Raw genomic sequence first — 144,179 nt, 5'->3', positions numbered from 1 at the left:
TCTGATTATTTGCCTGTTTCTAATATGAGCGGAGATTAAAAGTCCCTTGTCCCTATCTGCTTATACTTGTCATATTACTAATGGAGAGTAGAACATTTCTGTTTTGCCCCAAAGATGTAATTGTTTTAAAATTTACAAATAATAAACCAATAGGATGGAAAGATAATAAAGAGATTGTGTAATACATCCATTATTTTATAGATAATGTAACTGAGTCACAGAGAGATGAAGTGGCTGCTTGAAAGATCACAGTGCAGGGTTGGACTGGCATCCAGTTCCACACTCAAGACTTTCCCCAGTACACTACCTTCCAATGGAAGCGAGAAATCACTCAATAAATAAGTGGAAGGAGTCTTTTGTATGCTTATGACCCAAATAAGGAAACTAAAAGCAGCTGGTCGCACCACTTCAGGACTCAGCCAAAATTGAAAAGGGAATTAAAACATTCAGGCTTTGACATATGCCGTTCATCGTTGCCAAAAAGGTCTCACTCAAGAGTGAATGAAAGAGAAATGAACTTGATAAAATTAGAAAAACATGTGCTTTTTTGTTTTCAAATTTTGATACCTGGGAGTCATTCAGAGAACAGGATGGTGATAAAGTGTTGTTAATTGATACAGTTTTGTTCTTGGTTAACTGGTCTCCATCAGTTTACAGAACCTTCCTTTCCATTCTACCAAGAGGCCGGGAGACCCAGTCTTGTTTAAGAATTGATTTCTGGGAGGATAAATTCAAGTTTCTGCCTACCTTCTAGGAAAGGAGGACACCTTAAACTGCGAGTCCCCTGGGGTCAAGTTATGGATTACTGATCTCTGTATCCCCAACAAATAAAGTGTCTCACAACAATAAAGTGCAGCAATCAATTACAGTTCTTAAATGGATAGGTATATTCGGAGACAATTTTATTTGAAGCCCTCTCTTTCACAACTTGCCTTATTAAAATGACGGCAACCAAATCCCAACCAGAGTGTTGCTATGGTATGTGATGTGATTTCCTGAAATGGGCCTTGTGGTGGATGAGTCCCCCAGCTGGGTTTAGGGCCCCGCTGCAATATAGATTAGATAGCATTCCTTTTTTTAGAACCGGTTTAATCAAGTACAACTTCCCTTTTCCTAGTCAGGGACTAAAGAAGTCAGAGCTTTGGCCTTCTAATTTATCAGCCAGTAAATTATAACTGCAAAGGTCTGGTGTAGGCCAGGGATTTTCCACACAGAGTGAGGGGGATCCTGGGGGGCCAGGCATAGCAGATTAGATATGTGACTCATGGCTGGGGTAGCATTACATGTGAAAGTGAAAAGGTCAAGCAGGGAAAAGCTATTTTCCATAAAAATAAATTAAAAATCGAAAAGCTCTCCTTCATGACACTGGAATTTTGAACTCAGCTATACAATTATTAATCGGAAGACTTATTAATTTAAGTAAGGCTCGAAGGTTAGCTAACAAAATGGGAAATCAGGAAGATTTAAAAAGCACAATTAGAAAATGAAGCAGAGCACATAAAGAGACCTAATTTTCATGCAACTTACAGATCTTTGTACAAGGACGTGTCATTTCTTTTCATAGTTTAATATTTTCTACCATTTCTGTTAGCAGCAAACAATAATTATTGTGTTTCTAGCTGTGTTCCCATTCTGAACCTGAAACATTTGTGTAATTATGATGAATTATATCATGGTTAAGTACATTAAATAAGCATCCAACTTGACTCCCAGGTGTGAATTAGAAGTGTTAAGTTTAGACAAATTTGAAAATGCTATAGTTTTGCAGGAAAACATTATGTGAGAAGCTATAATTAAAAGAATTATTATTTTAAAATTATAGAGGTGACAGAATGGTCTTTTAAGTCTCCTTCTAATTCAGCAAATCTAATAATTTTAAATAGTCTCTGGAATACGAACATGAACAGAAGGACAGTTCATACAGTTCCTATGGCTTTTTGCTCTTTCCACTGGCATTCTGGATCCACGTTCTACTTGTACAGATCTTATTATTTCCTTGCTTTGCTCCCTCCGACTTGACAGCAGCACCTTCAAGGCAAGTTCCAAGCCTTCTAACATGTAGGATAAGGTTTTGCACACAGTGGGCAGAAATGAAGATTAATGGAGCAAAGATGATGGAGTCTCTGATTTTGACTATGCCAAATAGGCTGACCCTTACCTATGAGGTCTATAACGCTTCTCTCACAGGTCTTGAATTTGACTTCCAACCTCAGGAGAGAATGAAACACAGATGTCTAGGTGATGCAGAATGAAAAGATGAAAGGATAGAAGAGCTACACGTCATTCTCAGCTTGGAACGTACAAAAGGAGGCTCTGGCCCTTTTTGGAGGAACAGGGATTGAAATAGTTTTCTATTTACTTGATAAACCTCAAGTAGATTCTGAAGTGGTCCCTTCAGATGATAGGAGACAGGATATAAGCAATGGCCATGACAATGGGAAGGGTCCAGTGATTCACTGTAGTATAGGCTTTAATCTCATTTCCTTCCCTTGCCTTAGGGAAAGAGATGATGGAGCCTTCTGGGGCAATTTTACAGTGATCTCTTGATTTGAATCCTAGAATGTTAGTACTGGAAGGCCATGGAGTTGAGGAAACTGAGACCAGAGAGGAGTTACCCCAAGTAGAAAAAAGAACTCTGTGTATATTCTGATCTCTTCAAATCCAGTGTTCTTTTTGCCACATTGCTTCATAGATGCTCTGGTCATCCTTAATCTTTATGCTATTTGCACTCAATTTAGGAATCCCTGTTTTTTTCTCTCCTAAAACCACAGACTGACTACTCACTGAATTTTTTGATTGTTTTGTTTTGTCTTGTGCTAGCTCTTCTGGGAGATAAGCTCATTTAACTTATCTGCAATTTAGATCATGAACAACCATCTCTCTTAGATTAGACATGTCTCATCAGAGGTCACTCCACTCTACATTTTCCTCCAATGAAAATAAGTGCTCTGAAAGGTTACCCAGCCCTAGTGGGAAAGAGAAACACAGGGGACTCCTATGACTATGATATATGATGATATTTCTGAAGAAAGTCAAAACCATTTGGAGACCAGGTTTTGATGAATTGCAGGAAATGGCAGGTTTGCAACCATTCCAGAATTCCCAGGGACTGATTGTCATTGGCAATGATAAGAATTTTAACTAGCATGTTATAGAACCAAGACCAAGGCTAGCACCCTGGCAGAATGGTTCTGTTTGGATCTCCTCTTATAGCTCTGCCCCTGGGAGAGGTGCTTACAATTATTTCTGCCTTACTTGAGACTCACAGCTACTTGTCTGCTCAGGTCAAGAATTAGCAGAAAGGAAAAAAGCCTACTGCAAATACTTTGCTATGAAGACAGAAAATAATCATGCCGCCCCTCATCCCTGCTCTAGGGGGACAATTTCTCCTAAGAAACAAATCCACATGGTAGAATCATTAACTTGGGTGCAAGGCTGCCTGGGAAGGGACCAACATTTCTTCTCTATCAGTGGGCCTCTACCCTCCAATAGCTGTGGCTGGATCAAGATACAACACCAATATAAATGGACATTCTGATAGTTTTAATCTCTTGGTGGGAAACCAACAAACAACAAGATGATATTTACACAAGAACAAGAACACACTGAACTTATTGACGATGTTTTCCCGGTATAGATTATGATAACTTGGTTTCATAAGAACAGCTGAGGGTCAAAGTGCTTATGTGAGCTCAGCCGTGTCTGACTCTTAAAGACCTTGTGCACTGCACCCTCCAGGCTCCTCTGTCCATGGAATCTTCCAGGCAAGAATACCGGAGTAGGTTGCCATTTCCTCCTCCACTCAGGGATCGAACCTGAATCTCCTGTGTCTCTTGTATTGGCAGGCAGATTCTTTACCACTGAGCCACCTGGAAAGCCCCATTGGTGGTCAAGCTGTAAGTAAAAGGAACAACAGAAACAAAAGCTGGGGAGGAGCCTGACACCCAATGTTCTCTCCTTCTTCAGCTCCTTTGATTAGCCCAAGCCCTGAAACTCTCATTATATCATTTTGAGGGTGTTGGCGATCTCTGCCATCTCCTCTATCAATTCTCTTCCATCCGCCTCTCTATAAGCATGTTCTGGAGTATATAGTACATACACCATGGACGTTGAAACTGATTCCTTTTTTTTCAGATGGTGAACCCAAAGATGGGATTTTGGAGGACAAAATGAGGTCTTCCCCTTTCAACACAGTTATTAAATTATTTAAAGCATGAGATATTTTTATAAAAGCCTGTAGTGTTTTAATAAGGCCAGCTATTTAGGAAGTGGTGACAATGTGCAGTCTGCAGAAAGGGGAAGCCTCAGAGGTGCTGTGGTAATAATGCAGTTACTTAAAGAACATTTAAACTACAAATATCTCTGTGGTTTCTTATTTGGTTCCACACTACAGTCACTCTGAGAAATTTCTCAAACCTTGGCTAATCATTTTAAAATGTAAGGCTTAGCAAATGACTATACTTCCCCAAATGCTTTGGGGCCTTTCAACCCCACCCCCTGTTTTGAATTTGATAAAAGTAAGGAATTTGATGCAAGTAGAGCTACTGAGGGAAACGGAGAGAATTTTAAAACAGACAAGTTGGGGGAAAAGAGCTATAACTCTGAAGCTGCAGTGAAGTTCCTACTGGTGATACAGAAAAGAACTAAACTTTAGTGAAAAAAAAATAAAGGAGGCACTTCTTTTGAAAGTCAAACATTTGATCCATTGAAATAAAATTGACCTAGTCAGTGTTACAGATAACTATATCTTTGCCATCTCATTTTATCTTCACATTAACCCTCTGTGCTTTGTGAGACTGGAGAGATAGGACTCCCGGTCCAGTGTGTGCTGAGTTGTGTTAAAAGAAGCAGCTGGAAGTGTGTGTGTGTGCTTCATGTGTGCACTTGTGTGCTTTAATCTGATTCGGAATGACATTCACCCTTCTCATTCCAAATCAGGTGAAAGTGTACAAATGCACACTTGCAAGTACACACACACTTCTCTGGTGACTCAAACAGTAAAGAATCTGCCTCCAGTGCAGGAGACCTGGATTTGATTCGTGGGTAGGGAAGATTCTCTGGAGAAGGGAATGATAACCCACTCCAGTGTTCTTTCCTGGAGAATTCCATGGGCAGAGGAGCCTGGTGGTCCATGGGGTCTCAAAGAGTCAAGCACAATTGAGAAACTAACACACTTTCACCCTTCTCAGTACTTCTTTATTTGGCTGATCACTGCCTTAAAGTGGAAAGTTTTTGCACAACCTGGTGGGCGGTGGTGTAGTGAGAACATATGGATTTGGCTAACATTCTCAGGGACCTAGAATTATGTCCATGGGCCAAGAGAGACATTGATGTGCACTATAAGAGCGAGGAAACTACAACTTTCTGAGTTCACATTTGACCTGCAGAAGAGGAGCGACCAATGACTTGCCTGCTCTCAGCCAGGGTCAGCAAGAGGTTGCTATTTAGCTGTTTCATGAGGGTTAATCTTGTTTAACCAATTGGATCATGAGTTTCTGGATGGTAGTGGCCATGCCTTACACTTTAAAAATTGATGACACTTCTTTAAAAAAATCTTTTCTGTGCCTGTCTCAGTATAGAAAAAGCACTTAAGATATACTTGATGAATTAATGAAAGACAGCTTCAGACTGGAGGCACTATAACGTTTATTGTTATAAACTCACTTCCCAAAGGATTCAAACTTGGGTGTACTCACTATGCGCTCAGGTTTTCTTTCCAGAATACTGCCTTCTCAGATGTACTGCAGGGTAAATCTATCACCAATTATAGGAGATTTATGCTCCTGTGTTTAGTGCAGTGGCCAGTGGCTAGTAGATCCAACTATCAAAATCAGAATCTTTATATCAGGGTCCAGAACCCTGACCTAGATGGTCTATGGCACTGCTTATATTGATGTGTTGATATGTGCACAGTTAATACATTTCTATATATCTCATTTTGGTAATAATTAAAGCTGACATTTTAAGTACCTACTCTGCACAGTGGTCCAAACCTGCATTTTATAATATCACTTTTTCTTACCATACCCTTTAGGCTAGGTATGGATATTCCTATTTTACAGGAAGAGATTGAGTGTCAGAAAGATTCAGAAAGTAATCAAATAGTTCATAGCTAGAAAGTAGTAGAATCAAGATTTGAAATCAGTTCTCCATGGCTCCAAAGGCTGTGTCCTTGCCATCAAACTCACTGCTATCCTAAGAGCAGGCAACGAAAAATAAAACATTCATTTCATCAACACTCAGTGTGTGTGTGTGTGTGTGTGTGTGTGCTCAGTCATGTCTGATTCCTTGTGACCCTGTGGACATTCAGTGTACATATATTACTTAAAGAGGTTGAAGTTTTTAAAGAACTATTCTGGATGCTCTTATATTCAATTACTACATTTCCTGTTATTGACTTCAGGCTTTCAGTTTTATAAACAACTATATCTTTGCCATGTCATTTATATCCACAGTAGCCCTATGTAGTATATAAGGCTTAAGTAATTTAGATTCCAGACATAGATGGTAAAAATAAGGTCATAGGAAGGTATACTTGCCCAAGTTCATTCCGCTGAAGAGTGGCAGACCTAGTAACCTCTTTCAGGTCTTTTCACTCTCCATTATTTCATGAACAAATCCTTGTGTAACACATTTGGCCCATGTGCCTAAAGACTGATATGAGCCCACGGTGAGCTATCAGTAGCCGTCATATAAAAAAATCAGTGGAGAAGTCATTGAGGCCGTCCCAGGCCCCTACTTCTGTTTATGACTTTAATGTGACTCTCGGAGTATTCCCTTCTCTGGGAGACAATTCATGGTATCGTTCCACATGGATATGGAGACCATATAGTTTGGGGGTTTGTAGTTAAGTACACTCAGCATTTCTCCACGTTTTGCCTTTAGATTCCTTTGTTGGAACGACATCTTTGAGGCAGCAAGGCAGCAGGAGGCTTCTATACAACTTGGAATAGAAGCAGGCTCCCTGACTGTTTTCACAACTGGGTCTTTGCTGATGATCTGCATACCCAGCTGCCAGGGCTAAGGAGCAGTGCCCTCCCCTCCCATGTTTCCACTGCAACTTTAAATGGAATCTGGAGAGGCTGCCTGGACTATTGACTTCTAGTTAACAGTGGGTGGCAGGAACTCAGAAGTTTAATCTCAGACCTGCTACTAATTTCCTGGATGGCTTTTGGTCCATCCATTAATCTCTCTCTATCACCGTTCCCTTCTCTGGAGGAGATAGCAAGAATAATGGGATGTTTTATGCATTAACACATTTATGATCCTAATGTGCTCTGCAAAAGTATGGTTTTCTGGAAATGCTCCATGGTAGCAGGTTAATCAAAAGGAAACCAGTTTCTTTTTCTCTAATATGACATGCTGATGGGATCTATCTTTTTGTGACTTCCATATTTAGAAACTAGAACTGAGATGGATTGAAGAGCTGAGTGGTTTACTGTATGAAAAGTACTGTCTCACCAAATGCTCCATCTTGAGTTATCTAATAATAATCACAAAGGTACCTTAAAGTGAGGATGAGTACATGAGGGGATTTTCTGGTACCAGGGCTAATAAAATTAAAACCTCGTACTTTCTCAAGAGGAACATTTTCATTATTCACTGGGAATGTGAAGCTGGGACTGGTCTCGTTAGGACTTTGGCTGGAAGCACTTAATTTTTTTTATATAACAGAACATTTCGGTTATGAATTTCACAAATATTTTACTGCATCAGCATGACTTATACGAGACCAGGGAGGACAAAATAAACTTCCAAGATGTCATTCTGGATGAACTGCATTGCATATTCTCTGAGAAATGTCCTTGCCTATTTTGTCTCTATAAATTCTTCAGCCTCCTAGGAAGATATGTGAAAGCTCTAAGGAGAACTCAAATCATGTGTGCAATGACCTTGTGCAAGATAGAATTAAAATGTGGTTCAGTTATAAAATTGCAGTCTAGTCCAGTCTTATTTTCAAAAAGTAATTCTACCACTTAAATATATGGGCTTGTTTTTACTCTTTGGCGTTTTCTTTACTGAGGGACTATTGTTTTTGACAATAGAACTGGAGAAACAAACCAAATCACCAAAATTAGTTCATTTTTAAAGAAACCAGAAAACTCTACAGGTTTTTTCCTTGTGAGGTAAAATTATAGTGTCTGCCCTTTCGGTGTGCAGTTATATGAGAAAATATAATCTAAGATAAATCTGAAAAAAGCCTTAAGGAGATAAGTTGCCCTAAAACAGGCCATTTTGCAAAGTGTTCACATTGTTCTTTCTCATATTGGAAAATAATCTTGAGGGTCTCTACCAATAAAACTAGATATTACATGAGGGGTGATACGCAATGTGAGACATACAGTAAATGCAAGAGCCTTTTTGAAGTTTAGTTTTGGGGTTTTCCCAATCTTTTTATCTATAAATCACTTATAATTAGTGCAGTCAAGTGTCTCAGGTATGATACTAGCATGAACTTATGCACAATAGACTATAAAACTTTCTGAGGAGACTCGGAATATGGCAGGAAACATACAGCTTAGACTCATTTAAATAGATTTCCCATGCAACTTCCTAATTAACACTGCCCTCTTGTAAACTATTTCTGGTAATTGTGTTCCAAATTACTCAGATCTTGTCAAAAATAATTAAAAATGCTAGATAAAGTTTTTATTTAAAAATCATCATAAAATCTTTGAAGTGCTAAAGAATAATTCCAGTGTATCAAAAAGCTAATATTCAGAAAGGTAGATAGAAATTGAAACCCTCAGTTGCTTATACCCTTGAAATAATAGTCCATTCAACACACTTGTATTTTGAGTCAATGACTCAGTGGAGTAAGAGGGATAGAAGTAAATCCCCAAGACATGCTGAAGATTAAGAGTTTTATGAGATACCTTCCTTAATTAAGTGAAAACACAAAGAATCTTGTACTTAGGGCTGAACCAGAACTAAATGTTAACCTCCCCTTAACATTAGGGAGTGTAGAAAAGACTCTATCAGTGCTGAGCAGCACAGGAGAAGAAAAGGAAAGGAGGAAAGGGGAAAAAACTCTATCCATGACATGGCTATTGACTGGTACAGAACTGTATCCTGGACATACATACGTAACCTATGTGAACCTAGAGTCTCAAGCCTTAATTTAAGGTAGTTTCTGTCTAGAGGTGTCCCAGATATCTGCCAGCAGTAAAGCCTGTATGGTAAACTACTCATCCTAGGTTGCAGATAATTTTCCAAGGGCAATGATCAGAATGCACGCAAAGATAACTAGGCACCTAAGAAAACAAACAAACAAACAAAAAAATACATAAGAACCAGCAGAAACAACAGGCAGCAGCAGACATTGGGCAGTACAAGCATCAGATTGTGGAATTACCTGGACTAGGTTATAAAACAGGCTTACAAAGGTTAAATACTCATGCTTTCAAAGTTTAAATGTTAAAAAGCTTGAAATATCTATAGGAAATAGGAAACCCTAAAAGGTAACACTAAAAAGATTTAGGGTTTCAGGATCTTATAACTGAAACCTGAAAAAAAGTAGAAACTACATTACTTTTTATTCTAGAGCTTCTTTCTCAATTGTGATCAGCAATGCAATTCTCAATATGGTCACTGTCTTTGTAAACCTCAAGCAATCAGGTGATGGAATAATAATTCCTTTATCATGTCTGTAAGATAGTAACTCAGCAGCTCAATGAAAATAATTGTCATCCCTTCTCAGATAACACAAACCTCCAAAAATCCCAGAACAAACCTACCTCAGTTTATTGCTTTCCAGCATATAGTAAGTAGTTATATAAACGGTAGAGCTATATTGTTTTACGTTTCACCCCAACCCCGAAGGCTATTGTTTTCTCTTGCATGGATGAGACAGGCTTCTAAGACTGTTGCTTTTACAAATCTCACTTGAAATTGCAAAGAAAGATTAAGGTTAAGTTCTGTACTTCTGTCATTGAACAGTTCATCTTTTGAGAATTGACTGTCACTAGATATTTTTTGGACATCTATCTCAGAGTCTGTGTTTTGAGTATGTATATGCACATATATGTATGAGTAAATATGTATATCTGTGGCCAATGTGGTGTGTGTGTACGTGTATATGTAGTTGTATATAGGAGTGGCACATGGTTGTGTATCGATATGTATATAATGGTGTGTGTGTGTGTATGTGTACATGCGTGTTATGTGGCCTGTGTATGCTGGCACTCTTTATATTTCTGAAATGAGACTCAGTGCTTTGGGGTCATAAATCAGGACTTCCTTCTTTTTTTTAGTTTTAGACTTACTGCTGACAGCCATTTGTAGCCAAATTTCCCCCAACAACCACACAGTGAAAGAACAGAGATCTGGACAGTTCAGGCTTATCAGAAATATGCTCTAACTTATTGAAAAAATTTCTTGAAATGGGCATGAGCCAAAGACTGGGGCTGTTAAAATTGATGTCTACATGGTCCATTGATATGATCTGATCCCAGGAATGACTGTGACGAGAATAATATAGACAACTCAAGAACTAGAGTAATGAGTCATACCGTGTGTGTACCTGTGTGGTATGTGTCTGTGGTGGTGTGTGTGATGTGTATATGCATATTTTGTGCATACACATACTACGGTGTGTTAGTGTGTGTGGTGTTGGATGTACGATGCGATATGCTGAGTGGTGGTGGTATGTGTGTGTGTGGGGATTGTGGTATGTATGTATGCCATATGGTGTGTGGTGTGGTGGTGGTGGTGGTGGTGGTGTGTGTGTGTGTGTGTGTGTGATATGGTACAAATATTACCTGCAATCTTTGGGCTGCACTAAGAAGTAATGTCTTTAGGGTTCCTGATGTGTGAAATCCTTCAAAGTTCGTTATTTCCTTCACTTTTAAACTGACTTCTGTCAACATAACAAATAATGCTGAGATTGCTTTCTTACATCATAAAGTCATTAGTGAGAAAAACAAACTTGTAAGTAAAACAGAAAGCATTGAGACAACAGTGAGTGACTCTTACAATAGCTAGAATTTTTAAAAAATTGAATTTATTTTTAAAATACAATGTGATGCCTTTCAACAAAGGGTGTAAAGGGGCACTTTGCTAAAGGGTATTTTGTATCTCCTCAATAGTGCTCTAAAGCTGGGATATAGCAAGTTTCTGGCACATAGTGTCAGCTCAATAAATATTTCTTGATTAAATGAATGAAGACATCACAGCAAAGCAATAAAGAGCATGAAACTGGGACTGTGGCTGAAACTCCTTGGTCCCACCACACAACTAAAAATCCCATGTACCACACTGAAAATTCTGTGTGCTGCAACTATGACCCAGTGCAGCCAAATAAAGAAATAACAAACGAAATAAATATTTTTTTAAAAGAACATGGAGCTAATCTCAGACAAAGTTACTAAAGCTCCCTGTGCCTCAGATTTCTTATCTGCAAAACTGGAATAAGAATAACGTTTACCTGATACCGTCATGAGGGTTAGGAGTTAGCACAGTGAAAATTCTTAGTATGGTGTCTGGCACATAGAAAGTACATTGTAATTGTAGCTGTTGTTATGGTCATGGTGATTGCTCACATTCTGTATAAATAGGAGACTAAAGCATCATGGATATTTTGATTTTCAGATCACACATCCAATCACGTCTTTGAGAAATGATCAGGTTGACTTCGATGTTATCATTAGGGTAGAATCTCTGCATTTGGGGAAAAGCATGGACGTTGTGTCCACCAGTATGTATCAAATCCTGGGGTCTAAGGAGAGTTTCCTGGAAAGCTCCCTTCAGGTTGTCTTCCCAGTTTCTCCACTAACCCACTGTGTGATGGGCTACCCTAGTATCTGGGAAGAAAACAGCTTTCACCTGCCTGGAAGGAGTAGGTGTGACCTGAACAAATCAAGCTTGAGGCCGTCAGGTTCTCGGACGTAAGAATGATTCTTCCTCTCTGCCTAGCTGAGTCAAGCAGGCGTGGAGCAAGCAGGATCCTCGTAAGGGTAACACTCGGGCTCTGGGGTGGGGGGCAGTGCAGCTCCGGGCAGAGGAACACCATACTTCCCTCGGCATCGCATGGGCCTCTGGCGGCCCCAGGCAGCTGACAGACGGCTCAATCATTTCCTCAGGGCCAGTGGGCTCCTGCGCCAGCTGGCTTTGACATTAGCGCGCAGGTCCTGACTGACAGGGGACTTGTCCTTGGCTGAGCCCCGGAGGCCCATGAGCGTCTATTCCAACTCCTCCTTTAGTCTGTTGATTTACTGTCCCCGTTGGCCAGTGGTTGATCCATTTTTCCTCTTCGTTGGCTCACAGGGCACCCCAGAAACCAGCCTCTGGTAACATATTTGGTTCATGATTTCCTCACGAGCTGAGGAAGAAAAACAACCTAGGCAGTGCACCTGTTAGATTTTAATGTGTGCGGGGCCCTTCAGCCAGGACGGTGCGGAGAGACGGAGCCTGCAGGTCCCAGGCCCATATGCGGCTCACGTTACTCTATCAGGATCCAAGCAGAAGCAGACTGAGGTCCCTTTGAAATATATTTGCTGCTTTATTTATGGCTCCTTTGGGGCCTTGCCGCCTCTAAGTCTGGTTTTGGCTGAGGCACCGCTGTGGAGTATGATTCCAAATGGCAAACATCAGTGAGACAGCGATGGCCTAGAAGCAGCCAGTGGGTGCTGCAGGTGGGTGGGGAGCTTTGCTTGCCACCACTGCTGAGGCTTTAAGACCAAAGCCTTTTCCACATTACCTACTTTTGCACAGACACAAAAGGTGGGTCATGGGCGCTTGCCTGATGCTTAAGAGACAGTCGGTGGATTTGAAGGGATCTTCTGCCTCTCCTAACCACTTTATAATCAGACATTCATGCAGGGTGGTGGGGCTGCCTGGAACAGATCTGCTTATGGGGTGTATTTCTTTTCTCCTCTAGACTGTACTGTTGAAGGATTGAGAAATATTTGCATGTGGCACACAAAGCAAACTGGTATCTTGTACATGCTGCTATATTTAAAATGGATAACCAACAAGGACCTACTGTATAGCACCGGGTACTCTGCTCAATGTTATGTGGCAGCCTGGGTGGGAGGGGAGTTTGGAGGAGAATGGATACATGTATATGTATGGCTGAGTCTCTTTGTTGTCCACCTGAAACTCTCACAACGTTGCTAATTGGATATACTCCAGTACAAAATAAAAGTTTGAAAAGGAAAAGCAAACTGATGTCTGACTTCCCTGGTTCAGGTGTGGATTTTTAGGATTCCAAAATCTTTTTCTCTTACTACGGGGAGCTGTCATAAACATGGACCATTTTCAGCTATAAGTGGGAAGCAGGTGAATGTGTAAAGGTGGTGTGGCATGTGATTTTGGGTTGAATCCTGACACCAGTAGTTCTCAAAGTGTGGTCCCCGGACCAACAGCATCAACATCACCTGGAAACATGTTAGAAATTCAAATTCATGCCCCCACCCCAGACCTACCAAAACAGAACTCTGGAGGTAGGGTCTGGTGGTCTGTCTTGCCAGGTGCTCTTTGGGATTCCCCCACACACCCAAGCTGAAGGACCCTTGCTCCACACCACCAATGTTTTCTTAATCATCTGTTGATTTTGATGGAAAAGGAGAACCTTAGCCAGAGAGGAAAAAGTGTCATCCCAGGCCTAGATGGGGACTTTCAGCCTAGGGATAACAACTGTGACCAGGACGTTAAAGAGGATTAAAATAACAAGCACAGACTTTGCAAAATTACTCTTTGATCCAGGCAAACCAAAGGTGTTACTTTCTCCATTTATAAAATATAACAACAGCTACACATCTATCTTCTCCACACTTTTAGGGAACTCTACAAGACTTACCTTTGAGATCTATCCTGTCGGTGATGTTCCTCAAATGAAACAATAAGGTTCAGTGAAAGTCGGATAGTAAAGCATTCTTGAGGCTGGTCCCAGAGCATGGATATAGAAGGCAAAGTGGGAGAGGGTGCTTTAAATCAAAGGAGCCATGCTGTCATAACCACTGCAAGTTATCTTCTAAGCTGTTGCAGTGTTTACACCCCAATGTAAAGTTGGTTGTAGCAGCTTCTCAAAACAAAATAAAGCCACCTTAATTGCTGACAAGCCTTTCAACAGTGGCAGATGTTGTGGAAGTGGGCATTAAGAAATTTGAACAGGATACCTTACTATATACAGAAGTTCTCAGCCCCCGGGAGTCTGCTTTATAACTTGGGATTACTTTATTCACTGGGTCTTTAATGGGGAGTTGGGACAAGAGGATCTATGAGCTTCTTTGACAGTGAGTAACTATCTGCTTCATTCTAGAGTTTCTCAGCCAGTTCATTGCAGAAAAATGATCTTCCTGTGTGAGAGATAAGTCTCTTTACTCAGCTGAAAATGCAAAATTGCCTTATTTTTTGCAGAATATTAAATTTAGGTCCTGCTGGTTTCAATAAATATTTATGAGAAATAGATTCACAAGTAGTCCTGGATACCAGTGTCATCTTAATGATAGTTTTGTAACAGCACGGTCATTATAGACACAGTAAGTCCCTTACATACGAACAAGTTCCATTCCAAGAGTGTCTTCTTAAGTCCAATTTGTTAAGTCCAACAAAGTTAGCCTAGGTACCCAACTAACACAATTGACTCTATAGCACTATGAAAGTTGCTCAGTTGTGTGTAGCCCACCAGGATCCCCTTTCCATGGAATTCTCCAGGTAAGAATACTGCAGTGGGTTGCCATTCCCTTCTCCGGAGGATCTTCCCAACCCAGGGGTTGAAGCTGGGTCTTGTGCATTGCAAGCAGATTCTTTACTGTCTAAGCCACTGAAAGTGAAAGTGAAAGTGAAGTCGCTCAATTGTGTCCGACTCTTTGCGACCCGTGGACTGTAGCCCACCAAGCTCCTCCTTCCATGGGGTTCTCCAGGCAAGAACACTGGAGTGGGTTGCCATTTCCTTCTCCCTATTGTACTGTGATAGGTTAATAATACTTTTCACACAAATAATACATAAAAAACAAACACAAAAAGGAAACAGTTTTAACCTTATAGCACAGTATCTTGAAACTTACAGTAGTAGAGTACAACAGCTGGCATACAGGCGCTGGCATCAAGTGAACAAGCAAGAAGAGCTGGAGTCCTACTGACTGGAGGAGGAAGGGGAGGTGGGAGGTGGTAGAGCTGAAGCATCGTCAGCAAGAGGAGACAGAGGGCAAGCTGCATTTTCACTCATGCCTGCCATTGATGGAATGAATGTTCGCATCTTTGAAAGTTCACAGCTTGATGTTTCGTGTGTAGGGGACTTCAGTTCAGTTCAGTTCAGTCGCTCAGTCATGTCTGACTCTTTGCGAACCCATGAACCACAGCATGCCAGGCTTCCCTGTCCATCACCAACTCCCGGAGTTCACTCAGACTCAACGTCCATCGAGTCAGTGATGCCATCCAGCCATCTCATCCTCTGTCGTCCCCTTCTTCTCCTGCCCCCAATGCCTCCCAGCATCAGAGTCTTTTCCAATGAGTCAACTCTTCGCATGAGGTGGCCAAAGTACTGGAGTTTCAGCTTTAGCATCATTCCTTCCAAAGAAATCCCAGCGCTGATCTCCTTCAGAATGGACTGGTTGGATCTCCTTGCAGTCCCAGGGACTCTGAAGAGTCTTCTCCAACACCACAGTTCAAAAGCATCAATTCTTCGGCGCTCAGCCTTCTTCACAGTCCAACTCTTACATCCATACATGACTACTGGAAAAACCATAGCCTTGACTAGATGGACCTTTGTTGGCAAACTAATGTCTCTGCTTTTGAATATGCTGTCTAGGTTGATCATAGCTTTCCTTCCAAGAAGTAAGTGTCTTTTAATTTCATGGCTACTGTATACTAAAGAAGGGCGTGCTTACAAGAGGTGCTTTGATCAGAAGCCAACACTATATGTGACACAATAGAGGAATTAGGCTAAGAAGAGGCAAGGTTTTTCTCTGGGGCAGCTCTGCCAAGTCAAGCTTTCTCTCATGCTTTAGGAGGAAGGGTGTGGAAGGCATCTGCTGAGGTCTTCCCTTTGGGTGTCTATACAATGGCCTGCAGGCACTAATCAACACACCTGCAACGTCTTGTCAATGCACACACACTGACAACTTTTAATAATCTCCAGCTGAAATGATCCTAGGTCCTGGGAGAATGCTGCCCCCTTAACATCTGAGAGGAATCTCCATAGTAACACCGGATCCAAAGACTCACCCTCAGGAAACTGCCAGGTATTTAGTACATTCTTGGGGGCTCTGGTCTTCTTTGCCAGAGTTTAATGTTGATTCCACAAACCTTGGTATTCCAAATTCAGGCTTAGTCTTTTGATTCTCCATATGCAGATTGCCCAACCATGGTGCACAGTCATCCTGTGAGATTCAGTTATGAAAACTAAAGCCCCTATTAAGGACATCAGCAGGAAAAAAAAAAAAAAGAATTGCTCCTGAAATCATGCAGGAGAAAGAAAGAGAGAAAGAAGAAAGGAAGAGAGAAAGAAAGGAAGGATGGAAGGAGAGGGAGAGGAAAAGCAAGAAAATAAGGAAGGAAGATAAAGGAAAATGGAACCATGCAATCTAGGATTAGTGGGCAAGTGTAACTGGACAATTTTTACATCTTTTCTTAGGCTCAGAAGGAAAGCTCTTTAAATATTCTGTTTCATTCTGAGTCTGCCTGTGATGAGTGCCTACTGAGAAGTTGTCAGTGTTAGTGTGAGTATAGATAATTCAGGGGAAAAGTCAGGTTGGCTGGTCTAATGTTGTTACTTGTATTATTTCCTGGACCTACAGTAACAAATTACTACCAAACTGTGTGCCTCAAATACAGAAATTTACTGTCTGCAGTTAGTATTTATAGTTCTGGAGACTAAATTTACAGTTCTGGAGACTAAAAATCTGAGGTCAAGGTGCCAGCTAGGCTGATTCATTCTGAAGGCTGTGACGGAGCCTCTGCTTAATTGTTCTCTCCCAGCTTCTGCTGGTTTGCTGGCAATCTTCTGTGTTCCTTGGCTTGTAGATGCATCACCCCGAACTCTAATGTCTAGTTCACATGGTGTCCTCTGTGTGAGTGTGCCTGTTTAATGTTCAAATGTTCCATGGATTAGGGCCCAAGCTAATGACCTAATTTTAACTTGATCATCTCTTTAAAGACTTATCTCCAAATAAGGTAATATTCTGAGATACTGAGGGTTACAGCATTAACATATACATTTGGTGGCATACAATTTACCCCATACCATTATCTTTTCATGTCATCCTGGGTAAAATGTAATAGTCTCGCTGTCTGTCTCTGATCAATCGGAGTGTCTGTTGGGAAAGAGTTCTATCTCCCTTAGGTTTAAGATGGACTGAACTAGTAAAACACTGTATTTTTCAAAGACTGGTAAAGCATCTCCTTTCCCAGATGCTCTTCTGCAGAATGGCACTGCCACTTGCCATTAAGACAAGGAATCTAATTACCCCCTTGTCAATCATGGCCTTTCTCCGTGACTCAGTAGATTGCAGCAGGAACATTGCTATGAAACTCCTGAGGTTAACTTCCATAAGGAGCTTTGCAACTTCCACCTGTACCTCTTGGTAGCTGGGATTTCCTCTTTCTATGAGGAAGACCAGGGCTCCAATGGGAGGTGCATGTGAAGGGAAACCAAAGGTTCTTTAGCTGCACTTCCGGTTGACAAACACTGTCAACTGCCAACCATCTGAGGGAACCATGTTGTATGCCTGGCCCAACAGAGCTTTCAGGTTGCAGTCCCAGCTGACATTTGGCTCAACCAACACTAGGAGAGATACCAAAGAACAGCCATGGAGCCGAGTCCCAGTCAAACTGGAGAACTTCTAAGCGATAGTATTCAAGTTTTGTTTCAAGCTATGATGTTTTGAGGGTTGTTTGTTACCTAGCAATCAATAGAACAGTTGGTCCTGGTACTTGAAGAGAGAGGGGAAGCATTTCAATACTTCCTGGTTTAAAAGACAATTAGGATATGATCATTTGCATTGCTAGAACGTTTCTGATGTTACCAAAGGATTTACTACTGGCTTTTGAAGCAAGTCTTCTTAGTACATATAAAGTGAATAAAAGATAATTGTACAAATGTGCACAGATCACTCTATGGTAATATATATTTTGATAGGATTAACACTTATATATTTTATGTGAAATTGTATTCATTTGTTTCTCATAAATGACAGTAGAATTCTAAGCCTAAATCCCTGAAAACCTTGGACTCAAGGTTTGAAATCCAATCCAGAAAGTGTACCCACATTTCTTAAAATCAGGAATGGAAAGTTTCTCTCTCTTTTTATTTTTTTAAATTTTAAGATCTGCTTTGTAAAGGAATAATAGATTCAATATTTTTAAAAAGTACCAATTTTAACTATAAAAAGGAAATATATATGAATTAAAATATATGAATATATATTTTTGTGTGTCCTCAATAATTAAGGAGAGAGAGAAAGAATTAAGGAAAAGTAGGGAGGAGGGGCTCTGGTGTGCGATCCCTCTGAGTTTTATCAGTCAAGATATTTGGGATGGAATTAAGCACTACACAACTCTAAAATGCCATTTTGGTATGTGTCCTAAGGAGGCAGAGATTCATGGCATACATTTACAGAGGAAATCCTGATACAGGATTTCTAAATTCCTGAGCTGTGTGGTGGGAGGAATTATTAGGTAATTTATACTTTAGATATAGAACATTAATCTCAGTTTCACAGCAGGCTTAGTGAAATAGTAATCCTTTTTTTTTTCCCAATGAAGAGGGATTTAATTTATAATTTTTCTACCAGGAGCATTAAAAAAGTGATATGCAATCATCGAATTATGTGTCTAGAAATGATTGTTAATATAATGCGGTCCATCTCCTGCACTGAGTTATTCAGTTGATTACGGTTTAGTCTCTTCAGCCTTAAGGTGTATTAACAAAACTCGTCATAGGATATCTTCATAGTTTTGTGTAGAGGAGAGGAGAAAGAGCAAGGGGAGGAGGGTGAAGGAAGAGAAAAGAAAGCATAAAAAGTGGGGCAGAGAGAGGACAGCTTTCCCAATTGTCAGCAATTTTGTAAATAGCAAAGCCCAAGACTAGAATATATAATTCTGAATTTACTCTTTGCATGTACACAGCCCTAAAAGCAGGCAATGCCAGATGATGGCTAAAAATCTGCTCTAATGAAGCCAGTTTTCTACTTCTCTATTGAGCCATGAGCTTAAACTAATCAAACAACCAACCAAGGAAAAATAAACACACTCACTTAGTCAATTTATTTATATTGAGCATTAACTAAGTGCCTGGCACTAAGCTACATTTGGACAGGCAATGACGAGAAAAAGACACACACAGTCTTTGTCTTCCTGGAGCTTACGGTGTCATAGGATAAATTTCAAACAATCACAAAAAGAAATTGTGAAACTGAAACAGTGATAAATACTTTGAAAGAGACTAACACACAAGAGGATGTTATCCCAGGATTTTGCAGGATCAGGGTCTTGGTATGCATTCCTGAGATCATATATAAGCTGTTACATTGCTGTTTTTTGTTTATTTGTATGTATAAATTTTCAGAAAAGTCATTTTGCTATAGATGTCATATTATTACTTAATTTTTTACTAAAACTGTTTTTTAAGACCTATTCATCTTGCCCTGTATAATATGTACAATGTTTAAGTCTTGCATAGTATTTCATGGTGAGTATTTATCACATTTTGCTTATCCATTCCTTGAGTGATAAGCCCAGTCTTAGCTTGTTTGGGTTGCTACAATAAAAATATCATAGACTAGATTGGTTAAACAACAAACATTCACTCCTCAGAGTTCTGAAGACTGGGAAATCCAAGATCAAGATGCTAGCAAATTAGTTATCTAGTAGGAGTCCATTCCTGGCCCATAGATGGCTGTCTTCTGGCTGTGCCTTCACATGGGAGAAGGGATGAGAGAGCTTTCTGGGATTTCTCTTATAAGGGCACTCATCTCATTTATGAGAACTCCTCCTTCATGACCTATCATCTCTTGAATTTTGAGAAACATGCGCCTTAAGTCCATAGCAAGCCCCTCAGTTCAGTTCAGTCGCTCAGTCGTGTCCGACTCTTTGCGACCCCATGAATCGCAGCACGCCAGGCCTCCCTGTCCATCACCAACTTCCGGAGTTCACTCAGACTCAGGTCCATCGAGTCAGTGATGCCATCCAGCCATCTCATCCTCGGTCGTCCCTTTCTCCTCCTGCCCCCAGTCCCTCCCAGCATCAGAGTCTTTTCCAATGAGTCAACTCTTTGCATGAGGTGGTCAAAGTATTGGAGTTTCAGCTTCAGCATCATTCCTTCCAAAGTAATCCCAAGGTTGATCTCCTTCAGAATGGACTGGTTGGATCTCCTTGCAGTCCAAGGGACTCTCAAGAGTCTTCCCCAACACCACAGTTCAAAAGCATCAATTCTTCGGTGCTCAGCTTTCTTCACAGTCCAACTCTCACATCCATACATGACCAGTGAAAAAACCATAGCCTTGACTAGATGGACATTTGTTGGCAAGGTAATGTCTCTGCTTTTGAACATGCTCTCTAGGTTGGTCATAACTTTTCTTCCAAGGAGTAAATGTCTTTTAATTTCATGGCTGCAATCACCATCTGCAGTGATTTTGGAGCCCCCCAAAATAAAGTCTGACACTGTTTCTACTGTTTCCCCATCTAGACTACCTAATTATCCCTCATACTGCAAAATCCTGGGATAACATCCTCCTCTGTGATAGTCAGCATTTAATCAGAAAAGCAGAACCACTAGGAAGGGTTAAATGATTTACATATGGCTGTTGCTTCTGCGTCTGGTACCAGGCCTGAAGTCAGCAGGGCAGTCAGTTGGGAAGGAATGATGGACAGGAAGTAGAGAGAGCAAGGACAAACTAGAACCTTTAAGGGTGACTGGAACCAGCATCATTCTCTTGCTACCTCCCAGCCTTTGGTGGTGCAAGTGGCTTGCAGCAGACGCTGGAGCCCTTTGTCACACCTGGCCCAGGATTTGGAGAAGTAGAAGAAGGAGACTCAACAAGAGTTGGAGGGACTGTAGGCTCAGTTTCTGCCTGGGAGATGCTCATTGCTAGTGTAGGTTGGAGAAGTTGAGGAAGGAAAACTGGCAGGAACAGCGGGAAATGCTGGCCAACAAGGTGAGCGAGCAGATAGGCAACAATGTGCATGAACTACTATAGTGTTTGCTGCATGGCGATGACTTTCCAAGTGTGAAAGATTATGCTGGCTGCTTCTCTTCTGCCTTCCAATTTGTACAAAATATCCCCATGACCTAGAATAATTCAAATTAGACCGAAAAAAGAATTCTTAGAAAAAGAATTCTAGCTTAAGGGCTGTTGTTATTGTTGAGTTGCTAAGTCATGTCCAACCCTTTGTGACCCCATGGAAGTCTTAAGGGTGTCACGGTACAAATTCACAGTGGACATCATTGTGTGTTGTGAACCTGTGTGTGCAGCTTTTTGTGGTAGATTTCTCAGAACTGAATTGCTCACTCATAGATGGAATATGGACCCAATTTGACTACCCAGTGCTACACTGCCCACCAGAAATGCTGTACCTGGCTATAATTTCACTTGCAGAGGTTAGAGTTTCAGTCTCTTAGCATTCAACAACTTCTGTACTTTGGTCAATCTGAAACTTTTCTGATTACTCAAGTGTTTTAACATCATTGCAAATACTGGTTAACCATTAGAATTTCATATTTTTTGAATTGCCTATTCATACCTTTTCCTCATTTTTCTACTGAAGTTTCTATCATTTGCATATTGATTTTCAGAAGGCTTTTTGTATTCTAAGTATTAATTATATATTGCTTTAAGTGTGGAAAATACCTTTTCCTAAATATCTTTTCTTAATTGTCATTTTCTGTTAAATTTGTCAATGGTATCCTTTGTTAAGCAGAAATTTTAAATGTTGTTTTAATCAAATATATTAATTTTCCACATTATATTTTCTGTTTTTAGGTCACTCACATTTCCTTTGATCACTCAAATCTATGGCTTCGTCTTCTTTTTGATACTATTATTAAATAATTTGGAAGAATTTCTGGAAAAATCCCCAGGAGAGAGTAGATGAAAATGAAAGAATTGTAGATAAAAGAGGGAAAAGTAAATAAATTTTATTCCAATTTCAAACTGTTTTTATATAGGTGATCATATCATTTGTGAGTAGAGACAATTGTTTTCCTTTCTTTATATTCTGTATGCACTTTGTTTACTTTTTTGTACCATATTGGTTTGGTTAGCACCTTCAAGATAAAATTTAATTAAGATGATGAGCAAATATCATTATCTTATTCCTGGTCTTAGGGAGGAAACTGTTCAGTCATTTATCATTAAATATGACTTTAGCTGTAGGATTTTATATATGCCTTTTGTTAAGCTGAAGGAGTGACTTTCTCTTCCTAGTTTGGGAATTGTTGTCATGAACGGAGACTTTTTCAAATGCTTTATTTGAATCTGTTGATTATCATGTTTTTCTTAGTCTATCTGTATGGCCAGTCATATTGATTAATTCTCAAATGTTGCCAACCTTGCATTTCTGCTGGTCCTTTTTTTTAATGCCTTGATCTCACAGATATCTCTTGTTTTAAAAACCTATAGTTGGGTTTTCTTTGTTGCTAAGCTAGATTATAGAGTTTATCAAGTATATAGTCTGAGTATTTGGTGGTGTGTTGAGTGTATGTGTGTGTTTGGGTGAGAAAGATGAAGGGAAGAGGAAAAAGGAGAAGGGATTTTGGAGAGTGGAAAAGGGAAAAGGGTTTATGACTGGCATTTTAGAACAGCTGGTGATTAATGGTGTCTTTTTCTTACTGTTTCTTTCTGATGAGGCCTGGTTAAAAAGGTTAAAAAGTCTGATTGGAAGTTAGCTTCTTGAGTGACTCTTGAAAGTTTTATTGTGATTGCTATGATATAAAGTAGAGTAAGTGCTTTGAATTTGCTAGCAAGAGGCTTACAAATTAAGCTTTTTTTTTTGGCAAAAAAGGCAAAAGCAAACTATATAACAAAAACGATATATACAGTTATATATATATATTCATTTTGTTATATATATTTATATGTTATATATGTTTATATATACAACTATTGGGAGAATGCCTACATCTATAACATCGTGGGAGATTTTAACTCAATTTTCTCACAGAATGACAGAGTCAACTAAAAAAACAAAACAAAAGCATATACAGGTAGACAGTATTTGAATAACATAAATATCTCTCTTGGAGATATATATATGTTAAGTCATGCATGTGTATTTATGTATATATATATGTATATGTGTATATGAGACAAGTATATAAGAAGTCTCAAACATTAAAAAAAAAATCACGATTCAATACATTCAGAAGTAAACACAGAAGGATATCCAACTCTGTTTTCCCCAGAACATCAACATCATTTATCTATAAATTTAAACATATTAATAAATTCATGAGAAAAGAGAAAATTAAAATAGAAATTGTAAAATGCTCAGAACTAAAAGAAAACAATTAGAGTTTCTAATATCTATGGGGTAAAAGCCAAAATGTTTCTCAGGGAAAATTTTCCACTCTAAAATGCATGTACAAAAGAAAAAGTGATAAGTAAACGAGGCTTTTAACTTACAAAGCTAGAAAAAATAACAAGCAAACAACAAAATAAACACAAACACCAGTGATTAAGAAGCAGAAAAGAGTAAAAGTAAGAATAGGAATTAAAGAGTCAAAATTGAGTTGATCAATAACCTAGAAACTAGATCTCAGCAAAGACTGTGACAAATATGATAAAAAAGAAAAGTAATAAACTACCTAAAGAAGTTAATAAAATATATATAACTCTATATTCATTAAAAAAAAGAGTTTACTAAAACAAATTATACTAGTACCTTTAATATCTAGATGTATTGATCAATTTTTTAGAAAAATACACACTATCAAGATTGTTCTAAGGAGAATAAAAATGCTATGACCATAATGACCTTAGAAGAAATTGAAAGAGTAGTTAAAGGTCTACTCATCTACCAGATTTTAATACCTCTGGGCCAAGAGAGCTGTATATTTAACTAAAAATCTAAAGGCCAGCTACTTTCTATCATATAAATCATTTAAGAGCATAGAAAGGATGGAAACTTACTCAGTTATCTTAATGATGCCAGGATGACTGTAATACAAAGGTAGAAGAAAGGGGAAAACAAAATTATTGATCAATCTGTTATAACTGCAGGTATTAAAATCCTAAATGAGATTATTAAGAAAAAGAATCTAGCAATGTTTTAATAGAATAGCCTATGGTCATTAAAATTTACCCTAGGAATGTAAGAGTTATTTGATATTGTAGTAAATTATGTTTAGACTTTTAAAAAAGACCAGATTAAAGGAGATTAAAGATTAAAGCACCATATATTCATTCCATTAGTTGTTGGAAAAGGCTTTGATATGTTGTAATACTTATTCATGCCAAAATTTTATCATTTTATTTACAATATTCTTAATCTAAAAAGGGTGTCTACCAGAAGCTTATAGTAAATATCAAGTAACAGTGAATCATTAGAAGTCCAATTAAAGCCCAGGAGAAGAATGACAGTGAATGGATGTCATGAATTAGTAAAGGATGACTTTACTAATTCAGTATGATACTAAAGGGGCCTAGACACATGGGCAAGGGCAATAACAATTAAACAAGATGTAAATACTTAAGGAAAAAAAGAGCCAAATTTTTATTTCATACTGTAGTGTATGCTATGGTGTGCCCCCCATATCCTCCTCTTTTAAAACTGGAAAAGTCACTCTCCTGGTTGCAATGACTGGTGATGGATGAAGGCTCACAGCTGGTTGAGTTCCCCCTCCTAGTGGTTGGCTCTTGGCTGAAGAGTGCTGCCTTACTCAAGGTCACACCCTGTTTCTGGGTGTGGCTCATATGCAAAGACTGGATAAAGTGAGGGTATAAAGATCTGGTCCTACTGCCTCATCTCTGCAACTCCTCAGGGCCACCCCAGTGTGGAAACTCTCTGGGGGGAAAACCCTGTGGCCTTTGTTATAACATCATCATAACAACTTCTCACTCTGCCCAGTCCAGCTCTTTTCCCTTCTTCAACAGGGGCATATGTGGAAACATCTTCCTAATATGCTTTCTTCATGAAAATGTCCATCTCAGAGTCTACTTCCTAGGGAACATGCCAATAATTCTGTGATCTCATATAACCTTTCCCAAATCATTATTAAGATGTATTAGTTATTAAGCAAAATATTAAGATGAATAAAATGGTCTATTAAATGACCAGTAGATGGAGGAGCCTGGTGGGCTGCAGTCCATGGGGTTTCGAAGAGTCAGACACGACTGAGCGACTTCACTTTCACTTTCATTCATTGGAGAAGGAAATGGCAACCCACTCCAGTGTTCTTGTCTGGAAAATCCCAGGGACGTGGGAGCCTGGTGGGCTGCCGTCTATGGGGTCGCACAGAGTAGGACACGACTGAAGTGACTTAGCAGCAGTAGCAGCAGCAGGCCAATATACAAATGTACAAAACTCTGTAGCTTTTCTTTATTTAGCAAAAGACAATTAGAAGATATGACTCATAAAAATATCTTTCACAGTCTATAAAGCAACTACAAATAAAATTAACAAAGGATCTTTTTGAAAAAATTATAAAAAAGTTTACTGAGGTACATTGAAGACCTGTATAAGTAAGAGAAATATTGTAGAATTCCTCTTTTCCATCATAATCACAGCCTTGTCTAACCAGTCGTGTCCAACTCTTTGCAACCCCGTGGACTGTAGCCTACCAGGCTCCTCTGTCCATGGTATTCTCCAGGCAAGAATACTGGAGTAGGTTGCCATTTCCTTCTCCAGGGGATCTTCCTGACCCAGGGATCGAACCCAGGTCTCCTGCATTGCAGGCAGACGATTTAACCTCTGAGCAGGAACTGATAATTTGTCAGTTGATCTTAGCAAGCTTCTTAAGGCATGGAATAATTAAAGACAAAGATAAATATAAACCTGAAGTATTTTATTGCAGCTTTCAACATGTAAATTTACATTTATTCACCAATGTTTTTCCATAGAGCTTAACTGTAAGTCTTACTTTAAACAAGGATTGATTGGAGTTCCTCATTGACTTTTTTGCATAAATCATATCTGTAAAGGCAGTATTTCAAAGTTCGGTTTCATTTTCTTTGAAGTGAGACTAGTAGTAGAAAGTATTGATGAAGCAATCTGAGAGCAGAATCCTCCTAGAATTTCACAATTTCCTTATCCTAATATTTGACTAATTTCTCTTTACATCTAATTTTAGCAACTTCCCTTCACTGAGTCTTTTCAAAGTGTTCAATTTCGCTTTGGTAGAAACGCTAATTCTCTCCTTTTGCATGATGTTGGTTTGTGAAATATTTAATTAAATTGCATAATAATGTTAACTAGAGCAGCTGTCACAAAAGGGTGTGTAAGCTGTCATCTCATTTGAAACATGTGGGTGTTCTGGGAGTGTTCTAGCTGGGTACATTCAGAATGTAATGGGTGTCCATTAGTATATTTCAAGTAATTTGGTTATGAAGAGTTTGACTCAATATTGCAAAGATGTTAATTCTTCCAAAATTGCCTCATAAATTTAAAGTGATTGCCAGAATTTCCATAGAACTGATTCTCAAATGCATGAGTAAGAGTTTTAATAAAAATAAAATTGAGAGCAAAAAAGAGAATTGGACCTACTAGAGATCAAAACATTATGAGTTTGTAGTTGCTATGGGAGAGCGTGAGAAATAGATCAGAATAAATAAGAAAGAAATGAGAATAAAGAAACAAGTATATGCATGTATAAAAATTTGGAGATAATTCCCTGGTGGTGCAGTGGTTTAGGACTCTGTGTTTTCATTGCTGAAGGCCTAAATTCAATCCCTGGTTTGTGAACTAAGATCCTGAAAACTAAAACAAACAGAAAAAAAAGGAATAAAAAGCAACATTTGAAAGTAATCGTACCGGGGCAATTGGCTCTCCAAACGCAAAAAAATTCCAGTCTCCTGACCTTTATGGGTTAAAGACCCAAATGTTTACATATAAGTTATAAAATCTCAGGAATAATTTATTTAAAAATACAAAAATAAAAAGAAATACTGATAAATTTATTTGATAAATAAAAAGGGAGAAAGAAAACTTCTGTATAACATAAAAATACCATAACTAAAGATAAAATGCAAACAGTCTGGGAGAAGATTTTTGCAACACATTTCATAGACAAAGTATTTGTCTCTTAAATGTCTAAAGGATATCAACAAACCAATACAAAAAAAACAAACAGCTGAACATAAAAATGGGCAAAATATATGTGAATTTTACACAGAAGGCAAAATACAAATGGTCAATAAAACATGAAAAGATGCTCATTGTAAGTACATACTGTGGAAAGGAAACTTCGTTTAAAATGGAGTTGGGAAACCTGAAGGGGGAGCTCTCACACGCACACATCACCACTTCCTATAGGCCCCAGACTTTCGACCACAAGCTGGCCACGGCCTGCAGCCGGTGAGGAAGAGCCACCGCGCTCCCTAGCTCCCTAGTTTCCTCCTTTCTTTTGTAAAGGCAAGCCCCTCCCTTGTTCTCTAGTTCTCTAGTTCTCTTTTCTGAAACTGCAATTCTCTGCTATTCCTAAACAAACTCATTTTGCTGGTATATGAACTGGCTCTGTTGTTTTTTAAAAGGTCAATATTACTAATTAGGAAAATGAAAAAAAAAAACACAAACTGTACGAGACACCATTTTTACCTTTCAGATAAGCATAAATCAAGTTAACAAATATATAAGTAAATGGAAAGAATGATAAGAACCAGGAAGACTGTGAAGAACCAGGTGCTCCAACATACTGCTGATGGTTTTGGAGGGTAACCGAGCAGTATTCAAACAAATGTATAGTTTTTTTTTCCTTTTCATTTTCCTAATTAGTAATGTTGACCTTTAAAAAACAACAGAGCCAGTTGATATACCAGCAAAATGAGTTTGTTTTCCCTCAGAGCTCAGTTGGTAAAGAATCCAGGAGAACCCAGGTTCAGTTCCTGGGTTGGGAAGATCCCCTGGAGAAAGGACAGGCTACCCACTTCAGTATTCTTGTCCTTCCCTTGTGGCTCAGCTTGCAAAGAATTCACTTGCAATTGAGGAGACCTGGGTTCAATCCCTGGGTCCAAAAGATCCCCTGGAGAATGGAAAAGCTACCCACTCAAGTATTTTGGCCTGGAGAATTCCATGGACTAAGTCCATGGGGTCACAAAGAGTCTGACACAACTGAGCCATTTTCATGAGTAGTATTCATTAAAATTAAAAATGCATAGACCCAGTAATTCCCTTTTTTCATAAAGAGCCTACACTTTCATGCATGTGTAATGAGACCAGTTCAAAGGTGTTTGTTAAAGTTGTAGTGAGTTGAACAGCCTACAGATAGTACAAAGTTCAACAAAATGCATTAAATTCATAAGACATCTTATTCTATAACATTTGAAAGAAACAGACTGACTCTTTGTATAATATGGGTAGTGCTGAAAAATGTTTGTTGAGTGATAAGTAAGTACTGATTGACACCTATAGTAGCAGTTTCTGTGGGTACATGTATAATTAGAAAAATAATAACCATTTAAAAATCATAACAGGGCAGCAATGAGTTGAAATAAAAAAAGGAGTCTAAATTTATTATTGTGGCTTTTTAAAGGAGCCTATATTTATGTTTTACTTGTGTAACTAAAAATTAATTTTAAAAAGTAACAGTGAACATACCTGAATTGCAAGCTCCTTGAGGAACAGGACAGATAACTTTGAATTTCCAACATAAGCCCAGTGTCTGACACATTGTGACCCCATGGACTATAGCCCACCAGGCTCCTCTGTCCATGGAATTTTCCAGGCCAGAATACTGGAGTGGGTTGCCATTTCCTTCTCCAGGGGATCTTCCCAACCCAGGGATCGAACCCACGTCTCAGATTAGACAGGGGGATTCTTTACCACTGAGTCACCAGGGAAGCTCTTCTGACACAGAGATGCACTCAGTAAAGTTTGGTGAAATGTTTAAAGAGATGAGTGGATGAATAGATGAGTGGTTAGACGCATGAGTCACTGACATGGTGAGCTGACTTGGGCAGAGTTGGTAGAGGGATGACCCACATATTTTTTTAAAAGTCTGACAACCTTTCCACTGATGCTTTCTTGAGAATAGTGATGGGTGGTGTTAGTCTGCTAAGGTTGTCATAACAAGATACCACAGACAGGATGGCTTAAAAACAGACATTTAGGGACTTCCCTGGTAGTCCGTGGCTAAGACTCTGAGATTCCAATGCAGAGGGCTGGGATTCAATCCCTCATTAGGGAACTAGATCCCACATGCCGCAACCAAAGACCTGACCAGCCAAATAAGAGACAAAAAACAGGGGTTTATTTTCTCATAGTTCTGGAGGCTGGAAGTCCAAGATTAAGGTGCCATCGGGGCTGGTTTCTGGTGAGACCTCTTTTCCTAGCTTGCAGATGTCCAGTTTATCTTCATGTCCTCACGTGGCCTTTCCTCTGTGTGTCTGGAGAGAAGGAGATGTCTCTGGTGAAACTGAAAAATCTCTCAGTGGTATCCAACTCTTTGCAACCTCATGGACGGTAGCCTGTCCATGGTATTCTCCAGGTCAGAATATTGATTAGCTGTTCCCTTCTCCAGGGGAATCTTCCCAACCCAGGGATTGAACCCAGGTTTCCTGCATTGCAGGCAGATTCTTTACCATCTGAGGCACCAGAAAAAAACAAGAATACTGGAGTGGGTAGCCTATTCCTTGTCCAGCGGATCTTCCCAACCCAGAAATTGAACTGGAGTCTCCTGCACTGCAGGTGGCTTCTTTACCACCTGAGCTACTGGGGAAGTCTTTGGGGTCTCTTATTATTACTGTAAGGACACAAGTCTTATTGGATTAGGGCCTTAGCCTTAATTCTGGCACCAAGAGTGGTTCTAGAAGAACACAGTATTGAAGATGAATTTTCTACTTGATTCTGGATTTTATGGAGTTGGGTCTTTAATTGGATTTGATTTTAAAACACTAATGACTCATTTTCAGTAGTAAAAACATTGATTCCAAGGCTCTATCTAGCCATAGAGAAAGGAAAAAATGTCACCATTGATACTTCTGATCAAGCATGTATAAAAAAGCAAGAATCTGGGTGACCACGTATACAATACTTTCAAATGTGTCTGTCAAACTAATGAGTACAGTGAGGTTGGTTGACTGCTCCTTATGTTGCTGGACAATGTTGGGGAAAGGAAAAAATGGGATGACCTCAGGGATTCCCAGTCCCAGCTCAAGACCACATAGGTGAGCTGGGAGCTTCTACATCTGCTTTGATGGAGACTCATCTCCTGGAGCCACTGGACTGAGAATACTAAGAGCAAAGCCAGAACTCTCCTGCTAAAGGCTAGATTGCAATGCAGACTGAATCCCCAGCCTTGTGGAGTGTCTCCTGGTAGAGTGAGGACAAGGTTCGGGAAGGAATGGGGTTCTGGTAGTTGGGATGGGAACGTGTGGGAAGACCTTGATGGACCTGGAGACGTTGAGCCCTTCAATTCTAATGAGTCTTCTTTGCCATTAGAAGGAGACTTTCCACCCACATCTGAGGGCCTCAGGGGATTAACCTTTAATTGCCTGAGGAAACTAATTCTCTGAGGCAGCTGCCTTGCAAGATAATGCCGATTTTCCTCAAGACCCATCTCATAACCCCTCTTTGCTTCTAGACCTATAACTTGACTCCAGTCCCAGCAGAACCCTAAGGGTGAGGAACAAAGTATGAACAAGAGAAAGAGATGTGTTACACTGTCAGAAAACTACTTGAGTTTTCTAATTTAGACAGGCAGAAATCTGGGGTATGGAAATTAGGAGAGCCTCATCTAATAGGATTGGTTCTTAAAAGAAGAAGAACCATGAGAGAGTTCCTCCTCCCTCCACAGAGGAAAGGCCACTTGAGGACACAGTGAGAAGAGTTGTCTTCAAGCCAGGGAGAACTGTCATGAGAAAACAATCCTGTTGACACCTTGAACTTACTTTCAGCCTCCAGAGCCACCAGAAAATAGAAGTCTTTTGTTTAAGCCACCAAATCTGTGGTATCTTGTTAAAGCAGCCATAGCTGACTAATACAGGTAGCATAAGGATATATTTGGGTAGCATCACCCAAATATCGCCCTAGGTATACCAGTCCCATTTCATTTTTTCACTACTCTATTATTTTAAATTAATTTTTTTTTGGAATATAGTTGATTCACAATGTTTTACAGCAAAGTGAATCAGTTGTACATATAAATATATTCATTCTTTTTTAGATACTTTTCCCATATGGGTCACTATAGAGTATTGAGTAGAGTTTCCTGTGCTATATAGTAGATTCTTATTAGTTATCCATTTCATATTATGAACGTGAAAGTGAACTTCGCTCAGTTGTGTCTGACTCTTTGCGACCCCATGGACTATACAGTCCATGGAATTCTCCAGGCCAGAATACTGGAGTGTGGGTAGCCTTTCCCTTCTCCAAAGATCTTCCTAACCCAGAGATTGAACCCAAGTCTCCCTCATTGCAGGCAGATTCTTTACCAGCTGAGCCACAAGTTCAATTCAGTTCAGTTCAGTCTCTCAGTTGTGTCTGACTCTTTGCGACCCCATGAATTGCAGCATGCCAGGCCTCCCTGTCCATCACCAACTCCCGGAGTACACTAAAACTCATGTCCATCGAGTCGGTGATGCCATCCAGCCATCTCATCCTCTGTCGTCCCCTTCTCCTCCTGCCCCCAGTCCCTCCCAGCATCAGGATCTTTTCCAATGAGTCAACTGTTTGCATGAGGTGGCCAAAGTATTGGAGTTTCAGCTTTAGCATCAGTCCTTCCAAAGAACACCCAGGACTGATATCCTTTAGAATGGACTTGTTGGATCTCCTTGCCACAAGGGAAGCCCCTATTTTATATATAGTAGTGTGTGTAACGGAGAAGGCAATGGCACCCCACTCCAGTACTCTTGCCTGGAAAATCCCATGGATGAAGGAGCCTGGTAGGCTGCAGTCCATGGGGTTGCTAAGAGTCGGACATGATTGAGCGACTTCACTTTCACTCTTCACTTTCATGCATTGGAGAAGGGAATGGCAACCCACTCCACTGTTCTTGCCTGGAGAATCCCAGGGACAGGAGAGCCTGGTGGGCTGCCGTCTATGGGGTCGCACAGAGTCAGACACAACTGAAGTGACTTAGGAGCAGCAGTGTGTGTATTCCACTACTTAAAACAAACAAACAAACAAACAAAAAACAAATTTTTTCTTTTTTACTTCCAAGGCACTTTGTAAGCAAACGTTTCCTTGACAAGTTGGAGATCAATAGCCTGGAAGTGTATTGTATTCTCTTTCAGAGGAGGATGACTCTAAAGGTTGACAAAGGTCTACCTTAAGCTACCAAAGCTCATTTAGCCTCTCTCATACTTCTTGTATCCAAGAAGTTATGGACACATAACTTTTTTCTTATGTCTCATGTTTTGGCAAAACAGGGCTATTTGCAGCTATCTGTTCTTCCTGATTAATCTGTACTCTTCATATACAACTTTGTTTAGTATCACCTGCTCCATCCATCTTCCTGGAGGCTGGTCCTCCTGGAGTGAGTTGGATACCTTTCAGCCTGGAACTTATTACAATGTTTTCTAATTATCTCTGTTTACATGTATTTTTGCTTGTGGACTGGACACGTCTCAGAAACAGGATTTTTGACTCAGTTGAGTATTTTCCAAAATTAACATGGACCTGAATTACCTAGAGATTTTGTTAAAATTCAGATTCTCATTTAATAGCTCTGAGATGAGGTCCGAGATTCTGCATTTCTCACAAGCTGCTGGGTGATGCCAATGGCATGGGTCCTTGGTCCACAATGAGTAGTGAGATTTTTCCGCATTTTCTGGTGCTTTCAGGATTCAGAACAACATGGTTGCTTATGCAAAGAGAGAAAGCTATTAACTATTATTCTTTATATGTGTGGGTGCTAAGTAGCTTCAGTTGTATCCGACTCTGTGCAATCCTATGGACTGGAGCCCGCCAGGCTCCTCTGTTCATGGGATTCTCCAGGCAAAAGTACTGGAGTGGGTTGCCATGCCCTCCTCCAGGAAATCTTCCCAACCCAGGGATCAAACCCGTATCTCTGTCTCTTACATTGGCAAGTGAGTTCTTTATTAACTAGCGCCACCTTCATTTCTGGCCTCAACATTAAAGCCACATGAGGAGACTTGAAACAGTTCTATTGCCTATGTCCCACCCTCAAGAATTGTGATTCAATTAGCTGGGAGTGGAGCCTGGACCTTGGTGGGTTTTAAAGCTTGAAATGTGCCTCATGAATTGAGAACCACTGCTTGGGTCTGTAAACTCTTTGAAGATGGGGATTTTTCCTTGTTATTCCTGGGCCTATCACAGAGTCCGGGGTACTGGAGCCACTTAATGTAAGTTGGTTGAATAAATTAACTCCATAATCTTGGCTGGGGCTCAGTGTTTCTCAGATGCAGTCACATCTTCGGGGTGGGCAGAACATTTTCTTAAGAAGGAAGGTGGTGCTGGATGTGACACATTTATGAGGTGACGAAGTCAAGGGTGAATGTGTCGGGGGATGCTGAATTAGGAAGGAAGTTGACTCTATGACATCTTACAGCTCTGATGTGGGTGGTAGAGGGGCCTCACTAAGGATGTCAGGGCTTTTAAAGTTATTGCAAGAAAGAAGCTTTGCCCAGATTATATTCCAAGTAACCTCCTTCAATAGCGAATAGCCCCTGCCAGCAAAAGGCAGATTTAAATGAAACAGTTGATTGTTTAGTCCATTTGTGCATTTTAAAATACTGAACGTGGATATATGTAGGCCAGGTGTCTTAGCAAAGAGGATTATTGGGAAACCTCTACTGATCTCCAAAGACTCTTTTAAGTAATAAGATTTCAAATGCTGAAAAAGTTAGAACAGTCTCTAAGAAAGGCCTTACTAATGAATAAAGAAAAAAAAAAAAAAAAAAAACCCACAACAGCCCAGGAAGGCTCTTGGCATCAGAAAAAGGGGCAAATAGTTATTTGAGAAGTAGTTCGTGGTAAAGGCAGCCATGAGTCGAGTGACTTCTGGGAATATCCATTGGATAAGGTCCAGCCAAATGGCCAGTGGCTGGAGGCAGATGGGTGCCGAAGCCAGAGCAGAGAATCTCATGAGAGCCTATTGTTGAATTTTTAGGAGTTCTGTGAGCTAGTTGTTACATAAAGCCATTATTAAAACTTAAATTATAAAAGCTTATGCTGGAATAAATTATATGTAAAGCAAACTAATAAATACTCAAAACTCTTTACCTCCTAATTATTTTACCACATTGCACTATTATGTAAACCCTGGAGATTATTTATGTCTCTCGTAACTTTATGGTGAAAATATTGCATGATGGGGTACTACTGTGTATTTCTTTTCTTCTCCACATTCAATGATGTCATGATGGAAACTTGAGTATTTACAGTGCAGAAATAAATAATGCAAATGAGGGTTTGATTCATTGTTTTCTTGACAGTCTTGTCTTAGGAAAGTGATGGATAAAATGTTAATAATTCATATTAATATATTTATATTAAAATGTGTACAGTGTCTTTAGCTTTTACATTATGAATAGAAAAAACTTGTTGCAATAACAATTCCAGGGTTTGAAAACTATTCCAATTCAGCAAAATCACCCAAGTAATTGACAAATGAGTGAAGTTCTAAGTCTTAATTGGTTCACTGTTTGTGATCCTTAATCACTTGTTAATAATGTAAAGCAAGGTATCAACCAACATTCATATGAAAAGTACACTGGTTGGTTAATTGAAACCATAGGTTGGCTATGAAAAAAAAAGTTTAGGAAAAATTGATGAAGGCATTCTGTAAAATTCATTTGGCTATATGGAAATTACAGTTAAGAATATTGGATATTTTATTACTATTTGCAAATTACAACCTATAATAATTTTATAGCAGTAATATTTATAATGAATTTATATGTGTATACATATATGTATGCATATATTTTTATTTTCAGAGAAATGTTTATTAAGTATTGGGTTGGCCAAAAAGCTTATTTCAGTTTTTCTGTTCCTAGGGAATGAAGTTTTAGCCAATCCAATATTTACCAGCCTATTATTGTAGAGGTAACTTGTACTCTTTGCTAAGAAAACAAGGAAGCAACTATTGTAGAGGTTATCTGTATTCTTTGCTAAGAAAGCAAGGAAGCAACTATGCCTAGAGGCAGCATGTGCTTAAGTACGTGAGACTATCTGGGTTCAAATCTAGTTCTGAGTAACTCTGAGCATTTACTTAATTTTATTGTGACTTAATTTCCTCAGTCTGTACAACCTACTTCATATGACTGTTATGAGATTTAAATGCAGTATGTAAAAATAACACTTAGAACAGAGTCTGGTGGTACATACAAAATTATTACAATTTCATTATTAGAATGAAGGGAACAAGGGCCTTAGCTTCTATTCACAAAAAGATCTTCTGATCTTTTATCCACTGGTAAAAAGAAAATAAAATGATGCTTGTGGAATGGTGGGTCTTGGTTGTTGAGAGAAGGTTGGCAGATATGTTCTGATTTAAAATTGGTTTTCTGTTCTGATTTGGTGCAAGAAAAGAATGAGACCAATAATGGACACCAGTTTTGAGCCTTTACTCTTTCTTCCCGGTTGCATCCCTAGTTCTCTCCTCTTACATCCTGACACTGAAAGACATCACATTCTAGATCACAGCTTTGAAGTGTGAAGGGTTAGAATTAGTCTATCAGCACTACTCTAGGTGGTGGCTGGGGTGTTAAAGTCTCACCGACTCTTATACAATATTTGAGGGGGCAGATGAATTTCAGGATTCAGAATTTGGGGGGTTTAAAAAGCTCTATGATGCATATATTGTCTATTGTGTCAAAGTCCTCAATAGGTTTTGATGCAACAACTGCAATCAAATACGTGGATATTTCTGTAGTGAAACCATTGAAGATTCTCACCAGGTCACACAAATAAAGACTATAAATAGTCTCACATCAGTTCAGGTCAGGCTTCACTCCCAGATGAGTTCAGATCAGGTGAAGTATTGCCAGCAAATGAGTAATGAAAAAACTTGTGGGTTTGGAAAACGGCTGTGGCCAAACCTGGCAAGTCTGTCCAGAGGACGCCACCCTGGGAATGAACACGTTTTTGTCTACACTTTGTACAGTTTTGCCTGCCTGCAGCCCAGTCCTCTGCTCCACCCATGCCATCCTGCCTGCATCCTCCTCCCCCTCCTCCCATCAGGAGATTTCTAGAGGGAAGAACTAGGACATGTACTTGTTTTCCTTCACATTATTCAGCAGCATTTTAATCATCTCCCATTCCTACCAGATAAGGGAAGAGGCCTGAGATTGTGTGAGTTTGACCTGGAAGTTGGGTTATACAGGATATACTTGCCTGGCAGAGTGACAAGGAAATAGCAAAGGGATAATCCTATGTATTTGCAGTTTCCCGGGAAAGATGATTCAGTTATGGAAGATGGTTTTTATGATTTGCAAAACCATCAATTCTGGATCCTGGGGATGACCAAATTCATTTAGAAGCTGATTCTGCGGATAGATTTGGATTTAACCTAAAGTCTCAGGGAATGGGGTTTCAAAGCCAAGCATCACTTCCAGGAATTTGCCTTTAACAAAATCAAGAAATAGCACAAGGGTGTGAAAAGACCCTGTTAATGGTTATGTTATGATCTAAACCTTTTGTTTACATGTGTGCAGAGGCTGACACCCAGGAGAGTTGAAGGACTCACTCAAAAGCACAGAAGTAGGACCTCTTGCTGAATCTCTTGACTCTGATCCTGTTTGAATTTGGCTGAGAGAATAAGAGAGGCTATCAGGGAGAAGACATGGATTATGTGCACAAACCAGCCACCTCTCTTCCTTCTTTATGTAGCCTGAAGAGTTTAAAGGAGCTGGAGATACGTTTGCTGCATTAACCTTCTGTGGTGGGCAAGTGTCTCTTTCTGACTTTTAAAAACATGAATAATGATTCAATAACAATTCAAGATACTCGCCTGGGGCTTATGCAGAGATTAGAGAGACTGCTTATAAAGTCTCTCTAGAATGAAAAGAGCAGCACTGTAGATCCCAGATAATCAGCCCTTAGTAAGTGGGCATAACCCAGGCGCCCATATTTTCTACCAAAGAAGTGGTGGAAACTGTTATATTAAAAATAAGACCAGTTAATTGTTTTGCCATTTGATTACTTGTGTGTATGTGTGTGTGCATTTAAAAGATCTTCCTAGACAGAATTTCTGGAAAATTGGGAAAATGGGGAAATTTTCAACATTGTCACTTCCTACTGTGACAGGCAGCCCAATTGCAAAGAAATAATTATGATTATTAGTCTCTCAGGAAATTCATTGCATTTCTCTTTATGTGAAACTGGACTAAGGATTGTTATTATGCTGCCTTATATAATGGAATTACTCAGATTTTTATAAATTATCTTTAAATACAACATGATTTTTGTCATAACTTTGTAAGTCATTTTGGATGATTTGGATGCCAGCATTTTAGAAGTGACACTGATGTTTCTAGGATCCTTTGAGAGGAGGAAGTTCACATCATCATGGGATGAAGCCACCAGAGAAGAGTCAGAGAGGGGATTCCAGGGCTCCCACCCCAGCAAGCTGGCAAGCATTCATTTTGGTATAGGTTCACTCTCTACTCCCTCTGCCCTGTTAGTCAGCCTCCAACAGGAGAGAAAGAGAAATGAGAGAGAATTTGCAAGTCTTAAGACCCAAAGCCTGGAGGCAGCTATATGACTCAGTAAATGATTTGTCATCAAGAGGAAAAATGACAGGACTGGACTGAATTTGTTAATTCATCAGACTTTTAATTGAATATGTATTATGTACAATGTGTTAGCCATAGAGTTGACTAATTGGTTCATCAAATTCACAAATATTCCCACAGAGTATTCTAAGCTAAAGACATAAGAAGGTTAAAGGCATTCCCTCACAGTATCCTCTACAATGAAAACTGCACTAACTTGCCACTTCGACCTGTTGGTTCTTCTTCCAGATTGACCCACAACCACAGAAGATAAACTGGGTCTTCTTCGATAATAAAGAGATTGTGAGCGATATCTGAGGTTGCCTCTTTGGTGCCTGGGTTACTCCCACTTACTAAGGGCTGATTATCTGGGATCTACAGTGCTGTTCTTTTCATTCTAGAATCCTGTCCAGCTCATTGCTTGAGTCTGGGGTCAGTGTGGTGGTTTTTCTCTGATTTGTCTAGAGTATCCTTTCCAGAAGTTTAAAAAGCAGAAACAGGAGTAGATTCTAACTTTCAGTTCAGTTCAGTCGCTCAGTCGTGTCTGACTCTCTGCGACCCCATGAATCGCAGCACGCCAGGCCTCCCTGTCCATCACCAACTCCTGGAGTTCACTCAAACTCACATTCATCGAGTCCGTGATGCCATCCAGCCATCTCATCCTCGGTCGTCCCCTTCTCCTTCTGTCCCCAATCCCTCCCAGCATCAGAGTCTTTTCCAATGAGTCAACTCTTCATATGACTCTTCACATGAGGTGGCCAAAGTACTGGAGTTTCAGCTTTAGCATCATTCCTTCCAAAGAACACCCAGGGCTGATCTCCTTCAGAATGGACTGGTTGGATCTCCTTGCAGTCCAAGGGACTCTCAAGAGTCTTCTCCAACACCACAGTTCAAAAGCATCAATTCTTCAGTGCTCAGCCTTCTTCACAGTCCAACTCTCACATCCATACATGACCGCTGGAAAAACCATAGCCTTGACTAGACGGACCTTAGTCGGCAAAGTAATGCCTCTGCTTTTGAATATAAGGACCAAACTCATAGGAACTGGGTAATTTATAATTTTTATAGAAAACGATATTTTAAAATTTTACTTTCAAAGCTATCCACCCACTTCCCTTTGACTGATTAGCTACATCATCTAGGGTTTGAGATAGATTTTAGGAAAATTCTACATTTTATTTTTCTCATACTCTAAGACATCATAAAATAGAAGAACATTTTTCTCATTTGGGCATGAAAAAGATTTATGAGGTTATGTGTATTCTGAAAATTATAAAATTGTAGAATAAATAAAGAGTGAGAAAAATAAAAATAGGGCTAATAAAACAGAAAAGTTTGAGAAAACAAGAGTGTGAAATACTGTTATATTTTTATAATTGTTAGGAAAAATAGGTATTTAATTATGCCTTTTGGTCAATTCTTCTATCATACAAACAACTACCTTCTAATGTATTTAATATGTAAGAGTTCTGATTTTATATGTCAGATGTCATTACTTGGGCAGAGGTTTAAGAAGGAACTTTCTGCTGAAAGGAATTTATGGTTCATACAAGTTACTTATTTTTGAGGAGCCAACTATTTAAAATAGTAAGTACATGTACAAACAACAACAAAACCCTGACTAAGGGATTTTAGTAAATCTTAGATCTTTATTTTCAATGCAGGGTTGCTTAAGATGAGAATGAAGAAAATTACACTGGATTATATTTAGATATTTATGTTATGTTTGAAAGTTGAAAAGCAAGTGTAGGAAAGAAATGCTTTTTCTCCCTCCCATTTAATATTTTAAAAGGAATTTAAGTGTCTTAAAAAACAACAGTTGCTTTTTGACGGTAATCTTTTCGGCAGGCATGGAAAGGGGAAGCCTTTATATCTTTGTATTTTTACTTCCTAACAAAGGGCGACTGTGCTTGACTGGCGAGAACATTAACCCCCATCTGCCCTCAAATGTAATCTGTGGTCATATTGTGCCAACTATACTGGTGAACACTCACAACAATTAATTATCTGAGGTTCCCCAAACATCTGGACTTTTGGCACCCAGAACCAAAACATCTGGACATTTGTTGGAATCTGATGCTTGTTTTCTGAGTTTGACATTGTGTCAGAATAATCATAGTCACCGAGTACTTCCTATGTGCCAGAGCCAGGCTAAATATTTTACCTGCCTTCGCTTGTTTAACCCTCGACAAGTGAATGAGTCCTGAATGATGAATACATTCATTTCACAGATGAGGGTTCTGGGGCTCAGAAAGGGAAGAGCAGAGCTGAGGGGAGGACCCCTGTGGTCTAAGGATAAACCCTGGGCTGTTAACTATATCCTGCACTGTTGCCAGAACAACTGCAACTATAGAGGGTCAGAACAACCAGTGGTACAGATCCAATATGGGACTACACTAGTCAAAGCAGAGGACACTGCATAACGCCTCGGTGCAAAATACCACTCAGAAATATCACTGTTGCTGACCAATCTGGTAATCCAGGGGAAACTTGTCTTTTTCGTGAATTACTCTGATTGAAATAGAGTTCGTTAAACGTTGAAAAATGCACCTGATAATTCTGTATTCCATGGATTACACTTGGGGTAATAAAATAACTGAAAATAGTTGCATCTGCTTTGTCAAGTTAAAGAATTGAGAACATGAAAAAAAAAGTACACAAAAATAAACTGAATAAAGCTGGGAACTGATGTCTCGATTCAAGATGAATATTCCGGTTCTTGTTCATAGCTGCTATAACCTGAACTACGTAACTGTAAATTATTTAATGTCTTAAGCCTCAGTTTTCTCATTTTCAAAGACAAATAACAAAACCCACTCATCCTACTTTGCTGAAGGAGGGGATAAGATAATGCATGTAAAAGTACTTTAATCCAGTGCCTGGCTCAGAATATGGTCTCAAAATGTTAGTTACTATTATTATCATAAATATTTGTTATAGCTTAAGCTAGTACGTGAGGGAACTGGAATTCAGAACTACACCTGACGCTTACCCCTGCCAGCAGGAAGCCGCCGCTGGAGAGTAGAGCAACCTCAGGCAACTTTCACCCTCACTCCTTGTTTATAGATCGTCACAGAGAAGAAAGCAAGCTTCACTTCCTCTGCGCCTTCTGCCCCCTGCTGGCTGGGGGTAGGGGCAAGAGGCTATGGAGGAGCTGAAAGTCCATTTGCCTTCCTCCCTACTCCCTTTCACTTCTCTCTGCCAGGGCTTCAGATTGCTTTAAACATTAAATCTGAATAACCCTAACTTCCTACAAAAGGATGTGAGAGCATGAATATAATCATTGCCTCTTTAGTGCTGTAAAATTTTACGGTTATGTAGAAATTCAATGTTAAAAATAAAACCTCAAAAACTCACTGATGAAATTTCTCTGGATAAATAATTAGTTATGCCCAGAGACACATTGAGGGGGTAGTAGATTTCTAGACTTTTCAACACAGACAGATGGTTTACGCATCTTCAGCATTTAGAGCTTTCTGAGGAGCATTATATAATCTTAGTGCAGTTACCAAATGAAATAAGAAATTCCTCGTTTGGCAGATGGAGCTTGCTATTGAGTTCATAAACTTTAATACTTCTCCCAAGTCCAAAATCAGAGACAACCTGCTCCAAGTCAGTTTCCCATTTGCACTTAATTAGGGAGTGTGTTTTGGAGGTCAGTGAAAATCAGTGGAGTACATTTTCATAATAACTTTCCTCACAATAAAATTATTTGGGAGGCAGCTCTCCAACTTTTTCTGGAATGAGGGCAAGAAAAATGGGGACACAGAGTGAAGTTATTGGATACCTTATCTGGAACTGCCCAAAAAGTTGTCTGGGATCCAAAGAACACAAAGTACCTTCTGGATCAAGGGAAAAGAGCCAAACACTTTTATGTTCCCAACAATTTTCATAACTGTGCAATTTCACACAATTTTAAGGATTCCAAATACTAGAGAACAAAAACCTTCACAGGGTTGTAATCATGTTACACTTTTAGAAATAGAGGCAGCAATCTCCTGGTTAAGGAAAATGTAAAAGTTTGAGTAGAGTGATGGTTGATAGAAGAAATAGCCACACTGTCGCTTACTGGATGATCTTGTGCACTTGAGTTTCTCAAAGATAACACAGTGAGCCCCAAACATGTTACACTTCATTTATGGATACGGGATATCTTTGGAGTCATACAAAAATCTAATCAGACAGAGTAAATTTCCTTAATAGATTAGGAATCTATTAGATTCTGATAAGCTCATACGTTCTCCATACTTGTTTATTTTTCTTTCTTCTTTAAAACTAAGATTTTAGCTACTTCTAAATTTCATTTGGTTTTTACAATCCCCACTAATCCAGGAAAACATGGCCAAGATCCACAATTTCTGAATTGTGGATGATAAGCTTTTATCATAATATAGAACCTTTGGCTGCAATATGTTGAAAAGATCTGCAGCCTCATACAGAATGTGGTTAACCTTTTTGCCTTTTACACACACATATGTGCGCACGTGCACACACACACACATACACAACTCGAGGTAGGGTTGGTTATGTTTATACTGTGTAGGTTCGGTGATAAATTGTCCTGAGATGAAGTCTTGAGGCTTCTAAACCAAATTCCCCTCAAAGGCAGTTCATATGTCAAGTTGCTACATTCGCCAAATGACTGAAGTGTAACCATAACCAACGTAGCATGACCAATGCATCAGACTGAATGCACAAGTTCCCTTTAGTCTTTTAATTTGATAGTGATGATAACAGGGAATTTGTCATACTTTGTTTCCAATATTTGGCAGATCATTCAGATTATGGTCTTTACAAGTTACCTATCTATAAATCACTCTAAATTCAGCTTAGCTGGTATTTTGTTTTTCTGTTAAGAGAAGTTACCCAGTTGGATCTATTAATTTTGTGAAGCTTCAATGTTTTAGGCTGCTGTTGTGTGTCATGGACTGTGTGGTAGGCAACCTCTAAGATGACCCTGGATTATCCCTGCCTCCTGGTATTGAGGCTTTCATGCAATTCTCTCCTTTTCAGTGTGGACTGAACTTGCTGACTCACTTCTAATGAGTAGAGTATGGCAGAAGCCATGCGATTAGGTTGTAGAAGGATGGGCTTCCACCTCGGGTGTCCTCTCTTGAACTCTCTCTCTTGTAAGCTTCATGCTGGAGGAAGTATGCTGCCATATTGTGTACTGGCCCATGGAGAAATCCAAATGGGAAAGAATTGATGACACTGACCAACAGTCAGGAAGTGCCTGAAAGCTGCCAAAGCTGCATTAGTAAGATTAGAAGTGGATCCACCCAGTCAAACTTTGAGATGACTGCAGCCCCAGCTGGCACCTTTGTTGCAGCTTTGTTAGAGACTCTGCACCAGAATGCACCCAGCTAAGCCACATGCATGTTCCTGACCCATAGAAATTATGAGATATTAGCCATATTGCTAATTATTGGGGTAATTTGTTACATAGCAATTGATAACTAATACATATTTCTTCCATTATTGTTGCTGCTTAGTTGCAAAGTCGTGTCCAACTCTTATGCAACCCCATGGACTGTCCATGGGATTTTCCAGGAAAGAATACTGGAAAGTGAAAGTGAAAGTTGCTTAGTCTGACTCTTTGCGACCCCATGGACTGTACAGCCCATGGAATTCTCCAGGCCAGAATACTGGAATGAGTAGCCTTTCCCTTCTCCAGGGGATCTTCCCAACCCAGGTCTCCTGCATTGCAGGCAGATTCTTTACCAGCTGAGCCACAAGGGAAGTCCACGAATACTGGAGTGTGTAGCCTATCCTTTCTCCAGGGGATCTTCCTGACCCAGGAATTGAACTGGGGTTTCCTGCATTGCAGGTGGATTCTTTACCAACTGAGCTATCAGGCTACATCCAGAGTTTGCCTACCTTCCTAGTAACAGCTAGCTAGCACTCTGTTCTGTGGGAAGTGGCTGCAGAAGAAGGGAAGGTGCTTCCCTACAAGGCACAAGGTTTTGTCCTCAGGAGCTACCCAATATCCTTTCCTGACTGCGAGGATAATGATAGCAAGAAATCCCAGGAAAACCTGCCTTGGAATGCACTGAACCTAACATAGGCAAGACACCATACATCAAGAGTTGCAAGAAATAGTCATCATGTTCAGATCTGAGCCAGGAAGTTATTCTTAGGATTGATTCCTAGGGTTCTTGATCAAGGGGGCCAAAACGCTAAGCATAAGCAAGCAACTATTTATTGATTTGGGAACTCTTCAGTAGGACATAGTTATCCTGGACTTTCCTGATGGTTCAGTACTCTTGCCTAGAGAATCCCATGGACAGAGGAACCTGGCGAGCTACAGTCCATAGGGTCACACAGAGTTGGATACAATTGAAGTGATGCGGCAGCAGCCGTTATCCTAAGAGAGACCTCAAAGTATTAGAGGAAAAGCTGCTATTGAAGTGGCCCTTAGAAACCTGGGAAAGGTAAATGGCAAGCACTAAGTGCAGGGGGGATGTTTGCTTTACGGGAATGGATTCTCGTTTCCTTCTCCAGGGAAGCTTCCCAACCAAGGAACTGAACACGCTGCCCCTGCCATCTTTCCTGCCTTGCAGGCAGGTTCTTTACCGCTGAGCCACCAGGGAAGCCCAATTCTACCATATTGGTGGTTAAAAATCATAGACTATATTATTCCTAAACATGGTCAGTGTTCAAATGCTGACTATAGTGATCCATACTCTTTGGTAGCCCTCTATCCAACAGAAGAAAGGCTGGAGTTTTTGGTTCTAGAATTAATAAGTATATCAGGCACGTGTGATAAAGCCCCATTTTACATAAGGTGTGGGTCATCCTCAGTATCACATAAGGAAGGGGAAGATGAGTGAACAATAAATGAAAGGAAACCTATTTTTGAAGGTTTTTTTTTTTTCTATTGATTTCTGATGACTTTTCCAGAATGATATTTTTTTCTGAGCATTTACAAAATTCCTTTTCTGTAAAGTCAAATCAGATTGTCTTTCTTCAATCCCTGTAACTATATATAGACTCAGTGAGAAGGGAAATGTGGCTTTTGATTTCATCTGTTCATTCCTCCTCCTCCTCCTCCTCGACGAGACACAAATGCGTCAAAGTCCTAATAGCTTAGCCTCCTTAAATAGTTTGTTGTGAAATAGAATAACTCAGGGTGTTCTGTCCAAAGTGGATTTTTTTTTTCCTTTAGAAAATTTAACAATACATGTCTCAGGGTCAGAAGGATGAGGTGGATCAGAGCTGAGGGCCCAAGACCATAGCAGTCGTGTTAAAACAATATTGTTTGTCCTCCCGTTCATTTCCTCAGAGGTGCACAATACTCTTTCCTCCCCACCCTGCAGCTCTCTTTCTAAAATTGTTTTGGACCTTTGGGGGCCTTCTATATTAAGACTGGAGGAAACTGGAACCATTATTTGTTCTTTCTTCCAAACACTTTTCCTGTATGTGATAAACTGGTTGAAGGAGGGAAAGGAGCTTCTCGTGAGCCCCTGAGCTTGCCTCCCCTTGACCCCTCTCTCTGGCCCTGAGCAAACTGTCTTCTTCCCTCTTCTGTCCTGGCCCCCCTATCTTCACACTCTCTTTAACATCCCTGAATGCCCCCTCCACCTTCCAGAACTTGCCAAAGAGCCAATGAGGCTGAGGAGAAGGAAGGAAAAATCACCACCAACAGAAGGCCATTCAGAATTTTCTCACCTGCCCTGAAAGCCCGAGGTGGTTTCCTCAGGCAAGCACAGTTGGCGAATTCTCCCAGGTAACTAGTTTCTTGGAAATTTGCAGGGTTGTAGAATCATCTTGCTTTGAATCTTAGGAATGTCTGAAATACCAGACAAGTACTCTTCCCACAAAGTTATGTTAAGAGGTTTAATTACCAGAAAGTACTGTGTGTCATACATATCAAAATTTAAACGAGAGGAGCAAATCTGGCCAGTAAACTTTCTGAGACAACTCAGTGTTGCCAGAATCTATTTTTCTGTGTCTGTAAGAGAAAATGTAAGGTATGTTTCTTCCTTCAATTTCCTCTGGAATTAGGCTGGTCCTGTCATTTTCTCCAGTGGTTACTTCTGGTCAATCTATAGGGCAAGCTGTCATTATCGATTGTTTATGTGGCTTTTCTTCAATCCACAGTACAGTTAATATGCATTTTTTGATTTTTCCAAGGGTTGGGGAGAACATGGTTTTATTTGCTTGAGGTTATTATTTTTTTCCTCATCTTATATCCTTCCTGCCTTTTCCAATCCAACTATTACTTCCTGTGCCTACTGTGTTCCCCAGAGGCTTTTCTGTTCTTAAATTGAGTTTTCTACTGACTGTCTGTAGTACAGCCTTGAATTCGAGTTTTATTATAAATTGAAATTAAAGCTGTCCCAAGTGTAACTAGAATTTCATCTCTTCCAATGCCAAGCCCTATTGCCTCTCCAGTGTCAACAGAGAACTTTCCTTTTTCAAGATTTGCAAAATTTGAAATCATACCTTCCGGATATAAGAGAAGAGAGTTTGCACAGTCACAGGAAAATGCGTGGATGGGGAGATTCATTTTCTTTCTCTCCTCCCTCCCTCTCCTTTCTTACTTCCCAAGAGGAACACTGGCTTGCTTCACTTTGTATAGGCCCTTAAGATCTCTCTGCAGAAACAGGAGCAGGTTGACTAATGGTTCAAAGGCATGTTCATGCTTTCACGATCAGATCTATCTCACTCTGTAAAACAAAAGGCGTGTCACCTCACAGCATATGTTATGATTGCCCAATGGATTGTGTGCTCCTGAAGCAAAATGTTTTTAACAGATGACTTACGAAAATCATCCTTGCAGTTCTGTGATGGAAAACAACCGTTATTAAAGAGTTGAGCCAAAGATAAAATTTTCTTAAATATATATATATTCTATAAATAAGGTATATTGAACACATATATTCAATAAATGCATACATGTATTCTATATAATCAATTGCTAGTTATCAAATACGTAATGACTTTGGGGCTTTATTCTAGCACTTACAGCAAGTTCTGTGACATTGTCAAACCCCTATGCTCAGTTTCTACATCTGTAATATGTGAGGAAGTGAAAAATATTTCCACTCTGCCTCTGTAGCTTTTCATGCTCTTCTCTTGTGACTCTCCTTTTAGTTTGGATGTGGGTGGTGTGGGCAATCAAAATCCACTCATGAGACCCATCTTCAGGCTTGCCAATCAATAGATTCAACATTCTCCTCTCAACCCACTTCAACTAGCATGACTCAGAAGAAACCATATAAACTATATGAGTTTATTTTTCACTTAGTCCTTCAATTGGCCTCATGGAGCTTTTTTTTTTTTTTTTTTTTACTTTTTATTTTGTATTTTGTTAACTGGTAATAGCCAGTTATCACTGTTGTGATAGTTTCAGGTGAACAGCAAAGGGACTCAGCCATACATATACATGTATCAATTCTCCCCCAAGCACCCCTCCCATTCAAGATGCCACATAACATTGAGCCAAGTTCTGTGTACTATACAGAAAGTCTTGGTTATCCATTTTAAGTATAGCAGTGTGTACATGTCCGTCCCAAACTCCTAACTATATATAATTTCTTTTTTTTTTTCTTTTTTTTTTAAATTTATTTATTTATTTTTAATTTTTACTTTACAATTCTGTATTGGTTTTGGCATAGATTGACATGAATCCACCACAGGTGTACATGCGTTCCCAAACATGAACCCCCCTCCCACCCCCCTCCCCACAACATCTCTCTGGGTCATCCCCGCGCGTCAGCCCCAAGCGTGTCATATCCTGCATCAGACATAGACTGGCATTTCGATTCTTACATGTTATTATACATGTTTCAATGCCATTCTCTCAAATCATCACACCCTCTCCCTCTCCCTCTGAGTCCAGAAGTCCGCTATACACATCTGTGTCTTTTTTGCTGTCCTGCATACAGGGTCATCATTGCCATCTTCCTAAATTCCATATATATGTGTTAGTATACTGTATTGGTGTTTTTCTTTCTGGCTCACTTCACTCTGTATAATTGGCTCCAGTTTCATCCATCTCATCAGAACTGATTCAAATGTATTCTTTTTAATGGCTGATTAATACTCCATTGTGTATATGTACCACAGCTTTCTTATCCATTCATCTACTGATGGACATCTAGGTTGTTTCCATGTCCTGGCTATTATAAACAGTGCTGCGATGAACATTGGGGTACATGTGTTTCTTTCAATTCTGGTTTCCTCTGTGTGTATGCCCAACAGTGGGATTGCTGGGTCATAAGGCATTTCTATTTGCAATTTTTTAAGGAATCTCCACACTGTTCTCCATAGTGGCTGTATTTTTCACAGAACTAGAACAAATAATTTCAAGATTTGTATGGAAATACAAAAAACCACGAATAGCCAAAGCAATCTTGAGAAAGAAGGATGGAACTGGAGGAATCAATTTGCCTGACTTCAGGCTCTACTACAAAGCCACAGTCATCAAGACAGTATGGTATTGGCACAAAGACAGACATATAGATCAATGGAACAAAATAGAAAGCCCAGAGATAAATCCACATACATATGGACACCTTATCTTTGACAAAGGAGGCAAGAATATACAATGGAGTAAAGACAATCTCTTTAACAAGTGGTGCTGGGAAAACTGGTCAACCACTTGTAAAAGAATGAAGCTAGATCACTTTCTAACACCGCACACAAAGATAAACTCAAAATGGATTAAAGATCTAAATGTAAGACCAGAAACTATAAAACTGTTAGAGGAGAACATAGGCAAAACACTCTCTGACATAAACCACAGCAGGATCTTCTACGATCCACCTCCCAGAATTCTGGAAATAAAAGCAAAAATAAACAAATGGGACCTAATTAAAATTAAAAGCTTCTGCACAACAAAGGAAAACATAAGCAAACTGAAAAGACAGCCTTCCGAATGGGAGAAAATAATAGCAAATGAAGCAACTGACAAACAACTAATCTCAAAAATATACAAGCAACTCCTGCAGCTCAATTCCAGAAAAATAAACGACCCAATCAAAAAATGGGCCAAAGAACTAAATAGACATTTCTCCAAAGAAGACATACGGATGGCTAACAAACACATGAAAAGATGCTCAACATCACTCATTATTAGAGAAATGCAAATCAAAACCACAATGAGGTACCACTTCACACCAGTCAGAATGTCTGCGATCCAAAAATCTGCAAGCAATAAATGCTGGAGAGGGTGTGGAGAGAAGGGAACCCTCCTACACTGTTGGTGGGAATGCAAACTAGTACAGCCACTATGGAGAACAGTGTGGAGATTCCTCATGGAGCTTTTAAAAAAATATTTATTTATTTATTTGGCTGCACTGGGTCTTTAGTTGTGGCATGTGGCATCTAGTTCCCTGACCAGGGATTGAACCCGGGGCCCCTACCTTGGGAGCATGGAGTCTTAGCCATTGGACCACCAGGGAAGCCCCTGGCCTCATTTGTGAATGATTTGATGATAAGGAGGGAGGACAAAGAGGAAGAAAATCAATGGCCTTAGTCCCTTCACGAGCTGGGTTAGAAAGCTGTCCTTCATTTCCCATTGCCTGTGTGCAGCTTCATCTCAAGCAGGCCCACGGGACATTCTGGGCTTCCTTTCTAGAGGGCAGACCCTCTGTGGGCTCTGAAACCTCAGCATGGTGGTGTGCTCTCCTCTGTGAAGGTGAGGTAGAGGAGCAGTCCTTTCCAGTCATGCCTCCGGTAATGGTGATGACATAAGTGGAGTCATGGAGCCTCTGCCCTGTCTTCTGGTGGGAATGCTTGTGAGCATTTGTGCAAAGACTGACTGATGGAGGCCCAGGGGGTATCACGTCTGTGGTCAGTTTTCATCTATTTGTGAGTTGTTCTTATATGAGGTAAACTGGCTCTTATTAATGAACAGTTATTTTAATACCTTGCATAGCTAAATGAAGTAAATGTGTACTTGTTTCCTACCTGGTTGATGGATCTATTAACCAATGAGAATGACATGTTATTAGTATGGTGAAAAGAATTAGGAAACTTTATTCCTATTAATACCCAGCCTTCAGGGTGAACCACACTGAAGCTTTCCTTGACTGAGAAACATAATATTTTTCTTATTAGCATCTTATTTTTCTTACTTCAGAATTTTCAAGAGAAGAGTTTGTGATCATGACTTCTGCCATATTGAAGGATACATGATAAATGCCTTTCTTTGTCAAAAGAATTTTTCTTATGTCCAAGAAACCCACAAATTATGCTAATAGAAGCACCTTCCAACAGAAAATATTTCAAGAGGGATTTTCATCATTTGCTTGCTTCATATGACTTGTTGACTGAAAAATAAGATTTCATCACCATGGTTAGTAGAGACAGTCCTGAGAGCAGAGTCAGCAGTTTGTGTGCAGTTGCCTGGGGAAGAGAGAAAGATGTGCAGAACTCGGTGGCCTCTCAGCCAAGATGTTGGACTCTCCAACATCTGCCTTGTCCACTGTACAGCTCACTAAGGCTCTAAGCCATGATGAAATCTCCTTGGAGCCCCAACTTCTTTCCTGTTAGTCACTCAGTTGTGCCCAACTCTTTGTAACCCCATGGCCTGTAGCCCACCAGGCTCCTCTGTCCATGAACTCTTGAGGCAGGAATACTGGAGTGGGTAGCCATTTCCTTTTCCAGGGGATCTTCTTGACCCAGGGATCGAACCTGAGTCTCCTGCATTGTAGGCGGACTCTCTACCATCTTTACCATTACTGCCCTGGTTGAGCCACTACTTCTTTCTTGAGTTCCCTTAATTTTCAGAAATGTTAATATCACCAAAATCCATTGATTTGTGTTTGTATCATAAATTTTACCTTTCAAAAACTCATCACATACTATTATACATCAGCATTTTTTATAATGGGGCTGTGAGGTAGGTAGGACCAGAATTATTACCCTGGTGTCTAAACTAGGAACTGATCTCATAGAGGCTCAGTGACTTTTTAAAGATCACATAGCTACTAAGTGATGGCCTGAAAATTCAGGGAACCCAAGAAAGAAATTAAGGCTTTTGAAGGTAAAATTTATGATACAAAGACAAAGTAATGGATTCTGGTGATAGTAACATTTCAATTTGAAATTCTCTTGGTTCAGTAACTTAATTAAAGAGGATAAATATATATATATATATATTTGTATGTTCAGGAGGTTTTGAATTCCTTCTCCCCAAACTAACAAAACTCATACACTTTGGTTAGCTTTTCTGTGCCCCAGCCTTTCAGTAAGCTGACATCACAACAGAGGTTAAAATAAGGAAACAGACACTGGCCAAGATATGTGCGTTTATGTGTGTGCGAGTGAGTGTGTGTGTGTGCATTTAGGAAAATGTACGTGTACCTTTGACCTAGCTACTACATATGTTCATACAATTAAAAAAGGAATAATGACTCATTAACCAAACAAGTCCTAGAAAAAAAATACTCATTTAATACAATCACAGTGACTTCCTCGCTGTTTCCACTTCATTGCTGCTTATGTGAGTAAAAACAACATGCTAAACGGAGACTTTCAGGATCCCGTGGGACCAATTAATGCCACGTGACTTCCTCCCTGCCTTCCATGAAAATAACTATATTATAATGGTCTGTGATATTAATATCAGCTTTGGAAAAGTCAGGCAGTGGCTCCATAGGGAAGGAAGTGGCCTGAGCAAGAACTGTGGAATGTGCAGTATTTGAAAGACTAGAGGCCACATCTTTTTATAAGCTGTATCACACAGTTCAATAAGGCGGGGGCACCATATGGGCTCCTGGGTTAATTAGGGTTAAAAGGCCACCAGGGTAGTCAACCTCTGATCTTGAACTCCAAGAAAATGTGGTTATGTCAGGGCGAGGGAGGGGATGGGGAAGATTGGAAATTAAAGTTCTCAGAAATAAAACCATTTCCAAAGCATTTTTCCCCCTGAATTTCTCCAGATTTCTGCCCACCACAGAGACAGGATGTGTTTTGACAGCCTCTGTTTGTGTTGGAGTGTAGACCTGGGATGAAGACTGTGGGTACACCTCCCAAGTGTGTTGAGTAGTTTGGTGGGGTTTTCCAGTGACTCCAGAATTTAGGGCAGAACCAACGGGTAGATGAGCCACAACATCCGTAGCCCTGCTCCAGGGTTCCCTCAAGTGCAATTGTAAGAACCCCAGATTCATACTCCACCCAGGTTCCAATCCAATCCCGCTCACTGTAGAGTCTTGCAGAGATTCAGCATTCTCCCTGTGGCAAGTCCAACTCTCCTCTCTAGCACACGGCAATGGACCAGTCAATTTTCTTGCTTGTAAATTGCTGTAGTGCATTAATTCTGCTCAAGGGTGGTCCTCAAGCACAATAGAGAATATAAATTCCCCTGAGAGCAGATTTTTAGTGGTATGTCTGATTATCCAGGAATGATTGCCTAAGGCAATGATCTAGATCCAATTCCTAGACACTGGCTAATGGTTTGGCCAGACAATCTGAGGCTCAGAGGAAAAAATGTTGGAGAATTGGTGATACAGAAGTTTAAGGTAAAAGCTGGTTACACTTCTTAGAATGAGCCCAGAATATGAGAATATTTGTACTAAATCTGTAGGCTCATCAAAATGGCCCCCTATGGAGAGATTTTTAAATAATCAGGAGGACAGAATGATTCTCACTGAAGTTATCCATCAGGGTCCTCTCCTGGTGTTTAATCAATTGTCTCATAAATGAAACAGCTATGTTGCAAAAATGAATCTAATGACATGAACTAATGGCTAGCCATCCTACCATGAGGGGACTTATGGCTAGTACCTCAGCTGAGTCCCCCATTGGCCAGGAGTAGCAACAAGGCCTGAATACAAGGATGGTGCTATATCTGGGAGAGACAGTCAACTACTCAGTAGGAACTGGTTATTTTGGACACATCTATCAAGGAAGGGACAGTCATATGGTGGTTTGTTTCCACTGTGCTTTGCTAACACTTTCATCAGTGTGGTTTAAACTCTTAAACATCATAATGAAGTCCTTACTCTGCATATCCTTGTTTTATAAAATCATTGATTTTCTTGACATTTATTTTCTAAATCTCTCGAAATAACACTTAAGATGACTCTATATAACTGAACTACAATAAAAATAAAAATTGCCATTTTATTGCTGTGAGCAACTCATTTTACAGGGAAAAAAGATAAGGCAATGGGCTAATGACCATACGATTCACTGTTCTAACCATATGTCCCATTTTCAGAAGCAATTGACATTATAGAAACATGGAATCATCTATTGAAGACTCAGATATCATTGAGTCTTGAGTTGAGTCTTTGATATCACTGAGTCATTGAGTTGGCTAGTAGACAACTTCTTGCATATCTAGAGTGCTAGTCCTTATTCAGGATGAAACATATACTATAAGTTAATGGTGACTAAATGGTTTTCTTTCTTCCAGTTCTAGAACACAGAGATTCAGGAGACTTGGGGAAGAAATATGGGTTAAAGACACACAATCACATCTAAAAACCCACTACCAAAATTTTGCATTCTGTCCCTAGGCTCTGGTAGTTCAGTCATTTTAGTCCCTAATGGAAATTTGATTTCACTGAGACATTACAATAATTCTATAAAACTGAGAGCTGAAACAACCACTTGAACATTCAAGGATTCTCATGCCATTGAAAGTTGTGATGAGGAAGTTGGATATTTGCTGGGTTGATGGATCCTGACTATTGTAAAGAAGGAAAAGAAGGACCACGGACACAACCCAAAGGTACCTCTCATACTATTATTTTGAATGGGAAAGATGAGTAGAAGACTACTGCAGTTTACTCAAGCAGAAACAAGGGCTCAGATTTCTAAAGGTGAAATTTCAGGTTTAGTTTGCCCTACTCTGCTAGCTGAAGCAGAGACCATGGAATGGTGGTGATTGCATGAAAAAGCTGCAAGTACTAGCTAGGGTCCATACATAGAAATGTCTGTTGTATATAGAATGTGTTGTTATTGGTGGTGGTTATAATTACAATTCAATCTTCAATTTTAGAAATTTAAGGTGGGAATGTAACAGGAAGAATGGACAATGGTCATTCAGAATATGGACTGAAACTGGAAGGAATAAAAAATAAAACTTACTATTTTCTCTGTTTGGGAAAAGAGTGGGTATGTTTTTGGTTGCACGAGATGGGCTACCAATGCGTACGTGCGTGGTAAGTTGCTTCAGTTGTATATCTGACTCTTTGTGGCCCTATGGTCTGAAGCCCACCCTTCTCTCCATGAAGGTTCTTTAGGTAAGAATACTGGAGTGGGTGGCCATGTCCTCCTCCAGGCTATTTTCCCAACCCAGGGATCAAACCAGCATCTCTTACCTGTCCTGCATTGACTAGCACCGCCGGGGAAGCCCCGGAATACCAATATTGTGTAGAAATACTTTTGGAAGTGTGAGTTTGGGAGAAGGTGTTTATGAGTATGTAAGGCAGACAAAGGAATACATTATAACAGACTTGAGTATCCAGAATCCGAACATCCTTTTTATTTTGGAGGAATCCCCAAATAGGTGTAATAAGAGGATCCTACTTTCCACTTTTCTACTAAGCAAACAAAGTGGGGTAGCTATTTCCTCTCTCTGCCTCCTGACATCAGTTTGTCCATTGGTCTAGACTTGGTCAATCATATTTAGGGTCCCACTCAGGACTTTGAAACCTAAGGGAGTGATGTACAGACCAAGTGGCAGGTAAGAAGCTTTTTAATGATGGCAGGGACAGCAGAGTTGTGAGTCTTGAGGTGGGGTCAGCTAATGTTTAAGGTGTATGTGGTGACAATGAAAGCAACAGCCCGTGTTGAGAACTGGAGATATTTTATCCAGATTGTTTCAGCGCTGTGAACTCAGCTATATTTTTAGCTGTCTAACTCCTCAATTGCCATCCATTTTCTGTGTCAGGTTCTCCAGCCTTCGTGTTGATTTGGGAGCAATCCAATGTCCTTCCAGTGAATTCTTGTTCAGCTTGAGATGGCTAGAGACAATTCTTCTTATCTGGGCAGAGGTATAATAGCTCAACTTGCTGTTCATTCCACCTGGATAACCTCACTGCAGCCTTTTCTTGTGAATTTGGCAGACACTGTGGTCACTTTGGGGTTGGTCATTGTCTTGGTACAAGACTTTTCTTTTTACCAAAGACTTGCTGCTTCTCTGACTTTCTGTGTAGTGGCTGCATTCTTTTAGTATAAAAAGCCTTTCCCTTTGAGAGCATGACATGCTTTTTCTTAGGACTGGATTAGAAGAAAATGTGATGAGATCATAACAATGAACAAAGGAAAATTGTCCTTAAAGTTAATCCCAGCTTTTTTGGTGAGGATTGATTAGATGAATTCTGACTACCTTAATTCAAGGTGAGTTCCTTTCCCATAGAGCTAAGAATATGCTAATTTGCCTTATATTTTTACAATGTAAAGTCACTTCTTGGATCTAGCAATTAACTCCAATATCTTCCAAATGTCTTCTTTCCAGACCACCCCTTAGGATATTAAACACTTTATCTCCTTAGTGCTCTTTAATATATTTCAAATTGCCCCCACCCCTAGTAGAAACCCAGGGGATTTGGAACGTTTAGCCAAAGAACCATAGCTTTGCTAGCCAGAGCTCCATTAAGTGATGGAATTTAGCTTAGCCTTCTTCAGAATAATGGAAGCAGAAAATGTTTTTAATGGGAAAAAAATGATGATTCATTCATTTAATATTTTTGTTCAAAAATATTTGTTGAGCAGCTATTATGCGCCAGGCACTACGCTCACCACTGAAGATTTGTGGTGGTGGTTTAGTTGTTAAGTCATGTCTGACTCTTGCAGTTTCATGGACTTGTAGCCTGCCAGGCTCCTCTGTTCATGGGATTCCCCCAGGCAAGAATACTAGAGTGGGTTGCCATTTCCTTCTCCAGGAGATTTATACATGAACAAAATAAAGTGTCTTATATTGTACTTATTTTGGGGGGATAGAGATGGTAAACGGATTTAAAAGAATTATATTTGATGATGGTAAGTACTATGGAGAGAAATAGAACAGGGTAAAGATTTTGGGGTGTGATAAAAGCAGGCATACATGTTCAGGAGTCTATGAAAAGGCCAATGTACTGCAGAGTGAGCATTAGGAAGATTATTAGATGTAGTGGGGAACCAGGATGTATAGGGTCTTAAGACTATTATAAGGATTCATGCTTTGGCTTCAAGATGGAAAGATGTTTGAAATTTTGAATAAAGGGATGGCATTACCTGACTTAGCTTTTTCCCCCAAGCACAAGTACGTTTTAAATAATTGAGGTAAAATTTACATATCATGGAATCATGAATTGTAAGTGTACTCTCAGGAGATTCTGACAAATGTATTCATCTCGTAGAACCAATACCTTTGAATAAAATACAGTTTTATCATTCCAGAAATTTTTCTGATTTCTCTGCCCAGTCAATTTCTGCCCTTAGGCAACCACTATTTCAGTTTTAAAAAATCACAGCAAGTAAATTATATTTGTCCTAAAATTTTATTGAAATAGAATCACATGGTAAAGCTACTTTATTGAAACAGCTTTCCATTAGAGGTGATTGTCAAGAACTATAGCCTGAATGTCTTGTGTGTTGCCCAGCTGTGACCACAAGGTATTTGGAGTAATAGAATTACTCTCTTGTGGCTGTCTTCTTCCACTGAGCATGTTTTTGAGAGTCATTCATGTTGTTGTACAAATTGGTAATTCATTATTATTATTATTGAACAGTATCTTATTATATCACTATGCTGCACATTATTTATCTATTTTACTATTGATAATTATTTGGTTTATTTTGTTTGGTTTCCTTGTTTAGTTTTGCCAATATTAATAAAGCTACCATGAACACTTCTGCCATGTAATTTTTTAGATGTAGGCTTTCATTCCTCTTTAGTAATACCTGGAAGTGCAGTTGCTGGGTTATAGAATGAAGGTATCCTTAAAATGATAAGAAAGTTCCCAATAGTGTTTTGGGCTTCCCTTGTGGCTCAGCTGGTAAAGAATCTGCCTGAAGTGCGAGAGACCTGGGTTTGATCCTTGGGTTGGGAAGATTCCCTGGAAAAGGCTACCCACTCCAGTATCCTGGCCTGGAGAATTCCGTGGGCTACAGTGCATGGGGTTGCAAAGAGTCAGGCACGACTAAGTGACTTTCACTTCACTTCAGAATAGTGTTTCAGGGCTTCCCGGTGGCTCAGTGGGTAAAGAATTCACCTTCAGTGCATTAGATGCAAAAGTTCAGTTCAGTTCAGTTCAGTCGCAGGAGATGTGGGTTCAATTCCTGGGTCAGGAAGATCCCGTGGAGAAGGGCATGGCAACCCACTCCACTATTCTTACCAGGAGAATCCCACGGCGAGAGGAGCCTGACTGACTACGGTCCAGAGGGTCACAAAGAGTTGAACACAACTGAAGCGACTGAACATGCATGCATGCAATAGTATTTTAAAGAAGTTGTACCATTTTATACTCCCATCAACACTGTAAGACAGTCTTGGCTGCTCAGCATGCTCTGGAAAATTTGGTGTTATTAGCTTTAAAATTTTTATCTATATCTTTTACATCCATATACGTTATAAACTTCACCTTACAATGTTAATAGTTTTAAGTGGTTAATTTCTTATAAGGAATTTATAAAAGAAAAAAACCTGATGTCTTACAGTAAACTACTTGTTTATTATTTCTGGTGCTCTTTATTTCTTCCTGTGAATTCTAGTTTCTATCTGATAGCATTTATTTTCAACCTGAAGAAAATCTTTTGGATTTTCTTGTAATAAATTCTATCAACTTTTGCTTATTTGAAGATGCAATTATTTTGGTCTCCTTTTTGAAAGATATTTTAATTGCTTATATGATTCTGTATTGATAGTGGGTCTTTTTCCCTTTGTTATTTTAAAGATGGCAGTCTATGATCTTCTGGCTTCTATTGTTTCTGATGAGAAACAAGCTGTTATTTGTATTATTGTTCTTCTATATATAGCATTTTCCCTCCTCTGGTTGCTTTCAGGGCTTTTCTTTTTAACTTTGGCTTCCAACAGTTTGATTGTGATGTGCCTAGGTGTGATTTTTTTTTTAATTTAGTCTACTTGGGGTTTGTTAGCTTCTTTGTCTGTAAACATATTTTTGAACAAATATGGGAAAATTTCAGTTATTACTTTTTCTATTTCTGGGACTCCAAATACATGTGTATTAGACTGTTTGAATTATGCTTAAGTACTTGAACATCTGCTTATTTTTCTATAATGGTTACTTTTATGTTCTTCTGCTATTTCTAGCCTGCTGTTTTTATGCCATCTCTATCACCCATTGAATTTTGAAGTTAACTTCTTATTCTATTTCATAATTTTTATTTATTTTATAATTACATGTATTTTTGATATCTCTTATATTTTTCACTTAGTAAAGTCATATTTTTCTTTTTAAATTTTTATTCTTCATTTTTTATTTTACTTAAAAAAAAAAAATCCTGGCTGTACCGTACAACTTGCAGGATCTCAGTTTCCCAACTAGGGATTGAACCATGACCACAGCAGTGAAAACACTGAATCCTAACCACTAGGCCATCAGAGAACTCCCCAGTTTTCCTTTATTTCTTTTACAATATTTATAGTAACCTTTTAAAAATCTTTGCCTGCTATATCCAATATTTGGGCCATCTCAGGATAGATATCTAATGCTTGCTTTTTTCTTTCTTGATTGTCACAATTTCCTTTATCTTTGCATCTCTTAATATTCCTGACTGTGTGCTCAACTTACTGAATGCTACATTGTAGAATCTCTGAAGGATGTTGAGTTTTATTTTAGGAGACAGTTCAATGACTATCTCTTTACACTGAACTTATAAAGCCTTAGGTTTCTGCTTTATTATGGCAGATCTACGGAGAGCCCAAAGTGTTTCCCAACCCCCTCTATCTTAGGGCTGGGGGAAAGGATCTCCAAACACTGCCTCTTTTGAGGCTTTTGTCAGGGCTTAGATTATAGCATTTTTTAAGGCAGTGTAGGAATTACTCTAGAGTGTGCACTTACTCCCAAGACTTGGCCTTTTTGACATCTTAACTAGTTGATTCACATGTAAACAAGGTATTAACATTTCTCACTCTGCCTGTAGCAGAATCTCAACATCCAATTACTTCCTACTCCTCTCATGTCTCTGTTTTACTCTTAAACCCACAATAGCCACTCTCTTGATAGCCTCATGTCACCTTGACCTGTGATGTTTAGTGCAGAGGCCCCCAACCAAGGGCTCACAGAATAGTTCCTTCCTCTCTGATTGCCTAGGCTTTAGATTCTAGCTGCTTCATTATCCTAAACTCAGATACAGTTAACTCCTTACATACGAATGTTTGAGTTGCAAACTTTCAAACAGATGTAAACGTGCAATCACATGCCTTATTACATGAGCTAGTTCACATGTCTGGAATACATTGTCATCTGCATGCCTCATCTACAGGTGGTTGTGTTTTTATGTACTTTACTGTACAGTACTATATAGACAGCAGCAGTATGGTATCTTTATTTCAAGCTCAGGATGTCCTGAAGCACCACAAACGCATTGGTGATGTAGCTGATACTACTAAGAAGTGCCAAGCGATGGAAACAAAAGTGAAAATTTTTGAGAGAATGGAGCAATAAGAGGAAGAAGTAGCTAAAGAAACAAAGAGATTCACAACACAGGAAATGGCGAGGGGAAATTCTTTATTTGAGGAGGCACTGTTAGTTTTTGAGGCATAAGACCCAAATGTAGAAAGATACATGAAGGTTGCAGCAGCCATTCAGAATGCAATCCTGTGCTCCTGTGTTATCCATGATGAGAAAGAAAGAGCTACTAGCCATTACCCAGACATCACTGGATCATTTTTTCAAGAGGATACATAGAATTGAATTGAGCAAGAACCAGAATCTGTGCCTGCCATCAATGTCAGGCATGAGTGACATCACAGCTTGCCCCCCACATCCTATTGCTGATGATCCCTCTGCTCTACCATCTCCCACCTCCTCTCCCTCCCTTGATCAGTAACTCTTCTTGCCTGTTCACTCAATGGCAGCCTCTGTATGTCAACTATTGTACTGTACTACTGTACTTTTCAAGGTCCTGTGCTATAAGATTAAACATGTTTTCTTTATTTTTTATGTTTATTTGTATAGTTTGTGTGAAATGTATTATAGACCTATTACAGTACAGTACGATATAGCTGACTGTGTTAGTTGGGTAACTAGGCTAACTTTGTTGGACTTATGAGTGAATTTTATTTTGTAAGTCACAGATCTTCTTCGTTACTGGACCTTCCTAGGGATTATCCTCACCTTCCCCAAATCATCTCCCAAGACACAAATCATGGAGTTCTGACTATAGATTTCCTGTCTCTTTCCTTCCAAAACGTCTTGGCTTCTAATGCAAACATGTCTGCCTTTTCTACCTCATAGTGCATTCCACTATATCTTGGCAAATAACCAGTGGTTCAAAGTTGTTAAAGCATATCAGGGGCAGAACTAGCTATAATCTTGACTGTTTGGTTTCCAGAAGATGCTTTTCCAGTGCACACACTTAGCCACAGTTAACTTATCATATTGACAAGTCATTCAACAGAACTCAATAGAATTGAGACTGTGGTGGTGATTGTGTGTGGGTATTTCAAGAGAAATCTTGCATTTTTGCAGAAGTAAGCACAGCTTTTTGCCAACTCGATTCTATTGAGCTCAATAGAATTTGATTGTGGTGGTGTTGGTGGTTTGTGTGTGTGTATATGTGATGGCAGGTGGAGTGTAGTTGTGATGGCAGGTGTGGTGTAGGAGAGAAAGTTTTAAAGGTAAGAGGTTGTTCTCGGTGGATAGGAACTAGAAAGACAGCCCCAGTACCTGGGGATGGCATAGGGTGCTACAGGGCTGGCCCCTGGCCCTGTCTAGTTCTTCCTAGCAACTAAAGACTAGATCCCTGAGTGCCCCTTAATTTAGGGTGACAGAATGGTCTCAGTCAGCCCTTTGTGCCTCTTTAACTGTTTTCACACTTAGAGTATTTCTGAGGATATCTGTCTCCTTGGCCCTCTGGCAGAAGAATATTTATTTCCAGACTTGAACCCTTGACTCTGCTGGCAGAATATTGAAACTCAAGACTAAAACTCAGACGTGCCTGGATTTTGGAGAATCTAGAGGATCTCTGTCTTCTCTCCTTAGTTGGGTCCTGCTGGCAAGTTGATGGTGGGAAGGTGGTGGGGGAAAGGGAGGCAGCTTCTTGCCTCTGTTTCTTCCTTGTCTCCCCAAAGACATGCAGTGTCCACCTCTCACGGATGCCGACTTTCCTGAGAAACAGAATGCACCCACAAAGTCCTGAGCAGAGAGGAGCTGCTAGGTCTCTCCCAGCCCAGTTCCACCTAGTGTCTTGTACAGTGTAGCTGTGTTGCAGCCGTATTCAGAGAAACCTACAGGGAGCTCCTCGGCAGGGCAGCTTTGATGATTTCTTCAGACACATGGAGCAGACTGACAAATTGACTTTCAAGTGAAAGGTCAGTGCAGAGAACCAAAAGGGTAGAGCATCTGGATTCACAATTAAAACGCCTGCGGAGCACAGTTTGCAACTCCGGCGTCTCGTTGTGTAGGAGGTGCTGTCAGAGGGACTCATTTGGCAGCTGTGTCTGACTGTGGATTGGGATTGGAGAAAATAAAAATTCCTTGTGGTTGTCTGTGTGTGTATGCGTGCACGGTGCACCCGCGATTGTGTGTGGGTGTTTCAAGAGAAATCTTGCACTTTGGCAGAAGCAAGCACAGCTTTTTGCTAACTCGATTCTGCCCTAGAGTTGACCTCCAGAATGGTCTGTCCCGGGTGAGCAGATCCTTAGAAGAGTGACTGGCTCATCCCTGTGCCCGCCTTAGGCAGCTGCGAATGAAAGAACTCAAAGGATGGAAAACCAAGTTTAATCACTGACTTAGTCTCTGACCTTGGACCCATTGTCTTTTGTATGTATAAAGGGCTGCTTCCAGCTTCCAGACACCTGCAGAAAATATATTTCCTCATCCAGTTCAAAAGAAAGGACCCCATCAGTGCCTTTTCTCTGGGTTACTTAGTTATAGAAGTATTTGTTCTGTTTCCAGTTTACAAAGTGTTTCCATACCCAAAGATATGGTGCAAGAAAACAGGATACGCCTAAGAAGCACCTGTGAGTCCAGGACCTCAGAACTGTGCTGTGGGGTTTGGGGGCACAGTATACCTGAAAACTCAGCTTTCTCAGAACGCTTTATCTGCCCAACACTTGCCTTTGAGTTCTTACTGACGTCTTTAAGCAGGTAGATGATAAAACCCTGTAATGACATCATTCATTATGGCTTGTTTACTTTCCTCCCCTTTGGAGCAGTCAGTCCCCCAAGAGGTCTTAAAAACCCCGTGTTGAGTGATGGGATTCAAACCTCTCTCCACCAGGGAGCTCTGCTTCTCCGTCTACCTCACACGGGTCCAGCAGGTGGTTCCACTTTGGGGGGCCCTTAGGAAGGGATATTTATAGCTCACTCTTCCCCTTCCTCCTCCTTCCAGGAAGCAGTCAGATAATGAAATTAAGCTTCTGGTAGAAAGTGTTGGAGAAGGTTGCTAGAAAGAGACAAAAGTTGAGCATGGAGTTTGGAAGGTCTTGCTTTGAAAGAACCAGTGTTTTCCAATAAGTAAAAATAGCAGATGAGAGTCTGGGCCCCTGGCTTCATTTGTTGGGAGGCAAAGAATTCTTTGCTTCATAAAACAGGCTCTGAAGCTACCCTGCCAGAAATTAAATTCTGTTTCTGTGACTTAATCTCTGTGTGATTTTGGACATTTGATTTAACTTCTCTGTATCTTCAGTTTCCTTTTATACAAACAAAGATAATAATAAAACCTATCTCACAGAGTTGTTGTAAAGAGAAGATTCATTACCCCCTGTGAAATGCTTAAAACAGTCTCTAGCACATATGAAGCACTGCACAGTTCTTTGTAAATATCATTAATTTTTGGGGGTTTATTTATCATCATTTTGTTGCTAGCTTTCTGCATCTGCTGCTGTCAGGTAAACACATTCTTACTTCATCTTTACAATAACATGTATGAGGGAAACAAACCAAGGGCAAATATTATTGTCCTTTGACAGGTGAGAAACTATGGAGACATTTTTTCTTTGATTGGTCTTCAAGGTCCATAGTTTTCTCTTATATTACTTCTGCTCACCTTTAGCATTTTCTATGAGATAGGAGAGTTAATTCATTTTCACATACTGCATACTTATGTTATACTGGAAACTTTTTGAATGCTAGGAACATAAGGGTGAATAAGACACATAGAGTCCTTACTCTCATGGAGTTTTAAACTTCATCTTATTTCATCTCTTCTGTTAAAATCTAAGCTCCTGATGGACCAGGTATATATCTGATTTATCTTTGTACCCATCAAAGTATTTAGTACAAACTTTTGCTCATAGTAAATATTTAAATGTTTGTTAACATAATAGCACATATTTGACTACTCACTACGTCAGATGCTAGTGACACCAGTTTATTTATTTATTACCTTGTTAATCCTATAATAACAATCCTGTAAAACTGATATTCTTATTATTCCCATTTTTATGATGGGGAAAACTAGTATTAGAGACTTGCCTAAGTTCACTCAGGTAGTAAGTTAGCACAAGGCCTTATCTTAGACTGGCTTATCTCTAGATTTCATGCTTTTTGTGTTTGGAAATGAAATTGAGTTGAATGGGCTTTATCGAATTATCTTGATAGATGGCAAGTTGAATCTCAAAGTTGTTAAGCCACTGAAGTTGAATATATCCTCATGCTCTCTAGCCTTTTTCCTTTGATCCTATTTGTACTCTTCCAAAAAATGAAATTTCCTGCTTGGTTTTTGCCTACAAGGTTTCCCTGTTTCTCTGGCATCCATGTTTAGAGCTAAATTGAAGGTCTTTTGCATCCTGTTGCCAAGGAAACAGCAATCTCCTTGTACTGTCACCACAACCCTGGGAAATAGAAACAGCAGTCATTTCAGTTGTTACCCTGCTTGAAATATGGGGTCTATTTTTAGAACTATGGAGATCATGTAAATAATTAAATAGTGACTTGCTTAGTGACTAAGTTATAGGCCAATGTTCTGTGATGACAACATGGATTTAAAAATCTTTGTTTTATTTGACTATCAGTTGATTAATTTTGCTTCCAGTTTATAGGGAATCAAATATTATTTTGGTATCTTCATTTTTAAAGCTAGTTTTATGGTGGTCTTTGAAAACCAATCAATTGTTCAGATACACTTAAGGATTATTTAAAAATTAAAAGCAGTACTACAGTCTCCATATCTGTGTCTCTTTGTCACAGCAACCAGCTATAGCTCTGTGAGTAAGTATGTGTCACAGAAGGAGTGACTATTGGCAAGTTGCTAACACCAATTTTTATGCATCATTTGTGGAATTTGCCTCATTACTTTAGAGTGACTCACTTGCATATTTTAAAATAATAATAAAACCATTCTTGCCAGAGAGAAACAAGTGGTGGTTATAACAGACAAGAAGTTTATAATTAAAATATTTTAATTAATTCATCAGGAAGTATTTATTAAGCACCCATCAGACACATAATTGAAGTGGGACACAGACATTGCCTCTAACTGTAAGAAGGTTGCTTGCTAATTTACAATTGTGATTATTCTATGTCAAAACTCAGACATATGTCAGGCTGCTTGACTGAAAATTTGAGTTGATTATATCAAGAAAATGATGGAAGACTCTAGTTTCTGGACATATTTGGATTAAGTTTCAAGAAAATCCTTTTTTAGAAACACTTAAAAAATACACTAAAATAGAATAAGCATTGTATTAAATATATACTCCAGTTTATAAGAAGGAAAGGAAATTTTCAAAAGAAAGTATGAAAACAACTAATAAAGAGATAGTAAGCACTTGACTTGTTATTCTAGTTACCTTGGCTGTGGGGAAGAGTTTGACCTTTAAGATCCCAGGACCCGGTAAAAAGCTCTTTAGAAAATAAACAGCACAACAGCAATAACAACAAACTCCAAAATGTCTCTTTTGAAATAAATAGGAACTTGTGTTCATGTGAAATTATAGTTCAATATTTTTTCCACCAGTGTGGCCCACGTATATCTAGACTATGACATAAATAAAAAAGAAGTCTTGGGCTTAATGATATACTTAAATGGAATGGCAGAAGGTAAAATTCCGCTTTGGAAGGACATCCTCTCAATCTATGCCATGTAAGATTCCCATAATAATATCTGCCAGATATCAGTTAATAATCTACCATATGAAACACAGATCCACCATAAACAAGAATCAGAGAAAAAACAATTAGGCTACCAAAACGCTTCAATAAGAAAACTATCTTTTAGCGATAATAAAATAACTATGTCTAAGATGACTAAAGACATTTAAAAGAAAGAATTAAAATATAAACATAAAAGCATTATCAAAATGCTTTCTTTCTTTTCAAAGCCAGTTACACTAACTCTTAACAGAGCCAGAGAGATAGATGTAAGGGGCAGCAAACCTGTGAGACTGACTAGTCCACTAGTTCATAGCTCAGCTTGGTTACTCACACGAGGTATAAGATAGTGCCGCACCTTGCCTTTCTTATTCCACAAAGGTTTAAGAAAGGTACAGTAGGGAAAGGGGATAAAGCCAATTTTTTTTCTTACTGATAACTAGATAGAACTGAGAATTCTTCTGGTGCTTTGGGTTTCCCAGGTGGCTCAGTGGTAAAACTCCACCTGCTTGATGCAGGAGACGAAGAGGGATGCGGGTTCAGTCCCCAGGTCAGGAAGATTCCCTGGAGCAGGAAATAGCAACCCATTTCAGTATCCTTGCTGGGATAATCCCATAGACAGAGGAGCCTGGTGGGCTACAATCCTGGGGTCACAAGGGGTTAGACATGACTGAGCACATGTGCATGCCAGTGCTTTAATTTAAACTGTGATATGAATTTAACTGCCAGTGCCTATCACCATGTCTAAAAAAAGAGAAAGTGCTCAATAAATATTTGTTGAATTAATTAATGAAAGAAAATGAATGGAAAAGATGAGCAGTTGAAGGCTAAATAGTTACTTGGGATGAAGTGAGAAACTTCTGATACCTTAAGAGGGTTTTGTGGGAAAAAAAAAAAAATTTCTGTGTTTCCTATTCTGGGGCACAAATCTTCCTGGTGAGTTTTTGCTAAGTTTTTATTTTTCCATGACTAGATGTTGGGTAGGACATCTAAAAGTGTGTACTGTTGCTCAGAGAAAAAGGATGAGTAAATATAAGCGTTTGTTGCTATGCAGTGGTGAAGTATTCAGGGACCACAGGAGCTGCAGAGGCAAATAGATTAATTAAAGGCTTTAGGCCTCATCATGAGGGCCTTGAACTTTGTCTGAGTGTTGTAGCCAAAGTAGTTTCCAAAGGGTGGGGCTCAGTGACTCTTTCACCTCAATATTGAGGAGTATCAACTCCCACAGTTTACAGCTGCTCCAGCAACTGGATGCATTTCAAGGAAGAATGACTCATTTTAGAATCCCTGCAGGAAAAGAGACTCATGTTAATGAAAGCAATAGCTTAATGGAATTTATCTGATTTTTAAATATCACGAAGTCTTCTGGTAGACATAAGATGCAAGTCAAGTATTAGAAAGAATAATAATAATAATAATAATAATAATTTAGCTAAATTTCAATTATTCACACTAATGTTTTAAATTTCCCCAGAGTAATTTGTGTTTGGCTTTGGCAGACATGGTGTGATGTTGTCTTTGTTTTTCAGCAACAGATTTGTGTACCCAATCGTGTTTGGCTTACTTTGTTATTGAAATGATTTTTGCATTGCCTGAAAACTCCAAGGAAAGGAAAGGAAGCCCAAAAGACATTCACTGGCAATCAGAAATCAACATAGAATAATCATCTGTACATAGCTTTAAAGTTTTCAGAGCACTTTAAAACTTATTTTATTTTTATGGTAACACCGGCAGACCTTTTTCTATGATCCAACGGACATGACTGAGCGACTGAACTGAACTGAATTGATTGGACAGACATGGATGTCAAATCATGGTAAGGATGCTTTACCTTATGTAATACCATTAGCCTTCTATCATTTCCTAAGCAATAATTTTTCTAAGAAACAATATGTTTGCTAGGCAAGCACAGCTTTAAGAGAAAATCTTCTAGTCCACTCCTTCCAACTAGATCACCATCCTTGTTAACAGTTCAATTCAGTCATTCAGTCATGTCCAACTCTTTGCGACTCCATGGACTGCAGCATGCCAGGCCTTCCTGTCCAACACCAACTCCCAGAGCTTACTCAAAACTCATGTCTATCAAGTGGGAGATGCCATCCAACTATCTCATCCACTGTCATCCCCTTCTCCTCCTGCCTTCAATCTTTCCCAGCATCAGGATCTTTTCCAAGGAGTCAGTTCTTTGCATCAGTTTCAGCTTCAGCATTAGTCTTTCGCATGAATATTCAGGACTGATTTCCTTTAGGATGGACTGGTTTGATCTCCTTGCAGTTCAAAGGACTCTCAAGAGTCTTATCCAACACCACAGTTCAAAAGCATCAATTCTTCTGCACTCAGCTTTCTTTATAGTCCAACTCTCACATTCATACATGACCACTGGAAAAACCATAGCTTTGTCTAAACGGTTATAGTTGGTTGCATTAACAGGGCCAGTTCTTGATCCTTTTCCTTCTTGCATGCCCCTTTTTCTCTGGTAGTTAATTTTATTTATTTTTAATTGAAGGTAATTGTTCTACAGTACTGTGTTGCTGCTACTGCTGCTAAGTCACTTCAGTCGTGTCCGACTCTATGTGACCCCATAGACGGCAGCCCACCAGGCTCCCTCATCCCTAGGATTCTCCAGGCAAGAACACTGGAGTGGGTTGCCATTTTCTTCTCCAATGTATGAAAGTAAAAAGTGAAAGAGAAGTCACTTAGTCGTGTCAGACCCTTAGCGACCCCATGGACTGCGGCCTACCAGGCTCCTCCGTCCATGGGGTTTTCCAGGCAAGAGTACAGGAGTGGGGTGCCATTGCCTTCTCCACAGTTACTGTGTTAATTTCTGCCAAACATCAACATGAATCAACCATAGGTATACCTATGTTCTCCTTTGAATCTCCCTCTCACCTCCCTCCCCATCCCACTACTTTAGGTGGTTACAGAGCCCCAGTTTGAGTTCCCTGAGTTACACAGCAAATTCCCATAGATGACTTCGCACTTCCTCTAAACAAGCAACGCAGACTGTGTCTCCACTCCATGATCCTGAGTTTGGTCATGAGAATGGTTTTTGTAGTTTCAGTGCAGGTGGAAAACTGAAACATACCTGCAAGCTTATGATAATATTCTAGTTCTTCTAGTGTCATAAGAAACTGTCTAGACTAAACTAGTATAGGATGAGGCATAAAGAGCAAAGTCTAGTCATGTCACTCTAGGAAGGGATGCTTGGCTATAGGAATTCAGGAAGGAAGGCAGAAGAAAGAGGGAAGGAAAAAGGGATGGGAGGAAAGAAGGAGGGAAGGAAGGGAAAAAAGAACAAATACATCAGGAATGAAAAAAGCTATCAGGAAGGAAGGCAGAGTTAGCATATTCTATTAGTGAAAGCTAATTACTATTAATATTTTGGAAAGCATCCTTCCCAATTTCTTTTATATGCATAGATATGTTTGTACATAGGATATAAATCATAAGTTTGGCAATACTATGCTTTGCTTATTTAAAGATGCCATAAGCATCTTTCTGAACCAATCAATCATCACCATTTTTAACAGATGCAAAATTTGTGTCATTATTACCATTGTTTATTCAACACATTCTTTATTCTGATGGATTGAAAAATGGCCATATATGCTACCTCTCTCTCTCTCTGTGCTCCTTTATTATGTGGTTTTGCTGTTCCTGCCATGAAGAAGTAGAGTCGGTTTCTCCATCATTTGAATCTGGGTTGTCCTTGTGACTTGTTTTGGCTAAAAAAATAAAATATAAATGATACTATGCAAGATCTGGTCCTAGTCATCAAAAGGGGCCTTGCATGTTTCTATTTGTTCTCTTGGAATCCTGCTAAACTGCTATGTGAACAAGCCCAGCTGACAGCTAATCATAGACATATGAGTGAGGCCAGCCAAACAGGAGAACCATCCAGCTAAACTCTGCCAACTTGCCAACCTACAGTGTGTTAGCTGAATAAATGGCTATTGTTGAAGTCATAAAGTTTTGGGGTACCTTTTTTTATAGCAAATTGATCATTGATTAACCTTTAGATTGTGCTAGTTTTTCTTTATTATAGACCATGTTTTGATGAAAAAAAAATTGTATAGTTCTTTACATGCTTGTCAGATTTATTTCCTTATACTAAGGAAAGGGAGTGAGGTTGCTGGATATGCGGGAGTATTAATTTTAAGTTATAACATATATAGCTAAGTTGCTCCCTAGAAAGTAGGATTAAGTTATGTTTTAATCAATCACATACAGCAGTATTCAACACGGTTGGAGGTAGGGACCAATTTAGATAAGAGTGTTTCAGGAAATCTTTTCTGGGGAGGTGACCATTGGAGCAGAGACCTGAGGAGGAAACAATGAAACACGTTTGGGCAAACAGAGGTCTGGGCTAGGAATAAGGCAGTTGTTTAATCGCTCAGTTGTGTCTGACTCTAAGACCTGATGAGCTGTAGCCTGCCAGGCTCCTCTGTCCATGGGATTCTCCAGGCAAGAATACTGGAGTGGGCTATTATTTCCTTCTCCAGGAAAGAATGAAGAAAGGAACAAATACTTCAGGAATGAAGAAAAGATATCAGGCGGAAAGGAAGGAAGCAAGACAGAAGCAACTGATTCTATTAGTGAGAGCTAATTACTATTGATAGTTTGGAAAACATGAAGGGATGTTCCTGACCCAGGGATCAAACCCACTTCTCCTGCACTGGCAGGCAGATTCTCTACTGCCGAGCCACCAGGGAAGCCCAATAGAGCAGTTACAAAGACACTTAGAGTGGGGTGGGGGGTGGTATATGAAGGTTTTGGCTAGAGTGGCTTCAACTAAGTGAAGGAGGCTCAGTAGTTGGATTGCAGATATGCAGGGGCCAGATTCTGTAGCACCTCTAAGGCTGCAATAAGCGTTTTGTATATTATTCTGAGTTTGATGGGATGCCACTGGAAGTTTCTGTGTAGGACTGTGGTATCATCTTCATTAGCATCATCAGCAGCAGCATTTTCTTCATCACTAATACTTGATAAGTGTCTGCTATATACAAAATGTTCCAAGCGTGTTCTACGTGTTAATACACTTAATCTTTTCAATGCAACAGCTAGACACTATCACTATCATCTTAATTTTACAAATAACCCAACAAGCATAAAAAGATTAGATGAATTGCTCAAGTTCACACAATGAGTTGGAGGCAGAACTAAGATTCAAACCCAGGTGGTCAGGATCCAACTGCTGGAATTAATGTGGTTTATGTTTTAAAATGATGCCTCTTGTTAAGAATTCTCTATAAAAGAGCAAGCACGAAAGCAACACTTTAGAAGCTATTATAGGACTCTTGAGGGGTCCTATAATTATTTTAAATATCATAGCAAATCTGATGGATAGAAATGATATGTCTTTGGCATTTTATTTGCATTTTTTAAAATTAATAGTGAAATTGAATATTTTTCTCAGTGATGTTGAATATTTATGTTTCTTTATTTTTTTCTTTAGGCCATGCCTTGTGATATGCAGGATCTAGTTCACTGATCAGGAATCAAACCACGGGAGCACAGAGTCTTAACCACTGAACGACCAGGAAAGTCCCTGGATATTCGTATTTCTATGGCTATTTGCATGTACATATTCTTCATATGTTTTTTTCTGTTGGGATTGTTTTATATTTATTTCTGAGAACTCTTTGTATATTAGGTATATTAGCTTAAATGCATGAATTCCTTTATATAACATAATTTGCTGAGGTGAAAATATAGTATTATTAAAATTTCCCAGTTTGTTGTCTTTGGTATTTTGACTTTGTTGATTTCTTTTTTTCATACATTTCATCTTATTTTTATGCAGCAAGATTTCATTATATTTTATGGTTTCTGAATTTTCTGTTATACTTGGAACAGCTTTCTCCATCACAAAATTTTATAAAAGTACTCACCCATATTTTCCTAGTGCTTTTATGTTTGCATTTCTTTTTACTTAAATATTTGATTCATTTAAAATTTATACTGGAATCAGGAGTGAGTTGAGATGTGGCTTAATTTATTTTATAAATTACTAACAGATTTTTCCAACATTATTATAAGCATACTCCATCTTTTTTTGCTCTGATTTGAAATCCCATATTTGATATAAACTAAGTGTACATATATGTTGGTATTATTTTTATATTCAATTCTATTCCTGCCTGAATACTAGACTGTTCTAGTGATAATGATTTTATAGTTAATTTTAATATCTGTTAAGATAAATATACCTCTCTCCATTAATCATCCTTTTTAGAATTTTCCTAGTGATTGCTGCTTGTTCATTCTTTAGACTACATTTTATAATATTTTTTTAGGTTAAAAGCATTTTGTTGAGATTTTGATTGGGATTGTAGAATTCTATAATTTTTTTGTAGAGTGATTTAAAGAGAACTGATGTCTTTCAAGATTAAATTGCAGCTGTAACTGAAAGGTATCATCATTTTGTTAATTGTGCAATATTACTGTTATTGTAGCTACTAATATGTTGCATGGGGGGAATTTCCTTATCATCTTGTCTTCTCTTTACTCCTCTTCTTTCCACCCACCTCCACCCTCCCCTCCCACAGAAATTTCAGAGCATGTTAAAATAGGGACTTTTCAGTACATTCTCTTGAACTTAAGCTTTCTTCTTTTACTTGCTCTGCTTTATCTGCTCCCCAGAGCTGGGGGAATGGTTATTAATAAGTTCCAAATCTTAGTTCCCAGAAGAGGAATGTGTATAAAAGAGCAGATTGGTCCTTAACATCTGTAACTTTCCAGCTCATTGTATGATTAGTCTATGAGCAAGCCACTGGGCATTTTTTTTTTCTAATCTGAGACTTACTTCACGTTAGCGCACTTTTGTTTTACAACACTGTTTCAAAGTTTATGACTTTCTTGCTTGAGCCGCTTGTTTCAATCACATCTAATATTTCATCAAATATGGTAAAGAAACCATGAGAATGAATTGATGCTCCTTGTGAGCCGTCTGAAGCAGACACCGCCAGATTGCTGTAAAATGGCTTTTCATTTTTAGCCCTTCTGAATTGTAATATGTTTCTGAGGCCAAATTCTTTGGGGAAACATTATGACTTTTTAAGGTCTCCAAACTTTATGCTTCAGTACAAAAGGCCTAAGGGTGAGGATTTTAAATGGATGAAGTGGAGAAATTTGCACTTCCTTAAGCAAACATATAGCATTTCCTATCATGTGTCAGAAATGAAAACAAAAAATACAAACTAATTTGTCATGAAATTTTCCCTTTTATAATTCCCTCTTTGGTGCTTTTTCAACCTAACAAGTCATATTTTCTCTTCTTTCGTGTCAGGTTTATAGCTTTGCTGGTCACAGTTTCAATAACCATGATGGACGATCTTCTGTTCTATATATCATGTACAAGTATTCGGCTTAAAAGTATCTTTGTGTTCACAGCTTGCTTTCTGTCACCTCCCCGATCCCTCCTCCCCACTGCATATGCTCATGGCGTTATATTATATGCACAGAGAGCTTTGGGGAAAGCTCATATTTAGGAACATTAAGTAAGCAGAGGATGGCTGCTTATTTGGGTTGAGACTGACCTCACTATGAAATGAGGCAAATTGTCATATTTATGACTCAGGGTAAGTCAATAATATATTGGCGTTCACATGTGGAAACCCATTTATTCCCCAACATGTGGCCTCACTTTGCTTTTCTCCCAAGTAGTGCTTTTCACCTAAGTATGTCTTTTATTTTTTGCTCTCTTTCTTTCTCTTCCGTCTTTCATTTTTTTCTTTATTCTTTCTCTGTCCCTCCCTTCCTTCCTTTCATACTTTCTTCCCCCTCTCTCATTCCTGAGCCCCCAAGTAACCTTGGTGGGATTTACAGCATTTCTATATAGCATTAAAAAAAGTCTTCTCTTCAGATAACTGAAACTATTATTTCCTTTACCCTCTTATTTCCACCCTCTGTTTGTTAGATCCAGGCTTACACACATACACACACACACTGAAAAGGAAAATTACATGGTGGATAAATGCTATTCACAACTATTGCCTGGAAATCTGATCCTTGGGTTCTTTGGAATCTGAGTCAGTATCATTTGTTTTTCTTGCTATACTGCATCTCTGTAAATTACAGCAGGAGAAATGAAGGTCATGTGGTTTCTGATTTACTGTAGAGAATATTGAGAAGGGGAAAAAAAAAAGCATCAGAATAGTCATTGATAATCAAAAAACAGAAAAACCTCACTGTGAAAGTCTTTATTCTTACTAAAATTTGGTCAGCTGTACCTTCCTGGTCCCCCAGCTACAAGGCCCCCATTATCCTTAAATCTATTTTTATAACAACTCTATTTTGCAAGTGGGGTTTTGGTTGGGAAGGCGTACAGAAAACTTTACATCCCTTCCCGTCTTCCCAGTGTGTCTTGGAAATCAAGTTTCTCTTCCTCGCTTTTCTAGTTTGGCAGATTTGTGGGGTTTGGGGGCAACTCTTTCTGTACCATCTTTCTCCTCCTTGTATTTGGATTCTAGTTTGGATTCCACAGGCTGTTTGTGGCCAGCCACCCTCTTCCCCAGCAAATCGTGATGTGCAGATGTCTGTACTCATTTAGGGGAGAGAGTCTTGCTCTAGGGAAAGACCCAAAAATGCTGAGATGGTCTTTGCTAGCTGCTATCATTCTTGATTTTCCTCACCAAGCAGACAGCAGTGCAAGGTATTGGAACAGCTGTCCAGACTCTGAGCATACTTAGTGTTGATGCTAAATGTCGTAAACACTTTCAACCACCATTGAAATCAACAGTGACTTCTTTATTTTGCTCTAAGCAATTCTAAGTAACTGGTTGGGGTGAATTTTCCACGTTTACCCCTTAGATTCAGGAGGATTAAATTGTTAAGCATAGGACTGGGCTGGGGGAGATGGGTTAAAACATTCATCTGTGTTTACTCCCAGAGTTAGAGAAGGAACTTATGGTTACCAGTGAGGAAGGATAGGGGAAAGGGAGAGTTAGGGAGTTTGGGATGGACGTGTACACATTGCTATATTTAAAATGGATAACAAACAAGGACCTATGGTATAGCACAGGGAACTCCGCTCAATGCTATGGGGCAGTCTGCATGGGAGGGGAGTTTTCAAGGGAGTGGACACATGTATATATGTATGACTGAAACTAGCACATTGTTAATCAGCTATACTCCAATGTACTTCCCAGGTGGCGCTAGTGGCCAAGAACCTACCTGCCAATGCAGGCGATGTAAGAGATGTGGGCTCGATACCTGGGTCAGGAAGATCCCCTGGAGAAGGGCATGGCAACCCACTCCAGTACTCTTTCTTGGAGAATCCTATGGACAGAGGAGCCTGGAGGGCTACAGTCTGTAGGGTCGCAAACAGTCGGACCCAACTGAAGTGACTTAGCCTGCATGCATACCCCAACACAAAATAAAAAGTTAAAAAAAATCATCTGTATTGCTGCCTTTCTGGTTCCTGGGAACTATCTCTCCCCACAGCCTCTGTTTCCAATCTGTGATTTCAAAGAATTGATTCTCTGTGAGGTCATTTCCTGTAATAGCATTTGATGCCCTGTTTGTTGTTGCTTGGTTGTTTAAGAAGGGAATCGGGTAGGATTTTCTTCCTACCACATTTTCAACTCATCCTGTGACTGCAGCAAACAAAACTATCTGGGGAGAATAATACTCAGGAGAGACCTAGTTCCCCTAATGCTGAAAAGAAGAGAGACTAAGGCTGTCTCCACAGATCATAAAACAAAGCAAGATTTGGCAGCTCTCCAGCTCATTCGATCTGAGTTAAATGGGGGTGAATTTTTTATGTTTTATTTTTGGCTTAACAATCATAGAGTTTTTGAAAGTTTATTATAGTGCAATTACTGATCATTCTAAAGGCAATCTGTTGTGTTGTATCATGTAGCTTACGAAGCAGATATGAGTCTCAAGAATTTCAGTTGTGTGACTAATTTCTACCTAAAGATTTTGCATGTGAGTAAAGCAAAAAGCTATCTTACCATGAAGTATGCATTTATTAGGGCTTTGGTTAATTTGATTGAAAGGAATAATCAGGCTGTAGAAGCTGAGCTCAAGCTTAGTTCAAGGACTTGATTTACCTGTTTGCTCTCATTTTGAAAATTCACATTCCTTGGCTAATGCAATCTAGATTCACACTCAAAAGGGCTAGACTCAGGGATCCTTGATGACAGGAATCATATTTTAGTTTTTGTGTCAATAGCATAGTGCCTGAATGTAGTAGGTGCTTCGTAAATATATTTTGAAAAGGTATGTAATTAAATAGTGGATCAATTCATTTTTACCACCTTTTTATTGTGATAAAATATACATAACATGGGCTTTCCAGGTGGCGCTAGTGGTAAGAACCTGCCTGCCAATGCAGCAGACATAAGAGACACAGGTTCGATCCCTGGGTCGGGAAGATCCCCTGGAGGAGGGCATGGCAACCCACTCCAGTGTCCTTGCCTGGAGAATCCCATGGACAGAGGAGCCTGGTGGGCTACGGTCCATAGGGTCACAAATAGTCGGACATGACTGAAGCGACTTAGCACACACTCATACATAACACGCTAAGTCGCTTCAGTCACGTCCGACTCTGCTCCACTCCCATAGATGGCAGCCCGCCAGGCTCCCCCGTCCCTGGGATTCTCCAGGCAAGAACACTGGAGTGGGTTGCCATTTCCTTCTCCAATGCATGCAAGTGAAAAGTGAAAGTGAAGTCACTCAGTTGTGTCCGACTCTTAGCAACCCCATGGATTGCAGCCAGGCTCCTCCACCCATGGGATTTTCCAGGCAAGAGTACTGGAGTGGGGTGCCGTTGCCTTCTCTGCATACATAAGATAACATGCACTGTTTTACTTATTTCAAGTGTGTAGTTCAATGGTATTAAGCACATTCACATTGTCGTGCAACCATCACCACCATCCATTTCCAGAATTTTTTTCATTCTCCCAAACTGAAACTTTATCCCCATTAAGCAATAGTTCCCCATTCCTTCCTACTCCCACCCCACTCCCAGGCCTTGGAAACCACCATTCTACTTTCTGTCTTTATGGATTTGGCTACTCTAGGTACTTCATGTAATAGAATAATACAGTATTTGTCCTTCTGAGTCTGGCTTATTTCACTTAACACGTCTTCAAAACTCATCCATGATGTAGCATGTCTCAGAATTTCCTTTCTTTTGAAGACTAAATCATATTCCATTGAATGCACAGACCACATTGTATTTATCCAGTAGTGAAAGTTTGGATTGGTTTTATCTTTTGGCTATTGTGAATAATGTTGCTGTGAACTTGGCACATGATAAAAATTTTACCATTTTTATAAGAAATAAATCATTGGTCAGAAAGAATTCACATTATAGGAATCATTTAAATCTATTAATGTAGCTGAAGTGCTTAAGCCATTTTCTGGTCAGTTTGGTTTGTCCTGGGAAGTCTACCTACTCAAGAGTGAATCCTATCAGGGTAACATTCTTGTTGTGTCAACCTTTATTCTTTCAGCATCTGACTAGAGCCTGGCCAAAGATGGCTGAGCAGTGTTGTTGAATGGAGTTACTAGAGTTAATGATCAGATTTGTACTTTCAGCCTCAGAGAGAAAAAAGAACTTAAAGCTGGAATACTGAGTATATTTATTGTTAACTGATTTTATCTATGCTTTCTTTCTTTCCCACTAAACTGTATATTTTCTCAGCATAGAGACCAGTTTGAAATTAGAGAACTTCAATCTTTTTTAATTACACTTTTTCATAAGAATGTCTAAAACTAATGTCATTTGTTCATCTTTATACTGGCGCCTAAATTTTTGCATAATATGTTAAGCAATACTATGAAAATTACTTGTGTGTTGCAGGAATTGACAGTTAATATAAAATTGTTACCTCACTATTTTGGCATGCCAAGTTGCTTCAGTCGTGGCTGACTCTTTGCGACCCGATGGACTGTGACCCTCCAGACTCCTTTGTCCATGGGATTCTCCAGGCAAGAATACTGAAGTGGCTTGCTATTTCCTTCTCCAGGGATCTTCCTGACCCAGGGATCAAACCTGCATCTCTTTTGTCCCCTGGTTTGACAGGCCCATTCTTTACCACTAGTGCCACTTCCAAAAGTATATAGCATAACAATTTGATTCTACCATCACCTACTTACATATAGATAATTAAGCCCTATTGTGACAGTTGGGAATTTTAGAGGTTCTTCTTCTTCCCTTAATTTATATTATCATTCACTTCTCTCACAGAATTTTGAGCTAATTTAACAGTTGTTTTATGGTTATTGAACACCATACCACTCTTATTAGCAACACCATATCTTTCAAATATTTAATTAAAATTTTCAGTGCCCACAAGGCTCCATGTTGGAAACAATTTCTGCTGTGTTGAATCATTCAATTATCACAAACATTATTAGTGCATAGTCAATCAAAAACCACAATTATATCACAATTTTAAAATTACTTACAATCTTACAATTTATGATTATTACTCATACAGTAATACAAAATTTTATGGGATGTAAATTTTTTAATGATAGGAGATTTAAAATTCTCTATTTGTTCTCTTAATTACCAGACAAATGGAATTCAGAATCAATACTATTTCTATTTTTTATTTTAACAGATGTAGCATCGAGATATTTTGTTCTCATAATAAATTAGTTGGGAATGAATGCTTTTTGATTTAAGTGTTAAAAGGCAATTAAGAGATCTATCATCAAAAAATATTTTAAATAATTAATCAGATGGCAGTTCAGTTAGGTCCTCCTTCATTTTCTTAGTTTTTTGGAAGTATAATTCCTTACATTAGTTAATATAAATATTAATTTAATTATATTAATTAATATAATTAAATGTTAATATTAACATTTTCATATTTTAATTAATCAAATTAACTTATTCAATCACTGATTTTTTGACAGCCATTTCACTTTTGAATTTTAAAGATGAATTAAGAAGGCAAGAAAATGTGCCATGAGTTTGTGCTTGGGTATTACAAAGTTGCAGTTGCCTTCAATATATAATTTTTTTAATCAGCATTTTTTTTCTTTGCTCTTGCAGAACTCTTCCTTAGGAGCAGTTTATTTATTTTTTTTTTGGAGAACAGTTGGAGGATGGAAAAGAACAAGATCATTAAACAAAAATCTTTATCTCTCTTGCTTTTGCACTCTAAAATATATCTAACTTCAGAACATCCTAAATGGGTTGATAATACTTAGGGTCTAATGCCACACTTTGCTTTTATACGCAAAAGTACATAAGATAGGAAAACATAAGGCACCCTCTCACAGGTTTATGCGTCTCCTATAGGCACAGGAGGCTTCACCAACGCCAACATTTCAAATGGTCTGTTTGACGGGGGAGGGCTGAAGGATTTCACACCTCAGGAAAACGCACCATCATAAGGTTCAGGATCAGAGGTATGTCTGTCTTTTGTCAATTGGCAGAAGGAAGAATGGACAGGAAATGTCAACTCCAGACATTTCTTCAAGCAAAGAGATTTTTAAAAACCAAATATGGAAGCTGAGAAACAGAAAATGTATTCTCTTAAAATTACCCAAGTCAATAGCCCCTTGGACAGTGTATACCTTCAGGGATACTTATATTCCAGCTTAACCACCACTGTCTTCTGTTCCTCTGCACCATCATTTAGCTTAATAAACACTGATACTTATGAGGGCGTCACAGTGGTAAATTCCTTACTTTACTGATACTATTTCTTATGAACTTGTTAGCTCCATGAGTTACTACAGATTGTATAGCTCTGGGTGACAGACACCTCATTCATTCTTTTTTTTTTTTTTGTTAATTCGGCAAAATATATGAGAAATACCTACCATTTACAATTCATTGTAGCTTAGCTAAAGATAATAACAAAATAAAATAAGGAGCTCCTATTAGGAATGAGAAGGCTTGTACACAAATAACTTATACAAATCAGAAATTGTCACATTGTTATGTGGGGAGTTGAGAGGAAGAAACAATTATGGCTTGAAGAATCAGATCCCAAGAATGACAGTGTGGGTGTATGTGGATAGAGGCAAAGCCATCTTGACTTCTAGAAATGCTACTTGAGGGATCTGTTGGCTCAATCTTCCTATTTGAAAGGCAGCACTTTATTTAACCTTTGTAATTTACATGCTCAAGCTAACATTTGCGACTATGTATATAAAACCTTGAAAGTGAATTCACTTATTCCCTACTTATGGAGTCAATTGAATCATGTTTTATTTCTTTTTCAGCTGAGAATAGGCATATAGCATCATAGTCCGTCAGTTTCATATTTATTGGGGGAATATTTTCAGATCAATCTTTCCTCACTGGCTCGAGAACACATTTACTTTTATTTCATGAACTCTACTTCAACCAAAAAAAAAAGTATGATGCTGACTCAGCACACAAAGCTACATTTTATACCTGTCAGGCTGCATATAGATTTTTATAAGGTGAACAATGGTTGTATTTAAGTACCGATGGAGTAATCATGAAGTCTTCTGGCAGTATCCTTTGGAAACTGAATCCATAAATTTTATTAGTATTAAATGTTTCTAATGGGAGTTGACAAATAGTTGAATGGGATAGTCTTTTCTCTGTTCTTGGCAAAGAGAGAGGGAAGAAAAAGTCCCTATTACACAATGAGAAATGCATTAATGCTCAAGCCCATTCATCTCAATTTTGCACAAATATAATTTAAGACCTTTTACAACTGTTGGTGAAATTACAGTGTGCTGTGGGGAAGTTGCAAAATTTTTATGGACCTAATAAAATTGTCATTGTAATACCATTATAGGGTGCTGGGACAATATAGATATTTGTAATATCATACTCCCATGCCAAACTGAAAAGGGAGATAGTAAGTTTGATTGGAGGCAAATGCTGAATAGGGCTAAAATCCAAGTTTGTTTGATAATGAAAATCTCCCTATTAGTGTTTGGTATCAAACGAAATTGCGTGGGTGATTAGGCATTTTGACTGGTTGGCTTTATAATGGACCAGATAAACATTATCAAGCACAGTCTATAAAATAAGTTATTGTTGAAATAATCATGTACTCTCTTCAGAGAAATTTCAGAATAATTTCCATTTGTGTAGTTTCTGCTTTTTTACCCAAGTGTGATTTCAGAAATACACTCAGTGGCCTTTTTCTACTCTCACTTTTAGCACACAGCCAAAAATCTCCTGATGGTCTTTAGTCAGACTAAAAGCTTTTGAAAACATCTGATAAGAAATCCAGTCACTTTGATGCATGAGGTCAAAATAAACAGCCCTTCTTGTTATCAACACTTCTGGTGATGTCAGTTAGGAGAGAGCAGTATAAAACAGCTCAACACTAAAATCTTGAAGACTGAGAAGAGAATTTGCAGCGCGTGCCCCCACTGGAGCTGTGGCCTTTTTTATATGGCCACTGCCTATCCTGGGTTCACGTCCAAGATCCACAACAGAATCAAATGGATCAAACATTCAGTGTCTCCAAGGTGGAGTGTGACATACAGCATGCATTCTAGCTGTGAAAGACGTGATGTTTACTCGTTTCTGTTGATGGACCTCAGCTGAGGAAAGTGATACAAACACAAGCCATTAATACATCATTGGCAAAGTCTTTCATTTGAATCCCAACATCCTTGCCATTCCTGAAAAACCATTAGTTTGATCTAAATCTGTTAATCGTATTCCCCCTTAGTAGTGATTAGTCTAGGAATGGGCCCATTGACCCACTGCCTTCTGGTGTTCCGTGAAGATAAGTGTCCTAGTACTTCCTGGGGTGACCCAGGAAGGACAGTCCCTTTCTCTCTTGTGTCCAAGTGTGACCCATGGAAATGCTGCAGCCATCTCACTACAGCCGAGGATGAGGCAAAACAGAGAGGAGACTGGAGCTAGGAGAGACACAGGGAAGCCCCGAGACAGAGCTTGACATGATCTACCTGCCTTTTCTCTCGTGGGCAGACATCTGGGGCAGGAAAGAAACTTGGCCAGGAACAAATTTGTAGAGCTAGGCCACTTGCCAGTCACAGAAACTTTTGGAAAAGTCTCACTCTCTCTGAGCCTTGGTCTCTCCGACTATGAGACAAGGATACAAAAAGTACCTACTTTATAAGGCTGATTGTGAGCCTTAAGTGAGTGCATACACGTGGGCTGCTCAAAAGAGTGTCTGGTACACTGTGGATGTTCAGTAAATCCCCGCTATACTTATTATTTTTGTTATGTGAAACATAGTCTTCCTTTATTGTTTAAACCATTATGAGTCAGAATTTTCTGTCATTTTAAAACAGAAATATTTGGCAATTTCACATAGCATCACTGATACATTGTTTTGTTCCAAGGTCATATTTTTAAGGAAGACTCAGCTCACCAACCTATTTCAATGATGCCTGCCTCTAGCATTGCCTGCCTCCTCCCCTGACTTGTTTTTCCCCAAAGAACCTATCATCAAATCAATAATATATTTTACTTATTTATTTGTTTGCATGTTGTCTTCCCTCATGAGGATGTAAATGTCACAGGGGCAAGGGTTTTCTGCCTTTTTTTTACAGCTTTACTCCACGGTGTCTAGGTTGAGTACCTGGCACAGAGGAGGCTCTCAATAAACGTTTGTTGACTGAATAAATGTTGTATCATGTGCAGTTTGGTAACACTGCAGCAAACAGGGCAAGCAAACCTCTACACCCTTGGATCATAATGGTGACAGACAGGCAGTGAAGTCAGTGCTTCTTCCTCCAAGTAGAAAAGTGAAACAATTTAGGTAGCTTAGGGCTTCCCTGGTGGCTCAGAGGTTAAAGCGTCTGCCTCCAATGCTGGAGACCCGGGTTCGATACCTAGGTCGGGAAGATCCCCTGGAGAAGGAAATGGCAATCCACTCCAGTATTCTTGCCTGGAGAATCCCATGGACGGAGACGCCTAGTAGGTTACAGTCCACGGGGTCACAAAGAGTCGGACACGACTGAGCGACTTCACCTTCACCTTCAGAAGTTATTGAGCAAAACACTCACTTTCTGGGTCAAGCCTCTACTCTAAGGGAGAAATTATCAGCATCTTTAAGGATGGATACATCATGTCAGTTTGTGTGGGCTGCTAAGTCTGAAATCCACTGGGTAAGGCAACAGTCTGGAAACTGGGGCAGAAATTGATGACGGAGTTTTAGGCAGAATTTTTTTCTCCAAGAAACCTATTTTTGTTCTTAAAAGCCTTGAAACTGCCTGCATGAGGCCCATCCACATTATTGAGGTAATCTCCTTTACCTAAAGTCAACTGATTGGAGATGTAGCCACACGGCAGGAAGTAAGTGGCAGGCATAATCTATGCTTCATCTGTATTTACGGCCACTCCCCATTGCTCACATTATCACCTGAGCTCCGCTTCCTGGCAGATCAGTGGCTGCATTAGATTCTCATAGGGGTGCAGACCTACTGTGAACTGCACAAGTGAGATTTGTGTGGTATGTTCCTTATGAGAATCTAATGCCTAATGATCTGATTCCGTGCTAGGGTGAGTTGTATAATTACTTCATTGTGTATATCAATTCATAATAATAAAAATAAGGTACACAAAAATTAATGCACTTGAATTATCCTGAAACCAACCCCCTCACTGCCCTGATCCCAGGAAAAATTGTCTTCCACAAAACTGGCCCCTGGTGCCAAAAATGTTGAGGACTGCTGTCTTACACGATTTATCTCATTTAATCCTCACTGAAATCCTATGAGGTAGAAGCTACTGCTGCCCTCATTTTGCAGTTCAGTCTCTTGGGCCACAAAGCCTTTAAGATCATGAAACATTTCTAGTCCTTCCAGTGTACTCAAGTTCAGAGCTTTATTTGCAATGGATTCTAAAGAAGGGCTGACTGTTAGACTGGCTGGGGTTCCTTAAAAGCTTTGCCTTTTTTTTTTTTCTAAAAAAAAAAAGGGTTCACTTTCTCTATCCAAAGAGCAATAAACCTGTGTCTTTTCAATTCAACCCCTTATTGTAATGCTGCCAAGACCAAAACACCTTGGGTTGGAAATCTGACTAGGAATACATTATGATCAAAAATGGCTCCATCTTATATGTCACAAGTTTTAAATTTAGGGTTCATTTCAATGTTCATTTCAATCTGGAAAAGCATAATTTCATTTGAAGGAAAAAGAAAACAATCACTTTAATAAAAGTCTTTATGAACGAGGTTCAGAGTACTTCTTGGACAACAAATGACTCAGAAAACAACGTTGTGGTGAGTTAAGTGTAAATGGGTCAGAAACATGCAGATTAAATTTCCCTGGAAACACTCAAGGGCTTCCAAAATTAATGGGGGGAAAATACTTGGACAGTGTATAGTTTAGGCTTTATGCTTTTAATTCTTTTTTTCCCCTTTTCACTCTGCTGATTTAATTTTCTTCTACAAAAGACTTCCTAGGGTGACTTCATTTCTTGTGGTCAGGATGCTGTCAGGCCAAATTGTCATTAATCCTGGTGCATTCTGGGTGGCCCAACCTGGGTATCAGCTATATTCTTTCTCTAACCATAGTTCGCTTTTCTCTCCACTATGTGTCTTTCAATACAGGAAAAGTATAAAAATAAAAACACAGTTCAAAGTCTGTGCCAAGCTTTGGGGCCTTGTGAAAGTCCACCATTATGACACTCGAGAGATAAATGTGTGAGGTTCTCATATGTTAAAAACTGATAAATCTTCTGTGCTTTAACTCAGAAAATACAGCTATGGATATGGATGTGGTAGGAGGATACATAAATCAAGATTTGAAGATTCTTAGGAGGGACTTTTGAAAGGCCCTCTAACCCATTCCCAAGCCTCAGACATATCTCAATATAAAACATGACAGAAACATAATTATAGTCCCATTTCTTAAATGATGCCTGAGATAAATTTTCTTCAACATACTTTAGAAAAATATCCCTATATATTTTTCCTCTCCAGAAGTCCCCATAAAACTAACCAAATTCCATTTTATAGGAATTTAGGTTTATTTTCTTTTTTCCTGTCTTTGAAGGAGAACAGACTCTGGAACACTGGATTGGTGTCCATGACTTTTCTTGTTTGGGCCTTGTCTGACCTTAGTCAGTGAAGCTTGTCAGACATTTCTCTCTTTCTGAAGATAATAATGCTGACAATGCTTGTTTTGCAATTCTTCCTGCCATATCTACAAGCAATATCCTCTCCAACATCTATTAAATCCTTTCCATCACAGCACATTATATGATAGAAAAAAGCAATTTACTTTATTTAATGAGTGTCAAAGTAGTGGAAAATATGGTAGCTGCCTCCTAGAGCTTAGAGTTTGGTTGGGGTTATAGAATTCACATGCATGGTTGTGTGACAGGGTTGGCAAATCTTCTCTCTAAAGGCAACCATCAAGTTGGACAAAATTGATAAAAATAACTACTTCTGGAACTCAACCAAAGGTATGCAACAATATGATTAAGATGGCAACTCACCACAAATTGGTGTATATAATCAATGCAGTCTCTATCAAAATACAAGCAAATATTTTTGCAAAAATTGACAAAATTCTCTTAAAATTTATAAGGAAATACAAAGGACCTAGATAGCCAAAATTAGTTTTGAAAATAAGCTCAGACTCAAGGCAGTATTTTACCTCATTTCAAAACTTACTATAACATCTTAGCAAAAAACAAACAAAAAAATCAGTGTGTTATTGGTGCAAGGATACACTTAATAACCAATGGAACAGGTTTAAGAGTCCATAAATAGTTCATTTCATTAAAGGGTAATTGATTTTTAGCAAAGAATGCCAAGACAACTAACCGGGAAACAATAGTCTTTTCAACAAGGATGCTAGGATTATTGTATTCCTCGTGGAAAAACTTGGACATGGAACCTTCATATCATATGCAACATTGACTCAAAAGGATCAAAATGTAAGAGCTAAAACTATACAGCTTCTTGAGGAAAATATCAAAGAATATATTTGTGATCTCGGGTAGGAAAAAAATTATTAAACTTAACTGCAAAACATGATCCATAAAAAAACTGATAAATTGAGCATTACCAAAATTTAAACTGTTTGTATTGCCAAAGACACCATTATCCTAATAGAAAGACAAGACACACATAAGGAGAAAATATTTGCAAGTCATACATATTTTTTCAAAAAGGACTAGTACCCAAAATACATGAAGAACTCTTACAACTCAGTAAGAAAAATAATCTGACATAAAAATAGGCAAAAGATCTGAGTAGATATTTTACCAATGAAGATATTCAAGTTACTAATAATTATTGAGAATAAAAAAAGTTGAACATTAGTTTACGAGAAATGCAAATTAAAACTACAATGTTATGCCTCTATATATTGATTAGAATAACTATAAAAAAGATAAAACCAAAGGTTAATGAGAAAGTAGAGAGACTGGAACCATTATGCATTGTTGATGAGAATATAAAATGCATAGTCACTTTAGAAAACAGTTTGATAGTTTCTTTAAAAGCTAAACATAAATTTACATGACTCATCAATTTCACTGTTAAGAACCTACCCAAGAAAACATGTCCTCACGAAGGTGTGTATATGAACATTCAAAGTATAAAATGGAAAAATCCAAATGTCCATAAAGTGACAACTGATTTTAAAAAAATTATATGTCAGTATAAGGCAGTGTTTATTTATCAATAGAAAGGAAATAAAGGTTCTACTAACTGATACTATGACATGCATGAACCTCAAAAAATGATGCTGACTTGAAGAAGCCAGATATAAACAACAATATGGATCATATTGTATGATTCCATATACATAAAATCTCCAGAAAAGGCACAAGTTTAGAGACAGGAAGCAGGACATTAACTGCCTGGTGCTGAGGAGAGTGGTGAGAATGAACTACATAGGGCATCAGTATACTTTTTGGAGTTTAAGGGAATGTTCTAAAACTGGATTGTGGTGTTGATTGTTCAACTCTATAAATCTGACTTAAAAAATCATTGAAATGTACACTTATAATGAGTAGATTAAATGATATTTCAATAATGCTGTTAAAGAAAACATGATACATATACCATTTATCAGACATAGTACTAGGTGCCGGCAACAGAGAGAAACTAAGTCAGACAAAAATCCTGCCATATGGCGGCTTATAGGCAGCCAGCGTCCCTAAGGATTGTGAGCAGGTTGGCCTGCCTTCGCAGTTTCTGAAACAAACGAACCAAGTTAAATGCACTATATTCTTCCTGCTTTCATGGAAAGTGAAAGTGAAGTCACTCAGTCATGTTCGACTCTTTGCGATCCCATGGATTTGTAGTCTACTAGGCTTCTCTGTCCATGGGATTTTCCAGGCAAGAGTACTGGAGTGGGTTGCCATTTCCTTCTCCAGGGAATCTTCCTGACCCAGGGATCGAACCCAGGTCTCCTGCATTGCAGGCAGACGCTTTACCCTCTGAGCCACCAGGGAATCTTACGTTCTGTTTGTAGAGGTTTTGGGGAAGATGGGAAATAAGGACACAAACATGTAAATATATAACATTTTGCTGCTGGTGCTAAGTCGCTTCAGTCGTGTCTGACTCTGTGCGACCCCATAGACGGCAGCCCACCAGGCTCCCCCGTCCCTGGGATTCTCCAGGCAAGAACACTGGAGTAGGGTGCCACTTCCTTCTCCAATGCATGAAAGTGAAAAGTGAAAGTGAATTCGCTCAGTCGTGTCTGACCCTTAGCGACCCCATGGACTGAAGCCCACCAGGCTCCTCCATCCATGGGATTTTCCAGGCAGGAATACTGGAGTGGTGTGCCATTGCTTTCTCCCATATAACATTTTAGGAGACCATAAAAGATGTTCATAAAACCTGATCAAAGAAAGGAAATAAAAACTGCTGAGAGGACCAGGAAGAGGTGTTATTCTAAATAGGATGGTAATGGAAGGCCTCCTTAGTAAGGTAATATTGGATTAGAGAGATCCTAGAGAAAGGGAAGAAGAGCCACACCTTGTCCAGGGGAAAGAGCATTCCCAGCAGATGGAACTGAGTCCAGGATATTCATGGCTTCTTTGAGGACTGGCAAGGAGAGTGTGGCTGGAACACACTGAGTGGAGAGCAAAGAGATACAGTTAGAGATCTGGGGCAGATCACTTAGGACAATGATATGCATTGTAGGACTTTAGATTCTGCTCCAAGTGAGCTTAGAAGTCATGGGGAGGTTTGTTTGTTTGTTTTGTATGTCTCTCATTAAAGCTGTAAATAATGAGAGACATGGGAAGATTTTGAACAGAGAAATGAAATGATTTCACACACTCCAATGGTTCATTTTGGGCTTCCCCAGTGCCTCAGTGGTAAAGAATCTGCCTGCCATGCAGGAGATGTGGCTGGAGACACAGGTTCCACCCCTGGGTCAGGAAGATCTCCTGGAGAGGGAAATAACAACCCACTCCAGTATTCTTGCCTGGGAAATCCCAAGGACAGGGGAGCCTGGCCGGCTACAGTGCATAGAGTTGCAAAAGAGTCAGACACAGCTTAGTGAATAAGCAACAATGGTTCATTTTGGCAGCTGGCAGAGAATAGGCAGTAGATTGCAAGGCTGGAAGCAAGAAGCACAGCTTGGGGAATCCAATGGCTCAAATCAGGTCTTAGCAATTTACACGGTGAGAAGTGGTCCTGGTATACTGGGACTCTAGACCCAACAGGATTTGCTGGTGGATTGCATGACTGGTGTGGGAGGAGGAGGAGAGGCAAGGACAGCCCCCAGATTTCTGGTTGGAGAACTGAACTATGAAACAAATGTTCTTTGACTCTGTGCAACCCCATAGATGGCAGCCTACCAGGCTCCCCCTTCCCTGGGATTCTCCAGGCAAGAACACTGGAGTGCGTTGCCATTTCCTTCTCCAACATGTTGGGTAGGATTCTACAAAACTAATCACATGAAATAGATATCCAAAATCCTAAAGAAAAAGAAGAACAGAATGGGATGCCAGAGCTCTCTTTATACAATATTTAAGTCAAATTATGCAGAGCTGATGATTTTAGAAACACTGGTCTTTGCTCTTCACACCACAAAAAATTTTCCCCACTGACACGCAAATTCCTGACATTTTAAAGATGGTGGTTGCCATCTTTAAACTTTGGACTCAACAAGCATTTTTTCCACCAGACGGCAGCACTAAAGTTCAGAGGCCTTCAGCACAGAGCCTCTTTAATGAATATAAGTGAGCTGCTTTAGGCCCCCTTTTCAGACAAGTCAGACTTTTTAGTCTCTTGCCTACCTCTCCTCCTCCACTGAGGGCAACCCCTTCCAATAATCAGCCTTCTAGATGATACCAGAGGCTTTTAACGTCATAATCTCTTGTCACATTACTCGGCAATCTCAAGTCGCCCCCAGGAAACCATTTCCTGGAGGCCTCTTTTTTATTTGTGTTCATTAACTCCACTCTAATACATTCTCTTGGAAACCACAGTTTAATAAATTTCATAGCGCATGACCAGCGGACTTAATGAATATTAGTCACTCGAAGCAATTTTTGTTTATTCAGCTTCTCTTGCCTCCCCTCCCTTCCCTTACCCCAGGCTTCATTCTGTGGAATGATAATAATACACAGAGAGCCGACCAGCCACAGCTGACTGAAAACAAGGAGTAAAAGGATCTTTCTGAACTCACACCTGCTTTAAGATTTGTTATCCTTAAAACGAAAAGCTGTAGGGATTCACTTGGCTCCTTCCTTGTAGCTCCCAGAGGACCTTGCTATTAAACCGCAGGGAGGAGCCCAGCCTTCAGAGCACTTAAAAGTACTTATGTCAAATCCATCCCATTCTTCCGGCCTCTGTTCCTCAATCCCGCCACCATTCCCAGGGGCTGGAGCACATTACAAGGCATTCACTTCATATGAATGGGCACAAACAGACTTTTTCACCATTTAGATATGTCTACATTTGCAGACATATCCTGTAGGCTGCCTGAAACAGCCTTAATTTCAATTTACTGTCTCCCCATGGACCCTGCCATTCTCCCGAACGTGGAAAACTCAATGGTGGTTTCTCCTCCCCGACCTCTCACCCCCAGCCTCTCGCTGCCCTCCTCCTCTTTCAAGGAAAAGGCTGTACTGGGAGGAACATTTTGCTCAAGATGAATAGAATGAAGCTTTGATGCTTCTAACAGTGCATATGATCTTTTACTTAAAAAAAAAATAATAATGAGCAAGCAGTACCAGATTATCACATTTGGAACATGTTCAAAGTCAGTGCACAAGATCCAGTAAAAGCCATCTTGGGCCCCCTGGAGTACTGCTGTTCAAGAGAGCATGAAATTGTAGCCCTGAAATTTTGCCTTGTCCATTTCTCCTCTGCTAGGGTTAACTATATTTAATGTTTTGATATGGAAATTCTCAAATGTATACAAAAGTAGAGCTAATAGTATAGAGAACCTCCATGTATCTGTTCTTCAGCTTTTACAATAATGGACATTTGGCTAATCTTATATTATCTAATCCTCCCCCACACATCCATATCTTCTTTATTTGGAGATCTAAAAACAAATCACAGATTTTCCCCCCCGCACCTGTAAACAGCATGAATTGCTAACTGATAAGAGCATTCTATGTTTATCATCATCACTGTGCCCATATCATACCTAAAAAATTAATGATAATTTCTTAAAATCATTTAATACCAAATCCATACTTACTTGCCCCAGGGGCCCTCAATACATCTTATAGTTCAGAATCCAAGCAAGTTCCACTCATTCTACTAGTTGCTTCTTAATCTTTTTTGTTCTAAAGAGTAGTTGTTCTGCTTTTCCTTCCTCCTCTTCTTCTTCTCCTTCCTCTCCTCCTTTTCTTCTTAAATTTTATGCTGCAGATTTGTTAGTGTTATCCTTATTTTTGTTCGGTAGAAATGAACTGCACTTTCCATTTGACTGATTGCTTCCTTGTGGTGTCATGTAACTTGTTCTTGTACTGTTAGGACTATTTATGGTTGAGAAAATTTTGGCTGAGTTCTTCAGTCTTTAACTGAACAAGAAGTATACTGAAGTAGCTAAATGGATTTGACTGTTAGGGGAGATCATCATTTTGCTTTGCCATCCAAAGCTAGACTTACTGTTAATTCATTCAGTCTATATAAATTACCTCCTAGACTATACCAAGCAATCTGCTGGGACTTGGAAATGCAGAATGACCAAGAGCAGAGGGGATGAAAGATAACTGAGAAAAAATAGGGATACTATCCTCATGAAACTTAAGGGTTTTAAAGTACTACTTAGACGCTTATATCGAGTTCTCCAAACATGTTTGTCAAGTCCACCAACTTATCGACCCCTCTCAAATGTACTGAAGAATACTGAGCAGTAAGTGATGAGAATTACACTAAAAATTAGTAATAAGAAGTCAGACACCAACTCTCCTGGGCCTTTGGGTTCCAACCATTAATAAATTAATTTTAGATCTCAAACTTCAACAGAGGTGGAGTGATACTTCTAAAAGAACTAGGCAACTTCTGAACCAAATTAATAAATGAACGTCAACCTTTTTTGGCCTAGGTTACAAAAGAGGTTCCTTGATTTTGTAACCCAGTCCCTTGATTTTGACGCTCATCTTCCAGAAACCACCGTGAGTTGAAATTGGAATTACGTTGCAATACAATGTGCACAGACTAAACACAATTGAAATGAGTTGCACAAAATATGACCTGTCTTATCTACAAGTGTGTCATAAATGCTGACATTTCAAAACCTATCTGGTTTTATTTTTGTTCTATTTTATTAAAAAAAAAATGCTGGTTGCAACCCTGTAAATGAATTTTATGACCTACCAGTGAGTCAGGGCCTGCTGATTGAAGTGCTGACTTTGGGAATGACGTAGCTTTTGGATAAGATAGAGTCACGGGCCATCTGCTTTAGTTACGCAATTGAGCCACGCTCTCTCTCAGCCATCCTCTCACAGAAGCTGAGCTTTTGTGCCTCTGAATTCACATTTGAGAAGGAAATTGGGGTTTTCAATAGTTTTCAGAAACTGTAAAGATCATTACAGAACTTTTCTCGTTTATTTTTTAAATTTTGGATAGAAGAGCTGACAGGTGAGATGGAGGGAGACGCTTGGGACAAAGTAAGATCTTTGGGAATTTCAAACGTTTTATTGATACGAAGAAAGACTAACATTTTGCTATTTGGCTCCTGCATACTGAATGTTGTTTCAATGTATCTTATGTAATCTGTATAACAGTATGATGGAGTAGCCTTTATCATCTATAAGTCACATACGAGGAAACGAGTTCACAGAAGGTAGGTAACTTGGCTGAGCTCACAGAGTTAACAAGAGGCACAGACTAGCCAATTAAAAAAGACCATATTTCCTGGTGACTAGGGACCCACAGAAGCTGAGCTCAGTCTTTACTTCGATTCCTTGTTGTGTCACTTAGTTGACTCAATCCTTTAGTAAGTGAGGAATAAGATAAAATGTGCTAGTACTCCCTACCTAGTAAGCAAAGATTATATATTGCATATACATATATGAGATATATTAAAATATACATAGGAAGATACATATACACATATACACATATACATATACACACATATATATGTATACACATAGATTTTTGTTTTTTGTGATCCCTTGCAAGAAGACAATGTTCATAGGGACTTACATTGTCTACATTTGTCTGTTAGCATGTTGCATTGTCAAATTCCCTAAGTAATAAACACTGAGTGTCAGAGCTCTGCATGGACTGGTGTGTGTGCGTGCTAAGGAGCTTCAGCTGTGTCCAACTCTTTGTGATCCCATGGACTGTAGCCCGCCAGGCTCCTCTGTCAATGGGATTCTCCAGGCAATACTGGAGCGGGTTGCCATGCCCTCCTCCAGGGGATCTTCCCAATCCAGGGATTGAACCCACGTCTCTTTTATCTCCTGAATTGGCAGGTAGGTTCTTTACCACTAGCGCCACCTGGGAAGCCCTGCATGGACTAGGCACTATAGCAAACTTTGAAGAGCAAACCAAGAAACATACAAATTCAACAAAATGTGTCAATCTCCAGTAGAGAAGTTTGATAGGAGTCATAATTTTGAGCACTTGCTCATATCTCATCAGTACTATGTTACTTTTTAAAAACCCAGGTATTTTGTTGTTGCAATAGCAACATTGGTCTGAAAATGTTTTAATTATGCATTGTATCAAGAGGCAATAATGTGTTGTATTTAAGAGCAAGACCTTTCAAGCCAGATGCCTGTACCCAGATCTTGGATCTGCATTCACCTGCTATGTGTCATGGACGAACTAATTAACCTCCCCTCCCACACAATATTCTTATTTGTAAAACAAGGTTGATGATGTTGATTCATGGTGATGATGATAAAAGCATCCACTACCTGGGTTGTTGTGAGGATTAAATGCTTCAGAATGCCTTAAGCACTTGAAACACTACCTCGAATATAAGAAATGTTGGCAAATATTATGTTATGGTGGTTCAGTTGGTAAAGAAAACCTGCCTACCAATGCAGGAGGAACAAGAGATGCACGTTTGATCCCTGAGTCGCGAAGATCCCCTGGAGAAGGAAATGGCAACCAGCTCCAGTATTTTTGCCTGGAGAATTCCATGGACAGAGGAGCCTGCAGGCTATAATCCATGGGGTCACAAAGAGTCAGACATGACTGAGCACACACGCACACACAATGTTATGAGCTAGGGAGTATTTCCTGTACTTTTGAGAGTCAACTTTCCCAATCTCAGTTGTGAGTGAGGAATATTATATTATTTAGTGACATTCTCCAGATAAAAATATGAACAAGTTTATGATTAAACATTTTTATTTCGGGTCCGTCTTTTTTTTTTTTTTCTTCTCTTCCTTCCTCTCCTTCTGCCCGTTTCTCTTCTTCCTTCTTATCTTTTTTTCCCCCTTGCTTCTCTTGTCTTCCTCCTCCTGGTTAATCATTTATAACAACTTGTCAAAGAGGCAATGCACCTCCCAAGTTGTTTGCTTCAATTCGGTCTCACCTCTTGGCAATGATGATTGAAGAAGCTTTACTCACTATTCTCTTCTCTTGCAGTGAAGTAAGTAACTTCCAAATCTCTGGACAGTCTTTCCCTTGATATTTAGGAGGACCTTTGACAATTCTGAATCCATTATTTCAGTCCTCACACAGGTCACTCTATCTCAAAATCATTGCTAATTGAAAATTGAAAGACATGTTTATTTGTGACATTAATAGAGCCCCCAAAGGGGAACCAGATACCCAGATGTCTTCATTCTTTTTTAATCAACCGTTTGTCTTCCTCTGAAGATACATGTCTTCTACAACAGCAAACAGCGTCATTCATCTTTAAGCAGTTACCCTGCATTTAGCCATATAATAGGACATTGACTTATTGAAACGTTGAGAGCCTCCATAATGCACCACATGTCTCATTAGCAATATAAAAATCTGCTCCTGGGCAGAAGTATTAACTGATACCAAAATGGACAACTGTCTGTCATATGAATGCACTGCAGGATCAGCTACTGCGTGTTGTATTGTGAAAGGTTTCCTTTAGAACAGGGTACAAGAGGCATATGAATTTGTTTTCCTATGTGGTTCCTCAACATGGTTGGATGCAGACAGCGTTAGAAATGGGTTATGTTTAAAGAGTTCATTTATAAGCTTATTGTTTGCAAATAAAAAGCCATCTTCCAATAATGACAGTGGACAGTAGTCCAGAAATCACCTATGAAACCTATTGAAAGAAAAGCTGAAATTTGATAATTTATACCCATTAATCTACCAAAGTAACCCTCTGTCCCAGCATTGAGTTCCTTAGGCCCCAAGAGTTGAGTTACTGCCAAGTTAATAAAGAAGCTAGGGCTTCCCTGGTGGCTCAGATGGTAAAGAATCTGCCTGCAATGCAGGAGACCTGGGTTTGATCCCTGGATCAGGAAGATCACTTGGAGAAGGGAATGGCAACCCACTCCAGTATTTTTGCCTGGGAAATTTCCATAGATGGAGGAGTCTGGATGGGCTACTGTCCATGGGATCACAAAGCACTGGATATGACTGAGTGACTTGCACTTTCACTTTCATGCTTTAGTGAAGAGGGATTGGGATGAGTGGAGACGTGCGTGGCATTCCCAAGGATGGAGAGAGTAAAAATTGAGTTTCATGGCTCCTTCTGGGGTCATTGGTAAATCAGAGATCTGTACTCTAAAGACCATGTATTTCCCATTATGTAGTTTTCTATCTGGATTTCTCCATAAAAAGTCTTAGGTATTTGTAATTGAAAAACCTTGTTGTTAAAATTTTAAGAATTTATGGCCACAACTAGAACCCCCCAGGAATAGATATATAGGTCTATTCATTGGGGAGAAACACAGAATGCAAGTTGCTTGGCATCATATATAGATGGCTTTTAACATTTATTACCTTAATACTGTATTTGGTGAATAGTTGGACTATGTAGTTTATTGGGATTAGTTTGATTATAACTAAAGCCCACATCTTTATGAGGATTCTATTAGTTTGGTTCAGGTCATTTGCTCAGTCATGTCTAACTCTTTGCCACCCCATGGACTGCAGCACACCAGGCTTCCCTGTCCATCACCAACTGCCAGAGTTTGCTCAAACTCATGTTCATTGATTCAGTGATACCATCCAACCATCTCATTCTCTGTTGTCCCCTTTTCCTCCTGCCTTCAATCTTTCCCACAATTAGGGTCTTTAACAAAGAGTCAGTTCTTTGCATCAGGTGGCCAAAGTATTGGAGATTCAGCTTCAGCATCACCCCTTCCAATGAATATTCAGGACTGGGTTCCTTTAGGATGGACTGGTTGGATCTCCTTGCTGTCCAAGGGACTCTAAAGGGTCTTCTCCCACACCACAGTTCAAAAGCATCAATTCTTTGGCACTCAGCTTTCTTTATGGCCCAGCTCTCACATCCATACATGACTCCTGGGTAAACCATAGATTTGACTAATCAGAATGATGGCTTTGTGGAGCTGAATCATGAACAGTGTCCTGGAACATAATTTCCCTCATTGTGCACTGACTCGTTGGGAAAGACAGTCTCAATCCCACATGTGTCTGATGAGGTGAGGGATGCAGTGTGCACCCACATTCCTGACGCACATTCACAGATGCAGCCTCTGCCAAGGGATGGCAGTGTTTTTCCAAAGTTGGTACCATGAAAAAGGAGGTGTTCTCACAGTAGACTGAAGGTTGATCAAGTGGTAAAAAGTGCTTTCTGAATATATTTAAGTGCCTCAACACTGTCCTAGAACTAAGTAAGTACACTTTATATTACCTGCCAAGATACCTGTGTGCATGCTCAGTTGCTAAGTCATGTCCAACTCTTTCCCAGACTATAGCCTGCCAGGATTTCCCAGGCAAGAATACTGGAGTGAGTTGCCATTTTCTTCTCCAGAGGATCTTTCTCATCCAAGGATCGAACCCGTGTCTCCTGCATTGTGGGTGGATTCTTTACCACTGAGCCACCTGGCAAGACCCGAGATATTTAATTAGAAATAAATGTAATGTTTTATATGCTAAGAGGAACTGGTGTTTCAGATATTACATCTCTACCCTTGGGAAATTTGTAGTCTAGCTGTGCTGAAATGTAGTCCAATAAATATTACGCAATGGGACATATGCTCTAATAGACATATATCCCCAGAGGAGGGAGAAATTAATTCAATTTTGAGGAAAGCTGGGAAGACATCATAGAGGCTGTGACATCTAATTTATACCTTGGGAAAATTGAAGGGTTGTTGTATATGGTAAACGAAGTGAGGGACATATTGGCTAGAGAGAACCATGTAAGTGAATATCCAGAGGAAAAGAGTCTAACTTGCTTGGGGGATAGCTAGGGCCCCTGGCATGGCATAAATTTAATGAGGGACAATGAGGCAGGAAAGATAAACACAGGCCAAAGTATAAAAATTCTTCAATGTTATATGCCATGCTAGGAAGTTTGGATTTTAGTCCACAAACAATAGAAAGTCATGAAGGTAATATGCTGGGTAAAGCTCCAGAAACATTGACAATAGAATAGAATATTAAGGAAAGTAGAAGAGCCTATAGGACTGAAACTTTCTGGATTTGGAGCCCCTTGAGAATGGCCAAAAGCAGTTCAAAAGAATGCTTTTGAACTGTGGTGTTGGAGAAGACTCTTGAGAGTCCCTTGGACTACAAGGAGATCCAACCAGTCCATTCTAAAGGAGATCAGCCCTGGACGTTCTTTGGAAGGAATGATGCTAAAGCTGAAACTCCAGTACTTTGGCCACCTCATGTGAAGAGTTGACTCATTGGAAAAGACTCTGATGCTGGGAGGGATTGGAGGCAGGAGGAGAAGGGGACGACAGAAGATGAGATGGCTGGATGGCATCACTGACTCGATGGATGTGAGTTTGAGTGAACTCCGGAAGTTGGTTATGGACTGGGAGGCCTGGCATGCTGCAATTCATGGGGTTGCAAAGAGTCGGACATGACTGAGGGACTGAACTGAACTGACTGAGAATGGCCATGGTCTTCCCCGGTGGCTCAGATGGTAAAGAATCTGCCTGCAATGTGGGAAACCTGGGTTCGAGCCCTGGGTCAGAAAGATCCCCTGGAGAAGGGAATGGCTACTCATTCGAGTATTCTTGCCTAGAGAATTCCATTGTCAGAAGAGCCAAGTGAGATACAGTCCAGGGGTTGCAGAGTCAGACATGACTGAGTGACTTTCACTTCAGTGAGAATGGCTGCATCCCCTAATTAGGCCTATCTAGAAAGCAAAGAAGCCTGGTTCTTGGAGCTGAACTTTGGTATCACCAAAGGTTGTCAAGGCATTTCCATCAAAAGAACAAAGATTCATCTCCTTCAAATTCGGATTTGAGATGTGCTGATGTTCCGTGGGAAATGGTCCAGATTCTCTGCACCTGCCTCTTAGCAAACTTCTTTGACTGCCTGATAAATTTCCTTCTCCCTCCTTCTCTCTCTTTCTGTCTCTCTCGGATGTCTGGCAACTTTGATGAACCAGAGGAAGATGCAGGCTTTCTAGTAATTTAGTCAGTAAATTTTCATGGAACAAATGTTTGTTGAGCATCTTCAATGTATCACACCCTGAGCAAGGCCTTATGTCTGGTTATAAACAAGACTGATGTGATTGGCTGCTAAATTTTGGGGAAGCATCATTTATTCATGACTCCACTTTGCTGTCTTATTTTTCCAGTGTCAAATGTATGCATCAATCAGGGCCACTCATGAGCTGACTCTATATCTGTAACTTCTTCTATATCAGTTGTAATTCTGAGCAACGTGTTCACACTTGTCAGTGTATCCCCTCTCCCCCAGTCAAGTGTGTACTAGACCTCTTTCCCTAATCCAACCTTCTGGTCTCTCCTCATGTTTTCTCCTTGCCCTAAGTCCCTTCTCTTTGCTGATCCAAACCCCAGTCACCATTCAAGTCAAACATGTCCATTTTTATTTCCAAGGGCTAGCATCCTTTTGGTTTCTTTGGGATACAGTTTAAGGTAGCAGTTAAAAAGTTGGACTCTATACAGTAAGCCTCTTACATACAAATGAGTTCCATTGCCAGAATGCATTTGTAAGTCCAATTTATTCATAAGTTCAACAAAGTTAGCCTAGAAACCCAACTAACATGACTGTCTAAATAGTATTGAAATGTAATAGGTTTTATAATACTTTTCACACAAATAATACATAAAAACAATTAAAAAATAATGAAAATATTTTAAATCTTAGTACAGTACTTGGAAAAATACAGTAGTACTAGTTACATCACTGCTGCTTTTACACTTGCTTCTGGACATCTTGGGCCTGAAATAAAGATACTATACTACAGTAGTCTATATAGTACTGTTCAGTAAAGTCCACAAAAGCACAAGCACTTATAGAAGATGTATGCATGGGACAATGTACGCCAGACATGTGAACTAGCTTGTGATTGGACATGTGAATGCATGTTCACATCTTTGAAAGATCCTAACATGAAGGTTCATACATAGAGGACTTACTGTATTTAGGAGAGTGGTTAATTCTAGAGGGAGGAAGGAGAGGTGTGTTTAGAGAAAGATGTTCAGAGGGCTTCATCTAGTAATGCATGCTTAGTCGCTTCAGTCTTGTCTGACTCTTTGCAACCCTATGGACTGCAGCCCGCTAGGCTCTTCTGTCCATGGAATTCTCCAGGCAAGATTACTGGAGAGGGTTGCCATTTCTTTCTCCATAGGGTATTCCCAACCCAGGAACTGAACCCATGTCTCTCTCATTGCAGGCTGATTCTTTACCACTGAGCTTTTGGGGAAACCCCACTTTTGTGGGGGTAGAGGCAAAAAAGGAAAGTGATTTACTCTGAGATATTCGAGGCTTGCATCTATACTCACACAATAACATCTCTCTTGAAATATCTTCACTGTTCAAGAACTTTTCCATGTTCTCAACAGGAAATGATGGATGAGAGATCAGGGGACACTGACGAAAACTCAAGAAATGGACTCCCTAAGAGTCTTTTACTGAAGTAGTAGGCAGTGACTGCTGTCTTAAATTTGATCTCCTGCGAATGATTTTACATTCTCTACAGAACAGTAGGCACAGGAAACTCGAAAATGCTACTGTTGAAACTCAGGAACAAGACTGTGTTTGCAGTTCTGGAAGCTCAAGTTCTAAAGGAGAATGGAGAGTTACCCAGAAAGCCGTTTCTATGCCGACGTGCAGCTGAGCAAAGAGCAGGGGGTGTCCCTTCGTGTGTGGCTATAGATTTGTGATAAGAGATTCCTTCTTCAAAGAAACCTGACTTTTATTTTCCTAAATAGTATTATCCACCATTCTCGTTTTCATTGTAACATTTGTATGTGATGAGAAACTGATGCAAAGATCTGATGACAGCTCAATTTATCACCAATTGCAACATGAGCCTGAAAGAGTGGTGAACCTCAAGAAATTGCCAGAGTGGCCTAAGGGCCAGTATCACTCTGTTCAACCATCCTGACAGCAGATTTCACAGTGTCCAGAAGATATTTAGTGTCCAGTGGATATTATCTTCTAGTAATAACATCTCTCAACCTGGGTGATGGGTATACATGTATTTTTTTAACATAGTTTTTTATATCTTTTTGTATGACTGAATTATTTCACCCAAAAGAAGAAGGAGTATGTCATTCAATAAGTGTGTACCCTGTAGGAGTTATTTAACATTTTATGTATCAGGACCTCATTTGTAAGATGGATATGATGATAGTTTCCACTTTATAGAGGGTTGCGAGGATTGACAATGTAAGTTAATGCCTGCCAGGTATTTATTTACAAAGTGCTTGACATATAGGAAGCACTCAATAAATGTTAGCAATTATTGTCATCTCTCTCTTCCTCCTGATTTCCCTAGAGTACTTTTGCTGTAAATGATATAATTCAACCAACCATTGTGAATTTTCCTTTGCCCTGTGCTCTGTAGCACCCTTAGTATATTCAAATGGGTTAGGAAATGCTTATAGGTTGATTGATTGGAATAATATTTTCAAGAATTAGCGCTGTGACCCTCATGGTTTTTCACTCCTCTGATGTCTGAATATTAAAAAAGAAACCTGTGCATGTTTGTTACTCTTCTCCTGTAATATGACCCAGGAGATGACCACTTTGGACCCTAAGCAGAGGCCATGCTCATTCACAGTCTTTCCAAACCGCCCCCACCACTTCCTTTTTCCAATGAGTACTGGAACATCACCCAATAATTCAATAAGCATGCACACTCCCCCCTTCTCAAAACAGTATTTCTGAGGGCTATAATCTTCTGTTTCACACTTTAAGGAAAATCTGAGTGAACCAGTTGCTCCACAGCCAAGTTCTGTTGGTGATAATCATCCTACTCTTTGTGAGACTATTTTAGGGGTTGCTTAAAGCCACAGGGTGGTTTCCAGAGCCTAGAGCAGAACTAAAATCTCATCCGGAGCTGACTGCAGGGCATCACTTTACCCAGCAGTATTCCATCTCCCAAGCTGTTGCCTGTCTCCCGGGGTGGATCCAATCCAACACAAGCAAAGGCGGTCCAGAAAGACTGGTGTGAACCCCTCATGTGTGCTTGCTGATCACTCCATTCATTACAGGGGATCTGAAGGTTCTAGAAGGACAAGTATTTCCACAGGTGTTCCTGGGTTGGAGACCACGTCTCTGTTTCTACCTCTTTTAGTTAGAGTTTGGTAACCTTCTAGTCCTGGGTTCAGTCTATTTAATTTCGAGGAAGCTGCTTAGTTGCACTGCCTTTGCTGGGCCTCATGACTGGGCAGCCAAGGAGAGAGTGCAAAAGGAAAGGCAAAGGGTCAGGATAATGAAGATAAATAATTTCAAGAAGAAACCTCACTTAGTATGATACTTAGGTCTCTGAACTGTGACTGTAAATAGATTATAAATTATGCTAAAAGGATAAAATCAAAGGACACTCAAATGAGTCATACCTAATTTTATGTAATGAATTTGTTGTCTATACAGCAGAAGAAGCGTTTAAGTAGAGCAGGTGTAGAGAAAGGTCGTGTGCAGCTTAAATCATAAACATCTCATATACTCTGACTTCTCCCATCTCTGCCTCTGTCCTCATCTTCTAAAGTGCATCCCAGTTACACTGAAAACCGACAGGCACATCACTGACAGCAACCAAAGAGACCTGTTTGGCCTGGGAATTCCATGCAGTCAGGCCTGACTTCTGTCAATTACCCCAGATGCTAGACTAATTGGCTTGATTCTCAGATGAAAGAATTTACCTCTAGAAAGGCAGGAAAAGTCCTCTTCTGTGACCGAAGTCATTAAACCTCAATTAGGACATAGACAGGGAAGGTGTAGATGAGTCTGGGGTAATTACTAGGCATTGTCTGACAGCTCAGTTCCTGCAGCCTGGGCCAGAGCAGGTGATTTGGAAATGTGATCCCCAGACAGCTGCAGATGGTGCAGACTGATTGCACTGTGCCAGCTGAACCTCCCCATTATGGACAGTTCACTGCAATGTGTGGGCCCCTCACAACTTATCACTGCCTGAAGCTGACCCCACCTATTTCTGAAATAGGTGTTGAACATTTATTATATGCCAGATACTGTGTAGTTACTGGCAACACAGAGCTGAAAATGACAGATTGCTGTCATAGAACTTGCATTTCAGTGGAAAGGGAAGGTCACTAAAAAGCAAAGTGAATCAGTTAATTTAATTTTTAAAGTTTTTTTTTGGGGGGTGGGGGTAGGGTGGCTTTACAATGTTGTGATATTTCTGCCATGCAACGGAGTGAGTCAACTGCATATGTACATATATCCCTTCCCTCTTGGATCCCCTCCCCATCCCACCTCTCTAGGTCACCACAGAGCCCTGAGCTGAGTTCCCTGTGTGATACATCAGGTTCTCCTTAGCTATCTATTTTACACATGACTTGCACATATGTCAATCCCAGTCTCCCAGTTCATCCCACCCCCAGCCTTTCCCACTGTGTCCACCCATCCGTTCTCCATGTCTATGTCTCTATTACTGCCCTGCAAGTAGGTTTGTATGCACCATTTTTCTAGTTTTCACATATATGCATTAATATATGATACTTGGTTTTCTCTTTCTGACTTTACTCTGTATGACAAATTCTAGGTTCATCCACCTCTCTACAAATCACCCAGTATCGTTCCTTTTTATGTCTGAGTAATATTCCATTGTATATATGTGCCATATCTTCTTTATCCACAAGTTGATTTTTAGGAATGGTTAGTGTGATGGAGCCAAAACAGGGTCATGTAATGGAGCGTTTGTGGGGGCAGCTTTAAACAGGGCATTCAGACGACCTTTCCAAGGCTCATATTAAAGCTGGGAACTGAGAACAAGAAGATATTAGACATGCAAAAATCTGAGGAAAAGAGTATGCAAAAGCACGGGGGAGAAACAAACCAATGTCTTTGAGGAACAGAAAGAGTAAGAGAAAAGTGGTTTCAGGTGGATTTATGTCAACTGGAAGAAAGTCATAGAATGCCCTGGTGCAGACCTCTGTACACAGCCCCACTCTCCTCAAACTGGCAAGGATAATTGAGAGTCATAAGCTGAAGGAGATTTATGTAGAGGTGAAAGACACAGAGAAGAATTCTGAGGACTGAATCTAAGCCCTGGATACTTGGTTGGTCTAGATCAGTGGCTCTCAATCTGATCACAGTCAGTGCTTCTTTTTACAGCAAATATTTCATAAGATTCTATTTATTGTCCTGAAATTGTCAAAAATAATATAAACTGGGGATTCCCTGGTGGTCCAGTGTTTAGGGCTTTGTGTTCTATCTCTGGTCAGAGAATTAAGATCCCATAGGCTGCATAGTACAGCCAAAAATAAGTAAATAGTAATATTAACTATTTATATGGAATCAGGAAGACCACAAAAATAAAGCAGCCCCATTTTTCATCTTGGCTACCATTGCTTCTTCCTGAAACACTGTCTGTTGTTTTTGCTGTTCAGTCGCTAAGTCACGTCCAACTCTTTGTGACCCCATGGACTGCAGCATGCCAGGCTTCCTTGTTCTTCACTGTCTCCTGGAGTTTCCTCAAGTTCATGTCCATTGAGTCGGTGATGCTATCTAATCATCTCATCCTCGGCTGCCCTCTTCTCCTTTTGTCTTCAATCTTTTCCAGAATCAGGATCTTTTCAAGAAGCATTGTCTACACTGGACAAATCATTATTCTTCTGAAAATAAGCAACATTCAGTGACTTAAGGAAGTAAGATGATGAAGAACTGCACTAATCACATTTTATCCAAACACAATGTTACATGTCAGTTACGTCATCATAAAGCTGGAAAAAAATGATAATAAATAAATTAAAATATCAAAAAATAAACACATAATTAAAAATCAGTATAATGCCCCAATTATAATAAACATTTATAATAAAACAATTTCAAATACATAGTGAACATTTTCTTTCAGCTTTGTAACTTTTTTCAGTCTTTACTGAATTTGTTACAATATTGCTTCTTTTTTATGTTTTGGTTTTTTGACTATAAGGCATGTGTTATCTTAACTCCCCAACCAGGGATCAAACCCAAACCCCCTGAATTTAAAGGTGAAGTCTTAACCACTGGACCACCAGAGAAGTCCCCTGAGCTTTATAACTTGTTACAGTAATTTTAGGATTTTTGTCAAATTTGGGGAAATTTCTATTAAGCCTCATTCATTTATGGGCTTTAAGATTTCTTGTCGTTTCAGGTTTTCTTGTGCAATGACTAATCTTCAATGCTCTCCGTATCATCAACTTTCATCAGCCAGTTTTCATACCCCTTCTGTGCTGGACTCTGCAGGGCATATGCACACCCCAAGAGGACTCTTGGTCCTGAATCTACATCACAGTTCAGGTGATGATGAGCAGTGGGAACTTTCTGAAAGCCAATCCTCCCCTGGAATTAGTTATATAATGGTAACTTACCTATGGGCTTCCCAGGTGGCTCAGTGGTAAAGAATCCACCTGTCAGTGCACAGAGACGAGGGTTTGATCCCTGGGTTGGGAGGATACCCTGGAGAAGGAAATGACAGCACACTCCAGTATTCTTGCCTGAAGAATCCCATGGACAGAGGAGCCTGGTGGGCTACAGTCCATGGGGCTGCAAAGAGTTGGACACGACTCAGTGACTAAACAGCAACAACTTACTTATACATGGCAGCGTCTGTGAATCCTATAAACATATTCTACTAAACCTAACCCTTAACTTGGGTTCCCTTAAGCTGGATCACAGAAATGTTTATCACATGAAGAGCGGGGAAGTGTGACAGACCTGAAAATAGAGTGGAAAAAGAGATTGGTCTTGACCAATTAAATATTTCACTTTTGTAAAATTTAAGAAACTGTATGACCATGTGAGTGCTCTGTGGGTCCTCGCAGGCATATGCATCAGAGGCTCTGGACCTGAAACTTCATTAGCTTCACTATTAATTTCCCTCTGCTCCAGCTCAACCTCCCTGTGCTTTTGACCCTAAAGCCAGCAAAATCCCAACTCTGAATTCAAACTTCTCCTTCCTTGATTGCTGTCCTGCTGAGCACTGCTGGGGAAAGAGAATACCACCATGTATGATGTCCCCTTTCAGATGTGACATTTTGAACCTCAGTTAGGCTCTGCGTCATGACTTGAGATTCCATAAGTCTTATATTAGTTCCCACCCCTCTTCCCTAAACAGCAGTTCTCAATATATCTCACTGTTCATAAATATTTATCCTAGGCTGCTTTCTCTCTCCCTCTTTTAAAATTCTTATAAAGTTTTATCTACATATATAAAGTTTTATATATAAATCTCTGTACCCATCCTTACCCTGTATCCTCGTTATTCAAAGTCCTCTCTTAGAAACTTTCAAATATGCAATTACATTCCATATTTATTAATTATAATCATCATGCTGTACATATATCCCCATGGCTTATTTTCAAACTGGAAGTTTGCACTTTTTGATCTGCTTCATCTATTTTTCCCACCACCATCCTCCTGCCTCTGGTGACCATCAAACTGTTTGTATCTATGAGCTACATTTTATTTTGCTTGCTTTTGTTTTTTAAGATTCCACATGCAAATGAGATCATATGGTTTTTGTCTTTCTCTGCCTGACTTATTTCACTTAGCATAATGCCTTCAAGCTCCATCCATTTTGTTGCAAATGGCAAGATTACATTCTTTTTCAGTGGCTTAAAAATTACATATATGTGTGTGTGTGTGTGTGTGTGTGTGTGCACTAAGTTGCTTCAGTCACATCCAACTCTTTGTGATCCTATGTACTGTAGCCCGCCAGGCTCTTCTGTTCATGGGATTCTCCAGGCAAGAATACTGGAGTGCATTGCAATTTCCTTCTCTAGGGGATCATCCCAACCCAGGGATGGAACCTATGTCTCTTATGTCTCTTGCATTGACAGCAGTTCTTTACCACTAGTGCTACCTGGGAAGCCTATATATATATATTATATTATAATTTATATTATATAATATGTATTATATATTATTATATATAATATTATATATTATATATATAGAGAGAATGTTGTTCATTTGTCTCTTAAGGGGAATTTACTTTGATTCCATATCTGGAAGCAAATAATGTTATTGCTAAATAATGTTGTAAGGAAAACAGGGAGGGGATGTGCAAATAACTTCTCAAGTTAGTGTTTTGCTTTCTTTTGTTAAATACCCAGAAGTGGGATTGTCCTGTTATTATTGTCCTATAATTTTCTTTTTTAATGGCATCTTTGGTTTTGGTATCAGGGTAATGCTGGCCTTGTAAAATGAATTTGGAAGCATTCTTCCTTCTATTTTTTGGAAGAATTTGAGAAAGATTAGTATTAATTCTTCTTTGAGAGTTTAGTAGAATTCACCAGGGAAGCCATCTGGTCCTGGAATTTTGTTTGCTGGGAGATTTTGATTATTGATTCAATCTTTTACTAGTAATTTGTTCATATTTTTATTTCTTTATGATTCAGTGTTGAAAGATTGTATATATCTAGGAATTTATCTGTTTCTTCCAGGTTGTCAAATTTGTTGATGTATAATTATTCATAGTAGTCTCTTATGATCCTTTGTATTTCTATGATATTTAGGGTGTTTTCGCTTCCATTTCTGATTCTATTTATTTTAGTCTGCTCCTTGTATCCTTGTATAAATGGAAAGGTGTTGTCTTTCTGGCCTATCCTCTCCACCTGTACTCTGAATCATGTTCTGGGGACGTGGATTCTTTAATTATCTTTCTTTTTCCATCCTCAGCTAATCCCAGTCAATTGCTTACTGTTCTTAGCCTATAAATAAACTCAAATATCTCTAAACTTAAAATTCTTCTTGATTCTGCATCCAACACTTTTCTGTTTCATTTTCCCATTATAGTCAAAATTCTTTAAAAAAGAAAAAAGATTGATGCTCATTATCTTCATTTCCTTACCCACAGTTGCCTCTTCACATAGTCAGATGTCCACTCTCACGAATGCACTGACACTCCTTCCTTCAAGATTTCTAGCTGTTAAGGAAACTTCTAGTTTCTAAATTCTAGGAGAACTCTACTTTTTAATTTACTTGACTTTCTTGTACATTTGACAGTATTAGTCAGTCTCTGATTTTTAAGAAATATTGATTGCTTTATGCCTGTGTTATCTGAATTGTTACAGAAATAATTTAAAGTGTCCTATCAAAGTATAAATAATTTTAAAAGATAAAATAAAAATTTTCAAGTGCTTTAAAGTTTCTCTGGGCATTTAACATGTGCACTTAACAAAATATAAAGGTAGTTGGTGTTGTTACCTCTCTTCAGATAACAGATGATCTAAGAACATTCCAATCTCTTGTAATTGCACCAATACATATAAATAATCATTATATATAATTATCATATATAAAAATATATTTTATACATTATACTAATAATATACTAGTATATATATAATATATAAAAATAACACTAACATCTAATATATATGTTAGTGTTATTTTTAAAGAATTAATGATTTATGTTTACCCACATACTTATTCATTTCTTTGTACATTATTTATTTTTCTATCTTTTACCTTCCATCTGCAGCTACTTCCTTCTCCTTTATTAAGTACACATTTTCAAAGTTTCTTAAATAGAGTCCTGTTGATGGCAAACTCTTGTTTTGCTTATCTGAAAATTTCATATTTTGTCTTTATTCCTGAAAGAGAAGAAACCATCCTAGAACAACAGCTTTGTTTTCTCAGGACATTGAGTATTTTGTTTGACTGCTTATTTTTTCTGAGAATTCAGATGTTGCTCTCCCTCTTTTAACATGAATGTTCTTTTCTCTCTGTCCACTTTTAAGATGTTCTCTTCTTCTTTGGTATATTGCATATCACTGCTGCTGCTGCTAAGTCGCTTCAGTCATGTCTGACTCTATGCGACCCCATAGACAGCAGCCCACCAGGCTCCCCCGTCCCTGGGATTCTCCAGGCAAGAACACTGGAGTGGGTTGCCATTTCCTTCTCCAATGTATGAAATTGAAAAGGGAAAGTGAAGTCATGCAGTCGTGTCTGACTCCTCGAGACCTACCAGGCTCTTCCACCCTTGGGATTTTCCAGGCAAGAGTACTGGAGTGGGTTGCTACTGCCTTCTCCAAATGTGCCTTAAAACACATTCTGCTTGAAATCTGTAGCTTGCCTGGAGTTAAAATTGGTTTCTTTAATAAATTCTTTAAAATTTTAACCACAATATCTTCAAATATTACCTCTCTTGCAGTCTTGTACTTGCCTCCTTCCGTAAATTTGATTAGTAATATTTTGGACTTTGTATTGTATGTTTAATATGCTCTTTAATATCTTTAATACATGGAACATTTTGTTTTTGCTCTTTGCTTGACAACTTTAGAAAATATAATCTTTGTTAATGCAAGAGCAGATCTCTGCTATTTCTGTTGATTATTGTTTCAGTTTGATGTTTACTTTGTGTTTTAGTATTTGGGGTTTTCTTTTTCTTAATATGATTTCATTTTGAAACAATGTAAGATTTAGTTCACAATTCTGAATTCTTAGAAGAAACTTTTTCTCAGGGTGATATTTTTTCCCTTTTCTTACTGAAGAGAAGCAACTCATACTGGGCAAGATTCTTGGTTTTCTCCCTTGGCTGAGCTGATTTATTTATTTTTACTCTTGTACTATAATAAGATTCTCACATTTCTAAAGCATCTCTTTTAGACTCTTCCTCTTATTTGCTCCTGCTTTGTGTACGCTGTGTGGCTCTCCAGGTGAAACCTCAAGTTCTCTGGAGCTCAATAGTTATTCTTCAGTGCCAGTTTGACTCTCTGGATCTATACTTGCCTTATGATTTTTGCTTCTGAGGATTCCTTACTCACCAGTTTGGTTCATTTGAAAATATTTTAAAATTTTTTTCCAGCATTTTTTTCCAGAAGGAGGATTGTTCAGAATATCTATTGTGCCAAGTTGCTGGAAATGAAAGACTCTCCTGATTTCTTGATAATTTTTTTTTTCTCTTGGCTTGAGATCTTACTAATTTTTCTCTCCTATTTGCTTTTCTCATTCTTTGTTGGATGCTGTTTTTCTGCTAATCTCCCAAAGGTCAATGTCTCACTATATTCTATCCTTTGCCCCTTTATAATCTGCTTAGAAAATACATTCTGCTCACGTCTTCCACAGTCAGCTCTACACTGACTGTGTAGAGCTAACTTGGGGAGACCCCAAGTTATGCAGTGTCTAGCCAAATCAATCTTTGAAGCTCTGGATCCTTGCATTTAAAAGCCTGCTTCCCCACCATGGCATCACAAGGGCAATGTGTCCAAAGTTCACTTAATCACACTCCCCTCACCTTCTTTTAAAATTTTTTGTTTAGAAAAATGACATCAACATCCATCCTGTTAACCAACACAGAAATGTGGGAAGCATTGTGGACTCCTCCCCCTCCCACATTTTCCATCTGCAATTGATCACGAAGTCTGTTGACTCCACTACCTTAAAACCTCACGTATACCCCTTCTCTATATCACAACTCCCACTACCTAATTAATTAAAAGCTTCATCATTTCTCTCCTAGATTGATGTAATTGCCTCCTAAATGTCTGCCATCCATCCCCAGTCCTCACTGGAGTCAAAGTAATCTCTCTAAAACACATCCACGATCATCTCATAGCCTGCCCCTTCCCCTACCTAAAATTCATCAATGACTCTCTATAAGGCACAAGATAAAATTCACATTCCAAGTTCATCTCTTCTAGTCCGTCTTAACCCAGATGGGAGACAAATTGAATTATTTGCAATTCCCCCAGCACATTATACTTTCCATGATGTGCACACGAATTCCTTCGCTTAGCATTTCCTTCCTCTTCTTCTTTGACTAGCTTACACATTTTCACTTAGTAGACACAACGTTCATGTGTCTATTAAGACAGAAATCCCCAAGTCTCCCATCTACCCAACTCTACTGAGTGTTTTTTCTCTGCACCCTTGATTCATTCATTCAAGAAAATGCATTGACTTTGTATTATTTATATCATGTCTCTATGTATCACTATGGTGCTATCCTGGGCTTAGGAAAGTAATAAAAATCAAGAAACAACACTTATTACATTGTAGTGTAATAAATACAAGGCAGAGAGCACAGCGAAGGGGAACCTGCACCAGCCTTGAATGAAGAGAAAGGGTTGTTCATAAGTTGATATAATTGCTTCCTTTTCTGGTTCCAGGCTTCCTAGGTGGCTCAGTGGTAAAGAATCCGCCTGCCAGTGTAGGAGACTTAGGAGATGCAGGTTCAATCCCTAGGTTGGGAAGATCCTCTGGAGGAGGAAATGGCAACCGCCTCCAGTATTCTTCCCTACGGGTTCCTCTGTTCATGGGGTTGCAAAAAGTTGGATGTGACTGAGCGCATATGTACTTGTTACCTACCCTGGATTTTTTTTTATACCCCTAGCAGCCAATCATTTGTGTATGAAATAAATTAGCATATGATTGATGACAAATTTTTTTATTTTCATAAATTTTGCTAATTTAGTTTAAATCAGCCTAGCTTTGGCTTGTTATTAGCATACTAGATATCATGAAGCTCTAAGTAATTGTGTTCATATTTCCAGTGGGGCTTTTCTAACCCTGGGAAAATGCGGGACCCAATGGGACTAGCTAAGGCCAAATCCAAGAAATGAGATGAACATATATTGAACTATATTTTTAGAATTTTTATACATTCATTTTTGTTTTTTCTAAAAGGCACTGTAGAAGTTTCTAAAATGTATTCTGTTCAATGGGATAAAATATATTATCAAGGGAATGAAAGAAGGGAATAAGAAAAGGGGTATTACAAATCTGGAATAAGATAAGTAGTTGGAAAGACTAGAAATGGGCAACCAAATTGACTCTAAGCTTCCTAATGGCCAAAACAAAGAAAGATCATGATTAGAGACAGTTCTCTGTAAGAAAAATAAAACAAACCACTTATTCAGAAAGAGCACAATTTTATCAAAAATTGATTCCCAAGGAATTTCTCTCATGAGCACATAAACTGCTGTGTGATGTGGTAGACAACAGTCCTAACATGAGCCCTTCATTTGCTCCAATCACAGATGTAATGAGTCTGTCTCATTTTAGACTTGTGGGGACTTGGCAGAATGCCAAAGAACAAGTCAGAAAAAAGCTGTCCTTCAGGGAATAAAGTTTGGTGAAGCTCTTGAAAAATTCCAAGATTTTAGAATCAAACAGTGGAGGATTGAGTCTCAGTTCAGTTAAACTCAAAATATGTGAACTTGATCCTTTTACTTAGATCCTTTCTTAGATCATTAGTAAAAACTGTGATGATAATCCTGCCTTATTGGTTTACAGGTTGTTTAAAATTTCAAATATGTAATAACAACAATCAACATCGACTAAACTCCTCTTCTGTGCCAGGTACTGTTCTAAGCACTTTACAAGGATTATCTGATTTAATTCTCTAAAGTGAAGTCGCTCAGTCATGTCCGACTCTTTGCAACCCCATGAACTGTAGCCTACCAGGCTTTTCTGTCCATCAGATTTTCCAGGCGAGGGTACTGGAGTGGGTTGCCATTTCCTTCTCCAGGAGATCTTCCTGACCCAGGGATTGAACCCAGGTCTCTCACATTGTAGGCAGATGCTTTACTGTCTGAGCCACCAGGGAAGTCTTAATCCTCTAAGCAAGTCCATTATGTGGGAACTGTTATTCTCATCTGCCAGCTAGGAAACTCATACTAGAAAGGTCAGGTAATTTGTTCAAAAACACAAAGCTAGGAAGAAGGGAGTTGAGATAATCAGCCTATACAGACAGACTGTGGAGTTTTATCTCCTAAAGCATTCTGTTCTATGATATTATATATAATTGTAAGGCATCTCTTGATAAAAATCATTTCTCACAGCCAGAGTCTTGATAGCAGTTTCATGTTAGCATTATCTCATGATAACCTGAAAAACAGATTTTCTCTGTGGCAATTAAGGTGAGATCCCTTTACTTTGCCAAAGGTAGGGTCATCAAGTTCCTCTAATAAAAATCAAGGAGTCCAGTTGAATAAATAGTGGGTTACCCTATAGAGCTCCGAGACCAGAAGAGTTAATCCATGTGTTCTGCTTACTGTCTGTGGCAAAGACAGCCCTTTGCTATCTACTCACCTCATTTATTCAGTTGACAGACAGCTGCTGGCTAATTGGCCTGCCGTGTTACCTCTTTGGCTGGTGTGTGTGGTAAGTCAAGTCTGGCAAGAGGCCTTAAACAAAACTCACCCAGCGTGTGTTCAGCTGCACTAAACTCTAAAAATAGAAAGCTCAAGCTCTGCAGAGCTGAGGAGTTGAACATCCAACCAGGAGATAGGTTTGTCATCTCCAGGGTGGCTTGTGTTTCCTATTAAACTGGGGTTGAAATGACAAGAGGCAATCTTTTGAGCACTCGAGTCTAAACAGAATGGCACATGACTGCTATGTGCAGGGCCGTATCCTGGCTATAAATCATAACAACAGCCTGAAACTGAGCTATCACAGGCCCTTAAATCTCCAAAGTGTGGCCTGGGTAAGCCATTAGGAGAAGTCAGCCTTTGCAGATACAGGAATTCCATGCCTCAATGCACAAGGCCCACCTTCCTATAATCCATGCCTTTGTCTCACCCAAACTTTTTTTTTTCTGGAATTTTCCTCTAAGCTTCATGACTCAATTAAGGGTTAAAGAAGATTCCATTTTCCACATTACAATAGAGAAAAGTGGCAGCATATCAGAGAGAGGCAGTATGCACCTATGTTTAAGTCGGCCTGTCAGGATCAACATACTGGCTCCATCCTTTACTAACTTTGTGACCTTGGACAAGGTATTTAGTCTTCATGGGTTTCATTATCATGCTCAGCCTTGGTCTCATTATCTTTGAAACATGGGCAATAAAAGCACAAACTTCACAGAGTGGTTTTGAGACTAAAGTGAGATAATCCAAATAAAGCACTTAATATATGTTTTAGAGAAAATGCTCAAAAGTTATTTCATCACAATGATTAATATCATGTATCATCTGGAAATATCTTAGTATACTCATACTGGAAGCACTTGGAAGAAAAGTGGAGAAGATCCTGAATTATTAATAACTATAGAAATCCAAAGTGATGCAAGAACTCAATTATATGCAGAAGTGAAATACTCCATAAAACACTATACTCCCCAGGAAAAGTCTTTTTCATTTTGATAATTGGGGATTTCCTGTTTCTTGTTCATGTATCTAAAGGGAAGTCTGCTCTTTAGTATACCTATTCATTTACACAAAGGTTAAAGTGGTAAAACAAACTTCCACAACGCAGAGAAAATCAAAGACAGCTATCAATACCAATCATCCTTGTCATAAATCTGAATGGACAGTGAAAAATCACTTGAGTACAATATACAGTATTTAAGAAAGACATAACGAAGAAACATAATTGGAACTAGAGGAAATAGAATCAGTGCAGATGACTAGAAGACTAGAAAAAAATAGAAAAAATAGAAAGAAAATAGAAGACTAGGAAAAAATTCTACCAAATAACTTCAGGAAAATTTAAATACTATTTTATCCAAACCAAAGACAGATTGTTATGACAGAGAAAATAATCAGAGAAGGAAAGCATTTAGGAAATTAAAACATTAGTGGTCCTATAATCAATTTCCAAAAAATTAAATGAAAGGGGTCAGGTAAGAGAGTGGATTTGGATGAAGAATATTGGTTATCAAGAAAGTAAGTGGACAAATCTTCCTAGACTATAAGGCAGAAATTATTGGCCAGCAATTTGCAAAAGTGTAATGAAAAATAAAATTAATAACAATCTGACAACCTGAAATGAAAATTCTAGATTATATCAACAAAACTTTGAGCATAGGTGCAATGGGGGAAGCATGATGGTGGTCTCATACATTTTAGGAGGGATGGGTTGTAGAAGCTATTATCCTTGTTTGAAAATATGTTGAAATACAATTAATCGAAATTTACATATTATCATTAGAGGTATATAAGTAAAATGTGCAGTCAAATCATTTGTGAGAGAGAAAGAAAACTCAGACAAGAGAAGCAGCATAATCTGAAGGTTAGGATCATGGTTTCTGGAGATAGATTGATAATATCCAAGCCCGGGTTTGGCATTTAGCAGTTACGGGACCTTTAGCAAGTTACTGGATATTCCTAAGCCTTTCTTCACTTGCATTGTAAATCAAAAGATATAAAAACTAAAAAGTACTTGGAATATGAATTGGTACACTGTACAGTATAAAATATTCATCAGTTCAGTTCAGTTGCTCAGTAGTGTCCGACTCTTTGCGACCTCATGGACTGTAGTATGTCAGGCCTCCCTGTTCATCACTAACTTCCGGAGCTTGCTAAAACTCATGTCTATCAGGTTGGTGATGCCATCCAACCATCTCATCCTCTATCATTCCTTTCTCCTCCTGCCTTCAATCTTTCCCAGCATTAGGGTCTTTTCCAATGAGTCAGTTCTTCGCATCAGGTGGCCAAAGTATTGGACTTTCAGCTTCAGCATCAGTCCTTCCAATAAATATTCAGGACTGATTTCCTTTATTGACTGGTTTGATCTCCTTGCAGTCCAAGGGACTCTCAAGAGTCTTCTCCAACACCACAGTTCAAAAGCATCAATTCTTCAGCACTCAGCTTTCTTTAGGGTCCAACTCTCACATCCATACATGACTCCTGGGAAAACCATAGCTTTGACTAGACGGACCTTTGTTAGCAAATCAATGTCGCTGTTTTTGAATATGCTGTCTAGATTGGTCATAGCTTTTCTTCCAAGGAATAAGCATCTTTTAATTTCATGGCTGCAGTCACCATCTGTAGTGATTTTGGAGCCTAAGAAAATTAAGTCTCTCACTGTTTCCATTGTTTTCAATCTATTTGCCATGTAGTGATGGGACTGGATGCCATGATCTTAGTTTTCTGAATGTTGAGTTTTAAGCCAATGTTCTCACTCTCTCCTCTTTCACTTTCATCAAGAAGCACTTCAGTTCTTCTTCACTTTCTGCCATAATGGTGGTGTCATCTGCATATCTGAGGTTATTGATATTTCTCCTGGCAATCTTGATTCCAGCTTGTACTTCATCCAGCCTCTCATTTCACATGATGTACTCTGCATATAAGTTAAATAAGCAGGGTGACAATATACAGCCTTGATGTACTCCTTTCCCAATTTGGAACCAGTCTGTTGTTCCATGTCTGTTTTTAACTATTTCTTCTTGACCTGCATACAGATTTCTCAGGAGGCAGGTTAAGGTGGTCCGGTATTCCTGTCTTTTGTAGAATTTTCCACAGTTTGTTGTGATCCACACAGTCAAAGGCTTTGGCATAGTCAATAAAGCAGAAGTGACTTAGCATGCATGAATGCATTGGAGAAGGAAATGGCAACCCACTCCAATATTCTTGCCTGGAGAATCCCAGGGACAGAGGAGCTTACTGGGCTGCTGTCTGTGGGGTTGCACAGAGTCGGACATGACTGAAGCGACTTAGCAGCTGCAGCAGCAGCAGATGTTATTCTGGAACTCTCTTGCTTTTTCTATGATCCAGTGGATGTTGGATCTAGATGTTTGGTCTGTGGTTCCTCTGCCTTTTCTAAATCCAGCTTGAACATCTGGAATTTTTCAGTTCACATACCATTGAAGCCTTGCTTGGAGAATTTTGAACATTACTTTGCTAGCATGTGAGATGAGTGTAATTGTGCAGTAGTTTGCAAATTCTTTTGTATTGCATTTCTTTGGGATTGGAATGAAAACTGACCTTTTCCAGCCCTGCAGCCACTGCTGAGTTTTCCAAATTTGCTGGCATATTGAGTTTAGCACTTTAATAGCATCATCTTTTAGGACTTGAAATAGCTCAGCAGAATTCCATCATGTCCACTAGCTTTGCTTGTAGTGAAGCTTCCTAAGCCCACCTGACTTTGGACTCCAGGATATCTAGCTCTAGTTGAGTGATCACACCATCATGGTTATCTGGGTCATGAAGATCTTTTTGTACAGTTCTTCTGTGTATTCTTGCCACCTCTTTTTAATATTTTCTGCTTCTGTTATGTCTGTACCATTTTTGTCCTTTATTGAGCCCATCTTTGCATGAAAACTTCCCTTGGTATCTCTAATTTTCTTGAAGAAATCTGTAGTCTTTCCCATTCTACAGTTTTTCTCTATTTCTTTGCATTGATCACTGAGGAATGTTTTTTTAATCTCTCCTTGCTATTCTTTGGAACTCTGCATTCAGATGCTTATATCTTTCCTTTTCTCCTTTGCCTTTAGAGTCTCTTCTTTTCTCCTCTATTTGTAAGGCTTGTAGTGGTGGAGAGTTCTGACAAAACGTGGTCCACTGGCGAAGGGAATGGCAAACCACTTCACTATTCTTGCCTTGAGAACCTCATAAACAGTATGAAAAGGCAAAAAGATATGACACTGAAAGATGAACTCCCCAGATTGGTAGGTGCCCAATATGCTACTGATGAAGAGTTGAGAAATAACTCTGGAAGGAATGAATAGATGGAGTCAAAGTGAAAACATCACCCAGTTGTGGATGTGACTGGTGATAGAAGCAAAGTCTGATGCTGTAAAGAACAATATTGCATAAGAACCTGGAACATTAGGTCCATAAATCAAGGTAAATTGGAAGTGGTCAAACAGGAGATGGCAAGAGTGAACATTGACATTTTAAGAATCAGCAAACTAAAATGGACTAGAATGGGTGAATTTAACTCAGATGACCATTGTATCTACTACTGTGGTCAAGAATCCTTTAGAAGAAATGGAGTAGCCCTCCTAATCAACCAAAGAGTCCAAAATGCAGTACTTAGGTGCAATCTCAAAAATGACAGAATGATGTCTATTCATTTCCAAGGCTAACTATTCAATATCACAGCAATCCAAGTCCATCCCACTACCGCTAATGCCAAAAAGGCTGAAGTTGAATAGTTCTATGAAGACCTACAAGACCTTCTAGAACTAACACCAAAGAAAGATGTCCTTTTCATCACAGGGGACTGGAATGCAAAAATATCCATACATGTCAGCTATCAATTAATACTACAAAAGGTGGGAAAAATAGTAATAGACAACTTTAAATCACAGCACTAAGTCCAAATATATCAGTATCCATAATAAATGTGAGTAGGTTATATTTTTATGTTAAAACACAATTTGCTAAAGTGAGTAAAGATGCAAAAACCAGATATATGCTGCTGGTCCAAGTGAAACAAAATATTTATAAAATTTTTGATATGAATATAAAGGATGTACCAGACAAACACAAAAACTATTAATAGTAGACAAAACTCAAGCAAAAATCATTAAATGAGATAAACAGAATTCTTATGAGAAAAGTGTACATTCATCAACTTATTTATTAACACTAACATTTATTTTTTGAGCATCAACAATGTGCCAGCTATTGTCAAATTGCTGGGAATATAACACTGATCTAGACAAAGATATTTGCTGCCTTCAAGAACCTTTTATTCTAGTGAAAGAAGATAAGAAATAAATTTATGAATGTATAAATGTAATTGGTAGTGGTTAAAGTGCAATGGCACCCCACTCCAGTACTCTTGCCTGGAAAATCCCATGGACGGAGGAGCCTGGTAGGCTGCAGTCCATGGGGTCACTAAGATCGGACACAACTGAGCTACTTCACTTTCACTTTTCACTTTCATGCATTGGAGAAGGAAATGGGAACCCACTCCAGTGTTCTTGCCTGGAGAATCCCAGGGATGGGGGAGCCTGGTGGGCTGCCGTCTCTGGGGTCGCACAGAGTCGGACACGACTGAAGCGACTTAGCAGCAGCAGAGTGCTATAATAATAATAAAAGAGATCAAGGAGATTAAAAATGATGAAGGCTTCTATTTTAGTACAGTAATCAGGAATACCATTCTGAAGAGATGAACTGAATGGAGTAATCAAGTCATGTGAATGTTAAGGATGAGATGGTAGGGAAAGTGTTCCTAGGCAGAGTGAACAGCATAATGTATTCTCTACACACAATGCATACACAAGTGCAAAGGCCCTGCCTGCTGCTGCTAAGTCGCTTCAGTCGGGTCCGACTCTGTGACCCTTCCAGGCAGCCCACCAGGCTCCGCCGTCCCTGGGACTCTCCAGGCAAGAACACTGGAGTGGGTTCCCATTTCCTTCTCCAATGCATGAAAGTGGAAAGTGAAAGTGAAGTCGCTCAGTCGTGTCCGACCCTCAGCGACCCCATGGACTGCAGCCCACCAGGCTCCTCCGTCCATGGGATTTTCCAGGCAAGAGGACTGGAGTGGGGTGCCATTGCCTTCTCCGGAAGCCCTGCCTGAGGCAAGAACAATTCACCAAAAAAGCACCAAATTAAATAAAGCAAAATCTGCAGGAAATACAAGAAGAAATTCAGAAATTCCATGATGGTGAGTTGCTTTGTCAGTGTCTCTCAGAAATTTATAAATTAAACAGCTAAAGATAATTTAAAAATCAAACTAACAATATTAGTTAAATATATGTGTATAGAACTTATGAATGAAGAAACAAGAAAAACAGATTTTCCTCAAACAGATAGGAAAAACTGGTTCTATGTTTATGAAAAATATCAATAAGTTCCATAAGTTCCAATCAATAGGTGAGTATTCTCTAATTATAATGCAAAAGTAGATATTGAAAAAAGTTCAATATTATATCCACTTAGAAATTAATAAAAATAAAACTAGGATTTAAGAAGAGGTCATAGTAGTGTTGCAGACCATTTAGAAACATATAAAATCAATGTACTACATTAAAATATCATTACTCAAATGACTCTGTTATTTAGTACATTTTTTCTATAAAACAAGAAAGAATATAAATAAAATAGCATTCAATTAAAAATAGTAAAAAGAATACACATGCACTGGTGGCTCAGTGGTAAAGAATTTGCCTACCAATGCAGGAGACAGGGGTTTGATCCCTGGGTCGGGAAGATCTCCTGGAGAAGGAAACGGCAATCCACTCCAGTATTCTTTTCTGGAAAATCCCACGGACAGGGGAGCCTGGCAGGCTACAGTTCATGGAGTTGCAAAAGAGTTGGACATGACTTAGCAAATAACAACAAAAAGTGTACAAAGTAAATGAAGGGGACTAATAAAGATAAAGCAGAAATTAATGGAATACAAAGCTATGAAATTAATAAAAATAACAATCTTCAATTAAACAAAAATAATTTTTAAAAAACATCAATAAAATAGATAAATATTTAGCTATGTAAAATCACATCGTAAATCAACAAAGAAGAAAAAACAGATGCAAAATTTCCAAATTAGAGAATATACTTATCACTTATTTTTTCTCTTTTGCGAAGGGGACCTCATAGTGTACATAATCTTAGTTCTCTGATGCACTGGAAAATGCAGAGTCTTAATCACTGGACCATCAGGGAATTCCCCAGGGTGTGAGTGTGTCTGCTAAGTTACTTCAGTTGTCTCTGACTCTTTGTGACCCATTGGATTGTGGACTGCCAGGCTCCTCTGTCCATGGGGTTCTCCAGGCAAGAATACTGGAGTAGATAGCCATAACCTCTCCAGTGGATCTTCCCTACCCAGGGCCTGAGCCCATGTCGTTTATGCCTCCTACCTTCCTTGGCAGGCGAGTTCTTTACCACTAGCACCACCTGGGAAGCCCAGGAATTCCCCTACTTATCAGTTTTTCCATCATTGAATTTGGAATGTATGAACCTGATGACTCTAGAAAAATATAAAGCAAGAAAGACTACCATATTTCTGACACCATAACTGAAGAGTATCAAAAATCGAATAGATAAATGTTACTCATGGTCACACATGTATATATCATAAATAAATATATGCAAGTAAAATCAAGCAGCTTCTAAAAAAAAAGAAATAAGGCTCAACATAGAAAACATTGATTGTAATGTAATGTTTTACATTTCTAGATTAAAAGACACAAAAATACATAGTAATTTTAATAGAGAACTTAGTGCCCACCTGAAAAATACTCCTAATAAGAATATAAAGAAGTCATCTTTAGTTTGACAAAGGATGATCACCAGGAAAGTCCTGTAAACATCAAACTACAGGGTGAAACTTTAGAAGTGTTCTCATTGGCATAAGAACAGGGTAATGCATGAGAGGCCACTGAAATGACATTTGTCAAGAGACGACTTGTTGATTGGGAAAATAAAAAGCACTGAGTCAGTGAGCATTTCCACAAAGCATTCTTATTCCATTTGTAACTTCCAAGTGAGACTTGTGCATACTTTTTAACCAAAGTAATTACCTGTTTTTATTGTGTGTGTGTGACACTGTTAAAAACTCTCCCTTCTAAGGAAGGAAAGCTGTTCTTTAGGAAAAGGTCTTTTTTTTTTTTTTTTTGCTTAATTGTAACTTGCTAGACACATTCCTATTGAGCATAGCTCATAAGACAGGAGTGATACTGACTGAACAAATAATAGTTGGCTTTAAGTGCATTTCTTCTATCATAAGAACAGTTCAAATGCACAATTAGGTATTTTCATGGGCTCTTATGTTCTATGGGGCATAATAGAGCATAAGCTCTATTTTATGGGGTTCCTTGTAAAGAATCTGCCTGCAATGCAGGAGACCTGGGTTCAATTCCTTCTTTGGGAAGATCCTCTGGAGAAGAAAATGGCAACCCACTCCAGTATTCTTGCCTGGATAATTCCATAGACAGAGGAGTCTGGTGGGCTACAGTTCATGGGGTCACAAAGAGTCGGACATGACTTAGTGACTGAGCAATAACTATAACTTTCTAGTCTGTTCCATTGACCTGTGATTTGTTTTGTTTTTATTGCTCTAGTTCTCACTTTCAACTAATTTGCCTTTGCTATTCATGTACATTTATTCTCCATATACCTATAAAAATCTCCAGCAGGGATTGTGATGAGGACTATTTTAAATTTGTAGATTAATTAGGGGAGAATTGACATCTTTATAACATTCATATTTTCGTCCAAGAACTTGGACCGCCTAACTAATCAGATTTTCCTTTAGATCTTCTATTAGGATGTTGAAATTATCTCTAGAAGCTTTGTGTACTTCAGGTTAAGTTAGATCTTAGACACTTTATTAGCTTTTATAAATAATAATTTATACTTTAATAAAACATAAAGCTTTTATATTTTATAATTGATTACTGATAGTTTGGAGACATGATATTGATCTTTTTAAAAGTACTGAAACTGGATCCCAAATTCTTTCAGTTCCTCTAAGAGTTTGGCTATTCTTTTTTTCCCTATGTAAACAATCATATAATCTGCAAATAAGAGCAGCCATATAAGTTGCAAGGCCCAGGACAAAATGTAAATCCAGGGCCCTTTATTTAAAAAGCAGGAAAAAATAAAAGTAGCTGCTAAGAGTACTAAAATGTACAATTTTTTTCAGTGGTCTCTCTCTTGGCTTGCTGTGGTATTTTACTTTAGCTATTGAATATTGTTCTAAGTAAAGTGAAATTAAATTATGTAATCATCAGCTCAAATTTTACCATTTATTTTATACTGTGCAATGCCACCTTAAAAATGCAACTATGAGAGGGTTTAATTTGTATTCAGAATTAAACATTTTTTCATAGCTCATGCATGCATATGTTACCAGAACAGTGGAAACGATATGCATAGGACCAACTCAGCTAATTTTATTTCACTTCCTGATATGTGCTGAACATTCGACCAACACTGTCAGCCTTCTACTCACTGGGTAATAAAGGACTGAAAGGAAAAGGAGCTGTGGGTTACCCTATATTTGCCTTTTGTTCTGTGTCAGAATTTTTAGCATGAATGTTTGGTTCATACAGGGAAGTGACATGAATAAAAGAGTATAGGTTTCTTTAGCCATTCAAATTTCTTTCTTTTTTTAAATTAAAATTCTGAAAATGTATTAAAATTCTACGATAATTAAGACATTTTGAAAGTAGCACTGTAGCTACTTGGCAGGGATGTCACTCTTAGACTTACAAGCATTCTAACCTTTTGTTCAGAAGAATCATCCTCATGACTTTATTGCACCAGGTGAAACCCCATACCTTAGAAGAAAATTAGGCTGTCATTTCTTGATTTCTGCTTTCTGAGTTCTCCTGTATGTGAGCTATAAACATGAAGCCCATAGTCGTCCATTCTGTATAATCCAGCTGAGGTCCTTGGGGAAGAAATGTTGGCTTTTCATCTTATATCAGTTTCATTTACTATCTTTTTTTTTTTCTACCATGAGTGAGAACAGTTAATAAATAATCTTTGAGAAAAAAAATAGAAAATAATTGTGTGTGTGATTTTATCTTTATATACTAATAATCTTAATATAATGAAAACTCTATAAAGTCAATAAATAAAAGATGAATACATTAATAGAATATTAGCAATTGACATAAACATGAATATATAAAAATTCTTAGTTTTAATCAGAACAATAAAAATTAAAATTATGTATCTTATCTATCAATTTACCAAGATTTTTAAGTACGTTTTTTTGGTGTGGACCATTTTTAAAGTCTTTACTAAATTTGTTACAATACTGTTTTTGCTTCATGTTTTGGTGTTTTGGCTACAAGGCATGTGGGATCTTAGTTCCCTGAGCAAGGACTGAACATGCACCACCCCCCACCTCCCGTGATGGAAGGTGACGTTTGAACCACTGGACCACCAGGGAAGTCTCAGTACTTAGATGCTTTAATTTTTGCAAACATATACATCATAAAGTTTACTGTTTTAAACATTTTTAAGAGTATAATTCAGTTTCACAATTATGCTGCATTGCATTCATGATTCTTAGAATATTTTTGCTTTCCGTCTGCATTTAAAGTAAGTTCTGAGTCTGAACTGAAAGGATGTCTTCTCCTGGCTGTCAGGACCCCACTTACTTCGGCATCAATAGTACATGCTTATCTTTTACTTGTGAGTGTTGGTGAACTCTTGTGCATTTTGGGTCTGCCAGAAGTCTGTGCCCATGGGGCATCATGAACACTATGTGCTTAGGCAGTGGAAGAAAGAGTGTACTGTACACTTCCTCTCTGATCCCACGCATGTTCCATTGTCCTATTAGTTGCACTTAACAGTTCATAAATAAAATTATTAAGAATTCGAGCACAGGCAGAGCACTAAGCCAAGCATCAGACCCTTCTGAGTGAAGCGTCTGAGTGGCAAGCCCATGAAGTGGAGCCTTCTGCAAATGATGCCCATTACATTTTTCCCCTTCCAATTCCTACACTTTTTATTTATTTTTTGTTTCATCATATAATTTGCCAGTGATAACAGTAAAGTGAAAGTGAAGTCCCTCAGTCGTGTCCGACTCTTTGCGACCCCATGGACTGGGATTTTCAAGGCAAGAGTGCTGGAGTAGATTGCCATTGCCTTCTCCAGGGGATCTTCCCAACCCAGGAATCGAACCCGGGTCTCCTGCATTTCAGGCAGACGCTTTACCGTCTGAGCCACCAGGGAAGCTTGATAACAGTAAACATCTACTCAATTATAGATGTCTGATAATAGTTGCAATGATATTTGGCATTCTCTTTTGTTATTGATCACATTTCTAAAGTTTCTGTATAAAATAACATTTTTGCTATATTTCAGCTACATAACTTTTAAAAACAAAGTTTTTTTCTATTCTAAATTTGTTATTTTTTTTTAACCATAAATACATATTGAGGCTTATTCAGTGTGTGTGCATGCTAAGTAAGTTGTCATGTCTGACTCTTTCTGACCCTATGGACCATAGTAGATTATAGCTCGCTAGGCTCCTCTGTCCATGAGATTCTCCTGGCAAGAATACTGAAGTGAGTTGCTGTACTCATCTCCAGGGGATCTTCCCAACCCAGGGATCCAGCCCCTGTCTCTTATGTCTCCTGCACTGGCAGGTGGATTCTTTCCCACTAATGCCACCTAGGAAGCCCTTACTCAATACTTTCCCCCAACCAATTGATGTTATCCTCTGAATTTTCTCCTTAGTCTGTTAGTATGGTATGTTGTATTATTTTCTTGTAAAATCATCCTTGCCTAAATTTTACTTAATCTTGATTCAATTAAAAATGTACTGTTGGTTTGGTTAGTTAAAAATCTAAGATTTGTTTGAGCTATGTTCAAATGGAAATACGGTTTTTCCCCTGAATTTTTTTTTAAATTCTGTGTTGGAATCAATACTAACTTCATAAAATAGCTTGTAGAGCTTTTCTTTTTGTTTCTAATTTCTGGAAAACACTACATAAAACAAGAATAAACGTTCTAGTTAAAAGTTTGTTAGAACTCAAGTAAATGGCATCGCCGACTCGAAGGACGTTGAGTTTGAGTGAACTCCGGGAGTTGGTGGTGGACAGGGAGGCCTGGCGTGCTGCGATTCATGGGGTTGCAAAGAGTCGGACATGACTGAGCGACTGAACTGTGCTGAACTGAGAGATGTGAGTCTAAGGGTGTTTTGGAGAAGAGTTTTTAAATTGTTCTTAAAGTTCATTGCACAATGTTTTCCATTTTTCTTCCCTCAGTTTTGCCACATCATATTTTCTCCAGAAGCATATCTGCATATGTTCATAATACTTTAAAATATTATTTTACTACTGTTTGGTAAGTTCTATTTGTTGTTCTTTATTTTTCTTATTAGTTTTGATAAGATTCTTTTTTAAAAATTAAATCTTCTAAAGAACCTATTTATTTTTTATATATTTTAGTCTATTTTTATTTATTTACTTTTAATTTTCTATTTTATTGTCTTTTCCTCATTCTTTTACTAGTTTACTTTAATTGAATCTTATCTTTATCTTTCTCAAATTCTTCCTTTTTGTATAATTGGTTTGACTTCCTTGTTAATATATTTTAGACTTTTAAAATTTCATGATAATTGTACATAAAGCTACAAATTTATCCATAATAATACTTCTTGGATCCAAGTTTCTTGCAGTAACATGGTATAAATTAGATCCTTTTTCCTGTGTAAGTTATTTTTTCTTACTTTTAGAAGCATTTTGAATGTTTTCTTTATCTTTGATATCTTTAGGTATGCTGTGAGACTTTTAAAACTAAATTGTTTCATTTCATTTTGTGTTAATTCTGAAAAGTTGATCATGATTTTTTAAATGTTTTCCCCCTTGTATTTATTTCTCTTATTTTGCACCTGCATTATCTGTACACTGATCTTCTAGTTTTTAGTTTTTTAGGTTTTCCTTTATATTTTGCATGAAGTTTTTAGTTTTTTTGTAAAAAATTTTGTAAAAAAATTTTTAGTTTTTTAGTTTTCCCTTTATATTTTGTATAGCATTTTTATTTTTTTAGTTTTTCTTTTATATTTTGTATAAAAGACAGTATTCTTTTCTTATTCCCCTCTGATTACCCAACTGTCTAAGCATTATCCATTCTGTTATTGATTTCACCTATTGAATTCCTTATTTCAGTTATTATGTTTTATATATTAGTATATCTACTTGATTCTTATGATCACTTGCTTCTGATTTTTACTGTTATCTCTTGGAGTATTCTTATTGTGTTTTTTGGTTTGTCGGTTTGTTTTTACATTGTGTGTCCATTGCCAACTATTCCATTACTAGAGCTTCATGTTCTTTGGTTGCTTGTGTTTGTTCTATAGTGGGTATATTCCTCAGGTAAATAAGCATATCAGCCTGAAAACTCATGTTTTCCAGGGTGTGTCACGTACCCAATCCCGTATCATTCTTCAGAAATAGGGTAAATAGTCAGGCACCTCCTATTTATCACTAGTTTATCACCCTACAGAGTCTTTATACTCCAGTGAATGTACTTTGACAAATGGCCAGGGCTTTATTGCTTTTTGTGGTCACAAGACATCCAATTATTGTATGAGGCAAGGAGGGAACTTAAAAAGACCTTCTGAAAACTAGCCTTTCAGAGCTAGCCATATTTACGTCTAAATTTTCTTGCCTGGTGTGTAGATACACTGACCTCTGAAATCAACTGACCACCAAATTTGGCATTCAGAGCTTATGCAGATCTCATTGTTTCTAATGGCTTTTTAATTTTGTCAGAAGTAAGGAAAGAATGCTATGAAAAGGTCAAAGACAAACAATTTAAGGAAGGGAGACGCTCAACCCACAGAACCAGCCAATTAAGACTGAGACCAGGCAAATGATTGGGGCATATCATCTGGAATGAATTTAAAATTTTCCTTAGGACTGTCTTGCCTTGGAAGAGTTACCTGGGTTTGGGAAGTTGGTATGGTACTTGAGAGAACTTTTAAATTTATGAAGTGCTTCATGCAAACACACATGATCTCTTTTAATCCTTACCATGATCCTATACAGTAGGGCTGGCTGGCAGGATTCTCATGTCACAAATGGGTAAGTGAAGGCTTGATGGCTTCCTTTTGCCACATTATTGGTACAGCCAGAAACAGAAGGCTTGATGGCTTCCTTTTGCCACATTATTGGTACAGCCAGAAACAGTACTTGAACACAGGCCCTTCTGCTGCTGCACACACAGTCCTTTAAGGGAGAACATGATCCCAGGTGGCTTAGTGGCAAAGAACCCGCCTGCCAGTGCAGGAGACGCAGCTTCAATCCCCGCGTGGGGAAGACTCCTGGAGAAGGAACTGGCAACCCGCTCCAGTATTCTTGCCTGAGAAATCCCATGGACAGTGGAGTCTGGTGGTCGACTGTCCATAGGGCCGCAAAAAGTCAGACACAACTCAGCGACTGAGCACGCCCCTTTGTCAGCAAGCAAATAAACACAACATTGGTAAAGGCTTGCTGACTCATTTAAACAGAAAGAAATACACAGAGTATAGAATTACCCTATTAAAAATATCTGCCTGGATTAGGGCCAGCTGGGAATTTCGCCTTAGGTCTGTGGAGAGGTATGGAACTCAACGGAAGGCAAAAAAAGAGAGAAAGAGTGCAGAAAGGAAAGCGTGATCTCAGCAGAACTATTTTAGGAGCCTCCTTTCCTGTGAGTTTTATTCCACAAGATTATAAAAGCTAATCCCAGGCTGCAGATTTTTAAACAGGAAAACAGGCCCTTGGTTTGCTTTCTGACCTAGTCCTCTTTCACATAACTCAGCTTGTCCAACACACGGAGCACCAAAGTTACATTTCTTGGAGCAAAAACCATAACATATTTCTGGTCTTTCCCAAGCGGTTTGTTTACTGGGTTACGGTTGGTTTAATCTTATCAGTTCTGCTGAGCAAGATGCTCTGAGCAATCTCCCTGAAGTTTGTCTCTCAGCAGGCAATTCTCCACTCCTTGCTACCTCATTAATGTCAGAAATCCCGAGGTGAGGTGTTTGCCAAACTGTAGCTCTCCGCAGAGAGAGCGAGCCCTCCTCATTTCCTGTAGATACACATGTAGAGTACATTTTTCCTCTTCTCCCTCCAATCCCTTCAGAAGGAGGAGGAATAACGTCCCTCAAATAGAATTCAGCCTAAAGCATAAATCATAGCCCTGAGGAGAACAAAAGAAACACTGTAAGGGAAAGTAACAAAAACGCTTGGACATTATGGTCAGAAATGACTCCAAAGATAGGTCTTGTGGGCCCAGGATTAACTTCTTTCCTCTTGATCTACTTGTGATTGAGGATTTATGTCGGTTGTGGTGGGAAGAGGAAGGCTTGGACTAGAAGGAGTCGGGGTGTGGATGTGAGAGATAGAGGATGGGGAGAGGAAAGCAAGAAAGAAATGATTGCGGATTTGAGTCTTCAGTGATGCTGCTTTAGATATATGTGTGTGCATGCTCAGCCATGTCTGACTCTTTGTGACTCCATGAATTGTTGCCCACCAGGCTCCTCTGTTCGTGGAATTTTCCTGGCAAGGATACTGGAGTAGGTTGCCATTTCCTCCTCCAGGGGATCTTCCCAACCCAGGGATCAAACCCACGTCTCCTGTGTCTCCTGCATTGGCAGGTGGATTCTTTACCACTGAGCCACCTGGGAAGCCCCTATTTTAGGTTGTGAACGTCTAAACACAAAAAGGATGACAGTGTCATGGAAAAAGGAGTCCAGATAATTGGACGTCATGTTTGCACCTTTCCAGTATCCATATCTGCACCCAATGTGGGGGATGAGCGATGGCTAGTACTCTGAAACAGGGAAGCATATTCACTATTCTGTGATAAATCATAATGGGAAAGAATATAAAAAGAATGCATAATCAACAAGGACCTACGGTATAACATAGAGAACTCTACTCAATACTCTGTAATGAGCTATAAGGAAAAGAATCTAAAAAATGAAGGCTTATATGTATACATATATCTGATTCACTTTGCTGTACAACTGAAACTAATGACATTATAAATCAACTAAAGTCAAATATAAAATAAAAATTAAATTAAAAAGACAAAAAAGAATGCATATATATGTATGACTGAATTGCTTTGCTGTACAGCAGAAATTAAGCTGCAAATCAACTATCAGTTCAGTTTAGTCACTCAGGCATGTCTGACTCTTTGTGACCCCATGAACTGCAGCACACCAGTCCTCCCTGTCCATCACCAACTCCCAAAGTTCACTCAAACTCATGTCCATCGAGTCGGTGATGCCATCCAGCCATCTCATCCTCTGTCGTCCCCTTCTCCACCTGACCTCAATCCCTTCCAGCATCAGGGTCTTTTCCAATGAGTCAACTCTTTGCATCAGGTGACCAAAGTATTGGAGTTTCAGCTTTAGCATCAGTCCTTCCAAAGAACACCCAGGGTTGATCTCCTTTAGAATGGACTGGTTGGATCTCCTTGCAGTCCAAGGGACTCTCAAGAGTCTTCTCCAACACCACAGTTCAAAAACATCAATTCTTTGGTGCTCAGCTTTCTTCACAGCTCAGCTTCTTCACAGAAATCAACTATAATTCAATAAAAATAAATAAATATACAAATGCTCTGAAAAATCAGTATGAGTGTTTCAGAAATAAATATCATCCCTGAAACATTCATCCTGAAACATACAGGGTGAGCCTGGATAAATTAGAGTAAAATTAAGCAAGCTTATCTCATTATATTATAGCAATCAATGATTGTATAGCTCTTACAATACAGTAGGTGATATCTTAAGGTTCTAAAAACTTTACATACATTAACTCATTAATTCCTAATAATACCTCTTCAATTGAGTACTATTATAACCCCATTTTACAGGTGAAAAAAAAGAAACTGAGGTGAAAGAAGTTAAATAATTTTGCCCAAAGACACATGGCTAGTGGTAGACTTAGGATTCCAACTTGGGCAGTCTGGCTCTGGAGTATGTGGTCTTCATATAACATTTTACTACCTCTCTGGGATAAACTAGGATGTTCATACCTGTGCTACTGAAAATATTGAAAAGTTAATAATAAACTCTTAGCAAAAGGGGAAAACTAATAAACTTGCAACCTAAGTTTTAAAGCCATGAAAATTTACATTTTAAAATAATATTTAATAGCATGGGAAAACCTTCGTGAGACAGTATGGAGAGAAAAAGCACAATGCAAAGCAGCACCAAGTGTGACCCCCTACTTTGTTTAACCACAACAACTTTCATGCTTACGTCTGTGTCATCTTTCTCTAAGTAGATAAGCACAGGAAAAAAAATAATGGAAAGAAATATACCAAATAATAACAATGGTTATTTCCAGGCAGTGAAATGCATGGCAATTTTTATTTTCTTCTTTATACTTTGCATGTTGGTTACTTTTTAAAAAATCTATCTGCATATAAAATATCTATAACAAAGAAAATGTTTTACTGCAAAGGCAAATTATGTGATTGAATCTGATTTCTTCTTCCCCACTGAGTGCATTCCATCCTGAGATTGGTCTCATTGCTGGCTGCTCTAAGTCAAGGGTGTGGGGTTTTGTTTGTACCCTCTCTACCCATCCCTTGAATTCCCTCCTGCTCCACACTGATGCTCTATAAACTTATCTTCCTCTACAGAAAGGGGCCCTGTGGTGAACTCTGGGATGGTACATACTTCTGTTCATTTTTAAATAGTTGAATGGATTATTTGAAATACAATTTTGGATCTTTTGCAAACTGATTATCATACCATGAATAGGAACAATCCTCTGGTCTCAAATTCTCTCTTAAGAACATATCCACTGCCCCCACCCTTCACCTTCTATTGAATATTTCTTTCTTAAAAACTGACAAAGGACTATTTTACTATCCTTGTTATTTGCAGAATTTTCATTTTAGTGTTAGATTATAACCTGAATCCTTCCTCTCATGATTTATATGTTTTTCTCTTGTTTTAATCAGTGAAAGTATATCCAAAGGGCTTTTGGCTCTCTGAGATGAACTAAGACATTAATGGATGGATCTGTTCTATAACTCTTCTAGTGAGAAATTCAAAAACATAAACCTTTAGGATCCAATAGGACTCTGACAAATTCTAGAATTCCCATGCCACTCACAAGGTACTCTGCTGACGGTTGGTGTGACTTCCACCATTCTCCAGAGGACAAAACGGAGGTCCAGGTGAGGAAGAGGGAGGAGGTTGGGGTCTGGCTACAGACAGACCCCTAGACCGACTGTGACTTTCCAGCAAACTGGCCCTATACCTACTACCAGTAGGGCCTGAGATTTACCTAGAGCCTACACCAAAACGGCTGGCATTACAGGATAGAGGAAAAACGGAAAAAAAAGGGGGGCGAGGGAGGGACTGACTGCGAGTCTGCAGAACTCTTTTCCACTTACTGGTAGGGCCAAAAGTGTCCCACACAACCCTCGGTGACCCAGCATCATGCGTGTCCAGATGTGGGGCCAGCACACCCTGCCTCCGGGCAGCCCATGAACCAAAGTCCTCAGTGCCTCTTGGGCCCCAAGGCATAAATCATTGATTTTCTCTGAATTAGGGATTACTGCTAAATCGTGTGCTTTCTATTAATAGATCTTCATAAATGCTGCAGGTGCGGCCAGAGCTCGTCTTTGAAGTACTGCTTAATCGTCCCCTTTCCAAATCCTCATAATCCAAGCCTCATAAAAAACCCCGGGGATTATTGATTGAGAGGGCCTCGGGGATCCCTAAAGGCTCTGCAGCTCAGACCAGGCCTGCCCCCGAGGTGCGGCTGCAGCCCGGGAATGTGTGCCGGGTGCGGCGGTGAGGCCATGCCAACCTGCAGGTCGGGCCACGCCCCCCAGGCAGCGACGGGGGCGGAGCCTCAGCTTAGAGAAAGCTTGCGGGGGAGGCGGGCAGGCCCTGGCCAACAGGCCGCTGCTTCTAACTCATCAGCTTCAGCCTTTCAGTGTATGGATTTCCTCCCCCACGCCCCTTATTAAATCTTACTTAAAAAATATTCTTCGGAGCTGTAATTAGAGACACATTTTTAAACTCTAATTAATGAATTGATTAAGGCAATCAATGCAAATTAAAATACATGTTCATTTGTTTAAATTTGTTAATTTTGCTTCCTTTATGTTAGTTACTTAAAATTTATTTTTATTTAGTTCATGGGTTTCTTTACTGTAATCACATTTCTGTCCTTACTTGTGCCTCCTCTTCGGGCATTATACAGCCTCTTAGGCCAGGCAGGGCCATGTTTAATACACGTGTTGGACATGTATATCAAATTCCTGCACCTAGAATGTGTTTCCCTCTCCTTTTTCATGAAATCCTGGCTCTAGAGTCACATTCCTTGTGACGCTTTCCCAAGATTCTAGGTAGATTTAGTCATGTTCCCCTTTCTGTTTCCATAAAACTTTGTTCAAGCCTTATTTTAGCACTGTTAGTATTTGAGTCTGTTTTATTAGCATAATTGTTGTTTATTCTGCACATCTCTTGTCTCCCGGGTTCCAGGCACTTGGATGAATGCAGAAGATACAAAGTTGAGTAAGACAAGGTACCGGTGGAAAATTCTTAAAGAGGTGGGAATACCAAACCATCTTTACCTGTCTCCTGAGAAACCTATATGCAGGTCAAGAAGCAACAGTTAAAACTGGACATGGAACAATGGACTGGTTCAAAATTGGGAAAGGAGTACGTCAGGGCTGCATATTGTCACTCTGCTTATTTAACTTCTATGCAGAGTACATCATGCAAAATGCCAGGCTGGACAGCTCACAGGCTTGACTCACAGAATCAAGATTGCCAGGAGAAACACCAACGTCATCAGATTTGCAGATGATACTACTCTAATGGCAGAAGGCAAAGAGGAACTAAAGAGCTTCTTGATGAGAGTGAAAGAGGAGAATGAAAAAACTGGCTTAAAACTCAGCATTCAGAAAACTAACACTGTGGCATCCGGTCCCATTACTTCATAGCAAATAGATGTGGAAAAAATGGAAACAGTGGCAGATTTTATTTTCTTGGCCTCTAAAATCACTGTGGATGGTGACCGCAAGCCATGAAATTAAGACACTTGCTCCTTGGAAGAAAAGCTATGACCAACCTAGATAGCATATTAAAAAGCAGAGACATCAAACTGCCAACAAAGGTACATCTAGTCAAAGCTATGATTTTCCCAGTAGTCATGTACAAATGTGAGAGTTGGATCATAAAGAAGGCTGGGTGCCGAAGAATTGATGCCTTCCAACTGTGGTGCTGGAGAAGACTCTTGAGAATCCCTTGGATAGCAAGGAGATCAAATGAGTCAATCCTAAAGAAAATCAACCTTGAATATTCTTTGAAGGGACTGATGCTGAAGCTGAAGCTCCAGTACTTTGTCTATTTGATGCAAAGAACTGACTCCTTTGAAAAGACCCTGATACTGTGAAAGACTGAGGGCAGGAGGAGAAGAGGGCAACAGAGGGTAAGATGGTTGGATGGCATCACTGACTCAATGGACATGAGTTTTAGCAAACTCAAGGAGATAGTGAAGGACAGGGGAGCCTGGGGTACTGCAGTCCATGGGGTCACAAAGGGTTAGACACGATTTAGCAACTAAACAACAACAAAAACAACCTGATTTTGAGGAAATCTCAGAGTCCTAGGAGAAAGAAGGGAAAATAGCTATATGAGTAGAAGATGCTAAGTGTTATAATAAAAATGCACTCTGCACTCTGAGGTCTTATAGAGAGTCATTAGTCCTCTCTGGGCTGTGAAAACTTGAGAACTGCCTTAATGAGAACACCCAGTAGGATGCCTGGCTTTTACCCAGTGCTTGAAAAACCTTAATGGAATTATTGGTGCAGTTGAAAGATGTCTAGATCTGGACTCCAGTTACTCAAGTTGTTTCTGTCAGAAGCTGTGTCGCCTAAGACAGATCACTTGAACACTTTCTTTCCTTTCTTATAAATGCATTGGGTGTCTAATACCCACCTTCTTCTAGCCCTGTTATCAGAGGCAAATGAGGAAATGTAAGTATTAGCAATTTGAACACTCTGAGGAGGTAACTGAAGGCCGTCCTCCATTGTGAATGCTGTTATCTTCATGTCACAGAGTCAGGATTCCTGCTACTGGAAGCAACTCTGTCCATGAAACCCCATGGACTAACTAACTACATGATGTGGAAGACCATAGCTATGACCAGTGTTAAGACAGTCAGAAAGGGACAGGACGTCCTGTTCTTTTACTTCTCCTGATCATTGGTCCTTCTGATGTATATGTTTCCGTGGAAACCTTTGGGTTCAGAGATTTGAGAACACCATAAAGTAATCCTTGAGGTGTAGTTGATCATTTCTATTTTATGGAGAACAGAAGCAGTGCACGGAGATATCCATATCTTCAGGGAGAATTTTCCCAGTCGCTTTTTGTGATCTGATAGAAATAACTCTTTCTGGAAGCAAAATCAGCCAGACCCATGTAGCTGTCATCGGTGGGTCTTGAGAATAGCTGTCATGTTCAGAGTTCTTCTCAGTGCCTTCGTACACGTGGTCAGGAATGAGCCTGTCAGTGTGAGTCTGAGGGTAGGTAGACAAATCCGTCATTGGTTTAAGCAGTTTTGTACAACACTATAGTGCTAAGAATCACATAATTCCTCAGCTGGTAGAAAGACACTCTTGGTGGTACATGGGTGAAAAAACAGGTGAATAGGAAGGAAGGAATATGGGCAGGGCTCTATTTCTCATTGTGCCTTAAGTGTTTCCTGGGCTTGTAACAATATGGAAATTTGCATAATAGGGTGGAATTTACAATGAAGGGAGGCAAGGACTTCCCAGGGAAGAGAGAATGCTTTGCTTCTGTCAATAATATCATTCCAACTAAAATGTATTTGGTAAAATGTTGGGGTATCCTTCCCTCATGGAATGGTGCTCATTTGATGAGGTAATATACAATGGAAAGCAGAGTCCCATCTGTTCAGTTCAGTCACTCAGTTGTGTCTGACTCTGTGTGACCCCATGGACTGCAGCACTCCAGGCTTCCTTGTCCATCATCAACTCCTGCAACTTACTCAAACTCATGTCCATCGAGTCGGTGATGCCATCCAACCATCTCATCCTCTGTCATCCCCTTCTCTTCCCGCCTTCAATCTTTCCCAGCACCAGGGTCTTTTCCAAGGAGTCAGTTCTTCTCATCAGGTAGCCAAAATAATTGGAGTTTCAGCTTCAGCTTCAGTCCTTCAGTGAATATTTAGGATTGATTTCCTTTAAGATTGATTGGTTGGATCTCCTTGCAGTCCAAGGGATTTTCAAATCTCCTCCAATACCACAGTTCAAAAGCATCAATTCTTTAGCACTCAGCTTTCTTTATAGTCTAACTCTCACATCCATACCCTACTACTGGAAAAACCATAGCTTTGACTAGACTGGAAAAATCTAGCTTTGACTAGACTGTGTATTGTCACCCTGCTTATTTAACTTACATGCAAAGTATATCATGCGAATTGCCAGACTGGATGAAGCACAAGCTGGAATCAAGATTGCTGGGAGAAATATCAATAACCTCAGATATGCAGATGACACCACCCTTATGGCAGAAAGTGAAGAAGAACTAAAGAGCCTCTTGATGAAAGAGAAAGAAGAAAGTGAAAAAGTTGGCTTAAAACTCAGCATCAGAAAACTAAGATCATGGCATCTGGTCCCATCACTTCATGGCAAATAGATGGGGAAACAGTGGAAACAGTGAGAGAATTTAGTTTCTTGAGCTCCAAAATCACTGCAGATGGTGATTGCAGCCATGAAATTAAAAGATACTTGCTCCTTGGAAGAAAAGCTATGACCAACCTAGACAGCATGTTAAAAAGCAGAGACATTACTTTGCCAACAAAGGTCCTTCTAGTAAAAGCTATGGTTTTTCTTGTAGTCATGTGTGGATGTGAGAGATCCCTCAGTTCAGTTCAGTTCAGTCGCTCAGTCATGTCCGACTCTTTGCGACCCCATGAATTGCAGCACGCCAGGCCTCCCTGTCCATCACCAACTCCCGGAGTTCACTCAGACTCACGTCCGTCGAGTCAGTGATGCCATCCAAACATCTCATCCTTGGTCGTCCCCTTCTTCTCCTGCCCCCAATCCCTCCCAGCATTAAAGTCTTTTCCAATGAGTCAACTCTTCACATGAGGTGACCAAAGTACTGGAGTTTCAGCTTTAGCATCATTCCCTCCAAAGAAATCCCAGGGTTGATCTCCTTCAGAATGGACTGGTTGGATCTCCTTGCAGTCCAAGGGACTCTCAAGAGTCTTCTCCAACACCACAGTTCAAAAGCATCAATTCTTCAGCGCTCAGCCTTCTTCACAGTCCAACTCTCACATCCATACATGACCACAGGAGAAACCATAGCCTTGACTAGATGGACCTTAGTCGGCAAAGTAATGTCTCTGCTTTTGAATATGCTATCTAGGTTGATCATAACTTTTCTTCCATGGAGTAAGCGTCTTTCAATTTCATGGCTGCACTTACCCTAAGGCTTGCAAAAAAAAAAAAAAAAAAACTTTTTGATTTACTCCTCAATGTAAGATTGAGTAAGAAGCTGGGTTTAGTCTGTGGATGCGTGCTCAGTTGTGTCCAATTCTGTGTGACACTTTGGGCTGTAGCCTGCCAGGCTCCTTTGTCCATGGGATTCTCCAGGCAAGAATACTGGAGTGGGTTGCCATTTCCTTCTCCAGGGGATCTTCCACACCCAGGGATCAAACCCTCATCTCCTGTGTCTCTTGCATTGGCAGACAGATTCTTTACCACTGAGCTATCTGGGAATTAGCCCCCAAACTTGCTAGCCACATAGGGGTGAACCTGAGAAGCCAGGCAGTCATGGCTGAGCAGCTCTGAGGTGCTGTGGTGTGGGGAACAGAGCCTGGCTTGTGTCTGGAAACCACCGCTCTTCCCTGTGTCTGTTATTCTCTCAGTAGTGTCCAGCTCTTTGCGACTCCATGGACTGTAGCCTGCAGAGGTTCTCTGCTCTTCCATATGTGCCTTTCTACCCAGCAAGTCAGTGCAGTCATCCTTATGGCTAAGTGTCCCCTAGCTTTTGTTAACACTGCCCTCTACTCTCTGGAGCAATCACTCCCCATGCTGACCTTTCAGGGGCAGCCACACTGTATCCACTCACTAAATGGCACCCACATTTCCTTCATTTAATTTCCTGGCCACAGAATTGTTGGTGACCCTGATGTAGATATTTTTGTTATAAAATTTTTAATACAATTTGGCTTTTTTAAAATTTGTAAATATATTATATTTTATAAAAGAAGCTAAAAGAAGTATCAAGTACCCATATCTATGGTTAAGTTATATATTTTACTCAGAGCTTAATGCAAGATATTCAGCTACGGATGATAATATCATACTTAAGCCTTTGTAATTTAGAGAGTACTTTATTTTGGGAGTAAAAACTTTCTGGACCAGCTGCTCCTGGTGGGTCCCCACTAGGACTGTTATCCGAGTGACTAGAATGGCTGTCTCCCTTATCAACAAGATACTGAAGTGGTGCTAATTTCAAACTCAAAGGAATATGCTAACTAAGTAGAATATAGTAGAATTTGGAAGACGAATACTGCTGGAGGCCAGACTGATGACCCCTGAGGAAGGGACTCCCCCTGGTTGTTGTCAGTGCTCCCTGTGGTGCTCTCTGGAGAACAGCTGGTCCGTAAGGAATCTTCCAGCAGTCCCAATTATAAATCTTTTCTGTAGGGAAACAGACATGAGAGGCTGAACCGTGTTTTCCCAGAAAGACAAATAAAAGTTAAATGAAAGATTTGATCTCTTGATGTAACCCTGTGCTGTGATTCCCGGATGCGTATGCATTTTCTTTGTAGTAAAGAAAAAACTCCAGCATATGTATACCTATGGCTGGTTCATGCTGATGTTTGGCAGAAACCAACCCAATACTGTAAAGTGATTATCCTTCAATTAAAAATAAATAAAAAAAGAGAAATAACTTCAAAGAAAAATCTAGTAACAATTTATAATGCTCATAGCAAACACTTGTAAGTTTTCTCCTTTGAGTTGCCATGGAGAATCCATTTCTTTTTCCCCAGTTGGCATTGAAAGGTGAGCAGCTAGAAGCACTCATTTAGCTTCCTGATACCATCCGGGAGGGCTTACAGTCTTTCTGCTAGCACTAGTAATTAAGGAGAGATTGGGGTCCTCAAGGGAGTCGTGCTGCCCTCTAACACCATCCAGCACCACTCAAGAGGGAGGCAGGACTCTCTCATAAGCTGTTTGCCCCAATTCACCCAACAGAGGTGGGAAATTCCCACGGAAAGTATCAAATGAATTTGTTAATGAGCCAAACATTAGGAAAGTGCACAAGGGATCTGTGCACATCCAGGGACTGAGTGAAGGAGTGGAGGATTTATTTATCTGGTTCTTAAATGAGTGTTACTGTGAGGATCTTGATTGAAAGTATTTTCAAGCCAAATCTTTCACTACATTAAAGGATCTCAGATAAACCAAGGGCTTCAGAGTTTACATTCTGAAAAACAAACAAAGGCAATTTGAACCTCACAAGGGTGAATATTTTAATGTGAATTATGGTTATTATTCATCTGCATTGAGATTTTTAAGTAAGAATTTGTCCTGAATCAAGCCCTGGAAAAAGAAGGGAGAAAAAAAAAAAAAAACAAACCTAGAAAAAAGAACTTAGAGGTTCATTTGTTTAAACTCTTTACTTTGTAAAGGAAATCAAGGGACCGATCCAACTTGGTACATCCAGTTAAGGACTGACGTGGACTAAGCTCATTTCATTGTGCCACAGTGATGCGATTTCTACTTTTAACTCTGTATTTTCTATTTGTCCAGTTTTATCTTTCTTCTTCCCTCTGCCATCCCCTCGTCTTGCTTATTTTGAATATATTGAAATGTCACGATCCTGCAAATGTACTGCCTCATGCATTCTTCCCCTATCTACTATTTCAGAAACTACACTCTGTTTCTGTTCTTTTAATGCTTATTCTAGAAATTTTAGCATATATATTTAACTTAAACTTTATAAGATTAGTATCTGTACCCTCCTTTAGTTATGAGATTAGTCAAATAGTTTTACCTTCCTTCTAAGAGACTTTGGGCTTTCCTGGTGGCTCAGTGGTAAACAATCCACCTGCCAATGCAGGCGACGAGGGGTCGATCCCTGAGTTGGCAAGATCCCTGGAAAAGGAAATGGCAACCCACTCCAGTATTCTTGCCTGGGAAATCCCATGGACAGAGGAGCCTGACCAGCTATAGTGCATGGGGTTGCAAAGAGCTGGACATGACTTAGCGACTAAACAGCAGCAACATAAGAGACCTTAGAAAATGTTCAATTTCAATCACATTTATGTTCTACTATAGTCCAGTATTTGGCTCTCTCTTGATTTTTTAAATTAATACAAACATAGTAGAGTGAAGTACACAGATTCAAGAGGGCAATTCTGTGTGTTTTCATCAATACTCATTGTTTGTATTGATGCAACCCCACTCTAATAAAGATATAGAACATTTCCATCAAATTCCTTATTCTTCTCCCAGTCAACCTTCACTTTACACAGGCTACCACCATCCTGACTTTTGTCACTATAAATTGTTCTGCCTAGCCTGAAACTTCATACAAATGGAGTAACACTCTGTAGCTTTTGCGTCTGGTTTCTTTGGCTCATTATGTTTGAAACCCATCCTATTGTTTCGTGTACCAATAGTTTAGTGATTCCAAAATGTGTCATTAGGGGCCTTAAGACCCTTCAAAGAGGGTCTGTGAAGTAAAAAATATTTTTATATTTACCTTTTTTTCTCTTATTCTCTCATGAGAGTATAGTATAATTCTCCCAAGGATAAACGAAGTACTGGTATTGCATAATACTGAATGAAGAATTGATAAGATAATCTGGTTACCTTTTCTTAAGCCAGACACCGGAGATCCAAAAAGTAAAACAGTATCACTGTTCTCACTAAATGTTTTGTTTTGAAAAATATTATTTTCATAGACATTTCATTTATGTTAACCTGTAATAAGATTATTATTGTTATTGTAAACTGAATAGTGAATACACATTTTTAAATTTCTCAGTTGGTAATACGATAAATATTGAGAGCTATAAGCCACATTTGAAAGGCTCTTTTTTGGCTCTGCAGTGTTTTTAAGAGTAGAAAGTTTTCTTGAGACCAGTATATTTGGTAATAGCTTCAGCAGTTTATTGTTTTTTATGCTGAGAAGCTTTCCATTATATGTAACACAATTTGTTTATACTTTCTCTTTTTGGGTTATTTCCAGTTTGGGGTTGTTATGAATAAAGATGTAAGAAACATTTTTGGATATATCTCTTATGTACCTATGGTTTTATTTGTCATGGGTAAGTATTTAGGAATATGATTGCTGAGTCATAGGATAGATGTGTTTTCTATTCTATTCAAGGCAGCCGCATTATATTCCAAAGTAGCTGCACCATGCTACACCCCACCAGATGTAGAAAAAAGTTCCAGTTTCTACACATCCATCCCAGATTTTGGTGATGTCAGTTTTCCTAACTTTAGACATCCTAAAAGGCATGCAGTATTATCTGTCTGTGGATTCCGACTTTCATTTCCTCATGACTACAAGTGTTAAGTAACTTCATAATCCTAATTGGTCATTTGTGTATTTTCTTTTGTAAAATATTGAGTCCAGGGCTTTCTTTTAATCTGAGTTTTATTGCTGTCTTTTTAATCTAATTATGGAAGTTGTTTGTCTAGTTTGGGTAAATTTCAACTGTCAGAAAAGTGTATTGCAAACATTTTTTGCAATTTTTGTTTTTCTTTTTCTTTTTTTAATGGTGACTTTTGATTAGCAGAACCTTTTACTTGTAATGAGGTTTGATTGCCTAGTATTTTTATGTTTTGTGCTTTTTGTACCTTGTCTAAAAAAAATCATTACTTCCCTCAAGGTCATAAAGAGACACCTACATTTTCTTATTTTAGAAGTTTTACAGTTTTAACTTTTATATTTAGGTCTGTGTTGTATCTCAAATTAATTTTTGTATGATGATAAAGAGGGAAGCCTCTTTCCCTTAGCCCAAATTTAACCTCCAGGGGAACTAGAATCAAGTGTTCTAGTGCGATCCTGTAGGTACCCTCGGCCCTGTCTCATGGAAAGAAGAAATGCACCCAAACACATCACTGAAGCATTTATGACACTTTTCAGGACAGTGACTATCTACTCTTGCACCTTAATCTTTTATTACTTTTGTGCATATACCAGATAGTTCAGCTAGCTAGCTTTTTTTCATCACCATATGTTAATAATTCTTTATGTTATCCTTTATTTCTGTAAACTCCAATCCCTTTTCCTTATCTTCTGACAGCCTACTTATTCATCAGGTCCTAGCGCAAATGCTATTCAAATCCTAGCTCAAATGTTATTTCTTTCAGGAAGCCAATACTGATTTAATTGCCTTATTTTGTTGCAATATTCACTTATCATATGCATCTTCCAAGTAGGATTTTGCCTTATTCACTTAAAAGCCACCCAAAGAAACTACTCTAGCAAGTTGTACACAGCAGATGCTCAATAAACGATTGCTGAATTTAATTTTGTTGCAGGTTAAGGGTTTATTGAAAAAATATTCTACTGTTGAAGACTTCCCTTTACATTCTGACTTGTCTTATAATGTGCTTCTTGATATAAAATAAACCACAGCAGTATGCAAGCACATACCTAAGTAAAAGACATTCTGGAAAAAGCCCCTTTCTAATAGATAAACCCAGACTCTTCAGAATTTCAGCCCAATAGACCAGCTAGATATAATTGAAGTTTCATGCACTAAATGTTGCACTGTTGATAGATAGTGCGGGCATTTTTAATGCAATATGAGTTTATCAATAGATTTTGCTGCATATGGGAAAAATTCTGAGTTGTTTCAATAAAATACATATGCTCTAGTTAAAAATCGATCTTCACTCAAGGGTTCTGTGGAGGTATCCTGTTTTCTCAGACTCTCACTGCAGCTTACTGATAAAATCTTCCCAGATGAAGAAGCCACACATAAGCTACAGTTTTGTGTTTCCTTCCTTTATTGAAAGTAAGTATATTTTCCAAGGTCTTATTGTTAGGGATGGATTTGGTTGGTTAAAGAAGTCTAATTATTCTCCTACAGTCTTGGGTGCATGTGATATAAATCAACCTTGGTTAACTTAAGAAAGAAAGAGAAATTCATTGGAAAGGTAGAACTCTCACAGAATCAATGAACCCTAAACTAGGGTTCAGAAATTCCAGGAGCAAGGAGTTTAGGGAACAGGAGCTGATAGAATGTTTATTTGGGCAACCACCAATAAGATGAACTAGCTCCAACTTTTTTCTGGCTTTATCTTATTCATCACTAGATTAAATTCCCCGGAGAAGTGAGATGGACTATTTTGACTTGGAGCTCCTGCTTCGGCGTCACTGGGGGAAAGAAAGTTCTCTGTGATGAACTGAGTGATAAGGAATGGTGAGAGGATTTGTTCTCTAAGAAAAATCTGGGTACCAGTATCAGAAGAATGGGGAGTGGTTGGTGGATGGTCACCAACCACAGATGTAGAGTGTGGGCTTTTAAGCCTCAGTGTGTTTCCCTCATCTCACTCATCTCGCATGCTGGTAAAGTAATGCTCAAAATTCTCCAAGCCAGGCTATAGCAATACGTGAACCGTGAACCTTCAGCTGTTCAAGCTGGTTTTAGAAAAGGCAGAGGAACAAGAGATCAATTGCCGACATCCTCTGGATCATCAAAAAAGCAAGAGAGTTCAAGAAAAACATCTATTTCTGCTTTGTTGACTATGCCAAAGCCTTTGACTGTGTGGATCACAATAAACTGTGGAAAATTCTGAAAGAGATGGGAATACCAGACCACCTGACCTGCCTCTTGAGAAATCTGTATGCAGGTCAGGAAGCAACAGTTAGAACTGGACATGGAACAACAGACTGGTTCCAAATAGAAAAGGAGTACGTCAAGGCTGTATATTGTCACCCTACTTATTTAACTTCTATGCAGAGTACATCATGAGAAACGCTGGGCTGGAAGAAGCAGAAGCTAGAATCAAGATTGCCAGGAGAAATATCAATCACCTCAGATATGCAGATGACACCACCCTTATGGCAGAAAGTGAAAACGAACTAAAAAGCCTCTTGATGAAAGTGAAAGAGGAGAGTGAAAAAGTTGGCTTAAAGCTCAACGTTCAGAAAACGAAGATCATCCCATCACTTCATGGGAAATAGATGGGGAAGCAGTGGAAACAGTGGCCGACTTTATTTTTGGGGACTCCGAAATCACTGCAGATGGTGACTGCAGCCATGAAATTAAAAGACGCTTACTCCTTGGAAGGAAAGTTATGATCAACTTAGATAGCATGTTAAAAAGCAGAGACATTACTTTGCCAACAAAAGTCCATCTAGTCAAGGCTATGGTTTTTCCAGTGGTCATGTATGGATGTGAGAGTTGGACTGTGAAGAAAGCTGAGCACTGAAGAATTGATGCTTTTGAACTGTGGCGTTGGAAGACTCTTGAGAGTCCCTTGGACTGCAAGGAGATCCAACTAGTCCGTCCTAAAGGAGATCAGCCCTGGGTGTTCATTGGAAGGACTGATGTTGAAGCTGAAACTCCAGTATTTTGGCCACCTCATGAGAAGAGTTGACTCATTGGAAAAGACTGATGCTGGGAGGGATTGGGGGCAGGAGGAGAAGGGGACGACAGAGGATGAGATGGCTGGATGGCATCACTGACTCGAAGGACATGAGTCTGAGTCAACTCCGGGAGTTGGTGATGGACAGGGAGGCCTGGTGTGCTGCGATTCATGGGGTCGCAAAGAGTCGGACACGAGTGAGCAACTGAACTGAACTGAACTGAACTGTATGTCCCTCTGGACTCCCCAGGTGGTGCTAGTGGTAAAGAACCTGCCTGCCGATTCAGGAGATAAAAGAGACGTGGGTGCAATCCCTTGGTTGGGAAGATGCCCTGGAGAAGGAAATGGCAACCCACTTCAGTATTCTTGCCTGGAAAATCCCATGGGCAGAGGAGCCAGGTGGGCTACAGTCCATGGAGTCTCACAGAGTTGGACAGGACTGAAGCAATTTAGCATGTATGACCCTTCTGTGCTAACTGTGTGCTTATACCTAGTCAGAAACAAATGCTTTCTCAATAATAAAGGAGATTTTGGAACTTGAATTAAATAGTGGCACATATGCCTTTCCTGGCATATATTTGACTACAGCTTCATAGAATGAAGTCCTTTATCTCTGCTAATGTTTCCTACAAAATAAAATGCTGCTTAACACAAGAGGTGATCTAATCCTCCACCTCCATTCAATGGAAATATAAATTCAAGATGGTATAGACAGCTGTCCCAATAGCTTATTGTCATATACTTTTGTGTTCTTTTACTCACAAGTGCACGAGTTTGTCTAGTGGTTAAGATTTTGCCTTCTAACGCAGGGTTGCCTGTTGGATCACTGGTCAGGAAGCTAAGATCCCACATGCCTCAGGGCCAAGAAACCAGAGCATAAACAATAGAAGCAATATTGTAACAAATTCAATAAAGACTTGAAAAAAGAGAGAGAGAATAAGGCTTCCAGTGAGTCCTTGCACTTCCTTTGACTCGACTTGCAGTCTTGAGAAGGCCTTTATTAATAATGATAATAAATAGTAATAGTAACCATATATCCAATGAGTATTTACAATATGCGAGAAATATGTCTAAGTACTTACAATGTACCATGTCATATAATCAGTAAAGAAAGCATCTAAGGCTTTCTTAACATCTAAAGCCCAGCTCATGAAAGATAATGTGGGGACAGGGCAGTGGATTGTGCTTAGAGCTTTTGTTCATCATTGTATACTATGATATATCACCCAGCCCTACCCTCTCACTTTGGGCCTGATATAGGCTTATTCTTAGACTGTTGGGAGTCCTGCTGGCTGGCAGCCTTCAGTTATCAGTCTTCTCTGTGAATGGCTCTTGTTTAGTTGCTCAGTCGTGTCCAATTCTTTGCAACCCTATGGACTGTAGCCTGCCAGGCTCCCTTGTCCATAGGATTCTCCAGGCAAGAATACTGGAGTGGGTTGTTATTTCCCCTCCTCCAGGGGATCTTTCTGATGCAGGGATCGAACCCATGTCTCACTTCTCTATATTAATTTGCATCTTTGAGTCAGCACCTCGGGGAACTTGAGCTACACAATCGTAAACCGAGGACTCTAGTAAGTGTAGTTTTGGGTCCACGTGGTAGAGTTATTTCTGATTGGGCAGTGAATATGGAACTTGGAATGATCCCCTGATCACCACCATCTCCTCTAGTATCTCCTGATCAAGCCCATGCCATTTCTCAGTCCAGGATAAAGGGAGTATGCACACAGCCAGCACTTTATTCTTCACCTTGTCTTGGGCCTCAGGAAAGATCCCTTGACTGCTTTGTGGATATCTGGATTTCATTCTGGATCAGTTGCTAGGTCACTGCAAGACCACAAAGCCTCTCACCATAAATCCTTAAACTTTCTGGTAGTGGAAGAGGAGAAGCTCAGATTTTCTATTTGAGGACATTGAAGTAAGATATCTCTTCAATTTCTTAATTTAAAAATTCTATGATTTTACAAAAATAATAGTTCTTATACCTATGCAAATTACCTGAATCTCAGTTTCAAACTGCAAATGGGACAATATTCATCTTTAAGGTCTGATGCAAGTGTTTAATAATAGAGGGAAATGTGCTTTAAAAATCTGTGATGGTTACTTTTTTCTCAACTTGACTGAAGCACAGGAAGTCTAGATTAAAAATCATTTCTGGATGTGTTGGGAGGGTGTTTCTGGATGAAATTGCCATTTGACTCTGTGGATCAGCAAAGTTGGTTTTGTTCTTCTACATGAATGGGTGCCATCCAGTACATCAAAGGCCTGAATAAAGCAAAAAGCCAAGGAAGGAGGAATTTACCCCCTTTTCTGCCTTCCTGCCTATTTGATCTGGAACCTTCTGAGATTTATGCTATCACCTCCCCTGGTCCTCAGGCCTTTGAACTCAGAATGAATTATACTGCTGGCTTTCCTAGGTCTCTAGCTTGCAGATGGCAGATCATGGAACTACTTAACCTCCAGCAATCGTGTGAAGCAGTTCATTAAAAGAAATCTCTCTCTCTCTAGATACCTCCTGCCTTCTTATCTACATAAAGAAAAAGTCTCCAGGCTTCTTACAGAGGGTATTTGAGCTAACCAGCCTCTTTGTTCTTGTCCTTGAAAGCTACTTTGACATACCCCATTGTTCACAGACCCACATATTTGGACGGTGTAATTTT

The 144,179-nt window shown here is 39.2% G+C and overlaps 1 non-coding gene across 1 annotated transcript; it reads right to left on the bottom strand.

The window, feature by feature from the left end:
- Positions 1-122,058: 122,058 nt before the first annotated feature.
- On the bottom strand, positions 122,059-122,130 carry TRNAF-GAA. Its single transcript has one exon. It is a non-coding gene; the product is annotated as a tRNA-Phe (tRNA).
- Positions 122,131-144,179: the final 22,049 nt, after the last annotated feature.

Source organism: Oryx dammah, unplaced genomic scaffold (genome assembly GCF_014754425.2).
Source record: "Oryx dammah isolate SB20612 unplaced genomic scaffold, SCBI_Odam_1.1 HiC_scaffold_21, whole genome shotgun sequence".
Classification (NCBI taxonomy): Eukaryota; Metazoa; Chordata; class Mammalia; order Artiodactyla; family Bovidae; genus Oryx; species Oryx dammah.
Note: the sequence above shows the minus strand (reverse complement) of the source record. Positions and strands in the feature narration are given on the sequence as shown.